We start from the raw sequence: 136,521 nt of genomic DNA, 5'->3' as shown, positions 1-136,521 counted from the left end.
AAAGGGAGATATTTACTTTTAAAGAAATCGCTTCTTAAGGACTACAACAAACGGCTGGTAGAGACTACACCACATTCCTCCCGGGTTAGTGACATCACCAACCCTAAAATTTACATAAACCCCGCCCCCTGAACACGATTTATAGATTATCAAGACAGAATATGCTAATCAATGACTAGAAGATAACTACACATCAGCTACATAAATTCATCAACTAACCATTCAGAAATGTCCTGTTGCTTCTACATGTTGTCACTTCTTCTAGAGTCTCTCCATCATTGTCTTTCAGTGCATGTCTGTGTGAGTGCAAGTTGTTGTAGCTCCGCCCTCTGTGCCGGGAGCAGCAGCTCATTTGCATTTAATAAAGGAACAGACACAAAACGGTGCGTTTTTGCTCACCCTCAAAAATGGACAATTTTAACATGCTATATAAAAATATATGTGGGGTATTTTGAGCTAAGACTTCACATACACACTCTGGGGACATTATTTTACATCTTGTGAAAAGGGCATTATACCACCCCTTTAAGCACTAGGTTAAGTCTATCAGGATGCCTTACTGTGCGTTTTCTTATCTTCTCAGTGCATGTGAAAGCACATCTGAATGCATTTCTTCAGCTGGTTCATTGTCATCCAGCACTGGAAGTGTTTCAGATGCTGTTGGTGTCATCTGGATGTATATCCACCAGCACTGTCTCTTTTGTTTTCAACAGGCTTCTCCGATTTCTCCTTGGGAATTGACCATTCGCTGTCCTGACTGTGGCTCCTTTAGTCCAGGTATTGCAGTCCTCATGTCTTACTGTGGTATTTTTGGAGAGTGGTTCTAGGCATTTTGACGCCTTGTCATAATTTGGTTTTTGTCTCCGTTTCAGGTGCTTTTGTTTCCTTTTTAGGTATTTGTTCTGGTTTAGCGTTGTAAAGCCAGGAAGTGTGGTTCGTATTCTGCGCCCCATTGAAATTTCCGCAGGAGACACCATGTTCGAGTGGAGAAGCACGGTAATTCAGCAGCGCGAAGCTTCACTATGTGTACTCCTTTCTCTGCTCAATGTCACATGTTGAAACCCATATTCCTCAGCAAATTTCTGGAAGTCTTTGCCACTATAGCACGGCCCATTATCGCTGTAAACCACCTGCGGAATGCTGTTTCTCGCAAAGATGGATTTCATGTGTGTTATCACACCAGCAGTAGATGTATCGGGAAGCAACGCCATCTCTGGATAGTTTGACAGGTAATCTATCACAAGCAAATAGTTTTTTCCATCCAGGAAGAATAAGTCAGTCCCAACTTTCTGCCATGGTTCCTCTGGTGGATCAATGATGATCGTTCCCAGCAAGCAATAGCCGTCATTTCACCGTCTAGGTTAACTATAGACCCGATATAGTCCAGCTATGAGTAACCTACTTCAAGCCAAAATAACCTTGAATTTGGTTACATGTCGTTTTTGCCAAAATAACTTGCGAGATGTATGATATTCCATCATGTAAGCAAAGTCAACAGTGATTACAAGGTGTTTGGTTTCATTTCTTCACTCATTTCATTTCTTTGTTATCTTATTGATTCCTAGTCTATTTTTGGGTTATGTTTTAGACGTCTATTACACTTTCACTGACGCCCAAATTTTGCCCTGTTTTAGCCTAGACTTTAAACGCAAAATTGCTTGCTTCAAACAAGTATCACAGGTTGACACCAATCCTGTCGATGTCTGTGTTTATTCCAGGCCAATAGATTGCAGTTCTAGCCCTTCTTTACATTTTTCTGCTCCAAGGTGTCCCTCGTTCAGTCTTTTCAACATCTCCTGTCGCAGTGACTGAGGGATAATGATCCTGTTTTGTCTCAGCAGAAGTCCCTTGACAACACTCAACTCTGTTCTGATGTTGTACTGGACACATTCTCCCTTAGACATTTGATTCAAGTTCTTTTTAATGAAAGCTATTAAAGGGATGGTTCGGAGTAATTTCAACCTATAGGGTCCTTTGCACCATGACCTTGAGCCAGACACCCCCCCAGAAGGTTTTCTTCCCTTGGTCAAACATTATTAAAGTTAGAGCTTATTTAGAGAGATCAGCCGTATCTTGTAAATTACCCCACTAATAATGCCCAGAATGGTACCAAACTCCTACAGTGGTACAAATAGGTTCAGTACTCATAAAACAAGGCATTGGAAAGTTTGTAAGTACATCAGGAGTTTATTTAAATAACACTTGTCTGACGGCTCATGCTACCGCTAATCCGCACGCCGAGGTCACTTCAGTGTTTTGGGAAAAGCCTGTAAAAGTCAAGGGGTATTTTTGGTATATTGGCTTTTTTCCCCAGAAGTGTTGACAACTTAGTGTTAACTAATAATGGTTGCAAACTGATACTACAAATAAAATATTAGTGCATTCCTGGAACTGGGCTTCGTTACACTACATCCTTATGCATCGCTTTCTGCCAGGACTTTAACGGGCTTTTCCCAAACCACGTAAGTGACCTCAACGTCCGGGTTAGTGGTCTGTCTCTGCTATAAATGTCAGTAAACCGTACACATGGCTGTGAAATCTTTCCACTCCATGCACCAAACCCAGGCACTCTTTTACTATCTGTGCATAGAGACATTACAACAGAGTCATCGATCTCCAGGCATTCGCGACTGGCCTCCAGTTCTCTCCCTCCGCCTGCAGTAGAACTGCACCCAGTCCATCTTTGGATGCATCTGTCCTTTTTGATGGGTCAACGACTGTCAGCACAGGCTCTGAAGTGAGGAGAGTCTTCAGTCGTCCCCATTCTTGTTCATGATCAGCTGTCCATTCGAACTCTACGTAACGGTTCTCTCAAGTACACTGTTTTAGAAGACAAGTTTGGTATGAACTTTCCGACGAAATTGATCATCCTAATCACTCTCAGTACAGCCTTTCTGTCTGTGGGTTTGGGCATTTTGAGTATTGCTTGTACTTTACTCTTGTCTGGTTCCACACCCCCATCCGAAAGCTTGTCTCCTGAGAATGTATGACTTCCTTCACTCCAAACTGACATTTGTCTTTATTCAACTTCAGCCCATACTTCCTTACTCGCAATATCATCCTTCCTTACAACACAATATCATCCACATACACACGCACACCCTCGATGCTTTCAGTGATGCGTTCCATAGCCCTGTGGAATCCTTCAGGAGCTGAGGAAATCTCGAACAGCATCCTCAAGAAGGAGTATCGGCTAAAGGGTGTGTTGAATGTGCAATACTTTGTGCAGTTCTCATGTTTCAGCTGCCGAAAGCCCTGAGATGCATCCAGCTTTGCTCCTGCCATCTCACTTATAATTTCCTCACGTGTCGGAATATGATAATGTGCTCTCTGAATGTTTGCGTTTAAGTCCTTTGGATCCATACACACACGTACATCACCATTGGCTTTCTTCACACACACACACACACACACACACACACACACACACACACACACACACACACACACACACACACACACACACACACACACACACACACACACACACACACACACACACACACACACACACACACACCACTGAGTTAACCCACTCTGTAGGCTCTTCCACTTTTTCTATGACTCCCATTGATGTCCTTCTTTCCAGCTCTTGCCTCAGCTTATACACGCTCCCTTTGAGACTGTCCACCCTTTGAAAAGCATTGCCTGGCAAAATGATTCTGCCCTTTACATTTGGCACAGACTTTGCCATATGGGCACTGCTTTGGCAGGTGTCTTTTGCCACATCTCTTACAGGTAAACTGTTCTTTCTCTTTATGTGGTTTCTGTTTATTCATTCTGCATTTCTGCATTCTCTCTGTTACTGCTGCCACAGCTGTATCGTCACTTCCACTCATCTTTGTGTTGTCACCAAAGGTTTTAGCATGCAGAAGAGCTGGCGTGACATATCCTCACTGCTTCATTCAAGGTTAGCTCTGTCTCTCTCAAGAGCCTCTCCCTCACTTTTTTATCAGTGATGCCGAACACAATTTGGTCTCGGATCATCGAATTTTGCAACAGTCCGAAATTGCATGTCCTTGCTTTCAACTTTAAATCATTTAAGAAACTGTCAAAAGTCTCTCCCTGTAGTTGTAGACGAGAACAAAAAAGGCGTCCAGTGTGAATCGAACTTCTCCATTACCACGTCGTATTTGCCTTTGTCCTCGGCCTGTTCAAACACGAGTTGGTGATCAACCCCTCTCCTGGTACCATGTCATGTTTTGTAATCCAGTGAAGAAACAATTCAGTAACAAACTTGTTTTTATTGTCCTTTCAGGTCCATATCAGCAACCGAACATCTATTACACTGGCTTCCAATCTCCACACTCTACAGGCACTGTAAGTGTTATACTACTGACACCTAGTGGTTAGTTTCAGTACTTACAATTTATCACTAAACTTGACATGCCAATTTTGCAAATGGAGTTGATCAATACGCTATTTCATGTTGCATTTTTATTGGCTAGTCAGTAGACGTATGTCGTAGCAGCAAACACTGTAAAATGTTCATGCTAAATTTATGACACTGTCAGAAAATGATCGCAGGCTTTCTGTGGTTAAAAGACCATGACAACGGCCGTCTGTGAACCTCTCTCACTGTATGCTGTTCAGGAGCCACGGCCACAGAAATCGCTACGATTGCTCATCTTTCGTCTGGGACAGCCCAAAATCATACAATGTGTACGGGGCATTATACAACATTAGGAGGATCAGGCTCTTCCTATCGGAGCTACACAACTCCTTGTCCAAGCTCTTGTTCTATCCAGACTGGACTATTATAATGGGATCATTCCAGCATCACTGTCAAACCTCTGCAACTGATCCAGATGCTGCAGCGTGTCTTTAACGAGTCGAAGAGACACACGTCTCACATCTCTCCTCATAAACCTGCACTGGTTGCCAAATGGCATCAAATTCAATGCGCTGATGTTTACAGAACAACCACTGGCTCTGCTCCTCCACACCTAAACTCACTACTTCAGACCAAGCGTGCCGCACAAGCCCTGAAAAGTGACACCAAAACATCTCGATCGCCCCCCGGTGACTGGTCCTAGTACAGGTCATAAGCCCCGCCTCCCCGTGTTATTCAACGGGACTTGAGACCAACTAAACAATTAAATTACACTTCAAATATCTTTTTTCCAAAGGTGGTTTCTGTCATTTACTGTAGTTTTTATCACGCTGGTGTAAATTCAAGTGTCTGTTTCTAAAATAAGTTTGTTTTTAGTTAGTTACGCGATGCTATAAAAACGGTGGTGTGACGTCATGATTGACAGCTGTGATTGACAGGTTCTCTGAGCGAAGTAGTCACTGAAGCACCAAGTCTTCGGAGGACTGAGGAGATTGTATTTACTTTATTTTAACAAGCCTCTTGTCGTACTGCAATCAACAGACATCAAAATTGGAGCAGAACGGAGCAGACATAAGCCACTTAAAAAAGTGCAGGGAGAGTGCATTCTGCAAGAGTGAGGGCGGAGCCTTGATTCCGCAGCTTTACTTCCTGCTCACTACTGCGCGGGTCTGGTCCTGATATCGCTACTGCACAGACTCAAGCCCCAAGATGTCAGCGCCATATCAGGACACTGGCGGCTTCAGTTCTCACCAATGGAAGAGAGCGAAGGGGCGTTGTCCATTTTTTTTACAGTCTATGATTCAGACCGATGTGTCTCCAGAAGCTTGAGTTCTGCTAGTGAACGGTGTCTTGTGGTGCCATCATCCCAAAGAGCCACAAAATCACTTTCACAAACCTTTATCTGGACTGTTCCCAGCTGGTGGAATGACCCGCCGAACTCAACCTGAGCTGATGAGTCTTTAACCATTTTCAAGAAACGGCTGAAGACTTTTTTCTTCAACACTTGATCCATTAATACGAACACTTACTACTCTATTATTTATAAAAAAAAAGCTTGCTACTGTAACGGTTCTGATGTCCTGTTCCATTTTTCATTCTGTTTGATCTGTTCCTGTTTGCCTGATTTCCTATTAGTTTCCTCGTTTGTTAATTAGTCCCACACATCTGTTCTGTTTCATCCTGATTCCTCATGTTTATAAGCCCTGTTTTTCCTCAGTTCTCACTCTGATATGGTTTATATTAAGTGTTGCTATTCTGATTTCTCCTACGCAGGGCTTGACATTAACACCTGCCAAATGTGTGTGTGTTTCAGCAGTGTGTAGCGCACTCACTCCTACTAGCCAATTTGGCGGGTTGAATTTTATAATATACATTTTGCAATTGTAGTCTTTTAAAAAGGCACCTGAAAAAGAAAACAAAAACTAAGTGCAATGCAGTGTTTACAAAATACTGAAATATCTGAAACATTTCCAATACTCATTTTCTGCAGAATAGACACACAATACCAGCTACTCTCTCTCTCTCTCTCTCTCTCTCTCTCTCTCTCTCTCTCTCTCTCTCTCTCTCTCTCTCTCTCTAGTTACACACAAACCCGCCTCTCCTCACATAAAACCGCCTTGAGTTCGTTTTCGCTGCTTATTGCACTTAAACAGTCAAATACACACAAAATAATGTCAAAATAATCTATATGGCAGTTTTTCTCCATGATATGGTATGGTCAAAATTGTGGCCAGTGAAAATGCTGAGTATCTTGTAACTTTGGAAAACCACTAGCCACAGCCGGTGAGCAAAAAAGTGAATGTCAAGCCCTGCTCCTACGTGTTCACATTATTAAAAGACTCTTTATTCATCTTTATTTTGTGCGTGTTAGTCCAGCTACATGCACTAGACTAACTGGGTCTAGACCCAGCACTTGCTGGTTTGATTGCTTCTATTATTCTCCCCATTTGAAAATCACTTTGGATAATAGCATCTGCTTAAAGATTAAATGTAAATGTAATTAAGTGGAGCATTGAGTGATAATAATTCAAAGTGATTTCTATAATTTTGACTGACATTAAATATTATATTTACCTGCTTTAGAAACATTCAAGTAAACACTGCTTATAGGATTAGAAGTGAAAAGGGGAGACAAATGTTAAAGCATCCGTGTGAAAACAATCCTGGAAAGAGATTGTGCATTCCAGTGATTTATTAATGGGATACATCACAAATTAAATCAGGAGAGCAGACCAATAATGCGCAGTATATGTTGTCCTCATTCATACTGTTACAGCGGAAAGTTTCTCGTGAGCACGCAAAAGTCTGTATATTTATTATTTTTGCAAAGGTCCCCTCAGGGGCTCTGTAGTATTACACTAAGAAAAAAGAAGAAGAAAAAAAAAATCAGTCAGAAAAGAACGCGACTGAAAGAAGCTCTTGCTCTAGATATTTTTGTTATACCACCTATTACCACGTCACATTAAAATACCAAGCGTTAAGTTATACTCTTGAAGTCTGAACATAAGAACATGAACAAAGTTTTACAACCCATTCAGTCAAACTGACAGATAAGGATTATCTGTAACACGACTTTATGACTTGAATGATTTGTTTCAGTCTTTTTGAGCAGAATTTCCCCAAACCAGAAGTGTGCCTCATAAACGCAGCATGGAAAAAGGTGGATAGAGAAACCTGTTCCAGTCCTTGACTCTGATTGGTCAATAGCTGTGTTTTATTCACGATAAAACACGGCTATTACGGTGTGGTGAACCAATGAGTCCTACTGAAGAGATGAGTCCGAGCTTGACCCCATTACGCCGAGCTTGTGCTGATTATTACGATAAAAAATAATGACATAATTAAAATTGCTGTGAATACGGTAAGGCAGTATCAGGGCAGTATAAGCTCAGGTAAAGCTCATCGGATCATCGGTTAACGTTAGCTGTATGCTATGCTACTATCTAAGCTAACTAAAAAACACACTAACAACGAGAAATGTTTAATTTCACAATCTATAGCTTTGGTTACATTATGAAACGTATAAGTTAAAATACATGAATGACTCGTTATAACATAGTACAAACGTCTTCTATGATAAAGTGATTTTGTATGATTTGTAACCAGGCACTAAACCGATTACCCATAAAACGTTCTTTGAACCAATCGGATTGCTTGGGTCCTAAACTCGGACTCATCTCTTCAGTAGGACTCATTTGTTCACCACACCGGCTTCACCCAACGGTTCTATGTATCACTACACAACACTGTTAGCAACCACTCTTAGCAACGTAAACATACGTTTGTTCTCATTGATATTGTAGTTGTGTATTTCAAAAATGTACATATATACAAAATCACAGTTAGCTAAAAATGTATTAATTTAAATAATTTAATTTAAGACAGAAACAATGAGCTCATTGAAGTAATTTATAACAATGTCTGTTGGCCAAAACAATTGTTTTAAAGCAACACTATGGAACTTTTCCTCTGCGATCCCCCTACAGGTTGGAAGCGGAATTGTCCATTACCTCTGCCGTAAATCATTTAGCCTAAGGCAGTCTACTGTTGCACACACGCTCGCTGTTTATCCAGCACCGGCTCTGGAATGAACGATGTCCACAGACAAGGTAGAGTATGATGCATGATTTTATGAAAGTATGATGTATTGCGACATCAGAAACGAAGAAAAACGAAATAATGACTATTGTAACGCTTGCCGTAAAGCAAGTCAAATTTGTAGTTTTCTTATGTCTCATTAGAACTACAGAAACGCGACCCGATCTGGCAAACTTGCATAGTGTGGTTATAGCAGATATAGAGCCGCAAAGTGAATCCAGAAGTGCCTTTCACCCTGTTACGACTTAATGAACCACTGAAACCATTTTGGAAACATTATTTTAAGGTAAACATTTTTACCTAGTGTTGATTTAATGTCACCTTTTCTATTGTTTCTGTTAAATTAACTGTTTTATGTTTATGATTTTTTTGCCTTTTTAGATTTTGCTGAACAAATGTCTCAAAGCAGCCCATGATACAAATATAGTGGAAAATGTTGTTGTTTTTGTTTGAATAGTATATATATATATATATATATATATATATATATATAATGTTTTTTTCCGTATTATTAATAAACACTGGTTCCCATCATGTCAATTAAATTCATATACTGTATTATGACAACATGCCCCACAAATACTGTAAACCGGACTGAAGAGGCGCAATAAAGGACACCATCAGGAGTCATAAATGTGCTTTCTAACAATCATAAGTTCGGCCTACATGACATAAGAGACTTATCAATATGGAAAGAGATTAAAATGTATGTTTGTTGAAAACCTTGGCCAGTCCTGCTGAGAGTCTGTTGAATCAATTACTGTACTGATATTTCACACTACAGTTTAAATCCATCCAGCTCAAAAGATCTTGAGCAAATTTGCTGAAAATATTCTAGTCTATGTGTGCAAGTCTTCCTACAGTAAATATAAACTCTAGGTTAACTGCATTCAATTATATTTTTAAATGATTATTTCAAATAAAAGGGAGATCGGGGCTAGTTGTCACGTGCATTCAATCTTGCTGTATGTATTTGGTATTCTGTGTAATAGCAAAAACAATAACTAACAAAAAAGCATCACAGCATAAGAGACATCAGGATCAAATTGTCCTTAAACGATATTTATTTCTTGCAAGAAATGTTCCCAGTCCATCCACAGTCCAGCTGCAGGCGGAGTGAGACCCAGAGCAGAGGTGGGCCAGCTTCTTTATAGTGTTCTTTTCAAAAGCTATCTCTTACAGCCCCCACTAAACAAAAGAAACAGAGGAACCCCTTTGGCTCCCCTAACCCCCTAATCTTCTCACCTCTGAAGTCACACTCACACCCTTGCAGCTGTACCAATATCATAAAAGAAACTCAAAATACAGCCAAATAAATGTATGGCATTTCATTTGTGAAATCATTGAAAATAAAATACAAAGAAAAGATACATTTTTCCATAACATCTGTCACATTAAATAAGAAGGCTTGAAAATTCTGTCATTAATTACTCGCCCTCATGTCGTTACAAACCCGTAAGACTTTCGTTAATCTTCAGAACACAAAAGAAGATCTTTTTGATGAAATCTGAGAGCTTTCTTTCCCTCCATTGACAGCTACGCAACTACCACTTTGACGCTACAAAAAGTTCATAAAGAGATCATAAAACTAATCCATGTGAATTGAAAGGTTTAGTCCACATTTTCTGAAGAGACTCGATCACTTTATACGATGAACAGATTTAATTTAGGCTTTTAGTCAGATATTGTTCAGCGAACATAAACAGAAACTCAACCGAACTTCCTTGATGTGCGAGAACATCTGGACTAGGGGTGGCACGGTTCACAAAACCCACGGTTCGGTTCGTATCACGGTTTTAGGGTCACGGTTTTCGGTTCTGTACGGTTCTTGTTGTTATTTTTTCTTTTAATCTTTAACACTCCAAACATGTACTTCAGCATATGATATATAGCTTAATTATCTAATTATTAATTTATTTCATAAATGGGGCGTGTTTGCAAAACGCAGCTTCTCATTTCCCATTCCGAAGTAATATAGTGAGCGGTCACCGTGAGGAAACTTTCAGTGGCCCTGGAGGTCCATCCATCTGTAGTGAGAGCTACGTGGGGACAGTTCTTTGTCAATTTCTCCTCGTGTCTCGTCATCATAGGCGTAATTTGCGGGTGGGACATGTTCCCACCACTTTTTGCCAAGGTCGATATTGTCCCCACCACTTTTGAAACATCTCGCGGCACAGGTGTACCAATACAATTAAATAAAACATCTCCAGTTAACTAGCACAGTATTCGTTTCGTTCGTTTGTTAAATAAAAAGCAATATAGCGCTGAAATGTGTTTTTTTTAATCAAGTGATCAAAGTGCTCGTTGCCGCTGCGATCAGTGGCGCTGATACTGTGTTCTCTTGTGGCTCGCGCACACGCCGCACAGTCTTCACTTGGACGCGCGCTTCAATCCGTTGGGGATACTCTCTATTCGTTCCGGTGAAATCACAAAACAAAATTCATACAAATCTGTCCCTGCTTGATATACAACCACTGATAAACATAATCGGTTTTGATGAAAAAGCAAAAATATATATACGAGTGCGGATTAGAACTCAGAACCTATGACACGCTTGGCAAAAGTTCTGCCACTGGACCATTAAAGTACATACGTGAAACAGTCGATCTATGTATTTATTCACGTGAAAAAACAACATATAGTGGAGTAGATCTCATTAAAGGTCTAAGTAAACCGAGTGTTACTATTTAAATCGATTGCTGGACATCGTAATGTTATTCTACATACATCTGATTTATGATTTAGCATTGTATTAGCACGGGCACGAGGCTACATTGCGCATGCGTCGAACCGTGCGACGCACACACGCTCCGAACCGAGACAAGCGAACCGAACGGTTCGGATGTTTTTTCATGTACCGTGCCACCCCTAATCTGGACTAAACCACTCAATGGATTAGTTTTACGATCTCTTCATGAACTTTTTGAAGCGTCAAAGTGGTAGATGCGTAGCTGTCGATGGAGGGACAGAAATCGCTCACATTTTATCAAAAAGATCTTCATTTGTGTTCTGAAGATGAACGAAAGTCTTGAGATGAGGGCGAGTAATTAATGACAGCATTTTAATTTTGGGGTGAACTATCAATTTAACCCAAAGCACTGTCTGTGGGACAGATCTCTGTATGTAAAGAGACTGTTAGGACGTCCCACTGGAGACCCTGTAAATCAGGGGTCTCCAACCTTTTTTCATTTGAGAGCTACTTTTTAAAAATGAAAGCGGCCGAGAGCTACTCATGTAATACAATACTTAAATCTCTTAAATGTCTCATAACTCTCATATTAACAACTATCCAAACTGTGTTAGAGCTAAAATAGTTTTTGTAGGAGTTTTGTAGGAGTAAGAGTTTTGCGGTAAAATTAGCATCAATATGCACTTTTTGTTTACATAAACATTAAAGGGGTGGTATAATGCCCTTTTCACAAGATGTAAAATAAGTCTTGTGTGTATGTGAAGTTTTATCTCAAAATATCCCACAGATATTTTTATATAGCATGTTAAAATTGTCCATTTTTGAGAGTGAGCAAAAATGCACTGTTTTGTATCTGTCCCTTTAAATGCATATGAGCTGCTGCTCCCAGCACAGGGGGCGGAGCTACCAAAGCTTGTGTCCTTTTACCTCACACACACATGAAACTGAAAATTTCAAAAACTTTTAGCCTTTTATGTTCAAACCGGAGTCAGACAATGATGGAGAGACTCAAGAAGAAGTGACAACATGTAGAAGCAACAGGACATTTCTGAATGGTTAGTTGATGAATTTATGTAGCTGATGTGTAGTTATCTTCTACTCATTGATTAGCATATTCTGTCTTGATAATCTATAAATCGTGTTCAGGGGGCGGGGTTTATGTAAATTCAAGGGTTGGTGATGTCACTAACCCGGGAGGAATGTGGTGTAGTCTCTACCAGCCGTTTGTTGTAGTCCTTAAAAAGCCATTTCTTTAAAAGTAAATATCTCCCTTTGCTTTGAACTTTGAGCGTTGTAACTTTGCAGATGTTGTTTATGATCAAACAGCAACATTACACACTAACTAAAGTTAGAAAAGTCAAATCATAATCAACTACCTCTTTAAAATAATAACGTTAACAATGATGGACAGTTTTTAAAAGAGTGTCTTGCAACATGTCATCTACTAACATTTACAAGTTCAAAAAAGGTTTTGACAAAAAAAGGTTGTATAAACTGGGACTGGAAGCTCGCGAGCGACGTGTTGGAGACCCCTGCTGTAAATAATCCCTTTGAAATTCTAATAGCATTGGTCGTTTCCCTGTGTGTTTGGCTGTATGGGCCATTTGGGTCTCACCTTTACATATACAGAAGCAGCTGATGGCATCTGAGGTGATTAAAGACAATACACACAATCTTGTCAATGTGACTGTAATCAGTAACTGTACGGTTTTAAGCATGAATGCTAGTTTTCTCTGGCTTGTTGGTATCTAGCTCAAACTGGTTTAAAAAAAAAAGTGTTCTCAGGATAATGGTTTATATATATATATATATACTAGTAAAATCTAGTTCATTTATATATATATATATATATATATATATATATATATATATATATATATATATATATATATATATATATATATATATATATATATATATATATATATATATATAAATGAACTAGATTTTACTAGTCCATGCCAGCTTGAGTGACCCAGGGATGGGCAGTATTTCAGATACATGTATTTATACATATTTGAAATACAAAATACTATTTTATATTTTAAAGCCTTTGGAAAAAAAATCTAATGTAATTTGTATTTAAATACATTTAAGATGAGTATTTTTGTATTTTCAAAATACATAAAATACTTTTTGCCAGTCAAGCTCTTTATCAGGGTATTGATTTTGTGCATCAACTAGTTCAGACATTCAACATTGGATCAGCGATTTTTTCTTTTCTTTTTTTTTTCTTTCTTTTTTTATAAGGTGAGAATGTGATGATCAATTCTACTACTTGTTGATTAAAGTTAAAATAGTGCATTATTCACTTCAGTTAACATGAACGAATAAAAGAAAGAATAGTTGATTTTTATCAACTAGCTTGTCAAATGTGTTTAAAGCATTATTACTGCATGTTAGGGCTGACACTACATACCACAGCGATGATAGAAAGTGTGAATTGATGGAACTTTTTCTAAATGGTTTACATAGATGGGCCTATTTGTGTGGTAAGAAAATATCCGTGCAGCTTTTAGTGGGCAGGAATTACTGGAACGTTGGAGTGGAAAAAGAAGCACTGATGAATGAAACTCCACAAACATCTTCAGCTTTTGGTTTTATTGTACATAAAAAATAATAACCAAAAAGGGGTAAATAGTGTCAAATGAATCTAAATTAATTATAATTTTAAATTTTAGATACACTTTCTAATTTGAATAAACTTACAGAAACAAATAAACTTTACATAAAAATAAACATAAAATTACTTAAAAAGCATTGGACTATACCTGCAAAAAAAAATAATAATAATAAAAAAAAAAACTCAAAAGAGTTTGAAATTCAGTTTATTCTGTGGAATCAAAACTGTTATTAAGACTTGTGAAACCATGATATTGTTACTGTGAAGTAAAATTGAGATTTTGATCATATCGCCCATCCATATTCTTTGCTAGAAGGTTCCCACAGTTTTACATACAGTATGGATTTTTTAATAGTGTTCACCACAAGTAATAAAATCCATTGCAACCAGATATTTATATAAATGGCTGCTATTTTGCATACGTTTATTTGTAATTGTCAGAAAGAAAGAAAGAAAGAAAGAAAGAAAGAAAGAAAGAAAGAAAGAAAGAAAGAAAGAAAGAAAGAGAGGGCAGAGATGTGGTTAGGAATGATAAGGCCTGTGTAGTTTCACTGTGATCTATCCCTGCACTGGACGGCCAATTTCACATGTATTTTGTGTATTTTCAAAATACAAAATACTGTATTTGTATTTAAATAAAAAATTTCACACAGTATTTTGTATTTGTATTTAAATACACTTTTTTCACACAGTATTTTGTATTTTAAATACATTTCCATGTATTAATGCCCATCTCTGTAGCTACCGTCATTAAAACAAAACATGAACATCCAAAATACTAGGAAACTCTCACATTCATGTATTTTTCATTTAAAAATATATATCCTTTTCATAAAAATGCTACACATTAATTAAAGATGAACAATACTTCTACAGCAATTTATTAATCTTATAATATCAACAGACATTAACTAATACACCTTTAAGATCAAAAGTTGTATAATAATATTTCTTAATGCACTATGAACTGACATGAGCATTTTAATTAACTAACATTAACAAAGGTTGCAAAAATATATCACTCATTGTTAGTTTCTTAACAAATAAGAGCTTATTGCAAAGTATTACCAATAGATCATCATGGGTCTAAAATAAAAACAGACAAAAGACAATCTGGGTTGGAGGGTAAAGAGCAAATTCATGTTTTGTTTTCATTTTTGTATAAAATACTGCAGGATATGAGATGTGTGAGGTTGTATTGGCAAGCTTCTAAATATGAGAAATCACAGAAACACGTTTTTCTTTGTTTTTTTGAAAATTAGAATTTGCACGACAAATTTCATGAATTGCATTTGTCTCTGTCCATCCTCAGACTGGCCGCTAGAGGCGCTGTGGGGCGAGGAGTGAAGAGGGGAAACAAGGAAACAGCACAGAACACATAAAAGTCCTTCCAGTCGAGCTTTGCTATTTCCATGGTTTTTGCTACAAAAACGTGCTACTGATATATTTTTTATTTTCTATACATCAAGGCATTAAAATGTCCCTCACTGCATGTTTGTGCGTCTGTGTAAAGCATTATGACAAAAATGTGTCTCTAGTTAAAATTCAGGCAAAAAACCGTGAAACAAGTAACTTGTGGGTCTAACAGAAGAGGTTTTTTTTTTTTTTTTTTTTTTGGCAGAAGAAAAAAAAGTTTGGTCATAAATGTACAATTTTTTATAAAAAATAAAAACTTGCTTTGCAAGGACAAATTTACTATTGCATTGAAACCCACAGGTAAATGATTTTGCTTTTTTAACCCAAATGCCGGGCCAGCTGACGTGATATCAGCTTCATAAAGGCATTGTGTGAAATTAATGCATTTGCAAACTGAGAAGAACCTGCCCTAGCATGATGGCGGATGAGTGTGTCCGTGGGGCAGACCGCAACATTTCTATAGCACCGAGACATCAGGAAGAGAAGAAGCAAATTCACTGAAAACAATTTCTGGAGCTCTGTTTCTCGAGGAGAGAGAGAGAGAGAGAGAGAGAGGGGGAGAAAGAGAGAGAGAGAAAAAAAATGCCCCGGAAAGACCCGCTCGTTTCGTCATTTTGAGACCCGAAGGGGAGGATTTCTTCATTCCCAGAAAATTTCTCCGCATGACCCGCATCATTTTGGGAGGAAACAAAGTGGCGCGCGCGTCTTTCCTCATTCACAAATGATACAATGTAACGGGCGCTTTGATCACAATCATCCGGAGCTCGTGTTTGTGCGCGCGGTAAGATCGAATCCCAATTCTCTCTCAGATGTGATCTGAATGTGTCGTGCACTGCATGGATCTGGTGAATTTTTTTTTCTCTTTTTTTTTTTTTTCTCTTTTTGCGGATCTGCTTTCGAAATAAAGTTTTGCAGCGAGTTAGTGTTGCAGTGAATTGTTGCATGTGTCCTGCAGTGTGTGTGCTCGTATCGAGCCGAGGCTTTTGCAGCAGATTTGTGGAGTTGAAATCAGACGGGGTAGGGTAGAATCTGAAAACACAAAAAGCACACGCAGCAGCCATGTTTGCTGAATTTTCCTGTGAATTTTTGGAGCCCTACTCTTCTCTGGCGACGGGAAGGAAAGCGTGTCTCGAGCTGCTCGCTCGCGCACTAAACAACTTCACGCGCTGAACTTTGATGCAGGTGAAAGTGATGGAAGTGTGATTACAGAAAGACAGGTTTATTTTCGATGAAAGCAGAGTGTAAATGTCGTTTTCGTTTTTGCAGCGAAATTAGCGCCCTCTGTCGGGAGATATTTCGAGAAATTAAGAAATTGCAATTAATTTTGCTTGCAGGCATATTTATTTTTTTCTACATATTCGACACTTCCTGTTATCTTTGTGAATTAGATTGATTCGTTTGTTGTTGTTTCAGACAAACTTCTTCATGCTGTTTTGTATTAATTGTTTTATTTAAATATTTTTATTTTTTATTTTTGTAACGCAGCAAATTTTCTCTGTGTTAAGAAAACAAAACGTCTTCAAATGACAAGCCACTCTTTCCATCTGGCATTTTTTTTCTTTTACACACATATAGATTTTTCTTTTTCCTTTTTGCACAGCCCAACTGCAAATCTAGTACTGCTCAGTGAGAGCTGAGAGAGGGAGCAGAATGGACGAGATTTTGTTCGGGTGTCATGAACAGAAAGCAGGCAAATGTAATGTTCACACGTGTTGGTGTCGGAATGATTTTTTGCTAGTTACACGAGGGAAGTGAGAATATTTTTAACTTCCTTTTAAATGCACTGGGAAAGCAGCACTGCATGTAACAGTTAAAATACATTTTTTTTTTAAACGTATTCAAGTATATTGTGAAAATTGAAGGAGGAAAAAAAGTCATCAGTTTTTTTCTTTCTGTTATTAAAATAAAGTCATTTTAGTTCGCTGTTTGCATTAAATAGCAATTTCCTGTTCTGTACAGCAGTCTTTTATTTTCTGTAATTTTCTGTCAGCGGCTGAAATTTGATGACAGGGTCTGTTTTTAATTTCATCTGTCTGGAGAAAAAAAATCAAAACAAAGATGTCAATGTACATTTTCAATACTTGTGCCTGAAAACAAAATGTATAAATGCGCCACTGATAATAATTCAACAGTCACTGCAATCATTGACAGACTTGCTATTATAGATAGATGGACAGCTTTTTTGTATATGGAAATATAGTTTCCCTTACTTGTACTGAATACACATGAGACAAATGCAGTATGCTTTATGACCTGCTGTTTTCATCATCATCTCATTTTAGAAAAAGGGGCCCAGCATGTAAGAGGCTTTAAAGGGATAGTTAAAAAATGAAAAATTCTATCATTTACTCATCCTCATGTCGTTCCTGTATGGCTGACTGACTTCTGTGCGACACGAAACATGCTCTGAAAAATGCTGGGGTGCAAAACGGCTTTTGGACCCCATTGACATTCACTGTATGGACAAATACATTACAAAAGAAAGTTAGTCATGCAGGTTTGGAACAACATGATGTTGAGTAAATGACTGAATTTGTTATTTTTAGGTGAACTATTCCTTTGATGCAAATGAACAAAATGTAAAAAAAATTATCATTTGTAATTCATCTTTAGTGGGCTCAAAGTCTGAGAGCACTAGTGAAAATGCATCTCTTTGCATTTTTATAGTTTCATGCAACATTAATTCCAAATTCAGGCAAGTTCATTTACAAATGTTATTATCAGCATAACAATTTTAGAGAGGTTGAATTGGGAATATGTAGATGAATTTGTGAATTATTATTTATTTTTTTAGTATTTGTTGTTTCACCCTTTTCTTTAATGACATTATGAACTCTGCTAGTTTTGGCAAAACCATGTTGCGTATCGTTTCAGAATGATTTTGAGGAACATGCTGACCTTTTGTACAAAGAATCCTGATTTTGTGCATGAATCATCATGTTTTCAAGGCTTATGTCACAAATGTGAGCTAGAATTTTTTCTTTTGACATTTTAAGAATCCTAAAACTTTTATTGTTAAGTTTACAACTGAAATAAAATCCTAGGTTTCAATGTGTCCATAGAACTTTGGAACCACATAAATTCCATTTGTTCCCCCCCCCCCCCCCGCTTCCCTAAGGAAAACAACATCACAGCATAAATGTCAAAGCATGGTTTTTTAATGCTTTTTATGCTGCGGTTTAATTTGAGCTGTAAATGGTTTGGTCGGAAGTCGTATTCAGCTCTACATTGGTGGATCAGGCCTGTTTAGGTCAGGATTTTCTGCTCAAACACCAAACCCACACTCTGCCCTCCAACTGTTACTAATCTAAGAATAGAATTTTCATGGAAATTTTCAGAAGCATGCCTTTCCCCCTTTTGTGTAATAAATTTAGGGATTTTCCATGCAAGGCGTCCGAGCTCTGTAATTTTCCACTGCATTTCAATGTCAGTTGATGTAACTTGGAACAAGTGGCTAATTTTTAACCCTTTTGTTTTCAGATCTTCCTCTTGTTTGGCTGATTTCAGGAGCGAGGGCAATAGAAGAGAGCGGCTGACTCCTCGAGCTCTGCACCTCAAGGTAAACTGCCTTTACTCAGGACGTTTCAAGCCGTGTGAGGTAGTTGACGGTGGTCTTTCCGCTTTACTCGCAGTACTTTATGATGACTTGAGCTTTGAAGCTGCTAAAGGACCACCGTAGAAGTGTCGTAAAGTAGTCTGTACCTCTTGTGTGGAGCGTTCTGAAGCCGTGCGATTGTCTTTGTTTGAAAAACAGACCCAAATTAAAGTCATATTTCCTTTCCTGCTGTTTTCAAAATATCATTCCCCAATTGAACTGCTGCAATTTTTTGTTCTCAGTGCAAGTCATTTCTCAGTGATTTCACAGCTTTGATGGAAGGTTATCAGCCGAATACATTTTTTTATCAACTTTTTTTCTGTTCTTCACACAAAGCTATTGTTTGGTTTCAAAGGACTTGAAATATGGGAAACGTTTTTTTTTTTTTTTTTTTTTGGTTCAATTTATTAAAAAATGCATAAAAATGCAATTCATTAACATACTGAATTTAATGCTGCTCTGATGTTTTTTTTTTTCATTTTATTTCTGAATACAAATTAATTTTAATAGGCCCCTCCACACCCCAGAAAATAAAAGATGCATGTTCTCATATCATAATGAAGAATAGCCTCATTAAATGAAAGAAAATCTTTTAGTTTTGCATAATCACCGAAGATGCGGTAGCATTTGCAATTGTTTTTCTTTTATCCCGAATGGGAGTCTATGGCATCCCTATGATCCGTGAATAGGAAAATGATGCACACTTGAGTCCTAAATAATAATCTGACGAATTCTATACCTCCACCAGCAGTTAAAAAATTATTATTGATATAACTTTTGAATGCCTTTTTGCCTTTTATGCTGAGAACAAAAAAAGCCTTGCGTATAGACTCCGCCCCTTTACAGTAGTCGCTGTTTTTAAATGTACTGTAATCCATTTTTTCTTCACCACTAGTATTTAACATTTTGTCAGATGATCCCTGGGCCAAGCCACGTTGAAATGACTGAACAAAATGTTAATATTAATTTTTGTTCAAAAGTTATGATGATGTGAAGCTAACCGTGTCGACACAATTTAGATTATATGCCATATCTTGGCAAAACTTTGATCTATTGAAATTAAATTTGGTGTACTTCATCAGCACCTTGATCTGAGGGTATGTTCCAAATTTGGGAACAGCGCCACCTACAGGCCATAAGATTTGAACAATTTTGCTCATAACTTTTGAAATGTTGATCAGAAAATCTTGTCTACGGGTTAAATCTTGATCTTGGTGTCTACGGGTTTCTTGGGTCATGCAGAATCCACCAATACCAATTTTGCAAGGACCGTTTTGAAATTTGATCATTTTTCTTACACTATACTGAGGACCACTGTAGACATGCACGACTGTGTGTTAAAGTAAATTAAGACCTTAAGAGATTTACTTCAGGTTGTAAAATGTGGCGTGACTTTAATAATTTACCTTTACCTTGAAAAATATATTTTAAAATGTCTTTGAAAATAATGAATTAGAAGTGTTCAACGTGACACTGAGTGAATGACGACAGTATATATTTTTGGTGAACTATTCCTTGAAATTCTTCATAAAATGAAGCAACTAAGCTATAAATTAACACAGATGATGCATGCTGTGTTTTCCTTTAAATCCTTTAGAAACTCCATTAATGTCCTGCTTTTTCCCAAAAGCAATGAATACAAAATGACTCTCTGATATTGCGGCTCTGTAGGATAATGCTAAGCCCAACTGCCTTTATGTAAATTTGTGCCTTATTTTTTATTCTGGTAATTATTAACGTTGCATCACTCTGGAAACATAGATTTCATAATATGCTACATTGACTCCATACTGTCTGTTGCTCATAGCAAACTCTTCCACTCTCGCTGCTAAACCGCCACAGTTCAGAGGTCTCAGAGAGGAAATTAGGACCAAATTATGGATGTGTACATTTTTTCTTCTTTTTTTTTCTTCTTCTGGGGAGTCTGTATTGATTTGGAAATGAAATGGCAAATATTTGTTGAATGAGTTATATTTCTGTATACATTTATATAATTTCTATTGCTGAAATATTTAGCCCCAAAAAATTGAAGTAATGTCTTTTTTTTTTCTTCAATATACAGTTTTTATTAGTAACTAAAACTAAAACCATTACTTAATTAAAACAACAACTTTATTACATAATAAAATTTATATATACAGGTGCTGGTCATAAAATTAGAATATCATCAAAAAGTTTATTCATTTCAAGAATTCAACTTAACAGGTGAAACTAATATATTATATAGACTCATTACATGCAAAGTGAGATATTTCAAGCCTTTATTTGTTATAATTGTGATGATTATGGCTTACAGCTTATGAAACCCACGAGATCAAAATCCCAGAAAATTAGAATATTACATGAAATCACACAGTAATTACACAGTAATACCATGGTCATTGAACCAGGTTTTGGTTCTTCTGGCAGTGTGGGCCGGTGCAAATCCTGCTGGAAAATGAAGGAAGCATGAAGTGCTCTGGAAATGTCCTGGTAGACGCTGCGTTGACTCTGGATTTAATAAAGCACAGTGGACCAAAGTCCTCTTTTCTGATCTCATCTCATTTGGAAACCAAGGTCCCAGAGTCTGGAGGAAGAATGGAGAGGCACACAATCCAAGATGCTTGAAGTCCAGTGTGAAGTTTCCACAGTCTGTGTTGGTTTGGGGAGCCATGTCATCGGCTGGTGTTGGTCCACTGTGCTGTCCACTCAACGCAGCGTCTACCGGGACATTTCCAGAGCACTTCATGCTTCCTTCAGCAGACAAGCTTTATGGAGATGCTGACTTCATTCTCCAGCAGGATTTGCACCGGCCCACACTGCCAGAAGAACCAAAACCTTGTTCAATGACCATGGTATTACTGTGTAATTACTGTGTGATTTCATGTAATACTCTAATTTTCTGGGATTTTGATTTCGTGGGTTTCATAAGCTGCAAGCCATAATCATAAAAATTATAACAAATAAAGGCTTGAAATATCTCACTTTGGATGTAATGAGTCTATATAATATATTAGTTTCACCTGTTAAGTTGAATTCTTGAAATAAATCAACTTTTTGATAATATTCTAATTTTATGAGCAGCACCTGTATATATGTGTGTATGTATGTGTATATATATATATATATCTATCACCACTAATAATAACAATACTAATGTTAATATGGTTTGTTGACTGACGGACAAAACATTCAATAAATGATATTACACAGTTTAATTTAAAGACTGTAAATAACACAATCATAACAATTGCTGCAATTAAATATATATTTTACATAATATTTATTCAAATAAATGTGTGTTCCGGTATGCCTGCATTTAGTAGCTGTGTTCTCAGCACTGTCAAAATAAAAGTCCCTTACAACACTTATTGGCCAAACAGAAAACGTATTGGCTGATGCCAATATATAAATAACCAATAATTTATACATTTATAACAACAACAACACTGGAAATCAAATCATGCTAGTAGCTGTGTTATGGATCATATTAGCTGGTTTCTAAAAACAAACCAGCCACTAGCTTACGTCTTTCTTGGTTTTAAAAACACAAGAATATATCTGTCATTAGTCTGGACTTATGGTTTTATGTTTTTTTTTTATTCGTTGAGCTGCAGAAGGTAACTTTGCTCCAGTGACTCCTCACACACACTAAATATCTGGACATACGTAAAGCTAAGCTATCTCACGGCAGACTGACACCTCCTGCTTAAACCCAGAGTCTGAAAGATTACTTTCATGATGTTATTCTCAGTACAGAAACAGTCCAAGCCCTTCTGCAACGTGGGAAACGTCTCATCTGCCCAACCTCGCCTCAGGACAAACTGCCACCTAATAAACATTAATTCATTTAATTATTCTTCATTCATGTTGGTAGAAACTTGTGACATCCTTTCCTCTGTGGAACATTACACAAGTACTATCGAAGTCCTTGGAGTCCAAAACCACCCTTTTATTGTCTAGACCAAAAACAAACAATCAAAAAAAAACATTTAGCCATTTTCCATGAAAATCATATTTTGTGTTACACAGAAGACAGAAATGCAGACAGGGTCGGAGCCACTGAGAAAATGACAGGAATTTAAGTTTTGAGATAACAATCCCTTTAAGCCATGGTGATTATTTGACAGATTTATTTTAATATTTAACCTTTTAACGGCCACCTCCTGTTTTTAACATCTGAATTTGAAATGAATGCATTGGATCACAGAGCTTCGGTTGAGCTCTTTCTGAAGACACTCCGCAGATTATTGCTGACGTTAAAGCTTCTACAAAGTTTACTGTAAAGCAAATCTACTGAACTAAACATTTATTTTACATAAAATGTATATTTTACAATATAATTTGGACTCGAAAATTAAAGCCATGTGTCTAACCAAGTTGTGTTCAAAGATTTGAAGTTGATATCATGGAAAAATGAGCTCATTAAAAGCTTTTAATGAAATATTTTCCTGGTAACACAACGGCCAATTTCAGGAACGGTTTTCACAGGATTCATTTAAACGTTTAATCTTTCGAATAATACATAATTTAGGATGAGATTACTAAGCAATAAAGTGCCTTGCAACCAGTAATCTATTTTGTTTTAAAATTCAAATATTTCTTTAAGTTTTTGTTGTTTTTCGTTTGTCTTTATTTATAACTTTTGTTTCTTACTATTAAAATGTTATTTTATAAGTTTTTTCTTTTAAGTTGAAAAGGCCAATTTGTTGTTCATACAAGTCATTAAAACTGGTCATTAAGTTATATTGTATTGTGTATAATATGCATATTTTGTCATTATTTGGCATGTCCTGGTTTTGCTTTGGGAATGGCAGATCTCACTCAAACTGACATGCGATTGTTCACAACTGATGATCCATGTTATCCCAGCATGATTTGTGAAATTTCCAAAGAGCATCTAGTGTGCTTGAGTGGAAGCAAGAAAATCTGACCTTTTGCACAAACATGGCCAGTGTCGCAAATGTGCTTGCATTTGGTTAGAGACTCAGACGTACTCTAGAATCTGAAAGCAATAGTTCACCCAAAAAATGAAAATTCACTCATTCACGGCATTAAATGTTCTGTGGAATACAAAAGATTTTTTTTTTTCCCATTCAATGAAAATCAATAGGTTGCAGGACTTTCAAGCTCTAAAAATACATAATGTATAATATTTCACTAAATATAATGTCATTTTGCAGTGTGTGGCATTTTTAGCTTGAAAATGACCTTAAGCATTGGTGATTGGATCGGCATCGGTTGGTCATAGTCTCAAATATATTGGTGATCAGCATTACTTTTTACACGTTGTCGGCCAGTGTTGTTGTTAATAGCAGAACATTTACATCTGCGTCTGCTCTGTGGAATATGTTTTTGTCCTTTACATTTTTTGGTATCACTTTATCTGACAGTCCCGTTCCCCATGTACATGTATGTACTTGTTCTAGCCATTACAGTAACTGGGTAATACCTAGGTACTAACCCTGACCCATGTAGTTACCTTATATTAACCAGTACTCTCTTAGCTGAGCACACTGTAAGTACACATACTGTAAAATAAAGTGCAGCCACATTTTTCATGTAGTAATTAGTCGTGTACATGTTATGTCACGGTGGACTGTGAGTTGCCGTCGGCTTCTTGATGGCCTCTTTTGGTACGGGTCTTTTTGCTCGGATACTTTGGAGGGTTGCCAGTTCTGGGCAGATTTATAATAATTGTGCTACATTTCCTCACCCTTTTATTATTAGTGGCGCTTGCTAAATCCCATGCATTTACGCTCCAAACGCCCTTGAAATTTGGATTATAATTTTGCATGAAGCACCACTTGCAATGCTTTTTAAATTTAGTCTTAGTCGTAGTAGTGCTGTCAAATGTAGTTTTTATCATAATTAGTCTAGCTTATACTGCTTTTGTTGCATGAAGCCGGTTTCAGTTGCTGCCTGTTTTTTCATGTTTATCACCATGATAACTTGCGTAACACGGTTCTGGAGCAGGTTTATTCTGGCTTAGAGATTGCTTACCAAAACTGTGCCAGTCAGTTGTGAGCAAAGTGACAGATATCTGATGTGCATTGTTTGTAGTGCAACCTTATGTTTTTAAAATGATTTGTTTGTCTGTTTGAGTGGAACACACAGTATAGGCTTGTTAGGAGAAAGGTGGATAGCGAGCGTTTGTGAGCCCGCTGAACCAGATCTAAACCAGTCTGGGTTTGTATGGTTTTGTCAATGGCATTTAAGTCTAGTTTTAGTCAATGAAAATATTTTTTCGTCATGCTGCATAATCACGATTTCATGGCTGAAATTTATAATAGCAACGATTGTTGTCATCTGAGAATTTATTTTTACATTTCATAAATTTTTGCACTTTCACCTATAAGCACAAATCAAGAGAATGTCTATCGAAAGCATGGTTTATTTGACCTCACCTAGTTCCCTGGTTTATTATAAGCTATCAAATTAACACACTATATTATGAAAACGGGTAAAGCTTTTCTCAAAATATAAAACCGTGAAATTCCTAATAGTAATTCCAAATTACTTTGCAAGAGCAAAGGAAAACCAAATTACTTTCAATGTTTTTCTGTTAAAACAGCAGCAAAAAAGACTTGACAAAATGAGTAAGTGCATTCACTCAGCAACCACGATCACAAAAAGTCGAGATTCATGTTTGGATTTCTTACAGTTGATCACTGAGAAGCTTAGATGGCAGATTTAACCGCAAACAAACAGCGCAATCGTCTCGTGACAGAACACAGACTGGCTCAAAGACACTTTTATTTAACCAGAATATCTCGATGGAGATCGCTGAACTCCAGCGTACATGTTTGTCAGTGTTTTCAGATCATCAGTATAGAGAGAGTGTGTGCGTGAGTGTGTGCGTGCGTGCGTGCGTGCGTGCGTGTGCATGCGTGCGCAGGGTTGCCAGATTGTAAAGACAAAGTACAACACCGGTCAGAAAATTTATGCATTTAAGAGAAAATCTCTGATTGGGGGATTTAAACTCTTGACGTAATGAAAGCTCGAAGAGGCTTGTAAAAACAGTCTGTAATATTTTGTCTCCTCTAGTTTCTATTTTTAACTACATTTTATTCTCGTCTTTTTTACGATATTGCCTTGATATAGTCACAGTTATTCTTTAACGACATTGGTGTCTCGTCTTAGTCATTTGCTAAGCGCTATATAAATGAAGGTGACTTCACTTGACATGGGAAAAAGCTTGTAGACAAATATTTTTTGTCTTTGTTTTCATTAAATAAAGATGTTTAGCTGATGGCTCTTACTCTTAGAAGAACAGGTTCTATGTAGAACCTTGAATGGTTCTTTTAGGCGCTTCATATATAGAAACTTTTAGGGGTTTCCTTCATGGGATCAGTTTCTTGGTTTAGTTTTATTAATTTTGTTCTAGTTTTATGATTTAAACCATTCATAAACGCACTTTATCACTAGAAAAATGTTAAATAAGCATTAAACATGAAAGGTTTATGCAACAATATTGTTATTTCCAATCGCGTAAACCGATAACATGTTGATGACGCAAAAGAATAGATCATGTAACCCATATTTGTGGTGTATGGCTTGTCTCAGTCTTCATCGGGTAAAATAATAACTGCAGGTTATAATAATAACACCCAACCGCAAACGTGCTCTTCCTCCTCTGATCTCTGAGAAACACTCGCACGATTAAATCTCTGGGGGGAAAATAATAAAAAATCCAATAAAACGAAAAGGTGGAGAATGTCATTTTGAATAGTCATTTTAAAAATGTATACTTCATATATTATAATAAACAACCCTAATATGAATTAAAATATATACAAGTAATAAAAACAACACACAAAATTGTAGGAATGTAATGATTTTATATAAATGTATTGGTGTGTCTGTTTTATATAAAAGAGGGATGGAGGGATATGCATGTATATTTCTCATATATATATATATAATATATGAAATATACATGCATATCCCTCCAACCCAGACCAGGTTCAGTCTTTTCATCTCCTGCTTGTTTTGCAATTTTGATTTCCATCAAAAATGTAATCAGGGCTCAGCGCTGGCCTGTGTGCTGCCCTGAATTTCTAATTTTAGTCTATTCTTTCAGGATTTATTTTTTGTATAATTCAAGAGCGCTTTTCAATATCTCCCAGTTATTAAATTTTAATTCGGAGATCATTAGCATATAAATTGAAAAGGCTTTTTTTTTTTTTTTTTTTTTTAGGTGCCCACTCTTTCAGATGAAATTTAAGAGGCAATATTTCTTTTTTCACCACTTCCATTTAAATGTAAAATAGTAAAAAGAAAAAGAAAAAAACAAATAAACAAAAAGGAAATTATTCATTTTTTTCACATGATTCATTTTTATGAAAGTGGTACAGGCGTGCCAGGGTTTTTCATGATGGGAACGTGTCAGTGTATTCTGGTTCAAGGAAACTAGGGCTGTCGGTCTAATCTCTTCCAGTCATCTCCTGAAATAGCCTGAGAGTAATAAATTCTCATTAGGTGACAGTGTTGAAATTCTCTTACCACAGTTTGGAGTTGGTTTTGAAAATGAATTGGTGAAAGAGCGCACCTGTGTGCACTAATAATGCCTCCTGGCTCTTTTTGTGAAGGACATGTAATTAAGAGGTGCTATCACTGTACCATAGTGTGTGCTGGCTTTTTTTTTTTTTTGAAGAAAAGAAGAAAAAAAAAAAAATTATTGCTTTGTATTTGTTTTAAATTTGAGCATTTTAGTCATGACAGAAACGTTTCAGTCAAGGCATGTTCATTTGGTGTTTTATTTCTTTATTTACCTTTTATTGTATATTTAGATTGCTCTTTCTATTAATAGAAGGTCTGTAGCACACGACTGAGAGTCCAGCTTAGCCTGGAACTAGGGATGCACCGAATATTCGGCCACCGAAAATTTTCGGCCGAAAATGGCCCAAAAGTGCATTTGCGGAAAAGTGCGGAAATGTTGTGATGACGCAAACAGCAGATACCGCGACCTGCACGTGCTTGTCTGAAGCAACATATCTGCGGTGTGGACGTATTTCAATATATCTGAGAGTGACCCACGGACAGCGATTTTCAAAACACAGACATCCCAAGTCTTCCGGAAGTTCCGGGAGTCTCCTGCGTATTGATAGCGACTCCCTGATGCCCGCAAATTAGTTTAAATCTCCCGGAATCGCGAGCGAGCATGAGCGCGCAGACGTAGCGCGCGCGCGCGGCAAAGAGAGGGAGCGAGAGACCTTGCGTGTACCAGCCGTCATTTATCAGAGGTGTGTGTGTTTACCTTAGCTGTTTATGGTTTTTGCAACTCACGTCCATGAGCATATAGCTGCAGATATTATTATGGGCTATGGCAGTATTGACCTAAATGCACTTTGTTTTTATGAGAGAACATTTCATTTTTAAACCTTTCTGCAGGCCAGTAGGCTTTTACATTATTATTTAATGTACACATGAGTGGGGTCAAGTTAAACATTTAATTTTATACTTTGCAATGTGCTAAATAAATATTTGCATAACATTTTAATTGATTTATTCTTTGAAACTTTAATATTAATTTATGCAATGCCTTGATTATAGTAAAGTTAGTACACAGGCATAGCCATAAATGCAATGGTACTAATAATTGGCATAATTTATTTCGGTTTTTCGGTTTTCGGCCTTAGTTTCCTCTTTTTCGGTTTTCGGTTTCGGCCAAGAATTTTCATTTCGGTGCATCCCTACCTGGAACCACGTTTCAAAAACCAAGAAAGACGTAAGCTAAGTGGCTGGTTTGTTTGAAGAAACCAACTAATGTGATCCATAACACGGCTACTAGCATGATTTGATTTCCAGTGTTGTTGTTATTATTATAAATGTTGTAATTATTGGTTATTTATATATTGGCATCAGCCAATACGTTTTCTGTTTGGCCAATAAGTGTTGTAAGGGACTTTTATTTTGACAGTGCTGAGAACACAGCTACTAAATGCAGGCATACCGGAACACATTTATTTGAATAAATATTATGTAAAATATATATTTAATTGCAGCAATTGGTATGATTGTGTTATTTACAGTCTTTAAATTAAACTGTGTAATATCATTTATTGAATGTGTTGGCCGTCGGTCATCAAAAACTATATCAACATTATTATTGTTATTAATAGTGGTGATATACTTTTTTTTTATTTTTTTTTATTTTTTTTAGCATTGACCAATAAGTTGTTCTGTTTGGCTGATAAGTGTCGGAAGCAGGACTTTTATTTTGACAGCGCAGACAACTTGGCGCCTAAATGCAGTGTCATTCATAAATCCTCTCCCGTGGCCTCATGGGATAGTAAAGTGTCCATTGAATACTCACCACAGAGTCTCGGAGGAAGTAGTAGGTCATCCGGGGACTTTTCACTACTGTTTTTTGAATACTATGCATTCAGATGTACTACTTTTTTTTTGCTGTGCTGTTTCTTGCACACTATGTACTGTAGTAGGGAAGTACTCGATTCCAGACACAGCCATGGTTGTAGACCTGAAAAAGAAAACTGGTTGTAAAATAATTCAAATTCTAATATCCGTTATGTCTTCCCCCTCACAATCACAAGCAATTTTATCAGCTGATGATGTTGATGAGCCAAAAATAGTGATTTATGCATAAATCAATTTCATGTTTTGTGATATTTAGCATTTTATTTTAATTTTTATTTTTTTGCATTATATTTTCTCTTTCCTCCTCAAAGAAAACTCTGGTAGATATAGATAGAGCTAGATAGAGCTGTAGATTGCAGACACATGTATCAAGTTTATTGTATTTCTCTGCAGAGAGTTCTGGGTAATGCATATACAATTGTAGTTCTCTAAAACATAAATCTCCACTATTCTGAACTGTTATGAATGTCTCCCACACAGAAGGGAAATATTGTATGCTTCAAAACAGTTCCTCTGCATTACAAAATTCAAGTTTAAATTAGATAATGCTACTGTATAGAGTTTCTGAATTTGATTGCTTCTAGTTCTTCTCTGATCTTGTTCTTATTGTATTTTAATAGTGTACAAGACATGGATTGCCCCAAATTCACATTTGGGCACTTAAAGAGGACATCTTATGCTTTTTAACATGTTCATCTTTCTTTAGTGTGTAATGTTGCTGTTTGAGCTTGAAAAATCTCTGCAAAGCTCCAGTTCTTCTCTATATCAGTGTTTCTGAACCCCTGAAACGCCTCCATTGTAGTCTTGAGTTTCTTCCGGGAACGAACACGTCACAATATCCGCTTGACCAATCACAACACACTGCTCCAGCCGACCAATCAGAGCACAGTGTGCTTTTCAGAAGGAGGGGCTTCTTAGAGACAGGAACTAAACAGAGCGTTACTGACAGACTGGGAAGAGAGGAGCCGCAACAATGGAGAATATGAGGGGAAAAAAGTTTTTTTTTTAAATGCTTAGTGAGCATTCAAGCATCATAAGATAACCCTTATGGAGTAGAGCCCCCCCCCCTCAAATAAAATAAATACAAATAAATCAAGACTTTGAAAATGAGCATATCAGGTCCCCTTTTAAATGCCGCCTCCTGTTTTTGTTTTTTTCCAGTTTCCTTTGCTCTTGCTGAGCAGTCGTGGAGTCATGAGTTGTCAGGAGGTTCCTAACCCCAGCCAGGAGCCGAAGGACACAGCTGTGGTCCCGACTGAGGCAGGAGCCACGCAAGCGGTCCCGACAACCTCCCCGAAGCTCCCCTCAGTCACCGTAAAGACCGAGGTGGCGTCCACCGCCGAGTCTGTGGCCAGTAACGGCAAAGCGAGTGACGGGAACATACCGGCTGAGATCTGTGTGGTTTTGGGGAGCTCTCGCAACTCGCAAACACAAGGTATGAAATAGTTTTTAGTCATGAGACATTCTACAAATGGGTGCCATGTGTATCCCTCATATATACACACACTACTTGTCAAAAGCTTGGAATTAAGTTGTAATAGTATTTTACAATACAACATTTTATTTTTGTCAGTACATGCAACCTTGATGAGCAGAAGAGACTTCTTTCAAAAAACTTTTTATTTATTTATTATTATTTCAAACTTTTGACCAGTAGTGTAGGTGTAAATGTGACTTTATTAGTGAAAAGGTTATGCAATCTTGAAGTCTCCACCTTCTTTATTACTTTATATTCTGTTTTATGTTTGTCAGGAATGATGTCATGATTGATGATTGACAGATTTGTTTGTGGTGAAAATCAAGCTTTTAATGTTTTTTTTATATGTCTATGTGGTGTTTTTAATATGCTTTGGATGAGACATTAAACCGAGGTCCTGACTCTCTGTGGTCATTAAAAATCCCATGGCACTTCCCATAAAGAGTAGGGGTGTAACCCGGGTGTCCTGACCAAATTCCCTTCATTGGCCTTTACATTCCCCATCCATTAAATTGGCCCTATCATTCTCTCTCCTCTCCACCTATCTGGTGTGTGGTGAGCACACTGGTGCCGTTGTGCTGTGGATGCTGCAAACTGGTGGTGGTTGAGGAGAGACCCCAACATGATTGTAAAGTGCTTTGGGTGTACAGTAGTACATGTGAAAGCACTATATAAATGCCTCATTCATTCATTCAAACCATGTGTAAATTCATAAGTCGACACCATTGCTGAGTATTTTCTCCTTAAAACTGCAGTGAACCAAAGACAGTCTCAAAAACACACTTTGAAATCGCTGGTGTTTCTGACGTCACAAACTACCTTGTAACCAATCAGATCAACGTGTGATCGTCAACCAGTGGATCTCTGAGCTGAGTGAGTGAGTGGAGGCGGGGCTCATTTGCATATTCATAGAACCGCGTATACTAAATGAAGCAAGGGTGTCGAGTAGGGATGTCAATTTTCACAAATTCCCATGATCGATCGTCGTTTAAATTAACGATCAATTAATCGATTAATCTTTAGCCTTAATACTGCGATATGCGTCTACTGCAGTGGCTATGACAGCATGACAGGGTCTGCAAATGCTGCTCAAAACGCTATATGTTCCTCACCAAATCAATTAGAATGGTTTTAAATATAAATAAAGGGCTAGTAGGATTGTAAAATGTTTCGATGTGATTGATAATTAAATTAATTACTTAATAATCAAATATAACTACTAATACAACGTGTCACCAACGCCGCCTCATATGCGCTTAGAATGTGTGACTGTTGTGGACGCGCTCTTCCTGGAACAACTGCACGCGCTGAATGAATCTGCTACCGTTAAACTGGAGCACTTTGCTAGCACGTTATTTATCTAAAAGAAACACATCCTATAAGAGATTATTCAGATATATTAAAAATAAACATAATATTACAAATTATATCTGCACAAAATGACGCAAATTCATGCACAAGTGAACTTGAACTAAGTTACGGCACGTCACTTAGTCTGAATTCATTCAGAACTACTCATGTTGTGGACGCGCTCTTCCTGGAGCAACGCGACACAGCAACTAAACCCAAATAATTCACAATGTTTTATTACAATATTGTTCTCTTTATAATGTTATGTAATATTACAGTCCCAATAGTCATTATTAGTCGTGCACTGCCGTTTGAGCTGCGCGCGCTGAAGCTGACGCTTTACTACAGAGTTCATTCTTAACCTAATGCATCCAATATGAGATAAATCAGATATAGATAGGCCTACAGAAAATAAACAGTATTACAACTTACATTTGCACAAAACAAAAGGCTGCGAATGCACACGCAAACTTATAGTCATGATGAAAGGTGTAAAACATAACTCCGACGCGCTCGCTTTACATGTTTCACGGTTGAGCAGCGCGCACGCGCATGAAGACCTGCTTAATCGATGATCGATAAGTTGTATCGATTAAATGTATTATCGACAATTAATCGATCGTCGATTAATCGTTGACATCCCTAGTGTCGAGTTACATTCAAGATATTTTAAGATGGGAAGAAAAAACTTTTAAATATGTCATTTTGGTGATCAAAGATGAGTTTTAAGGGATACAATTATTGACTACAGGGGAACTTTACATTTTTTATTAAAGTGTCATGAAGCACTACATTTTCTGAGATATTAACATGTTTTCAGTGGCGTCAAAATAAGGTACTTGCAAAACAGGAACACTTATCGGCCGATGTGATCATTAATAAATGCCAAATATCGGCCATGGCAATAAATATTGGTTGACCGTGATTTTATATAGTGAGCAAATCAGAACTGAGAAGTGGATATTTGCTGAAGTATCTGAATGAAATCTGTTTATTTCTCTCTCCAAGGAAACACCTTGTAGTTTCACAGCTTGTGTTAAAGTGTAAGCCGTGTGACCGGCCTGATGGTGTAATCACACCTTACTAACACTTGAAACACATTTGTCTGACTGTGATCTTTCCGTTCTCTCTCTTACAGGCTCTTACATCTGTGGAGTATGTGGGAAGAAGTACAAATACTACAACTGCTTTCAGACGCATGTCCGAGCTCACACAGGTGCCGTCCCATTCTTGACCTACTGAATTTGATTTAGGATAGTTGTAAGTTCTCAGAACTGCAAATGAAGTTTACAGTAAACAGACTAAACACGTCTTTCTATCATATTGATGGTTTCTCACCACAGCAAACATCTGACACACAAACAAATGACTCTTTTGAGACGGTTAATAAAATATATAGAGTATTTTTCTTCCACACACATATTGTTTTGCTTCGGAAGACAGTGATTCATCCGCTGGGGTCGTATGGATCGCCGTCACAATCGCTTTGTGTGGTTTTTAAGCGTCAACTGAGCGGCAGCCATTCGATAGCATTATATGGGCTCAAAGAGATGCATTCTTTTCCTAAAAATATCCGTTTGTGTTTATCTGAAGACAGAAAGTCAAATACATTAGGGATGTCATGAGGGTTAGTAAATGATGGGAGATTTTTCAATTTTGGGTGAAATATCCTATTTCCAGAATCATAAAATTCCTTATTACATAACCAGTTTATGAATCTGTCTGTATTTGTGTGGTTTTATTTAGAGGCCGAGGGCACAGCTTCAGGAGAAGGAGCATCTCTGGGAATCAATAGTGAGTTGCACATTTTCTTATTCATGGGACAGATATTTGGGTAATTGTCCTGGAATTTTCTAAATAAAGTGGATAAAACTGTGACAGAGAGAGTTTTGTCCAAACATCTTGTCACACAATGATATCTAAAGTTTCTATTCATAGAAGTCTGTTTTTTTTCCCCTAATCCAGGTTCTTTCCGTTATACATGTGACGTATGTGGGAAAAAATACAAGTACTACAGCTGTTTTCAGGAGCACCGAGACCTCCATGCTGTTGATGGTGAGATGTGGATTCCCTCTTTTCATTTGTAATATATAGCTCTTGGTTTATGACAGGTGCTGGTCATAAAATTAGAATATCATCAAAAAGTTGATTTATTTCAAGAATTCAAGTTAACAGGTGAAACTAATATATTATATAGACTCATTACATGCAAAGTGAGATATTTCAAACCTTTATTTGTTATAATTGTGATGATTATGGCTTACAGCTTATGAAACCCACAAAATCAAAATCCCAGAAAATTAGAATATTACATGAAATCACACAGTAATTACACAGTGATACCATGGTCATTGAACCAGGTTTTGGTTCTTCTGGCAGTGTGGGCCGGTGCAAATCCTGCTGGAGAATGAAGGAAGCATGAAGTGCTCTGGAAATGTCCTGGTAGACGCTGCGTTGACTCTGGATTTAATAAAGCACAGTGGACCAAAGTCCTCTTTTCTGATGAGAGCAAATTTTGCATCTCATTTGGAAACCAAGGTCCCAGAGTCTGGAGGAAGAATGGAGAGGCACACAATCCAAGATGCTTGAAGTCCAGTGTGAAGTTTCCACAGTCTGTGTTGGTTTGGGGAGCCGTGTCATCGGCTGGTGTTGGTCCACTGTGCTGTCCACTCAACACAGCGTCTACCGGGACATTTCCAGAGCACTTCATGTTTCCTTCAGCAGACAAGCTTTATGGAGATGCTGACTTCATTCTCCAGCAGGATTTGCACCGGCCCACACTGCCAAAAGAACCAAAACCTTGTTCAATGACCATGGTATTACTGTGTAATTACTGTGTGATTTCATGTAATATTCTAATTTTCTGGGATTTTGATTTCGTGGGTTTCATAAGCTGCAAGCCATAATCATCAAAATTATAACAAATAAAGGCTTGAAATATCTCACTTTGCATGTAATGAGTCTATATAATATATTAGTTTCACCTGTTAAGTTGAATTCTTGAAATAAATCAACTTTTTGATGATATTCTAATTTTATGACCAGCACCTGTAGTATGTCAGGAAGCACATGGTTGCTGTCACAGCTGTTTTAAATGTCTCAGTATTCAGTTGATCCATGTATGGGTAATTTGGTTTTTACATTGTAAAACCTATGAGAAATATCTGTTAGAAAGGGCAGAGTGTCAAGACCATATAGACCGAGAACAAAACCAGACCATCTGACATTTCAACCTCAAACCTTTCAGTTCAGGCGCTTTAATGAACCGATGAATGAAATTTAAATAACTTAATAGTCTTTCAAGGTACTTTCCACAAATATGATAATGACTTATTTTGTAATCACAAATCCCATGTTTTTTGTTGGTTTAACTATTATATAAAATATACCCCAAAATATAGACAAAATATTACCCTGTTGCTGCTTTGCCGTTAAAAAAAATAAAAAAAATATTACCAGGATCAATCCAATGCTTTTCTTTAAAGGGATAGTTCACCCAAAAATGAAAATTAGCCCATGATTTACTCACCCTGACATCATCTTAGGTGTATATGACATTCTTCTTTCAGACGAATACAATCGGAGTTATATAAAAAAAATTCCTGGCTCTTCCAAGAGGCAGTGAATGGCTGGATGACTTTGGAAGTCCATTAAAGGCAGTCGGCCGTCCGTATCGACTTACGCCTGAGAGAAACACCTGAACTTGACACACAACGAAATGACGGCAATTGATGCCTCTCGCGGTTCAAACACACAGGGCTGGGCAACCGTGTTCGTCATTACGTTGTGCGTCAAGTTCAGGTGTTTCTCTCAGGCGTAAGTCGATGTGTTTTTTAGTGCCAAATTTAGGGCTAGTTATTTTAATCGATAAAGTTTTACATATAGATATTTTTCTTTATTAACCTATTTCATCCCTATTCCCACATTTTGTAGTAATGACACTATAACGCAAACCGGAAATTGTAATGCGTGAGCACGCAAAAGTTTATTCTCGTGAGCATTTGCAAATCTGTATATTTTTTTTCTTTTTGCAAAGGTCCCTTCAGGGTCTCCGTACTAACCTCATATAAAATGCAGAAAAAATAAAACGGCTCAATGTCTTTAGTTTCATCTCCAACATATTACATTTTGGTTGACGGTCAACATTTTCTGAAGGTTGACTACTGATAATTTCCCAGGTGTTTTGGGTCCTATTTTGGACTATATTTGTGGAAAATGTCTCAATTTAAAGAGGAAAATATGAAGAAAGCTGTCTTTTTTCCCCCTTTTCTTTTTAAGCTGTCAATAGAACTTTTACCTAAACCATTCCTAATTAACAGAACCAAACTTTGTTGATCTTGATCCTACACACACAAAAAATTCCCCATAAAAGCTGATGGTAAATATGTATAAACATCTTGACATTAATTGCTGATCATAAATTCTTTGTCTTTTATTATTTTCTTTCACTAATGAAGCGAGGGCTGTAACTCCAGTGGCAATAAAACCGCTGACATTTTCATGAAAGATGAATTGTGACCCATGCTGGCAAAATGAGTGGGAATGCACACAGGATAATGTCGAGATAGAGGCAAAACAAGTGAAATATGTCAATTTTGGTCGAATTTGAGCTTTTTTAAGAGCATTAAGCCCTCGTCTAGCGATCCCAATGCTCCACATGGCAATTAAACATCTAAAATGATCTTTATTTGTACGTTTTCTGAGGGGAGTACCTTTCCTTTGTTTTAATAATGTTTAAAAAAAAATTCTCTGCTCGCTTCTCGACAGCTGGTGCACAAGTTTGGTATCGTTGTAATTCCAACTTTGTGAATCTTCTCAGTGAATTCTCGATGGCATGAGTCTGAACCAGTGAAATGTGATGTTCAAACCCAAGCTGATGTAAACAAAACCAGCTTGTTACTAACCAGTCAGAATAACGAAACACCCGGTGGTGCATTGTCATATCGGTGAACCTGATTTCAACAAGTGAAACATTATCCTGGATCAATGATCTTGGTACAACATTCCAATCAACCAATCAGATTTGAGTGACAAGTTTACAGTTTATGTCAAGTTTAGGCTTACAATCAGGGTTTGGTGCTTTTACATCAGTGTTATTCATTCATATTATTCATGTGTAGGGTTAGTGATAGGGATAGGACTAAATTTACGGACAGGAATGTTGTTCCAGGATCAATAAAATATGTTGCACTTGGCAAAATCACGGTGACCTTGTGGTATCTTGGAAGCTTCCATCCTCTGAAAACACGAAAAGTAAACACGGCAGAAATTTCTCATTTTCAAGCTTTTAATTCAATATTTCATTGATATATGCCTGTTTTGTAATGGATATGGTAGCGAGAGTGCTCAGTCGGTCTGTGAATCTTGTCGGAGCAATTGAAATGGAGCATTTTGCTCAACTTATTAATGACTACTTCAGTGATAATGTGCCACCACCAAAACAAGATGATTGTGGACGTTAATGTAGCAAATCTTGAACAATGGTTAGGCATGGACACAATATGAAACTGTCATATTAAAAAGGACTTTTTTAACTATTAACTATTCGATCACTATTAATCTGGCCACACATCCATGAAGGAAAAATCATGAGAATTTTGTCTTTAAAAAAAAAAAAAAAAAAACTTGTTAACATGAGATGGGCAATTTGTTATTTATTGTTATTATTGATATTTTATTGCATAATTTTTCTACATGGGTAGCCCTTAACCAGTGACACGCTTCTCAGTCTGACTGCTTGCATAACAATGTCAAATATTGTTCACATAATTATTTTCATATTATTTTCAATTTGGTGTTATTACCAGTGTTTTTAAGGTATGTTTGCTAGGTTAGGTCATTTTTTGTCAGATTCTAACAAATATACATAATTTTGAAGTTTTTTTAATTTTATTTTTTTATGGAGAATGTGAAAATATCTAGAATTCATATGTGAAAATCTGTTCATTCTGACTCCTTTTATCAGCACGGGTCACAATTTTCTAAGATGGTGTCTGAGAGATGCTATTGATGCATTATCATCTTCATTAAAGTCTCATCTTCCTCTGCTCTTGTTCTCTGTAAACACTGTTTCATTATTTGTGATGTCAAAATACTCGTTTTTAACACTGGCAACACCTATGGCGTGAAATTATTGATAAGACCCTCATTGGGTGAACAGTACTTTTATGTCATCCTTAGATATCTTATACACACACACACACACACACGTATGAGTCTGCTAAAAGGTGAAAAGGCTTACCTACACTAACTTTGCATCCTCTTTTTGTTGTCGTTCAGATCCATATGACCATGTGATACCTGTAGAAGACCTAAAAGAGGAGACTGAATCATACCAGAAAATGGGACCAAGTAAGAGTGCTCTAAATCTCTCTGACTCGTGGTTCCCTTACATGTTGGTCAGTTTGATGCCGCGTCAGCTGATATTATGAACTCAAGCCAGGAGTGATGACTTTGGATGACCAAATACACTGCAAAAATCTGAAAAGTTGAGAAAACATGATGCAGCTTCAAAGTTTGCTCAGCTTATGGAAAAATTGTTGTTTAAATTTATACACTGTAAAAAATTATTGTTGGTTTAACTTAGTTAATCTGGTTGCCTTAATTTTGAGTTAATTTAAATGAGAAACCTTTTAAATTGCAGTTTGTTTGATGGATTTTTTTTTTACAGTGTTGAATCATGCAAATTATTTTTCATATACCGTTTAAGCCCCAGTGTCCATATAAGCAGGATTGGGCCATGTGTATGACAACTGCTCCACTGCGGTCAAAACAGCTTTTCGTGCATATCAATGTTGTTGTTGTTTTTTACGTGGGTATTAAGTACACGAGTGATGGATGAAAGTTTGTTCGCAAAATAAATTATTAGTTAGTAGCCAAATGTTACATCACGACCATGGAAACATCAGGATTCTGAGTGAAACGGCTTCTGGAACAAGAACAAATGTGGGTGGGGCTTAATTTGGTCTTTGGGGAATTGATTGGATGGTTGTGGTTTGCTATTGGTGGATCTCATATGATTGACAGGTTGCTCCGCCCTCATCATCAGAGAAGAGAAGAGATGCTGCAAGAGGGAGGGGAAGTTATTCTGATTTAAGATTACGATGCACATGAAAAATAATAATGATGTGCACGGATAAATAATTTATAATAAATACTGCAATGTTCCATAAAAAGTACGAATTGTCAATTATGATTTCATGGGGACTTTAATGGATAAGCTGCTGAATGATGCTGCGTTGAAGTGGTTTAACCCCAGTTCCCTAAAAGAAGTAATGTTATGCTGCAGAATGATTCGAGTAGCTTCTTCTGATGAACATGACACTGATCCCTCAGTTATATGCGCATATGGGCGGAGCTTAAACACAATCAGCCATTAAATTGCTGTGATTCTATTCAGGTCGACAGAAGTCATCACTCCTGGGTGGAGTTTCCACCGCATCAGGTCCCACATACAGGGAACCGGGTTATATTTAAAACCCAGACTTTCTAATTGTGACTTATAAGATTGATTTGTTTCCGAAGTGATAAAATATGCTGCAATCAAGAAAATGAATGTAGGATTATGGTTGTGAAATTGCAGCTTAAAGCAGTGGCTCTCAACCTTTTTGACTCCAAGGCCCCACATCGTCCACAACAATATTTGAAGGCCCGACACGGCTACTCTCTGTAAATTAAATTCCATGATTGCAGAAGTATTAAGAGCTGAATGCTTTTCAAGGTTCACACTCTCTTTAATCAATGCATTTACATGACTTTTCTAGTCGTATGCGATTTATGCATAATGATTTTCAAAAAATATATTGTACTCACAATTTCTATACCCGATAAAGTATTTTAGAGCTTGGCATAAATATTAAACTGTATATTCAATATAAAAATGCCCATGAAGTTTTAAGATTTTATTAATTGCATGTCTTTTCCAGGTCTACTAGAAATCACATAATGATTAAATGAGTAAAGTTTGATAACACACTTTGATGTTGGCTTGACAAAGCCAGGTCTGAAAGTTTAAAATAACTTTGAACAGCTTGAAGTTTGATGGTTTAACTCAGAGAAAGTAAAAAAAAAAAATGTTATTAGCATCTTGTAACATGTTGTTAGCATGATTAACATGTTGTTAACATGATTAACATGTTGCTAGCATGATTTAACATGTCACAAACATGATTTAGCACATTGCTAGCATGTTTTAACATGTTGTTAACAAGTTTGAACATGTTGATAGCATGATTTAACATTGCTAGAATGAATTAGCATGTTGCTAACATAATTTAGCACATTGCTAACATGATTTAGCACATTGCTAGCATGATTAACATGTTACTTGCATGAATTTGCATGTTGTTAGAATGAATCAGGCAAGTAACATGTTGCTAGCATGATTTAGCACATTGCTAGCATGAGTATTATTAAATGCATGTCTTTTCCAGGTCATTAAAAAAAAAAAAAACACTCTTAAAACTTGATGAGTAAAGTTTGATGACAAACTTTGATGTTGGCTTGACAAAAACAGGTCTGAAAGTTTAAAAGAACTTTGAACAGGTTGAAGTCTGAAGGTTTTACTCAGAGGAAGTAAAAAAAAAGCATGTTGCCAGCATGATTAGCACGTTGCTAGCACGATTTAACACGTTGTTAGCATGTCCAAACATGTTGATAACATGAATTAGCATGTTGTAGCACGTTGGTAGCATGATTAGAATTTTGTTAACATGATTTAACACTTTGCTAGCATGTTTTAACACATTGTTAGCACATTTGAACGTGACCATTATTAGCATGTTGCTTGCATGTTTTAACAAGGTGATACCATGTTTTATCATGTTGTTAACATGATCAGCATGTAGTTAAAATGATTAGCATGTTGCTAGAAAATTGCTAGCCATATTGTTAGTGTGATTTAACACATTGCTAGTATGAATTAGCATGTTGTTAGCAGGATTTAACACATTGCAAGCATGAATTGGCATGTTGTTAGCATTTAATTAGCATGTTGTTGATGATAAAGATAAGAGACTCTTTAAATTTTGTCTCAGAAGAAGCTTAAATAGTAGATCAGTATGTTGGCTTTGTCAAACCAACATAATCAGTCTATCGCACACATTCAGGTTTTCCAAGACAACCCTGGTTCTTCAAATACAGTTTTTGTTTTTGTTCTTTTAGCTTATTTTAATGTTTGTTTTAAAGCTTTGTTTTTAATGCCTTGTTTTAAATGATTAAGCTATGTTGAGGTCCGCCTGGTTGAGAACCACTGGCTTAAAGGGACAGTGCACCAAATAATATTTCTGTCATTATATTCTCACCCTCATGTCATTGCAGAGCTGAATACAGTTCTCTTTGTTATTTGAATACGATTTTGTTTTTTCTCCAATGGGTTCCAATGTAGATTTGGACCCTATTGACTTTCATAGTATGGACAAACACAGTTGAAACTACAGAAGTAAGTCATACATGTTTGGATTGACATGAGGGTGAGTAAATGATGACAGATTATCATGGTTTAAGTAGAAAGTATGTGGTAAAGCGTCTGTGGCTAATCACTACATGTTGACTAATTACTGTATTTTGTGTCCTGAAGAAACCGGAAGTTACACGTGTGAGTATTGTGGGAAACAGTACAAATACTTCAACCCCTATCAGGAGCATGTGGCTCTTCACGCTCCGATGAGTAAGTCCTCACCTCACTTCAGTGTTTTGTGGTGTTTATCTGCGAATGGATGAAATAAAGCAGCGTAGACCTTATAGATTAGACACTCGCTGTAAATGATCTATAGCTCTAATCATTAAATATGGAGATTGTGGAAGCTTGTTCACGAAACTACTAGGAAACGCAATAACCAAGATCACAATTCCTGTTGTAAAAATGGCCAATCTGTCTGCAATGAACCTCAAATTGTTCCTGCACTCGCTGCAAAGCCTCTCCTATTATCTTCGTCCTTCGTCTCTCCTCTCATTTTTCTCTCAGTCCTGCGTTCAGTTTGACATTGAAAGCTATTTAAAGTGTGGTGAAAATATAGAAGTGGGTCAGAGAGACTGTAGTGATGCTACCAGAATTAAATTTCAATTTGTTTCGAAATTTGAAAGAGTCATGGTTTTGAAGGGGGATGCGAATTGTTTGGTAAAGCATGTTCTTTTTATTATCGGTAATTGATAAATACCTGTGATTTATTGTCAGTGAAACATGTTTGGTGATTAATCTTATGCATAGAAAACATTTCAGACTCTCTATTATTGGCTTAGTCATTGCCAGTAAATGTATTAAATATGGGAATTTATCACTTTTCTGTGATGCTTTTACTTCGCCCATCAGCATTTATCAAATAAGTTTCCACTTATCACTCTCAAATACGTTTTGTTGGAATGAGTTTGTTGTGTGTCACTTTCCATGAATAAGGTACCATTATTATTTTATTTTTTGGGGGCTGAAGTAAACAGAATGATTTTAAACCATTTAGCAGCGTTTTGATTTAATAAGTTCAGCAATCATTATAAAATGATTTAAGCTTAAATAGAAATATAGGTACTGGATGTGCGTTTTAATGACAAGATTTCTTGACACAGTTGCTATGGAAGCTTGTTTCCACCACAGAATAAAACATTTTAAATGATAATTGCAACTTTTTATCTCACAAATCTGACTCTATAACTCGCAATTGCAAGTTTACATCTCTCAATTCTGACTTTATATCTCACAATTCTTAGAATTCAATTAATAAAGTCAGATTTGTGAGATAGAAAAAAAATTAAGTCACAATTACTTTTTTTTATTATTATTATTATTTTTATTTATTTTTATCATGTGCTGATGTCAAACAATAGCGTTTTTTTTCTAAACTGCCAAGATGATTCTCACTTATCGTCCCCCATTTCCAGTTCAAACATCTGGATATCCTAATATTTACCTCAGAAGAAAAATTGCATGCATTTGATTTCTGATACTTGATGAACTCGTAAACATATTTTGTCTTCGCCTTTTAGTGATTTTCTCCACTTTTGATGCCAAAAATATGTAATTTATGTGATAAGTGCAGATGAGTTTTGGCGTGGGTGTTTGGGGGAATCGCTCCAAAAAAACAAACAAACAAACAACTAATTTGTAAACAACCCAACCTAAGAGCTTTATCATTTGACTTTGAAGAGTCCATATAAGGATTGATTAAAAATAAGAAATCGTTGATCCACATTGCGTAAACGCTAGGGGTGTAACGATACCGTCATGTCACGATTCGATACATATCACGATACTGAACTCACGATACGATATTATTTCGATACTCCCAGACATATGGTAAAAGGTTAACAAAAAATGAACTGTTGATTAAAATGCTAAATTTGGTGTTACATTGAGTGTGTAAATGAATAGGATTGGACTTGGTGCTGGAAACCCAAAGCACAGGACAATAGAGACACCAGAACAACAATATTCATGATTCTGAAGCTGAAAATACAGAATTATTTTAGACGAATATGCTTGCGCTCTGTCACTGACGAGATATATTTAAAATAATGTAGGCCACTTTTTACTGGTAACATCAGACATTTGGCATTATCAGAACCCACAAATATTCCCCCATTGCATTATTATACATTATGTTCAACATTATATATAGTTTAATGTAGTACTGACACCAAATCTCTGAAAACTGAAAAAAAAATGTATATACAATATATATTGTCACAATCCATGATACATATTTTTGTATTGCGATATATTGTTACACCACTAGTAATTAAACATCACTGTTTTGGGCAATGATTTTGGCCCTTCCAAATTTTTTTTATTAAATCTGTGCAAATCTCAATGGCATTTGCATCTTTGTTATGGGTACTCAGTTCTGGACATCGATCTGTATTTGTTTCTCTGAGCCAGACACCTGAGGAGCAATTGTCATGTGACTTGATCGCTCTAGAGCTGTAGGAAAATGTATATTAATATCTGATGGCAGCGCAAGAACATAGAGTTGCAAAACCTTCGACTATCATGAAATGTGAAAGGAAACAGACAGGAGAAAAAAAAGAGAAAAAAATCTATTTCAATTTTATAGGAGCCCTCCATAAATCAAGCACTGGTAAAACATCTAGTATATTATAATGAAATATTTTGAGATTTACAATTTGCTTGCCAAAAAAAAAGAAAAAAGAAAAAAGTTATTGATCAACTTACAATTCCCATAAATCAAAGAGAAATTGCTTTAGTTCCCTATTCATGGAAAGTGCCTGTTTTATTTTGAGCGATGCACTAAGGATGACAAAATTAGCATTTAGTTGTTATTTCTCAACTTTGACTGATTTGATTTTTGCACTGCAGAAGGAACTTATGGCCTTAAAATGGAAGGGAAAATGTCTAGCCAGTCAGGCCAGTCCAGTCGTGCAGACGTCAACAATTCCCAGAACTCCAGTGGTAAGTGACTTTGAAATCTTTGACCTTTGATTTTTGAATCTCGTAAAGTGTTTGCACTTTGCTCAGAGTGATATTTTACTGTCATAATCTGCAGGTCTGCAGTGTCTCTCTCCACAATCACATTGCTTCCCCTTTAAATGAACCATACACTGTAAAGAGGTTGCTGTAAATTTTACAGTAACTTACTGGCAGCTGGATGCCAGTAAGTTACTGTAAAATGTTTTACAGTATTATTACTGTATTTTCACTTACAGTATACTGTACCATTTACTGTAATTGCATTTACAGTATTATTACTGTATTTTCACTTACAGTATACTGTATCATTTACTGTACTTGCATTTACAGTATTATTACCGTATTTTCATTTACAGTATTAGTATTGTTTTTTGTTTGTTTTTTTCATTTAAATTTTCTTTTTTTAATTTATGTTTACCCCACCCCCCAAAAAATCACAATAACTCACAAACATTTGTCCTTATAATATTCTTTTTAATCGTTGAACATTTTGTTTTAGAAGTACAAATTACAAATCTTGACCTTTAGGAGCCACTAGCTGAAGAAAAAAAAAGGCAACATCTCCAAAGTCCATAGAATTAATCTCCTGGTGACCATTTATATCTGTAGCATGGCAAAAACTTACACACACTGAAAAGCAAAACAGGCCTTAAAACAATAAAATACAGTCAAAGTCAGTGTTGTGTTGTTACATTTCAGTAATTTTGCCAGTCAAAGTTGACAACCTCTCTGATGAGAAACACTGAGGGTTTCAGGCTGATGCTTTTCTTTGGACCTTTCCAGATTTCCATCTGATCTGTGCCTTTGGTGTTTGGTGCCATCAGGGTTGACTCTCAGAATGAACCTGCAAACACAAGCAGGGAAAAAATATATAATTTTTTCAGACCGGTGTTGGCAGAATTTTCCCTAACCCTCAAACTTGATGCTGCATGTACTTTGGCGTTAATAAAAGCACTACATCTGATTCTGAATCCACCTACAGTAGTGGTGGGGGAAAAATCGATTCTGTTCAGTGTCGCGATATTTTGCGCAAGCAATTATATTGATACAGTAGCGCAAAGTATTCCAATATAGGTTATAAGGCTGTGACGGTGGCAGTTTTTTTTACCACTGCGGTGGTAATGGACCAACTACCTGCAGTGGTTGGGGGGTTATTATGAAAATTGAAATAAAAAAATGTAGTTTATTCGACCAAAAAAGTCTTTATTTGAGCAATTCCGTCAAAGAAGCAACACAAAGCCTGTAAAGCATTCAAATACATATCAGTAAATATTAGAAACTTACATAATAGAAAAGTTAAATCTATAAAAAAAAAAAAAACTTTCGTTTAATACTTCCACACAAAGACACGTGATTCCACATGAAGCCATACCGCTCTGTGCTTTGAGAGGGATGACACGAGGAGGAAAGAGACCATCGATCTATTTTCTGATATCTTCATGTTTTCTACTTGTTGTAAAAGGTATGAAAAGTGAATTTAATCTTCCACAAGGGCAAGACATTTAAGCTATGTTTGAAATTGCGCTGCCAAAGAGAGCGAAACTAAAAATCAAATAAACTTGACGCGCCGTACATGTCTAATAACAAGCAAAAACTGTGTTGAAATGAATCTGACGTGCAAGTAAAAATGTAGGCTATCTGTCCTACAACGTTTTTCTACTTTACCACAGTAAAGAATGTGACTGTAATAGGCCTAAATAAAAGCGAACCAAGGAAGAAACGTTTATAATCCCCTTCGAAAATCGAGACGTAAGTGAAGATTTTGGGAAAAAAACAAGGTATTAAATGCAGGGATGAGTCACAATTTTTGGATATTCGATTAGTTTATTTAATTATAGAATTATAGTATATCGAATAGGTTGTGTAATTATTCTCTAAAATAAAATCTCCATGTTTTTGGTGCTAATGCGGTGGTGACGCGTTCATATAATTACGTTCTGTAATAAGGTCCTGTGTCCTGAATGTTCAAGGACAAAGTTTTTGCACTAGCCTCCAGTAAATGTGTAGAAGATGTTCACAGATTTAATGTGACATTTGTAGTGAGTTGAGCAGTCTTATTTTTTGGACATGAATCGCAATATATCGCAGAATCGAATCGCAATACTTGCTGTATCGCAATGTTAGGAAGCGCAATAATATTGAATTGTGGCCCAAATATCGCAATACTATCGAATCATCAAATTTTTGCCAATTTCCACCCCTAACCTACAGGGATGGTATTACCCCATAATACATTACATTAAAATCATTAAAGCTTCATTCTTTTTCAATATTCCTGTAGCTTAGATTTCCAGGGAATGGATAATTTAAATTAAACTTAATACAATGTAAGTTGCTTTGGATAAAAGTGACTTCCAAATGCATGCATGTAAATGTAATGTAATGTAAAAAAAAAAAAAAAAACATATATATATATATATATATATATATATATATATATATATATATATATATATATATATTGGTTTACCTGATTCTGCATTCGACAAAATAGACAGCTAATGCTGAAGAGTCGTCTGTTAGCAGTTGTAACTGGATGATGATTCTGCCCTTCATTGTCAGCATCCATGTTTTTGCTTTGAGAACAGACTCTCCTGAAACAGATAAAGTCACAGCAGCCTTTTAGTGTTATAGTTTACAGAAAAAAAAACTAAAATACAATAACAGAACTTATTACTAACAACAATAACATGTGGGGTGAAGATGAGGTAAGATATAATGTTGTATGGTGTTTATAGTTTTTAATCAATTAAACAACATTAAAAATATTAGTTAGCAAAACTTTGCTATATTGATAATGGTATATTGCTAACCCTTTCCTCCTCCTTCTCCTCTTCCTCCTCCAACGTCAACCCGTTCTGTGTATTAGTGGAGAGCGTCAGCAGTGATGTACAGTCCGGAGGGAATGGCCGATGCAAATTCAAAATAAAGAACAGAAAAGAACATGTTTGCCTGCTTAACTAATGCATACTTCAGCTAATTTAGTTGATGTCATCTTACTCACCTGTAGATGTTATCACCATTACGAAGGCAATCACAAAAAAGACTCCAAAATACACCTCCGACATTTCAGACGACATAATTCAGACCACAAACTTGAAAATAAAACAAAAGATGAAATTAACAATGGTGTTCGATAAAGGGTTAGTTTACTCAAAATTGTAAATTCTGTCACCATTTACTCACCCTCAACTTGTTCATAACTTCCATTAAATTATTTAATGTGCTGTATACAAAAGAAGATATTTTAAAGAACATGAGCAACCAAACAGTTACTGGTCCCCATTGACATCCAAAGTATTTTTTCTATTATAGAAGTCCATGCGGACCAGCCACTATTTACCAACATTATTCAAAATATCTTATTTTATATCTTAATAATATCTTATTTTACATAAATGTTCAGACGAAAGAACTTCATGCAAGTTTAGAACACGTTGTGGGCGAGTAAATGATGACATACATAATTTTCTGTTTAAGGTGTACTACGTTATCCCTTTAACTAAGTTTTACTCAGTATTTACGCTGTACATCTGCCAAAAAGTTGTGAAAGAGGAGACAGAACATACCAAAGTTATTATGCTTCTCTGTTTAATAAGTTTACTTCGGCTAATTTAGGTGAAGGTGACCATAACGTTACATACCAGTTGATGTTATCACAATGAAAAGGCTCCAACACACTCCATCGTTGCAGATGGCATTATCCAGATCACAAACCTGAAAATAAATCATATAGGCCTACGTGAAAATATTGTTTAAAACCCGCACTTTAACAAGGGTTTCGTCTATCTCACTTTACCTCAGTATTTCACGTTGAGTTCGCTGTTAGCTCGGTTAACGTTACCGTCGACTCCGCCCGCCTGATGAGCTAACTTGCGTTAAAGAGGCAGAGGAACACACAACCATTATTTTTTATAGTTTTAACTAAAGAATATTTCGGCTAATATAGGTGAACTTAACTTACTCACCAGTTAATATTATCACCGTGACAGCGACCCGGCCGACAGTCAGGAAAAAAGACAGTAATAAAGGCACCAAAAAAAACATTCTGACGACAGTCAGGAAAAAAAGACACTAAAACCATTCAGACGAAAACAAAACGATACATCATGTTAGTTTGCTGTTAACATAAGTAAAAACATTTGAAAATGTTTATTTTACATAAAATAGAAATTATATACTAACCTTTTTGGTGAGTTACATGATCTTTTGTCCGTGCATTAACTGCCACTTCACCCCTCAAAAAAACACTTGAAAAGAAATCCCTCTTGCCATTGGTCAGTTTTTCGCGGGCAAGTTCACTACTGTAAATTGATTTACAGTAGTGAAGAATTACAGTAGTGACCCTATATTTTCCCATAATCCTTTGCTGTTTACAGTAACATACTGTATACATATTTTACAGTATCTTACTGTACATATTACTGTAAAATACTGTTCAAATTACAGAAATCCGTTACAGTGTATCTTTTGCGGCTTCATGCACGTATTGATGCTTTCACTGGAAAATTAGTTTGATCCTTGTATTCACTATAATGTCTCTTAAAGGGCACATAATATTCAACACTTTTTCTTTTTCTCGTTTCTCAAGGTTGATTGCTTCAAAACAGTCGAATTACATTTTCAAAGTACATTTTCCAATAATTTTCGGACTCTTTAACAGGCGGTTTTCTATGCTACATTTCATTTATTTCTATATCTACAGTATGTGACCCCTGTTATGATTGGGTAACCTTTTTCACTTGTGAATTGTGTAACATCATTTGCTCACCGGTTGTGGGTTTGCCGCGCTGTCCAATATAATTTGTGCGGCTCCACTATTCATTTGCCAGGGCTGTATTGCATTGCAGCAGATTCATAAAACAAACTGCTTTGCCATTAAAATCAGACTAAAAGATCAGAAGACGGCACACCATTTGGCAGATTTTCAACTGGAGCTACATCTCTACAAACTAGGAAATTAAATTATATAAACATGAGCTTCAACTGTTCAAATACGAGTGTCAAACAAAATGGGTTTGATCAAAGCTGGAAAAGCCTCCAGTACATCGCCGCAGTGAATCACAGAAATCATGAGTGAACTACAGTAGAGAATAACGTACACCAACTCGCAACACACAAATGAGAGCCACTCCCGCTTAATATCCTGCCCTGTTTTCAAATGGAAGAGTTTATTGAAAATTTAGACAAAATCAACACAAAAAAGATCAGGCTTTTCTGACTCGTATTGTATGATATAGTGAAGAATATGCAACTCAAACGCACCCTGAACTTGTTTAGTCTCAAACAGAACAAAAATGTGCAATTTTGTGCAGTTGCTGATATTCCTATGTTTGTAATATAAATAAATCAGTGAGATCTTAATAACAGTACAGCTGATACTTACATAAACGCATATAAATATCATTCGTCACTCAATATCAGCCAATAATAATCTTAGTAAGATGATAAATGCTGTTTTATGATCAAAGCTCTGTAGTTTCAAAACTTATAATGCACCTCTAATAATATAATATAATAATCCTCTAAAGCCTGATGATCACATTTGAGACTCACGATTGAACGTGATTTTCTAAAAACAAATGTAATGTATTGATAATCAATTAGTTATACTACATATTGAAATATTACTGGCAGTACGTTATATAAAAATAAGTGAAGATTTCACAGCATAAAGACGTGAACCACAAACTGAATTTGGACGTTTTTAGAATTAGACTGCAGTTTAACTTGCTAAAAGGTATGATTTATCAATCAAACAACAGAACACGTAGTAGATTACTGGAATAACCATGTTTGATCATGTTGATCATTTAGATTCCTTAGAAATTTGATCAAATGATACAGTAGGCTTAAAGGGTAACTCAACCCCTGGTCAGAGCCTGACTCCACCCACTGGTAATATTTTAAAAATGCTGGGAAAGTAGGCAGATCCCAGCGGAGATAGAGGGGACGAACAGAGGGCGGGGCTGAGACTCGTTTCAATAGCGCGTGCTCTCTGTAGGCGCAGATGAGTTGCCATATGAGAACTTACATCTCTATCTTTTCATACAGATTACATAAACAGAGAATATTTGTTTTCGTTTTGAATTAGATAATTTAATAGCAGACACTTAAATGTTTATAAAGATATTGCTTATGCCTGTGTGACTAGTATTCGCTGAGTTTTAAGTTTAGAGACGTGCTCCAGAAAAAAGGTTCACGGAGACGCAGAGGCAGAAAGCACACCCTGTCTATTTTCTTTATTTTACAAAAGCACAATGTTCTGTTTCGATTGTAAGTGGACACATAAAAAAAAAAAAAAAGACATTTAGCAGTTTATTTTTACATATTTCTTAATTCTGTATGACCATAAATTAGTATTGTAAGTCTATTTTGCTGGTATGTGAAAAAAATGCGCCGGCGCATTTGTCGACCCGAGGATTAACTTTAGCCTAATAGGAAGGAACATAAATTGTGACTAAAAATATATGCTCACTCACATCAAGACGCCGCGGCAGTGATGGAGTCCATGCAGGAGGAGCAGCGTTTGGCACTGTGTCGCTTTTCAGCGCGAGCTGTTTGGAGAAGCTAAATAACGATATAAATGCTATGCTAACTAAATGCTAATATACGCTATCCTGATCATTTTCAATACTCGCAATTCCAACTCCTGACTCGCTACAGTGGTTTTGACGAAACAAGATGTTTTTATACCAGGGGCTGCCAAGGGCGTGTTGAGCTCGTACCTGCTTATGTCACACAGTACCACAACATCCACTAGGAAAATTCAACTGCAGTAGCCACCGTTCAACCTGAAGAGGGCAGCACTCAGACGGTTTTACACCATATATTGTAGAATTAAAACACTTTATACCCAAATGTCAAATATTTTACTTGAATCAATGAACAGCACTAATAAAACCCCAGTCCTACAAATCATTAACTAAAAATTGTTGTTTTAGGGTTTAGTTACCCTTTAATGTCCTACTTAAGTGTCCTAATAATTTTTGGGCCATGATATTATTTAACCCAGTCCCAGTGTTGCACTTTGCATGGAAGAGTACTCATCATAAAAAATAAAATGACATGAATTATTTGTCTTCCAGATACTCCAAACAGCCGGACCTATGCTTCCCTCCCCAGCCCTCAGAGTATGTATTGTGGAAATCAGTTTTACCTTTTTCATTTTCACTTGATATCACTCATTTCATGCTCCATGTAGTCTGTTTTTTTGTTTTTGTAAATCATGACTGACCTCACTCATGCCCATTTTTATGCCATTTGCATGGCTTTCAAACCTTGCAGGTTTCTTAACCTTTAAGTAAAAACCTTTCTCCTGAATGCCTGATGCTGACCTACATTTGTTAGCTGTATGTAGTGCTCTGATGTGAGGCTCTGTTATGAGAACATTGAGAGAAACTGGACGTTTCGTTCCAGAAACCTACACGTGTGGAGCCTGTGGAATTCAGTTCCAGTTTTACAACAACCTCCTGGAGCACATGCAGTCCCATGCTGGTGAGTGAGCCCAGAAAATGAAAACATTTTCAGCTGTGAGCTCATCCAAATTTGGACTCGCTCTGTTTTGTGTACATTATTTCTTTGCATCACCACTTGGGTAACAGTTCAATGCAAAGGGCACATTTTTACAGACTGTATAGTGTGTGCACTGCATATTGAGTTTGTTTCCATCATGTGCTTTTTACATCTGTAAACTATCTTAACATCTTTACTCATCACTTATTCATAGGCATGCATGTATCTGCGCAACTCCATAAAAACTCCACACAGTTTTATTTCTCGTCATTCATTTGTTCAAGCTCACACTCCCAACATTGCCATTTTGTTTAACACTGTCATCACAAAATATTTCAACCCAAATAAAATTCATCATTTACACACTGTTGTGTCATACCAAACTTCTATGATGTTTTCTTCAGCGGAACACAGAGGATATATTATCATATATTAAAGAATGTTTCAGCTGTTTTTGTTATTATGAAAGTCAATGGACCCCTAAAATGTTCAAGCTTTCAAGCCAAACAGACATGTATGCCTTTATTAATAAATCAAAACACTGATCATCACAAACGCACTCAATACACCGACAAATATGGCAACCTCAAATCTCAGCTAATGTCAAACCTGGTTCTCGCACATCACACGGCACACAAGGTTTGTTGTCACCATATTTGATTGTATGCATGCATTGATCAAGGATTTGATTCGGGAGTGAATAAAAGCTTACATTTCTGTTTAAAAATCTGTTAAAAAAGTGATTGTCACTTCAGAAGACTACGTGGATCAATTTCACACTACCTTTATTTTGATTTCGGAGATGAACGTTCAGTCACGTTGAGTTATAACATGGACAAAAACAGCTGAAACAATTTTCAAAATATCTTCTTTTGTGTTCAACAGAAGAAAAGAAAAGAATAAGTTTGGAACGGCATGAGGGTGAGTAAATGATGACAACATTTTCATTTCTAGGTGAAAATTGTGTTTCCAGGCCAGGAAAAGTCTTGGAAATGTCTGCAGTGACAAGAAAGAAAATGTGGTTTACCACTAAAATATTTAGCGGGCTTAAGAGGGTTATTTGCACATTGAGTGTCTTTCAAATTAATTGGTTTCAAACAAAAATCTATGGAAAATCTATATATCTATGAAATGTGTTGGTTAATTTTATAATGCTCAGGTCAATTATGCAGATTATCTATCAAAATCAACTCTATTCTTTGTGGACCTTGATCAATTAATCATTCTAATTTCTGATTTCTAAGTTGTTTTTACTCCAGTGTATTTCTCTTGTTGGTTTTCATTGAATACCTTCACTTTTTCCAAGAATGAGTACATAACGTGTTGTCTTTATTCCTTTTATTCCACTTTTAGCTGATAATGAGAACCATGTTAAAGATGATTCTCCGAAGCCTTCCCAAGCGCCTGTGGCCACACAGGAGCAGATGTGGAAATCTCCTCAGCAGGCACAACAGAGGAACCACGTACCACCGTCTTTTCGTGAGTTATTTCTTACCACCACTATCAGAATCCGGAAAATGTTTCAGTAAAAAGTGTTGATGTTAAAGTTTGTTTGTTCCAAAGTAAATTAAAGGTGCAGTAAGCAATTTCTGAAAAATGTTGTGGAAAGTGGATCAGACCAAGCACCAAAACACACTTGTAGCCAATCAGGAGAAGGGGGCGTATCCACTCGTGTTTGGGGAGGAGAGTGAGTGAGCCAGTTGGCAGTAGGGGACGTGTCCACTCATGATGGGGGAGGAGAGAAATTGAGCCAATCAGCAGTAGGGGGCGTGTCCACTCATGATGGGGGAGGAGAGTGAGCCAATCAGTAGTAGGGGGCGTGTCACTCATGATGGGGAGGAGAGAGAGTGAGCCAATCAGCAGTAGGGGGCATGTCCACTCATGATGGGGGAGGAGAGAGAGTGAGCAAATCAGCAGTAAGGGGGCGTGTCCACTCATGATGGGGGAGGAGAGTGAGTGAGCCAATCGGCAGTAGGGGACATGTCCACTCATGATGGGGAGGAGAGAGAGTGAGCCAATCAGCAGTAGGGGGCGTGTCCACTCATGATAGGGGAGGAGAGAGAGTGAGCCAATCAGCGGTAGGGGGCGTGTCCACACGATTGGGCAGGAGAGAGCCAATCAGCAGTAGGGGCGTGTCCACTCATGGTTGGGGAGGCGAGAGTGAGCCAATCAGCAGTAGGGGGCGTGTCCACTCGTGGTTGGGGAGGGGAGAGAGTGAGCCAATCAGCAGTAAGGGGCATGTCCACTCATGATGGGTGGGAGAGAGAGTGAACAAGCAGGAGATTTGAAGAAAGACTGTAGAAAGAGAGGTGGTTGAGAGACATTACAAAAGAGTAAACGTCAGATCAATATCACTGGAAAAGAAGGTTTAAGAACAGCCAAGAGCTTTAGGAACCGCGTTAATGTATTAGAAAAGCTTTCCAACGCTTGAGTGACCTAAGCAGGAAGGCCTGTAAAAAGATGCTGAGGTTGCGTTATATCTGCTCTGTACATGAGTACCGAACCAAGATATGCGGTTGTTGTAATGTTAGCTATAGTAACAGGACAGTTTTGAATGTCATTAGCTGGGTTTACATCCAAACGTGAAGTGAATCTTTTCAAAGTTCGCAAAAAAACAAATTCGAATTAGGCTGTTCCCATCAAGTTGTTCAAGTGGATGATGGTGGTATTGGTAACCTAGTAACCAACAGTAAATTAAACCCCATCAGCGGAAACAGTAGTGATGTGTCGTTCCACTCTATGAGCTGGCTCCTTTAAGTGAACGTGAGAGTCGGTTCCCGTCTGAATAATATGATTATCCTTTCGTACACTGCTCAGCCATATGTCAAGTAGTCACTAGATGAATGTTATTTTGATGTGCATGTGCGTGCCATTGCGTGTGATGACATTTCCCCGGCGCTCTCGATTCGTCTCACGCACAATACAGTTGGCTACAGATTAACATAACACACACTAAAGTCACTGCATGGAGTGCGTGTGGTCGAGCAGTTTGGTGAAAAGATCATCCTTAATATCGGGTGAGAAAACAAGATGAGTAACAAACGCAAATGAAGTAGCATTTTGATGCATTTTAATAGACAACATAAAGGCAGAATGTAGAATTTGTAACGTACAACCTTATAGGTTTAAATGTTTTCTGTTTTTAGTGTGATTTGCTTGGGATGGTTTTATTTAGAATAGTTCAATATAAATAAAATGTTCTGTACACGTGTTTGATAGTTTTACATTAGCCTATACGTCCCCCCCCCTTATTACTGGTCAAATGATCCGGTTCCCTAAAATGAGCCGGAATTCCCATCATGAGGAAACAACCTATTAGTCACGTGGGTTTAATGTTCGCTACGTCAGAATTTATTCAGCAAATGCATTTCCATCTCCCATTATTCACATGAACTCTTTTTCGCACAAGTCAAAAACCACCTCAAGCCAGCGTAAAAACTAATTTGCGAATAAAGGGATTTTTCCCCCGAAATTTGGCGTTTCCATCACTTGTTTCTAGGGCTGCAACTAACGATTATTTTGATAATCGATTAATCGGACGATTATTTTTTCGATTAATCGGATAAAAGGTTTTTTTCCATTTAATTACGTTTTTTTGTTTATTATAACTAAATAAAACCCTAAATCGGGGTATTTATGTGTAAAAGTGTACTTTAAAAAGTGCAAAAGCCACACATTGAGTTTTACTAATATACTCTTTAATTTTGACATAGTGGCAACACTTGTCCATATATCAGTAGTTAAAGCCATTCTGCTGTTGGTGGTGTTTATAGAACTCTTAATTTTTGGGAATGCCTCCTGGTACTTCCTCTCCATTAATTTTGTGAAATATATAATTTAAATTTTATTTTAAATTAAATGAATTATAAGGATATATTGATAAATTAAATATAGAAAGACTGAAAACAAGCATGTGAACGTAGTAGAGCCGCAGTGGATCGCGTTTGAAAAACAATTAAAACTTAATAGTAGACAAATGCTATAAAAAGAGAGTGGGATGGAGGTACGCAGCAAGCTAACAGGCTTGATTAAAAGGACAGGGAAAATGATGCATTAGTGCACAAGCATTCGCTGAAAACCACTGCCTACAGTGACTAAAAAACAATATTTTACTGCTGCTGTTATTAACTGCCTTTATATTTAGTGCTTCACTTTGTAAACACCATTTAATTTAACCTATTTCTGCGGTAGCGCTATTTTAATCCATCACTTATGTTGCGAGCGAACTGATTGCGCAACCTGACGCTCGAGACAAAATACATCTAGTGTGACTGTCCCGAAGTTAGTAAACAAAGCTGTTTACACGGTAGCATTGAATTAAACTAGACTATACCATTTTCACATCTTCATATAATGAGGATATACAGTTTTTGCTTAGCGTGCTGATGTTTCACCTTCATCCGTGACACCAACGTGTTTCCTCTTCATGTGTTCGTGCATCACTGTGGTACTTCCATGCCACACAAGCTCAGCGTTGCATAACTTGCAGGTTACAATCTAAATTTGCTGCATTTAATGTAAAATGCTCCCATGCTTTAGTTTAGATGACTTGGGACGCAAACTTTTTTTTCTGCCGCCGGTTGATCTGTACTCTCTGCCATTTCGCGTGTGACTGTGTTGTCATGAAAGTGACGTCATCAGTAAACGCTCCCCTTGACGTGAGCAGACCAACTAATCGACAATGACATTCGTTGACAACGATTTTCATAATCGATTATTATCGATTTTATCGATTAGTTGTTGCAGCCCTACTTGTTTCGGATCCGATACTTCAAAATGCGCATAAAAAAGGGGGATGGAAACATAGCTATTGTTTGTCTGGAGCTGCTGGCGGCTAATACTGAACTCTTACTTGTATAAACTTGTACTAGTACTATATACTTACATTTTTTGCTTTGCTTCAGCTATTATAAAGAGACATCCAATCTTGCATTGTGTATTTTTTGCATTTTTGGGGGCGGAGCAATGAAGGGAGGGGTGTGTTTGTTTGGGTTTGTATCAAATATCAACAGTGTTTCTCAGAAATTGCTTACTGCAACTTTAATGTAGGTGTCCTTATTGATTTCCTACGTTTATTTAAAAATTGGAGGTGACTCAGATTAATCCACAACACACACTTTTCAAGATTTATCTACAGATTTTTAAAATGCCATACCGTAAAACTTCAAATAATAGACTTTTATAACTTTTATTTTCCCAAATCGCTGAACTGCACAGGCTTGTATTTGAGACAGGCTTCTATATGAGACAGGCCTTTAATTTAGTGTAGAGATGTTGTTGAGTGTAGGCCTAGAGATAAAGATCCAAATAGCATAGACTGATAGACAGTAGGAGGTTACCAAATCTGTGTTTGTCTTAAACAAATCAGTTAATGTAAGAATTAGCCTACTATATTTCCGAATGTCTAAAGGGGGTCGCACACCAGACGAGAAGCGCAGCGCCACGTCTTTAAAATTCGAACACATTATTCTCTATGAGTGTACATTCTCAAATCGTCGTCAATGTATACTGACTTCACCCTGTACTACAATATACATTCAGTTTTACACTCATTTACAGAAATCAGCTGCTTGAATGAAAATTGCTGATGTTATCGGATTTTCAGGTGATATTCTCAGTTCATTCAGTTAACGGACGCTCTGAGGTAAAGTGAATTCAGACTGCAGACTAAGCAACGATTGTATTTAATTGTACAGTACAATCATAACAGTACAGATATTAATTCCATAATAACGCGTCTGGTGTGCGATACCTCGAGTTGTCATAGACGCGGCGCTGCACTTCTCTTACGGTGTGCGACCCCCTTTAGATTATTGGCAGCATAAAAAAACGAAACGATGTGACAGCCATGGGCTGAACAATACAAGTTACCGGTAATATCCATCGAGCCTATGAACTAGTTGCCCGAAACACATCAACAAGAAAGAATGAAGGCTACCCTGTAAAACAACTGCAATCATGTGATACAAAAGTACCCTATTCATCACTATCATCATCACCGCGATCCTCAACTACAAATTCATTGGCGAATTCCTCCTCCTCGTCGCTCTCCTCCACTTCTCCGGCCTCCGCTAACTCTGCCTGCCTTGCTGGCGCTAACAGCTCCCGCTCAGATGCGCAGGGCTCTCTTGCGTGCGCAATCTGCTACATAGAACTGGCTTAAACAGACGATCTGACAGGTTTAGAAGATTAAATACAACCCGAAACTAAAAAAACAGACCAGGCCTCTATTTGAGACCGGCCTTTATTTATCCAAACCTGTAGCCACACCAGGCGTGTAAAAGAGACAGGCGTCTATTTGGGACTCGGCTATTATTTGAAGTTTTACGGTATATATCCTTCCTAGGTATCTTGTGTTACTCTTGTATGTGCCCCAGCAATATTTTACTGTACTTTTGTTTTCATATGATGGATTGCAACTGTTGCTGTTATGTATGGATGTTTTGTAAGGTCACTTAACGTGTCGAGATAACAAACTAATTAAATTGTCTTGTTCTGCTTTTGCAGAGAACAGATTACTCCCAGAAAAGGAGAGACAACAAGTGGCTGAACGTCTACTGAGAGTAATGTGCGTAGACCTTGGCCTTCTTGGCGTACTCAGCAGCAAAGACTTCCTAAAACTTGCGCAGACCCTGGTGGACACAGGTTCACGTAACGGGGCCTACTCCATTCGTGAAGCCCTGGGAGATATGAGCTCGTTGGCATTAAAACAGCTCCCCCGTATGTACAATCAGGTCAAAGTGAAAGTCACCTGCGCCCTGGGTTCTAACTCTTCATTGGGCATTGCAGTGACCTGCCATTCTCAGACTATAGGACCAGACTCCTGCTATTTGCTAACAGCGTATCAAGTAGAGGGTGTGCGACTCCGACGCTATGTGCTGGGACTCAAGGAGGCCTCTTTAAGGGAGAGTCCTGAGCAGATACACCACTGGGTCCAGAATGTTCTGTCGGAGTTTGTCATGTCAGAAATCCGCACGGTCTACGTGACAGAGCCACGCTTGTCTTCTCTGGCCTTTTGCGGTCGCACCGGAGTTGGCCTTCGCTGCGCAGGTTGCTCTCTAACTGCCACGGTTCAGGCTGTTCTCGGTCGTCGCAGCCTGCAAGCACGAGGGCTCCATGAACTAGGTGAGCTTTTGGCTACGTGTCGCGACATTGCTGCAACGACCAGCTTTAGTAATGAAGGGAAAGCTGGGGAAGAGTCTACTGCTCCGCCCTGTTGGGATTCAGTCGCAGAGGCTTTGCTCAAGGTTCACGAGAACTTCGAGGCCACTTGCGAAGCGTACGGCCGTTCGAAGAGCACAGTGCCACTATTGCAAGGCCTGAATAAGCACCTTCTTGGCACGCTTGCATGTTTGCTTGCACCGCTAAGACAGGCAGCGCAGGAGCTGAGTGTGGAACGCTGCCCCACAATCCAACACGTCCTTCCCGTCTACCTCCGTCTTGAAAAACTTTTCACCTCTAAAGCCGGTGAAGTGGGTGCTGGCAGTAAGCTTTGCCACTACTTCCTAGAAGCCCTGAAGGAGAACTTCAAAGTGGAACGTATCCATCAAGTCGCAATGATCCTGGATCCGCAGCTGAAGCTGCGGCCAGTCCCCGCGTATCAGCACGAGGATATTATCTCAAGGGTGTGTGACATGGCTGCTAATATGAGGGAAGCGGGAAGCGGTGGTTCTGCAGGTACTTCTGTGGATGAGCGGGATGGCGAAGGGCTGTCAGCACCCAAGCGTGGCCGTCTGGACTGTGGATTAGAGAGGCCATCGTGTGATGCTGAAGAGCCACAGGTACGAAAAGAGTTGTTCCAGTACCTCGGTGAGCCACTGTTCAGTGGCACAGGTGACCTGCTGCAGTACTGGAGTTCGGTCATGGACAGATACCCCAGGCTGTCGCGGTTAGCGCTGTGGTTGTTGGCTGTACCGGCTGTAGCTGTGCATGGGGAGTGTGTGAGCATATGCGAGCAGACCTTAGCTATGAAGAAAAAGCAGCAGGTCTCTGCGGAAGAGATGAACAAGCTGGTCTTCCTCAAGAGTAATTTCGCTTGAGTCGGCTCAGGGCTTTCAGCTAATGGCACCATAGACTGTTTGAAATGGAGACTTTTTGAAGCAGATGTACCGTCACTTCTCTTTACCCCTTCCGAAAATCCTGATTTACCGTAAGTGTCTATCAATGTGGCACATGATAGAGATTTAGAAAGGAAAGGTACATTGACAATTACTTCTCAAACACCCCTTCAGTCCATAGCTTGACTTTGGCAAGGACAACAGAGCAACTCGATGAAAATACAGTCTGCCCGTGGACACGGATGTGAACTTGTGTTTTCGATGTTTCAGTTGAACTACCACTTAAATTTGTGATGTTTTTAACAGTATGTGGTTCATCCATCCTTCTTTTCTTTCTGTGAACCCATCTGAAATTCAGTTAATGGATTATTGAAATTACTTTCAACTTTCCATCTAGAGAAGGAAAAAACGGGGTACTTAGAAAAAGCCATTTTTTTTGCAACAACGCCTTTATGAAAACCACAAACACTCTTTGCTGTGACAGCTGAACAATACCTCTCTTTAGCAGTTTATTAGTGGGCAGGTCAAGCTGTAGAGGTGTAAGTCTTGTCTTAGCCAGGCCCTGATTCAATAATCTCAGTTAACCGGTTTGAGTGTGTTAAGCTCTTGTTCAGACTCAGGAGTTTTAGCCCAGCAGAACTCAAATTTATACTTGGGTCACACATAAGTAAACTGTTTTGCAATTATTTATTTTAATTCTTTGTCAGTTCTCACAATAACGTTGCAATAAATGTTCCGTAGCAGAAGTTATACTCTCAAGCTGACTTCGATGCCTTGCACCTTTGTAGCAACCTTTTTCCCCATTACAGCTCACTGGGATCATTTCCTTCTACAATACAATCTGCAATACCTGAAACGGCCACTTAAACCCCAAGATTGGATTTCCAATAATATTGGGTTATGGAAGTGTATGGGAATGATCTGATGTTGTGTAAAGTTCTGGTCCAGTTGATCTGATTATCTTTTTTTTATTATTATTATTTTTTTAATCTTTTTTTTCTGAAAAAGTGGGAATAGGGCTATGAAATGCAGAAACTGACTGTCTCTCACTGTCTCAGTACGAACCTCGCTGAACAGAAGCAGCTGATTGCATTATTGTTTGAATGCATTTTAAGAGGATAAAGCTAAACAAATATTTCATTATTTATGCACTGGATTTCTCTTATTATTTTCCTCATTTATCTTCAGCAGGTAATTAGATTAGAGATAACATTAACTAGAGAAAACTTTGCCTAGATTAGGACCAAAGTATGGTTTAAAAGTAGTTTGTCATTGTGAATAATTGCCGTTTCCAAACAAATTTGTAGAGTTATCTCATAAAACTCATGCTTCCTCATAACTGTTTCGCCCTCATAAATTTCCACTGCCTTTGAACAACTGTTTATTTCAAAATTGTTCAAGTCAACGAACAGAAGTAACGATTTTCACTTCCATGATAAAATAAATGATCTTCAAGAGTATTTTGCAGTAGTTTTTCCAAGGGAAGGTGTGATTTAGTATTATATAGTTTGTCTTGTTAATGCCTTGAACATCTTTGTGATTATACAGATATGCATGCAGACAATATAAGAGTTTTTTATCTTTAATAAAGTGGCAGAGATCTACAGACGTATAGTCTACGTTCACACAACAGCAGAATACAGTTGTCAGTCCTGTTTTGAGTGCTAAATCTGGTTCCGTTCATTCACCGATCAGTTATAAAAGCGTGAGCACCGCATTGTTACAAAAGGGATTAACTCAGATTTGCAGGAGTCGCAACCAAATTAACAGTTCAGTTATGTGTGCTAAAGGAACAAAACAGCAGTCAAGTAGTTGTCAATCACACTGAAATGGGTTTAGCATGAGGTGTGCGCTTGGGCCCGTTGACCTCTCAGGTTATGCATAATGGTATCGTGTGGTGGGACAGAGAGGGACTAAAGTCTACAAGGGGAAAAACAGAACTGAAGAGTTTTTGACCACATATATGAATTGTTTCAAGTAAATACTAAATCTTGAAGATATTTGCATGCCTAAATGGGGACTGACTTTGGTTACCTGTCATTATTCTCTGCTGTTGTAGGTACAAAACAATTTGAAAAGTCACACCAAATGCGGTTGTTAATCCCAAACACTCGATGGTACGCATCCCAACATTTTGGAATTGACTGAGATAACCAGAGCAAACACTCGTTTTGGTCTCATGATTGTGAACAAGAAACATGTATAACAAGAGTTTAAACTATTTGGTGTCCACTATGTTTGACCAAAGATTAGCGACCAAAGACACATAATATTGTGCAATTTTAACTAAACCACCATTGACAAAGGCGCTTGGTGTTTTCTTAATACTCGTGAAGCTGCTGGTTTTAAATGGCATGCTCTTTTTTTTTTTGGTTTATTTTGCCGTAGAGAGAGAGACTTGTCAAAATGTTCAAATGAGTCAAAACATGTACCTCTTTACCTGTCATTTTCTTGTAGAGACTGTTACACTTTTAATTGTGTCATTGACAACAAGTTGTTCGTTTCTTTTTTTGTGCATACCATTTGGATTTAATGGTAATGCTGTTGTCAATACCTGACATTTTTCAGTAGTCAAGTCAGTTGTAGAGTGGATTATTACTAATAATAATTAATTATTATTAGATGAAGTCCGAGGTGACAACTGAAATTTCTTGCTTCTGACCTCAATGTGAATCACATTACACCACAAGATGGTGCCATGACCCACAATGAATATTTCATGTTCACATGCCAAAAAAGTCATGAACACTAAATCAGAGGTCTTCAACCCTGTTCTGGGGATCCACTGTCCTGCAGTTTCACTTCAACCCTAATCAAACACACCTTAACCAGCTAATCAAGCTCTTCAGGATCATCGAAAATCACAAGCGGAAGCAGGCTGGATATAGGCAGTGTTTAAGTCCACTTTTTTATGCCCTTGCCTCACTCACTTCCGCCCATCTTGTTCACTCGGATGCAAGTCATTTTACCTTGCAATCGTGATGCATTGTGGTCTATGGATCTGCCTGAAGTGTACATATGAGTAGACTCACTACCTCTTTGAAAATCAAGGGGTCAAGGGTCTGTCCAAATAAACTTCCCTCGTCCACTTGACGAAGCTGAACGCACTTCAAAATGGCGGCATTGGAAGTGCATAGAGAAGTTCATGAGTGTATGTCCAAAAGTGGAGTTAAACGCAGCAATAAACGTTGCAGAGCAGTGGGTCTCCAGGAGCAAGGTTGAAGACCTCAGCCCTAAATGCTAGGGTTAACTTTAAAACGACAAGTGGAAACAAAAAACAAAAAATCAAGGAATCTTTGTATATTTCATTAGGCTATAAATTTAATGTTTTGCAATGCTCGTCTGTCTCCGCCATCTTTGAAATATCTTTTTAATAAGACCAAGATAATTGATCTAGGTTGACTGATGTCAGACTTTAAGCATCGTTCATTATTTTCAAAGTAGGAGTCTGGCAGTCTGGCTCCAACACAAAGCACTCAACAAAGGAATAACAACCGTATTTAGCTCAAATGTGTTCGTAGCCATTGTGTGAACGCAGCCGTAGGGCCTGAATTGCTTAAAGTTAGCATGAAACAGAATTTGCAATAGTCGTTTCTTCCCTACTGTGACTATCCGAGTGAAACGGCTTCTGGAACGGGGTTAAAAAAAAAAGGCCAGGGCTTGATTTTGTCAATGGGGACTTGATTGGATGGTTTGTGGTTTGCTATTGGTGGATCTCATGTGAGTGACAGGTTGCCCCGCCCTCGCGCCAGTAAACACGTTATCAGAGAAGAAATGTCACTGCCAGAGGGAGGGGAAGTTACGATGGTTGCGAGACACATGAATTAAAAAAAAATTATGACATGCGTGGATAATTTATATAAAACACTGCAATATTCCACAAAAAAAAAAAAAAGAAAGGATTTCATGGTGACTTTAAGAATTTAGTTCATACAAAACCGAGCAGGGACGCATGTTGATCAGACTTGGTATCTCACATAACCCAAAATACAGATGATGATACTGGCTAGCATGTGCAGAAATGTTCATAATATGTAAAAACTATTTTGATAAACCTGGCCCAGAAATATAAACAGCTGCTTTTGAATATTGTCGTCTTTCTCTGTCACCACAAGAGGGCAGAAGTGTCTCAGAAATCTGTCTTTGCAAAGAGTCTCCAAACATCTTACCTCTGTTTTCTAATCAAACATTTCAACTATTTTGATAAACTCAGTCTATGAATATGTCGGACTTCATGAAGGTGTCTTGTTTTGTTTTTTTCTTGTTTGTTTTTTTCTGGACGAATGTGTGCATTTCTGGGGAAACATGAAAACTGTTAAAATGCTCTTGAGCAGCAGTCAAGTTTGTGTTGACAAATACTAATCTCTGAAAGTATAAAACACTGTTTAAATCACAACTATTTATGGATGTACAACATTAATTAGTATCACTCATTGTTTGTCTGAGAAGGTTATTATTTTTTTTATTTTTTTCATTGTAGTCCAGCCTACATTTGTCTTTGACAGGCATTTTTCTGATTTGGTGTATTGAGTTGTTTCAGCTGTAGGTCTAATTTATACTTTTTTAACAACACTATTTTTCTAAACATGACTGATAGAGTTTTCTCTCCTTATCAACTGTCAGTAGTACACTGCGCTGTTCTCAGAATCTATCTACTCCTGTAGTATGTGCTGTGTGAATAAAATATTCTCAAACAAGCCAAAAAAAGAAGAAGTTTAGTCTTTGTTTTAGATGGTCACTCTTTATATTTCATTATTTCACCCAAAAATGAAAATTATCCCATAATTGACTCACCCTCAAGCCATTTATCGTTCACTCAAACACAATCGGAGATATATTAAAAACATATCCTGGCTCTTCCAAGCTCTATAATGGGAGTGATTTTGTAAGAAAAGTATCCATTATATCTTTATAAACTGACTTCTGACCTGACATATTGACGAACGCGGAAGTGCATAAAATCGACCTATTATACATTTTAAACCCAAAACTTGATGTTGATTAATGAAAGTTCATGTCCATGTTATGTACCAACTACCCAAGTATCTACCAAGTAATTGCTACAATTTTGTAAATTTTTTTTTACATTTTACATTTTACGGTATTTTACGTGAGCATCGTGTGTTCTCAGTTCACTTTTAATGAGAGAGAGCAGATGACAGAATAGGGTTGTCGTCACTATTTCACAAGATTCTTGCCAATATATCATCGGTCATAGTCATGCACCGCTTCTAGTGATGCACACTGCAAAAGTATAGACATGCATTCCTATCGTAAAAGAAAAAAAAGTCGTCCAATATTAAATATAAAAATACTATTTACATCTTACCTCTCAGACTCTTTCAACTTAAGCATCGCGGTGGAATTTATGCTGCTTCTGTGAACAGTTAGCCCGCCTTCTATGATTTGATTGGCCATCTCAAGAATTTTGACATTGACGAGCGCTGTTAAACGTCTCTGGTTACTCACGTAACCGTAGTTCCCTGAGAGGAGGGAACGAGACATTACGTATGGGGAAATCCATTTTCCTCGAATTATGAAGTCTGATTTGAATAACTCTTTTGCTTGCAAATAGCCAATGGCGACCCCCGCCCTCACCTGATTGGCTGACAACTCCCAATATAGGTGACGGCGGGCGCCAAAACCCTCAGAATCTTAGCTGAACGAGAGTAAGGAGACTGGAAGTTTTTTCACACGGCAGGTTACGTAATGTCTCGTTCCCTCCTCTCAGGGAACTACGGTTACGTGAGTAACCAGAGACGTTCCCTTATCGAGTCGGTCTCTCGACATTACGTATGGGGAACAATAAAACCCCCGCCGTGTGGGAAAAAGCTCGGCCCAGCTCGCAACGAGCCCAAGTAGAGCACAAGCACTAATCCCTACCTCACAACAGCTCAGGTTCAGGCACCGGACCTAGTTGAAACACCTATTGGCACAGAGCCAAGTCGGTGTCCGCACCAACGTAGCCCCGCTCACCTAGTTAAGCAACGCTGAACTGAAGTGAATGGGGGATTGCAGCAATGTGATTGGTGCTTAGGAATATACTGCCGGCTTATGAATGCGGGCATAATAAGGTGACACATAGATATAGTGAACATAATGCAGCTATTGCAATAACTCGCACTGCCTACACGACCTTGTCGAAACCATGGCTAGAGCGCGCGCCAGACGGGGCGTGTCTAGTCTAGTCCAATGACAGCTCAGCTCCCTCTCCCTGCACTGACAGTACATGTGGTGCGAAGGAAGGAATATCCAAGTTATAGAATCTTGCAAACGTGTTGCGAGAGGACCAGCCTGCAGCAAAACAAATGTCCTGAATTGACATGCCTTTCGCCCATGCCCACGATGACGCCAAACTCCTCGTGGAGTGGGCGTGCACCCCTATAGGGCAAGCGGCTCCCCGGGAAGCATAAGCCAGTCGCACAGCCTCCACTATCCAGTGTGATAGCCTCTGTTTCGACAGCGCGTCGCCTTTCTTGGCACCCGCGTAGCAGACGAAGAGCTGCTCTGAAGTTCGAAACTGACTAGTTCTGTTCACATAAGCACGCAGGGCACGCATGGGGCACAAAGCGCACTTCTGAGACACTGAATCACCGTCCTCATCGGGGCAAAATGCTCGAATTGTAACCACCTGCGCTCTGAACGGCGTTGAGAGCACTTTAGGCGAATAGCCGCGCTTGGGTAAAAGTCTGACCATGCAATCGTCCGGTCCAAACTGCATACATGCGCTGTTTACTGACAGGGCATGCAAGTCCCCCACCCGTTTCCCGCAGGCTAACGCGAGCAGTAGCGCCGTCTTGAATGAGAGCACTTTAATGTCGCTAGACTCAGCTGGTTCAAAAGGTGGGTCGGACAGTGCACTAAGTACTAACGACAGGTCCCAGACCGGCATCTGACAAAGGCGGGGGGGATTAAGCCGCCTAGCTCCCCGGAGAAAACTCGTTATCAAAGGATGTTTCCCCACTGAATGGCCATCCAGCACATCACGAAAAACGGCAATAGCGGCCACGTAGACTTTCAGTGTAGATGGCGAGCTACCCACATCCAGACGTTCCTGTAGGAAGGTCAGAATAATGGAAATATCGCAATTCTTGGGGTCCTCCTTTTTGTCAACACACCAGTTAGCAAACACTTTCCACTTCAGAGCGTATAAGCGCCTCGTCGAAGGGGCTCTAGCCTGGGCTATTGTCTGCAGCACTCGCTGTGATACTCCGCGCTGACCTGCCACACATGCAGGTCCCATAGCTCCGGGTTGGGGTGCCATATGGTGCCCTTCGCCTGAGATAGGAGGTCTCTTCTCGGTGGTATCCGCCACGGGGGAAACCGCGACATGTTCACCAGCTCCGGGAACCACGGCTGGTTGGGCCATTTGGGCAAAATCAACGCACATCTCTCCTCTCTGATCTTTTGCAGCACCAGCGGCATTAACTTGATCGGAGGAAAAGCATACTTCCGTCCCTTCGGCCAGCGGCTCGACAGAGCGTCTCCCTCCAGAGGGGCTGTTGTCAAGGCAAAGTACAGCGGGCAGTGAGCGTTCTCCTGCGATGCAAAGAGGTCGATCTCCGCTTTGCCAAACATATTCCAGATCATGTTTATCGTCTGCGGGTGAAGCCTCCACTCCCCGTGCACGATGCCATCCCTGGACAGCATGTCCGCGCCGCAATTCAAACTGCCCGGCACGTGCACTGCTCGAATCGACAGGAGTACTCTGTCCGTCCATAATAGCAGCCGTCTCGCTAGACCCTGCAGGGATCGCGAACGCAAACCTCCCTGGCGATTGATGTACGCCACCACCGCCGTGCTGTCCGTTCTGATGAGAACATGACGGTCTTTCACAAACGGGAGGAAACTCCGTAGCGCTAGATGGACCGCTTCCATCTCCAAGCAGTTTATATGCCAGCGCGTCTGGTCCCCTGTCCACGTACCGAATGCCGGTCTGCCATCGCAGAGGGCTCCCCAGCCTGACAGTGACGCATCCGTAGTGACCACTACGCGTCTGACCACTCTGCCCAAAGCAGCCCCCTGCTCGAACATGGTCGAATCGAACCAGGGCGCTAGAGTCTCCAGACATGAACGCGTTATAATAAGGCGTTCCGTTCCCGCTCTCCACGCCCGCGGCTGCACTCGGCTCTGTAACCAGTGTTGAAGCGGTCTCATGTGCAACAAGCCCAGTCTGCAGACGGAGGCTGCAGCTGCCATCAGGCCGAGTAGCCTCTGAAACGTTTTTAAGGGGATGGCTCTGCCTTGAGCGAATAGGGCTAATGTATTGTGAATCGACTGGATTCTCGGTTCTGACAGCTTCGCGATCATAGCGCGCGAGTCCAGCACCATACCGAGGAATGTGATAGACTGGCACGGTTGAAGCGCGCTCTTCTGCATGTTCACAGACAGTCCCAAACCTGTCAGGTGGGTGAGGAGTCTGCGTTTGTGTTCCTCGAGAACACACTCCGACCGCGCGATGACTAACCAGTCGTCGAGATAGTTCAGAATGCGCATTCCACTGAGCTTCAGGGGAGCAAGCGCTGTATTCATGCACATTGTAAATACACGGGGGGCCAGAGCCAGCCCGAACGGCAATACTTTGAACTGGTATGCCACACCTTCGAATGCAAAACGGAGGAAGCGCCTGTGATGCGGGGCTATCTGAATGTGGAAGTATGCATCCTTCAGATCCACTGCAATGAAGTAATCGTCGGGCTGAATGTGTGCGAGGATCTGCTTCACAGTTATCATTTTGAACGCGCGTTTCGCGAGCGCTTTGTTCAATAATCTCAGATCTAAGATGGGGCGCATGCCTCCGTCCTTCTTCGGTACTAGAAAATAACGGCTGTAGAACCCGGAATTTCTCCGTTCTTCGGGACTATCTCTACTGCTTGTTTGGCCAGGAGAGAGGAGATTTCTGCCCGAAGTAGCGGGGCGCTCTGTTCTGACACCTCTGTCATAATCACACCGCCGAAGCGGGGTGGTCTGCGAGCGAATTGAAGTGTATAGCCGCGTTTTATTGTGTTTAACACCCAATATGATGCCGTCAGGAGCGTCGACCACGCGCTCAGGTGGCTCGATAAGGGGGGCTTTAACGCATGCTGCGGCGGGGGCTGAGCGCCAGCCACCGGGGATGCATTGACCGCTACATGAATGACAGGTGACTCGTCCGCGGCTTTTCGCACGGGGACATAAATAGCCACCTCCTCGGGTTTCCCCGAGCTTCCGCTCTGCGAAACGTCCCCCGGGGGAGAGGTTTCGCTTATGACGCGGGTAATAGTGTAGGGAGGAAGAAAGCTCTTTTGCTGAGACATGTAATGCACTTTGTTTATTGAAACAGAACACAGCGGTTTCAACATCAACACATTCACGTCGAACTCTGGGCGGGAACACGCCCTCTTCGCAGCGGGTCCGACGAACACGTCCCGCGCTCTCTTCCCCCCGATACGCACATCAGGAACGCTGTTCTTTCTTGCCCGCCGGGCGCCCATGGCTGCTAGAGGCCGGCTTCGCACCAAAGCGGGGCTTCCTGAACTGCCTCTGGCGGAGGGGAGGCTCCGGCTCGCGACGCTCTGCCGCGCTCGGGGAAGCGCGCCTGGTGTGTCCCGCCGGGCGCTGCGCTGACGAAGACCTGGACCTCGCTGCAGGGGGGGCTTGAGACCGTTTCGGCAGGAGATGAGGCATCATCTTAGATTGCTTGACGGTCTCGGCGTACTTGTCAGACAGCGACTCCACCGCAACACCGAAAAGACCCGTAGGGCTCACCGGCGCGTCCAGGAACTGGCTCTTATCAGCATCGCGCATCCCTGACAGCGTCAGCCACAGATGGCGATGCAGGGCCACAAGACTGCCCATATTGCGGCCGATTCCCTGGGCGACCTTCTTAGACGCCGCCAGAGCGAGATCCGCCGCCGTGCGCAGTTTTCTGAGCAACTCCGGGTCCGGGTTTCCCTCATCCAGGGACCCTAGGAGTCGTGTTTGGAAAACCTGCAGGATTGCCATCGTGTGGAGGGCAGATGCTGCATGTCCAGCTGAAGTGTATGCTTTCTCGGCGATGTGGGCAGTAGCTCGACATGGCCTAGAAGGCAGTTGGGCGGTCTTCCAGCCGGGAGAAGACGCCAGATGGGCCGCGATGGCATCCTCGACGGGAGCAGCTGGGTACCTTGTGCATGGGCTCGGGCTGAGTAAGGGGAGCGCCATGACCTGGTGAGCTCCTCGTGGACCTCCGAGAAAAAGGGCGCGGGTCTCCTCGGGGCTTCAGCCTGACGGCCCGCGCCGAGGAAGGAACCGTCCATCCATCTCTTAGACGGCAGCTCCTTGGGAGCTGTCCACTCCAGCTCCATATCCGCCACAGCCTCCGTGAGAATGGCCATAAGCTCCGCATCCAAAGAGGCGGGGGCGCCTTCAGACGGGGACTCGGACCACGCTCCCGGGTCGGAGGCACTGGTAGACATGGCGTCGTCACTGTCGTATCCAAACGAGACCATTTCCCGCGCTTCTTTAGGAGGGTGGTAACTGGCCTCAGTGTAAGTTAAGGGCTCTGCCACGTGAGGATGGCGTGGGTGTTGGGCCGACGTCAGCGCCTCGACAGAGTCCATAGATGGAGTTCTCTGCTGTCTCCCGGTCCGCGGCTCGAGGGCGGCAGACTGGGGAGAGGCAGGAGATACAAGGCCGTCGTTACGTGTAATGGCCAGCCTTGCACGAAGGATCTTGATGGGAAGCTCCTCACAGGCACGACATCCCGATCCTCCGAATGCCGCCTCCGCGTGCGCCCGACCCAGGCATTGCACGCACTGCTCGTGCGCGTCTGGGAATTCGATGGGTCCACCACACATGCGGCAAAGAGACATAATGAAATAATCCACCGGAACGCGAGAGGGGAAAAACTCCTTACTATATTCCGCTCTAATGCGTACATCAACGGTAAACCAGACCTGAGTGAAGAAAAAAGATTCTGAGGGTTTTGGCGCCCGCCGTCACCTATATTGGGAGTTGTCAGCCAATCAGGTGAGGGCGGGGGTCGCCATTGGCTATTTGCAAGCAAAAGAGTTATTCAAATCAGACTTCATAATTCGAGGAAAATGGATTTCCCCATACGTAATGTCGAGAGACCGACTCGATAAGGGAACCGCTGTTTACTTTATATATGTGTATAAATTTTTTTCTTGTCATCCTGGATCAGTGGATTCTGCATAAGCTCAATAATAAACCAAATTAAATAGCAAATTAAAACCAAAAATAAAAATTACAATATATTAACAATAATTTTAAACATTAAAAAGAGCAAGAATGGACATCTGCAACAAACTTGTTAGGTTCAGTGTTTTTTTGTTTTGTTTTTTTAAAAATTGATTTTAATATTAAAAGTGTGGGTGTTTAAAACAAATATTTCGATGAGCTATTATTAACCACGCCTTAATTTACGTTGTTATCAAAACAGCTGTTATGATGAACTGAGGAATACACGTTCGTCAATAACACATTTTGTACCTTCAAATGAAACTGAGAAAGTACCACCATGTGTGTTTTTGAGACCTGCTCATGTCCAAGAAGCATTGTCGTAGATTTTTCCCTAAACCTAACTATCTGGGTCGTCTCCAATCGACGTTCCCTATATAGTCTACCTGGGTTGTCTTCAATCGACGTTCAATATATAGTCTACCTAACTAACTTGCTTCCCTAACTAGCTTTCTTGCTGTGCAGCAATGATCGACAAACAGACTTCAGCAAATGTCCTCTAAATGCTTTAATCACGGCCAGAAGAGTTCTCGAGCAGTTCTCAGGGAATCTCTCTCAAGAAGAAGCAAGGCTGGAGGATCTCTGACAATTTCTATTGAGAATCCCACCAGCTAAAGAATACAACAGTTTTTATAGAATAAGGAGGTATGGCAAAAATGTCATGCTGCATTACATAATTTCCCCACAATTTGATTGGTTTTCATAGACAAACCCTTCTGTTACTAGGTAAATCAAACTTTGTATTAATGATTACTTAATTGTTAATCACAAGGTTCAAACCTAGTCATTTGTCTAGTTTCATTTCCCATATTTGTTCTTTTTAAACTCACACAACCAAAGTAAAAGGGGTATGGCAACACAACATACAGCATTCAAAAACACAGGACAGAATGTTTTAGTACATTGTGTTTCAAAGTGTTATCATGTTAGGCCTGAAAAGGGAAGTAAGGTTAGGTGTTCATATTAGTTTGATATACAGTTTACTATTTTATTCATTAAAAATCCACCACAGCATGTGACTCAAATAAAAACTCTGGTTACTAGCGTATCCTCGGTTCCCTGAAATTACGGGAACAAGCATTGCATCAGAGATTATCTCTACGTTCCGTTGTCTTAGAATACTGAAGCCTGATTGGTTCACGTCTGTGAATTTCAGAGACAAATGGCCATTATGCCTGCCAGAATGGGCGGAGCCAACTGCCTATTTAAGTCACACAAAAATGGCTATCTAGTCAGACTGAACCATGAAAGTGTGGAGGGCCCAAGGCAGGCTACTAGAGTTAAGGACTTAGAATGTCCAGAAAGGGTGATCGTCTGAAGGTATGGCAATTTTAGAAAACCCACTGAGGGTGGAGCCCGGTCTACATGTTATGTCTATAGAGGTGCCTGGTAGAAGGTGCCCTAGCCTCAGAGATCGTGTTCATGACTTGGAGGCTACCGTTGAGAGGCCATAGGTGGAGGCTCCAGAACTCGGGTTGGGGATGCCAGACTGACCCTTTCGCTTGGGAAAGGAGGTCCCTTCTCAGAGGGATTGGCCATGGTGCTGCAGACAGCAGCTGGACCATTCCCGGGAACTACGGCTGGTTCTGTCAGAGTGGTGCAAAGAGTAAGACCGAGCATCTGTGCTTCCTGATTCAGCTGATAACCTCAGGGGAGCAGTGATACCGGAGGGAAGGAATAGACATTTACATTTAATCATTTAGCAGACACTTTTATCCAAAGCGACTTCCAAATGAGAATAGAAGCCATTAAACTAACAATAGGACAACAATATGCAAGTGCTGTGACCCTTCCCAGTTTAGTCTAAAGCAGTATACATCATTAAAAAAAAAGAAAAAAAATATAGAATAGAAGAGAAAAGGAAAGAAAAGAAAGTGTTAGTATTAATGGATCAAATGTTGCCGAAAAAGATGCGTCTTCAGCCGTTTCTTGAAAATGGCAACGGTCTCAGAAGCTCGGATTGAGTTAGGCTGGTCATTCCACCAGCAGGGAACAGTCAAGGTAAAGGTCAGAGAAAGAGATGTTGTGTCTCTTTGAGATGGCACCACGAGGCGACGTTCACTTGCAGAACACAAGCTTCTAGATGGCATGTAAGTCTGGAGTAATGATTTTAGGTAAAAGGGAGCAGAGCCAGTGGTTGTTCTTTAGGCAAGTAGCCTGGATGCCAGCCGAACTTAGCCCCGCCCACAACATTTTTAGGTCGGGAAGTTCGGTCTGGACTTGATCCGTTGTGGAGCTATTATGCCCGAACCAGAGCTGTTCGGACCAATCAAATTGTCAGGGCGGGCTTTATATGATGATGGACAGATGATCAACTGTAACGTAATCATCCACGTCACCAACGAGTGCTTGGGTTGAATTCGTTTACAACAAAGATGACTGCCGCTGGAGAATTGAGATTTCAAACTTACAAATAAGTCAGATAGAATAAATGCATATTTGGCGTGCTGTCCGAGGAGAGGCTGCGGGCTCGGTATTCGGCACAAACCCAAAGTACTCCCCCCATATTCCTGGCTGTGGAAGAACAAGCCAAGAGTGAGTGGAGGGATGCTGAAAACTGTCAAGGAATGTTGAGTGAGTTGACAGAGTGAATATATGCTTCCTCTCATGCTGATAGGGTAGACATGGTAATTGTTTGATGACAAGTTGATTGGATTGATTATTTGAACGTGCTCCTCCCGAACTCTGTTTATGAAACATCATGCAGATTCCGTCATTGCGTCTGTTATAGAAGATATTGACAGCGCATTCATTTTAAAAGAGGAACAGAGAACCGCGATCAAGGTATTTGTCGATCGGAAAGATGAATGAAGAACACACGTCACTTACTCCGTTGCTCTAATTGGTTGTAGGTTTATCCAATTGAGTGCAGAGGCATTTTCTTTCCTGGTTCGGTTGAAACACGCCCCATAATCACAGCCCAATGGAGCAGTTTCAGACTCATATTCTGACTAGAATCTGAGTATGACGACGTCAGGCTAGTAGGCAAGCATCAGTGACTTGAATTTGATGCGAGCGGCAATTGGCAACCTGTGCAATTTTGTGAGGAGATGTGTAACGTGTCTCTTCGGCTCGTTAAAGACCACTCTTGATGCAGTATCTGTATCAGTTGCAGAGTTTTGACAGTGATGCTGGAAAGCCTGCCAAGAGAGCATTACAATAGTCCAGTCTGGATGGAACAATCGCTTGGACAAGGAGTTGTGTGGCCTGCTCTGATAGGAAGGGCCTGATCCTCCTAATGTTGTATAAGGCAAATCTGCAGGACCGGGCAGTTCTAGCAATTTGGTCTGTGAAGTTCAATTGACCCTTCGCAGGGAGTTTGATTGACAGGCGATCTGACCAATCATAATCCGTCGAATCCACCATTTTTGTCTGACAAAGCAGTCAGGAGAGTTAGTAGATTAACGTTGGAGGATTTGAACTTGAAAAACGGTGTGTACTGACGTCTTTCCGTGGTTAAAACAACATTCCTTTATGTTCATTCATGTTTATTTGATGCTATAAATTAACTAGAGGGAAGAGATTATCAGTTCATGACAGAGCATGTGAGCGGAGTGGAGCGGGAGCAAGCGGGGAGCGCGAGTGGGCGGATCTTGGACAGAGCGCAGAGCGGCAATTTCAAAAGGACGGAGCGTCGCACTATTTCCCGCTCCAATTCCGCTCCGCTCACGCCACGCATCAGTCAAAAAATGCGCCATGAAGAACAAAAAACATATATAGGCATAGCCGTCGCACTGGACTATAAGTCGCATTTATTTAGAAATTTGTTTCACACAAAAAAAACTAAAACAATGTTACAGATGGGACAGTTCTCCGTTACGGACGTGAGCGCTCTGACAGCGGCACTAAAAGACTGCTTTAAAACTTTCACTGAGACCTCAAACAGAAAGCACAAAGCCTGTCTTTAAATTTAATTTCGTTTTGTATTAATTGTATCTTAATTTTGATCAGTGTTTCATCAACCAATTTTCTGGATTTAATAAATAAGTAAATATATTAGATAATCACGACACGAAGGCGCCGGCGGGTGAACCTGTCTCATAAATGAACCGAAACTCAGCGTATAGCCTACTTGCCTGAAAGACCTGAGACATATATATAAAGCCTGAAATGTCTACTTTTAAACAGAACAATTCAAAACGAAAGAAAACAAACTGCTCTCTTGAATCCTTATGAAATGTGCATTTCTCTCTGGGGCGTTCAATACTGGCGTATTAAACCGGTCCGTGACGCAAAAAAGGTTGGGGACCGCTACAAGTGATATACATGTAGATTTTTTTCCTTTTTTGGAGCGAACGGGGGGCGATTTGAGTGGAGCGCGAAGCAAACTGCGTTGAGCGCTGAGCGGAGCGGCCTGATGTAGCTTTGAGCGGGGGAGCGGAGGGGTGAACAGTTCCGTGAGCGATGAGCGGAGATTCTCACCGCTCCACTCCGCTCATATGCTCTGGTTCATGAGCAGCTTTAACTGAGGCGCTACAGTGATGTCATGACACATTAAAGAGCCACAAAACGGAATTTACTGTTTAAATTTCTTTTAAAAAATGACCAAATTTGAAAGTTGAGACTTTGTTTCATATCAAAAGTAAGCTGGTCTCTCCTGCCTGTCAGCGCATTGTCAGTGTCCTCTTTGCTCCGTTGTGTATTTTTCACTGTATGAGAACATGTGTGGCGTGAGAGCGGCATGGCTTGTCGGACATAGCAACAGTAACTAAAGGGGGCTGGTCTTTGCGAACAGTCAATTGATCATCAATCACAACTCCAAGGTTCCTGACTGACCTTGATGCAGTTATGATGATGAACCTACAGCTGAATTGAGAAGTTGTGGTGTAGTGTTGGGTTGACAGAAACCACAAGCAGTTCTGTCTTTTCTGGTGGTGGTCCTTTATCCAGCAAGAAATGTCTGTCAGGCAGGCTGAGATGCGAGCCGTCGGATCCTCTGGTTTGAATGAGAGGTAGAGTTGTGTGTCGTCACCATAACAGTGATAGGAAAAACCATGTTTCTGAATGACAGATCCTAGTGATGACATGTAAAGTAGATGGAGAAGAGAAGTGGTCCAAGCACTGAGCCCTGAGGCACCCCAGTAGCTAGATGTTGCGACTTAGACACCTCACCTCTCCACAACACCCTAAAGGACCTACGTGAGAGTTAAGACTTGAACCATTGGATTGGTTTTTCGTCTTTAGGATTGACAGGAGGATCTGGTGGTTGACTGTGTCAAACGCAGCAGACAGATCCAGCAGGATGAGAACTGAGAATTCGGAAGCTGCTCTTGCCAGTCTCAGAGCTTCAATAACCAAGAACAGGGCAGTCTCAGTTGAGTGTCCGCTTTTGAAACCAGACTGGTTGTTGACCTCCTGGACGGTTGTTCTGTGTGAGAAAGGCAGAAATTTGGTTGAAAACAACTCATTCAAGTGTTTTAGCAATGAATGGAAGCAGGTATATTGGTCTGTAATTTTCCAGATGTGATGGATTTAGAGTGGGCGCAAAGGGGGCTACCTGTTGGCCAATGAGTCCTTTTTCTTCTAAAAGAATATTGGGCAGTGGGTATTCTCTGCTGTGATCCACTTCCGCCTGGCTGAAAAGGCCCGAAATCATGCAGACCGCCAGGGGATGGTCCGTACCGGGACAGAATATCTGCTCCGGTGTTCATGTAGCCCGGCACATGCAAAGCTCGTATTGAGAAGAGATTGTCCTGTGCACACAGGAGGAGGTGGCGTGCCAATCTGTTTAAAAGACAAGTTTGTATTGTGGTAAGAGTTTCTTATACATGTTCAGTCATACTAAAGTTAGTCTCTGTCTTGTAGGGCTGTACATCAGTCATATCCGTGACGTCAGTGGGTCAGGATGGCTGGAATGCAGTGACTCCTCCATCAGAAAATCCAGCTGGGCAAATGCATCACGTAACACCAGCAAGAACGGCAAGAGGTAGATACTGGTGCTCAAATAATGTTCCCAGCTCAGTTCTGATAGATGTTTTGTAGTTGAGCAGCAGCTGGTTTTGAAGTGAAAGCTTAGCGAAGATCCTTCTTTGGCTTCTCCGGCTGCCAACCTCCAAACACTGGCGCTTCCTCGATTACTCGTGGTCATCCTGGGAATCGCATCTCTCCATCTCTCAAGGTCAGTTTCGGAGGACTTTTCAGTCAACTTAGCGTCTGGCTGAACTTCTCCTGGCTCCTGTAAACGGCTGTACAATCCTACACTGTCTTCCTCATGGCATTCTTCATTGGAGAGACGCATTCATCTACATCTGTGGTTCATCACGTCACCTCAGGAAAAGCAGGATGTGCCTATACCATCGGCACTTAATTAAAAATATAAGAAATAAAAAGATCAAATATGAAATGGCTTTCTCTCCATTATGAGAGCTTCACATCTTCTCAGAGCTGGTAAAGTCAGGTGAGACTTTGCACACTCCTTTGCATTGGTTTTGATTGGGGTGAGTGTCAATAGTGCTTCATCATCACTGTTAGTAGACGTTCTCTTCAGGAGAGCAGTCAGTCGATTGCAGAAGCTTTGGTAAAATCAGTAGAAATGAGCAATGCATGGTGTTAAAACCAGGTGATGGAAGAGTTTGCTTCAAAAAGTGCTGTCCTGGTCAAAGAGAGGAGCATGTGCGACTACAAAACATCAAACAGTTAATTGCATACTTTAAGATGGTAACTTTGACAGCCCTGATAAAACTGTTAATAAATAAATAATTAAATGCACACAAAAAATAATTAAAGTAAGAGTGTAAAAATGTGAAATCCATTAAATTTTGAGAGGTTAAAATGGCTTCAAATGTCACTTCAAGTAAATAACTTCCTTTATTCCAGATTCCAGATAATCTTCCAGATTACATTAAAAATGACACCCGCTGACTTTAGACTTATTCATTAAAAGAACAGATCAGAGAGTGAGTCTCTAACTAGCCAGTTGCTTTTACTCATTTTATGTTTGGGTAGTTTATGATGCCACCTTAGTCACATTATTATATATATGTAACTCTGTTTAGTGTGTCATGCAACTTACTGTACGTGTTCCCATTTACAAGTATTACATTGCAATAGATTAAAATCATTTGAAATGTTTTATTTTTCTGCTTTTAAAGTCTATGTAGATTTTTTTTTCTAAAATATTTTATGCATTTTGTATTTTGAATTTTATGCAATAATGTATTTAGCCTGTATTTTAGCTACAGTTCATGGCACTAAGCACCGTTATTAGATGTTTTTGCACTTTAACACCTAAATAATTTTGCATCTAACATCAGGCGCTCAATGCATATTTACAATTAGGGTAAATGAAATCAAATGAGATGATTTTAACATTATTTATTGAAAAGAGTTCTGAGGGCACAGATGTAGGAAAGCTCTTCTCCTCAGAAGACACTAGGTGGCAGTGCAATGTTTGCTTTGCACTTTAAGCTGCTGTATTTCACAGAAAACCACTCTGATGACCTATCAAACATGTGTTTCAGTTTTACGCTGTCTCGCTGTTTGTTGAAAACAGGAAACGACTAGCTGTCTTTATTGGTTCTCTCTCTCTCAGCCAGTCAGCTCTTACAGAACTGATTCAGAAGAATGCCAACAGGTCGAACATTTTTCATCCGTTTCATCAACAGACCTGTATAATGCAGAAAGTGTCTGGTTGGTGGTGTTGTTTAGATTTTCTCTGCTTTATCAATATAAAAGGAAGTTTTCCAGAAAGGAGACCGACAGGTTTGGCTTCCACTGATGTAACCCTGATTTATAACACTATATTTCCTCACGTGTGTGGAATAGATCAGCCGCTTCTTCAGATGCTGGATTCTGTCCGGTCTCTGTTTTATATTGAATCAACAGAACTGGATCAAATTTATGTGAAAGTGGGTTTTTTGGCCAAGAGCCAACCACAATTAGATTTGTAACACGCCAATTAGGGGCAAATAAATCTATAATAATACAAAGATGCAAAACGAATATAGTGAAGTGAGTGGGTCTACAGAAAACTGAAGCAATCTAAAGTAATAATTACTAGCTGCTTATTTCACAAAGCGGGATACAGTTTTGCTCACGGGTGTCATGTTTACTTTACTTTGAAAACATATGAAGCCACAAACCTGGCTTATATAATAATTAACCCAGTATCTTTTGTAAACATATTCTGTGCACCTTGAATCCCAGAACGTGCATTGTTGTCAGGCAAACTGATTGGAGCTTGTATGTGCAACATGTCTTTAGTCATGAAACCTAATCAATCACATCATGGAGTTCCAGCTCTTCTGTTGTGATGTCTTTAACATACTGTCTATGGCACGCTCAACCACTTTCAGCTATAAAAGAGCTATTTAGATCATACATCTGACCTCACAACAGCAACACTGCTAATGTTATTCCAATAAGTTCCTTCATTCAAGGTCAGTTTGGAGAAAATGTTATTTTCAAAGATTGAACAGTTTGTGTCTGTTGACCAGATGGAGTTCATATTGTGTTTGGACTTTAAAGGGGTCATGAACTGCATTTTTTAACCGTGTAAATCATGACATATGAAATAATAGTCTTATTTTTTATTTTTTTATTTGATGGAACAGTTCATCGAACATTTAGATAAAATATATCTTAAATACGTTTGCAAACGTGTTTTTTGTTGACTATCATCTTTGATACATCAAGGCTCATGAAGTGTGATAGAGAAGGCAGTTAGTAGATTGTGTGCTACAGGTTTTTCAGCTTTGATCCGGTTTTCAATTTAGAGGCCTTAGAAAAATACAAATAACTTTAGCTGAATTTTTACATCAAAAATGTCATAATGTTGTCATGTAAACAGCAATAAACCATGTCTTGTGCTGATGTAATCATCTCTGTATTTCGTAATAAAAACCAGGAAGTAAATGATTCGTTTTTGCAGCTTGGTTTCAATAAAAGCTGTTTTTTGCACTATAAGTTTTGAGTTCTTACAGTATATAACTTATAGCATGTTATTATAATGACATCTTATATGTTAAAAGAAATGAATGATTTCTCAATTCATGACCCCTTTAAAAGACCAAAAATATGGCTTACGATGCAAGTGAATCCATTTTGTGACATTTTGCGATCCTTTTTGTATATATATATATATATATATATATATATATATATATATATATATATATATATATATATATATATATATATATATATATATTTGATAGACAGACAGACAAATAGAGATATTTCTGTGTCTCAGAAATTCAGTTTAATTAAGTTTAATACTCGATTCTGATATTGAGAGATATAAAGTCACTCAATCATGCAAATCATGCAATGAAATATAATGAACTACTTGCAATATATGTTGCTTGCTCTGTCAAAATAAATAGATAATCGGCCATTAATGAAAAAATGGGGGGAGGGTGGGATGTGTTATTGGTCTTTTTATTGAAAGGAATTAAATAATTGAATGATTGAAAGGGATTTAAGCAAAAAGGGAAAGGAAATAAGAGCGGTAAGAGTTCCAGGTCTGTTGTAGTTGTGAAGTAGGCCTGATAAATTTGAACTATTTGCAAATATTATTTCATTCTAAAATATGCCCACATTCACTCTTATTTGTGTCTAATATGTCAAAAGTTTTTTGCCTCAACACATTCAGTTATGAATTACATGAATCATGTAAATGAGAGCATATTTTCAATTCAAAATGGTGAAATTTCATTAAAAACAAACAGTGGGGTAGTTTGCATTAATGGATATTACTGTCAGTCACTGAACATTTCTATCGTAAAACAGTTGTCAAATATACAGTATGTTTATCTGCTTACATCGTAACCCCAACTGAGCCGCTGATCTGATTGGTCATCTCGATCATTTAAACAATTTTTCCATTTTGACATGTTGTTCCCCTCAATGTCTCTGGTGGTTACGACCCTGAATGAAAGTACTTTAAGTGAAATTGCATTGCAGCACTTCAGATGCGAGGACACTCTCTCGACTCTCTCTCCTGATGTGGGTTTATAGTGAATGGCAGAATTGCTTTTAATTGGATCCAACTAGGAACTTTATTGCATTAAACTTGTGGTGTCTGGGAATTTGTGTACATTTTATAGTCATTTCAGTGTCAACTTGACATCGCTACATTGTGTCATCATCAGACAGAGGTTAAAGACAGATTTCCTAATGTGGTTCAGATATTTAATTGAATGGCATTATCACTTTGGATATTTGACTATAGTGAGATATAGTTGTAGTTGACTGAAAGCGTTAGAGTTTGCGGTTGTTTGTAGTTTGGTCTGTACTGTACTGAGACTGTCGTTTAGCCAGAGGCTGATGCTGTAAACGTCTCAGCCTTGATAATTCATCAGCGCAGGGTTTTTATAGTAGCACATCACTGTAACTGCTTAACACAAACCATCTAATGAGGCCTAACCACCTCCATATGGACAAGAAGAGGCACGACTGTTTTTACATCATGCGCTCACTGCGACAAGAATTACAGCTTTTAGTAATGCTTCATAACAGGATCTATAATGATCATGCAGTGCGGTACAATTTATGTCTCAATTTCAATTGAAAGGTAACGAACAAAATTTAAAATTGTAATTCAAAGTTTAAAACGGAAGTATAGTTAAAATGAAAAAAAACAAAAGTTTGAATATGAATTGTCCATGCTTACATTCAAACATGTTTTGTGTCTGAGATAAATGTAGAAATTGTAGTTTACCCCCCGCCAATTTATGTATATTTGATTAGATTTTTAATACTAGTTTAATATTTTATTTATTTATTTTTATGCTTTAATATTAGTAATCCTACACGTGTGGTTTTAGCATAACCAGTTATTGTCTTTATTCACAGGTCTCTTTTTTTTTGTAGAGCACGTTTTTAGATAAGCTATTTTGTTACACTTTATTATTAGGCTTCCTTGTTACAGTGTAATTAATGTATATGTACGTTTACTCGACAATGATTAACTTAAAGCTGCCGTCGGCAACATTTTTTTGATCATATTCAGTGTAATCGACACTATAATCCGACAGAACAACATAAATAAGGTGGTTTTAGAAAAAAACCCGAGCTTCTAACTCCACCTGGAGCGTGTTATTTGTTTTGCAAAAATCCAGCGCTCCCGCTTCATCAGGTCCAATCAGCGCAGGGGGGTGTGATATCTGACTGTCAATCACAGGTCGTGCACACGCCACAGATCCCCCCTCACTCGCGCACGTTAATATCACATGCACACGCCACGCCTGAAGTTCGCCTGGAGATTGCATGAAGCGTGATGGCGGAGAGAAAATCTACTAACAAGCTTCCAATTCCTCGGTTATTGCCATCTATGGATAGATTAGCCAGGGCAGCCTACCTCTGAGTCCATGGTGTTGATAGATGCTGAAGAGACGGACGCGTTCACAGAAAATCAGGTACACACGCACAGTGACGCACTGACGAGCACGACCTCGATGGGCGGGTGCTCGCTGGTAGTGGGGAGGGGCATGAGAGTTGTAAACATTCAAAATTTTGGCTAATCGACCCAATCTGCCAGACTTGCCGACGGCAGCTTTAAAACAGAAAAAAACCTTTTCTTTTGCGTTTTTCGTGGGCAGACGTCAACTTTGTCAAAACGATCCTCGTTAAAACGGATCCGTGAAAACAACTAAAAACGCTGTATTCTGCTGCCAGGCCAGTAGTTGGCGATGTAAAGAAACACTACATGCCTATTGTAACGTTTGATCAGGCACCAGTCCATCAGAGGGAGCCATCACCTGAATATTGAACTCTGTTACTTCCTGTTCCTGCCACATCATTTCCTGCCACATCATTTCCTGTCACCCTGTGTTTAAGCCATGTGCTATCACTGCCTTATTGCGAAGTATTGCCAGTTCTCTGCCTTACTAAGCGTTCTACCATTGTCTTTTGATGACTACTGTTATGACCATTGTTTTGCCTTTTGACTCATGTTTTTGGATTGCGTTTTTTTGGATTTGTCTGCTATTGGATTGTTTTACATGTGCTTCGACCAAGGCCTGTGACCTGACTACGAGTTGTGACTATTGTTTGGATTTTATGCTCAGATCCTTTAATAAAGACCCGCTTATGGATTCTACTCAGCCTACATCTTCCTTACACCTATAGACTGAACATGTAATACACGACGTCACTGTTTTCCCACATGTGGGTTTGTGAAGTTTACACAGATAATAACGGTATCGGTTTCAAAAACGTGCACTTTGAAACCCGTTTTCAAAGTGTTGTGTTTTCAGGCCCCAAAACACTGTTGTCGTGTAAATGAACGGCCAAAACGCACAAGTTTTACAGTTTTAGTTGAAAACGGTGTTGTGTAAACGGCCCCTAATATTAATTAAAGGAATAGTAAACTTAAAAAGAAAATTTTTCTGTCATCTTATACTCATCCTCAAGTTGTTTCAAACCTGCATGAATTTCTGCTGAACACAAAAGAAGATATTTTGAAGAATGTCAATAACCAAACAGTTGATGGACAATTTTTTTTGTCCTACTATAGAAGTCAATGGGGTCCAACAACTGTGTGTTTACCAGTGTTACCAGATATTATAATAAATATGTTTGTACTACAAAATATTAATAGTTACACTTCTGCACTGTTATTAACTGATTAGTTCATTCTGAACACAGCCACATATCCAATTATAAAAGGGTGTGCACACTTATGTAGTTAAGGTATTTTATTATTATTATTTTCAATTAAAGGTAGGGTAGGTAATCATTTTTCTAAAAAAAAAACATTCCAAATTTGTTTAAACTGTCTTTATATACCAATACATAATTAAAATGTAAGTACTCTGAAAAAGAAAATATAAAAATCGAGTGACTGTAGACCTTTTAATCTGCAATAAACACAGCTCATTATTTCCATTCACTCCACCCCCTCCCTTCTGAGCTCCTTCCAAAGCCACGCCCCCAAAACACATGAACGCGCGACGCCAAACGCTCAGGCTGGAACAAGACGCATTTATTACCTGAGACGAGTGGAGAGGAGCGCAGTACATACAGTGACATCATGTCAGAATCACATGTAATAAAATACCTAACTTTATCACTATGAATATAAACAAATAAGATTTATTTTAGTACTCACTATCAAGCTAGCATATCGATGATGGTAAAGTTTTATTCGGTAACGAGCTATATTTATAAGGCAAAACTAAAAACAGGTTGCATTGATACACGTTTTTCCATTACCATCAGTTACACTGTGATGAAGATGAATTTCGTGTAAGATTCATAACATATACGGTGTTTTGCATGTAAGAGTTTCCATGATGAAAACATTGTTGACTCTAATGAAGACTAACGTACACTCCGAGTCCGGAGACAAGTACCGCATCGTCGGCTCGAGGACAGGTCCGGGGTCGAGGGCGAAGCAGAGGAGGTCGTTCAAGAGCGCGGGCAGGGTCCGAGGAAGTAGTTTTTGCCTTGTTTGCCTTCGCTGACTGCATATGCAGGTGCTTTGAGCTGAATATTTCCGGGAACGGTGACATGTGATGAGTGCACGCAGGGCAGCGCGCGCAGTGGGGCTCGGGGCGGGCACGAGACATGAAGGCATCTGATTGGTTCTTTACATTCGCACCGAATGGCAGTGATTGGTCAGAGTTTTTACTGTCCTGCAGCTGCTACAGAGGTCTGATTTTTTTCATTCCTTTTTCTAAACACTATCAGGATGGAAGGACCATTTCACCCAGTATAAAAAAAAGTGTTTCTGAACAGGATTACCTACCCTACCTTTAAATGTGCAAAAGTTATTTAATTTTTTACATTACGAAACCCAGCTGTTTTAACAGGGGGTGTTGACCTTTTATATCCAATGTATTTACAATGAAATGAAAGTTATTTGTGTGTGTTTTTATGTGTCTTTGAGCGACTCTGTTACCTTTGATTTGTGTGTGTGTGTGTGTGTGTGTGTGTGTGTGTGTGTGTGTGTGTGTGTGTGTGTGTGTGTGTGTGTGTGTGTGTGTGTGTGTGTGTGTGTGTGTGTGTGTGTGGTTGTGTGTGTGTGTGTGTGTGTGTGTGTGTGTGTGTGTGTGTGTGTGTGTGTGTGTGTGTGTGTGTGTGTGTGTGTGTGTGTGTGTGTGTTATGTGAAAGATGAATGTACAAGTTTTCCGTGACACGTAGAGGCCAGTCAGTGGACATCTGAAGCAAATGCTTTTGACTTATAGTATAATAAATAACAGTGGGGGAGCGCGGGGCACAACGTAACACAGGGCTAGTTGTAACACACTTGTTTTAAATACTTCCACACATGCTAGCATGACGAAACTTGGTGTATTTACTAGTTGCCATATCAACACTATATAGAGATAAAATTGCGCAAAAATTATTATTCATTTTTTTGTGGAAGATATCCATAAGAAATTTACTTTTGCTATGGTTTAATAAATGTCTAAGTTCATTTTTCATCTCTATTTTTGTGTTTATTTAAAATTAGTTTTAATCTCCAATATGTTATTTAACAGTTGAGATAGTTCTTTAATGCTTCGCTAACTAGCAGAAGACACTAGCAGGGTTTAAATCCCAGTTGTGCAGGCGGGGCATGTTGTCACACTGCGTTATAATGTGCCCCTATTAGAAATATGCTATTATATTCTATACTTGTATTAATTCTATTGAGAAAACATGAGAAAAAGGTGAATAAAGACTGAGAGTCAATGTTCAGAAATTACTAATTATTTATTTGTTTTGAACTATGTTGTATAGCTGTGTTTTCCTGTGTTCGTAGTCAAAACTCTTTTGTTTATATTTAATTATTAAAAAATGCCATTATTTTATATGAATAAGTTAATAATTGTATTTTATTTAGAAAATATTTTAGTTTGTCTTGTTTTGTTTTTTATTAGATCAGATAACATTTTAAGCTGTCATATGGTCATGTTACAATGTACCCCGCCTATGGGGCATGTTGTCACATTTCACTTCCATTCTTTAGGGGGATATCAAGAAAAAAAGTATATACTGTATTAATAAAACAAAACCACATAATTGTACTAGACCTGTGTGAAATTAATGTGGAAAAAAATAAATACTATGAACCATAGCAGATTTACACAAACTGAGAAAGTCAAAAAGCGTTACTTTGTGCACCTTCGCAGGGAGTTTGATTGACAGGCGATCTGACCAATCATAGTCCGCCATTTTTGTCCGACAAAGCCGTCAGGAGAGTTAGTAGATTAACGTTGGAGGATTTGAACTTGAAAAACGGTGTGTACTTTCTGTGGTTAAAACAACATTCTCTATGTTCATTCATGTTTATTTGATGCTATAAATGAACTAGAGGGAAGAGATTATCAGTTGACGAGCAGCTTTAACTGAGGCTCTACAGCGATCTGTCAGACACATTAAAGAGCCACAAAACGGTATTTATTGTTTACATTTCTTTAAAAAATGACCACATTTTTAATTTGAGACTTTGTTTCATATCAAAAGTAACCTGGTCTGTCTGTCAGCGTGTTGTCAGTGTCCTCTCTGCTCCGTTATGTGTTTTTCACTGTGTGAGAACGTGTGGCGTGAGAGAGGCGTGGCTTGTCGGACATAGCAACAGTAACTAAAGGGGGCGGGTCTTTGCGAACTTCACCTATAATTCCCAATGCATTTACCATCCTGTGGATGCATGGCACATTCTATTTAAATTCTCATTTAAACTCATGGAACGAAAAGGGCGCATGTTTCTTTTCTCTGTCACAGTCAGTACAGTTACGAAGCTCTAGACTAATCAGCCGCTCTTAAAGGGTTAGTTCACCCAAAAATGAAAATTCTGTCAGTAATTACTCACCCTCATGTTGTTCCAACCGCGTAAGACCTTCTGAACACAAATTAAGATATTTTTGATGAAATCTGAGAGCTGATCACTTCTCCATAGACTGCTAGGTGGCCCAAACTTGCTGGCCCAGAAAAGTTATTAAAGAGATCGTTAATATAGTCCAAGTGACTACAGTGGCTCAATCTTAAGTATATCAAGCGACGAGAATACTTTTTGTGCGCAAAAACAAACAAAAATAACGACTTTATTCCACTATTCATTTCCTTCTCTCTCGGCCTCGTAAGTGTTTTTGCGCAACGTGTCTGTGTAAAGGCCAATTTATACTTCTGCGTCGGGTGCGCGTAGAAGGTACGGCGTAGCATACGCATTGACGTGTACCATACGTCGTACCCTTCGCCGTACCCTGACGTGCACCTCCTCAAAAATGTAACTACGCGTCGCGGCGACGCGGACCGCAAGATCTGTGATTGGTCGGCTGGATAGCATCGCGTTTTCCTCCTACGCATTTCCGGAATGATCTTCTGCACTCTGCACCGCCCGCCCGCCATTTTTAAATTCCGAAGATCAGTGAAGAGCCATGGAAATAGACCAAGTGACCGAGAGATTGCTTGAAGAAGTGCGGAAATACAGCCATCTGTATGACTCCTTCAGTCGCCATTGCTCGTAGAAACCTAAACTCAAAATAGCCGCGAGGAATGTAAACACAGTGGAACTGGAACATTAAAACCCACCCGCGCCAACTAGCGTTTCGGCGGTGTAACTGCAGAGCAACACAGACATTCGCAGAAGTATAAATGCTCACGACGGCGTCGCCTACGTGCGTAGCCTACGACGTACACTACGGCGTACACTCGACGCAGAGGTATAAATTGGCCTTTACACGTCACCACGTAGGCTCACAATTGGCCGACGCTGGTCATGTGTGTGACGCGCAGCGCAAAAACACTACGCGAACCAACTAGTGGCCCAGAGAGAAGGAAATGAATAGTGGAATAAAGTCGTTATTTTTGTTTGTTTTTGCGCACAAAAAGTATTCTCGTCGCTTGATATACTTAAGATTGAGCCACTGTAGTCACTTGGACTATATTAACGATCTCTTTAATAACTTTTCTGGGCCAGCAAGTTTGGGCCACCTAGCAGCCTACGGAGAAGTTATCAGCTCTCAGACTTCATCAAAAATATCTTAATTTGTGTTCAGAAAGATGAACGAAGGTCTGGAACAACATGAGGGTGAGTAATTACTGACAGAATTTTCATTTTTGGGTGAACTAACCCTTTAATGTGAGGATTTTGGCTGGATTTGTGGATGACTTCATTCTCAGATGACACCATGAGAACAACAGAATTGGTTTCGCATCACCTCTGTCTTGTTTTAGAGATTAGAGTGAGTGGTGGGACAGCAACTGCTTATGCTTGTGACTCTAATTAACAGCAGTTGTTCAGTCCAGGATGTCAGGGTGACCAGTGGAGTCTGAATGACAATGTGTTATCCTTCCTCCCTGGGAATTTATATGTGAACATTCAGCTCATGCTTAAAGTCCCCCTGTGATGAAAATCAAGGTTTAATATAGTTTATATGTCTATGTGGTGTTTTTAATATGCTTTAAAGTCCCCCTGTAGTCAATCGTTTTAGCCCTTAAAACTCATCTTTGATCACTAAAATGACACATTAAAAATTTTTTCCTTGAAAAATAAATAAATATTTGTCATGCCTTAAAATATCTTGAATGTAACTCGACACTTCGAGAAAATACTCAGCAATGGTGTCGACTAATGAATTTACACATGCTTTGTCTTAAAGCATATTAAAAACACCACATAGACATATAAACTACATTAAAAGCTGGATTTTCACCACAGGAGGACTTAAGGAAAGGAAACTTTACTATCAGTGTGCAGAAATGTGTCCTCCATGTATGTGCCCGTAACAGTGGAGATTCTTCTAGTTGCAGTAAGCTAAACAAATCCTCATACAGCAGTGGCCAAAAGTGATGTCCGGAGGGGATATCTGTTTTTAACGACCCTGCAATGTCAATAAATATTAGTAAATATGAGGGAAATAAGGTATTTCTGTGACAAAATTATTTAGCAAAAAAGGAAATCTACAGGTTTTATTTGACAATGCAGTAAAAAAATATGCATAGAAAAACAAAACTCTTATAAATTGACTACAAGATATAGTGTTGAATAACTAAATATTTAGTTGGATCTCTCTTGTTTTTGCATGCATTCATAATTTATTTGTATGACAGTCTAGCCCAATATTATGTCTGCACAATTCAGCATGTTTCATTACAATAGAACAATTGACTCAAAGCACAGCTAAACAATATTTGTACAAAATCTTTAAAAAAAAATTCTAATATTTGAATAAAGGATAACAGATGTCAATTTTCCTAGACTAAACATCACTTTTGGCCACTACTGTATATCATAAATCATATTAGCAAGTTTTCTAATCAGGCACAATACTGAGTGCCAATTAATAGGCCTTATAGACGGGCTCATTTGTTTATGAACTTGATTCTTCACGACACATGAGCAAATATAAATACCTCTATAATATATAACAGCGGTATTTACATTTCATGTCAAGCACATTAATGTGTTTCTCTAATAGAGCAGCTGAGGAAGTAAAGGTAAAGTTGACATCGTTCTTTTTTCTACCCTTCTGATAGTAATGTAATGTTTTTCCTCATTTTGGAACTTTGTGAAAAAACTATAATTTTTATTTTGCTATTGGAGCAAATCAGGAAAAATCTAATTTGCTGCGGTCTCCCGTTCACCGCAGGTTTGATGACGAGTTCTGCTTCTAAGAACCCTGGAAGTGTGAAAAGATGTACTTGACAAGATATAGTAGTGGAAGATGAACAAGGGCTTTCAAAACTGTCCCAGTGATGCACGAAATGTCACAAATGTCACAAAATAGACAAATGTCCTGAACATTATCTGTATTTTCCTCATAATGCATGGGTGTTATTGAACTCCGGTTCCCAGTATTTGCCTCAAGAGGACCTCATTGCAGCCTGTAGGCCAGTGATGTACAGGATTACATCCACGCTTTGGGGATTTTGGTGGATTTTGTGTGCCGGATTTTCTGCTGTAGCTTTTGTTTGGAACTATTTTTTGATGGCGGACCAAAACAGACAGACAAACTGGTCATATCATGTCTAAAATAAAAGATGCTCAGTATAGACGACTTGTTAATTGAACATTTGCAATCATGTGGTTTTTCTGAATATCATCACGGCCTTGATCCGAATCACAACCATGATGGTGTTTGGGAAAAACAGCACTTTTACTCGGTTGTTTTTGCTTCTAACGTAATAAAGCTACACTATGTGGTTGAAGCATAAACTACAAGTTACTTGCAGAGGAACATTGTTTTGCTAATTTATTGGAATTTTGCATGAATGAATCTGATGCTTTGATGCGTATCAATGTACACATGGTTATCTTACCAGTAAAAAAGATAAAAAAGTGCCTGATCAATAAATCAAACTAGATTTTTATGCATTTTCTGAAGGAAATGTAAAGTAATGCTTAGTGCACAATGCTATGGCCTGGTTGACGGGGCTTAAGGGTAAAATTGGAACAACGACATAATTAATAATCCTAAATTTAGCTTTACTATAAGAAACATACAGCGTTTCAAAGAATGAGCACTACTTTGCGAAATGTCTTTAGTATCTTGTAAAGCGAGACAACTGAGTTTTTTCATATTTCGGGAACAACGCTTAAAGACAAAATTAAATAATTAAATTAGACAAAATTAAATAATCTTGGCCATAGAGAAAACCCTTGAGTACTAGTAACATAAACTGGATAGTAAGTTTGAAGGAATAAATGTAAATAATGGGAAACGAGAATCATCAGCAATGTTGCATTAATCGCAAGATTCTAATGTTCCAAATGCAAATAGACTTTATTGTGAGGTTTCCATTATAATTGTTTACAATTATTACAACATTTACAAAAAGAGGGCTGTGCATTAGCTTGTTTTTTTTAGAATGCATTAATGGATTATATTCCAGTGTGTTTTTCCTTTTCTACTCCAGGCTATCAGAAATCAGCCTAGAGATTGATGTTTGGAGGATTATCATGTTATTGTCTTTCAAACATCATGCCCTGAATCTTACATGATGGCGTGTTGTTAGCACAGGTTACCCTTTGATGCTGAACTGGAATAAGATGTGCAACTCTCTGTTTATGGTCCATGACAAGATTAAGGTATTTTCTCAAATCAGTGTAAAATAGCAACACTTACTCACAAGAATTTTGCACACATGGGTGTGCATTTCTATTTTTGTAAGGCCCTAGACGGATTACACAACACACTGTGATGAATAAAGCTGTAATCTTTTTTTTATAGTAACAGAGGACAGAAAGGTCCACATGCTCTTGCATGCACAGGTGAGGAGTAATGATTCTAAATTTGACGAACAATTTAACGTGGCTCTTGATAATGTAGCCATAGCAGATTAGTCTGGAATGTAATTGGTTATAAATGATCTGAAGGATGCCATCACAGTTGAGCAACAGCACACACTCACAACCTTCAATACACCATCAATCTCTTCTTCCTTCCCAGCATTAGAAAAACGTATGCAAAACGCAAAATACGTTGCGTCGTGCACCTTTAGCGACAGTTTCAAAGTGAAATGTCCAGTGAGTGGCGCTAAAAGATTAATGCTCCATCGAATTTAAAATAACACCTACTCTAAACCCTAAACCTACCCGATAGTGTTAAGATTAGCAAATGTGACACAAAAACGCAATCCTTATCATGGCATTTTAGCTTGTTTGTGAACTGCATCTGATAACTGAAACTGCAGTGATATGTACGTATTCGTACGCATTTTGCGTTTTGCAAAAATGTTGCCACATGTAGACTATGGGCCCTATCTTGCACCCAGCGCAATTGACTTTGTACACCGACGCATGTATCATTCCTATTTTGCACCCGCGCAAAGCGGACTTTTCCCTCCTCAGACGCACGTCGGTAAATTAGGGAATGAACTTGCGCTCCCGGGGGCGGTTCAGCGCAAAGAAGAGGCGTGTTCCGGCGCAAACGTTCCTTCATGCTATTTTGCAGGTTTAGAAAACAATTGCGCCACTAACCAGGAAAAAATTGTTTAAAGTCAGTGGCCATTGCGCATATTATTCATATGCTATTTTAAGGGCGCCTGCTTGGCCATAATCAATGTAGCGTGTGCACAACGCGCACTTCGATTCTCTCATCTACACAGAAGCAGCAGTTTTCATTTTTGCAAATCATACATTATTACGATAGATAGATAGATAGATAGATAGATAGATAGATAGATAGATAGATAGATAGATAGATAGATAGATAGATAGACAATTTATTATAAAAGCATACATCTAGCTTACACATTTACCCAAATTATCATACGCCTGTTTAACCGAAGTTGATTTGGGTTGGTTTCTCCATCCCCAATGTCCCTGACGAGAACGTCGGTCTCCTCGGCTGTGAACCGCTCCTGGCACGCGTCTGGCAAATCCACCGTTATAATAGGAATCCGCTTTAGAACAAGCGCGCCTGCTCTTAAAGGGAATGTGAGATGACGCTCTGATTGGTTTATTTCACGTTACGCCCAAACCACACCTATGAATAATGAAGCTACTTCAGACCAACCCCTTTTAGATTTGCGCCGGGCGCAATAGTCATTTATCCTGCCGGGAAAATAGCAACAGCGCCCGAGACCCGCCCACAAAGTTACTTGCGCTTTGCACTTGACACTTGCGTTTCAGATCGTTAAAATAGGGCCCTATGTGTTGTTCCTTCCTGTTCACACCAAGAATGATAACTAAAGATAACTATAATGATGACTATATCCACACCAACACACAAAAACGTTCTGTTTATAATACTGCAGTTTTGTCGTCTGCCGTTAAATGCTTGAGCTCTTTAAAGCAGGATGGATTCTGATTGGCTGTCTTATCAGCTGCAAAAAGATATTTTAGTGATTCTAACGAGATCGTTCCTCTGTGCCGTTATAGTTATAGTGGTGTGGACTTTGCTATTCTATTACATTTAGAATGATTTTTACAACTATATATTTGTCGTTATCATAGTTATCGTCCTTGGTATGAACAGACCTTAACTGGGCAAATGGGTTGTGTTTAAAGTAGCCTCAGACGTCACACCCATGGATCATTGGCTGAACTTCTGATGCATATGGCATGCCGATTTTAAACACTTTGGAAGTTTCAAAGTCGCCTTCTGATTGGTTGAATTCTACAGGATTTTCTTTAACAATCCACTGGAAACAAAGCTGTCGTGATGCCAAGCCCCCTTATGGAAGAAGAAAGCTGTCATGTTTAAAGTTGAGACAATGAGCGCTAATCAGGATCAACTAAATGCTGAAATGCGAATTTGTGAAAACGGTGACCTCATGCACATGCGTATTACGCGTTCAGTCTATTGGCGCGTGTGTTCCTATACAAAGGGACATCGCCATCTACTGGCCTGACAGCAGAATACAGCGTTTTTAATCGTTTTTGCGGATCCATGTGAACGTGGATCATTTTGACAACGTTGTCATTGTACGTGAAAAGCACAAAGGCGTTCAGTTTTTAGTACATCATTGTCGTGTAAACGTACCCCAAGATTCATACGAATTAGCTACCAATTCAGCAAAACATAAAATACACTCAAACTTGTCATAATTTGCCCACCTTCATTTCATTCAAAACGGTTTTCTGTAGAACTCAAATTTAAATATTTAGCATATGTTAAGTGAATAATAATAATAAGAGGACGTAATATAGCACAAGTCATTTAGACTACTGTTAGTAGTTTGTGTCAATTTAGGGGGCTTTAGTACTTTTTAAAGTATGGAAAAGCATAGTTTGGACATCAGAATTGGGTAATAATCATTGGTCTCTATATTAGTCTGACTAACTAGAACCTAGTCAAGGGTTAATAAGTCTTACTTTACATATCTACTCTTATATGTAACTGACATGAAAAAGTTATGTCCAGTTTTGAAAAAAAAAAAAAAATAAATGCAATGACTAACTTGTAAAACTAGTCTAAACAGTTTATTCAACCAACCACAGCCACTGTTTAGAGTTTAGCCAATGATATTGGACAAATTAAGCCACACTGCCATTGAATACATAGGCCTGGTTTCACAGACAGGGCTTAGATTGAGCCAGGATTAGGCCTTAGTTAGAAACATGCCTGATCTTGAGTCAAAACAATGGCACTGACATATTTTATATCTCAGAGCAAGTTAAAACAGCTCAAACATGCATTTTAGTCTGGGACTCAAGCCTTGTCTGTGAAACCGGGCAATAATGTTACATTCAGTGATAGAGAACCCAACACAGAGCCATTTAAGTTTGAACATTGCCTTTCTAAATAGTCTTTCATATTTCTTAATGAAGAGGTCATAACATGTTCGGAAAATATACATGTTCAGTTCAATAACTTGACTGAATCATGAACAACAGCAAAAGTGAATAGATTTGAAAATGTTTTACTTTAAAAACGATTATACATTTTTTTGTTGTCTTGTTTTCCAGTTAAGAATATCTGAATATCCTTAAAACAAGCTAAATAGGTGATAAATCTTGAATTAGATATATTGTTTTTTAGTTTTTTTTAGCATAAACCTTTTCAAATGTTGTTTTGCTTAAAACTAGGAAAAATTATTTTCCAAACTTCATTCAAGATATATGATCTTAAAACGATCTGAATACGCAATTGTGCTGAATATCATATTTTAAGCATGTTTAACCATTAAAATACTTGATTGAGGACATTATTATTATTTGTTTGCAGTGTGTTGAAAGTTTAATGACATTTTTGATTTATCTGTTAACCTTTCTTTAGTCCAACAATCCAGGTTTTCATTGAAAGCAACACTCTAAAAAATGTTTGGGTCAAATATGGACAAACCCAGCCATTGGGTCTAATTTAATTAATTTAATTAATTAATGTTTTTTGTTTTGTTTTTTTGGTTATTTTTAAATTAAAATTTTAACCCAATGGTTGGGTTTGTCCACATTTGACCCACATTTGGGTTAAAACGACCCAGCATTTTTTTTTTTTTTTTTTTTGTGAATTATGGAGTTTTACCCCATACTTTGCGACATGGAATTTAGTGGAGCTGAAGGCTTGCTCTGAAGATCAGCCGGGGTGAACTGACCGCTGAGACCCATGCCATTCTTCTGTTCGGTCTGGACAAAGAAAAAAAAAGAAAGAAAGAAGTGGTCTCACCACTGCAATGTGACAAAACTGAGACAAATATTTAACATTGGTTTGGCCCTGTTTAATGGTAGGTAGCAATTTTCTGCTGTCTGCGTGTTCGTTTACACCAAACAAACAGAGAACAAAAGCTCTTGTGGCATTCCTCACCAGCTCTGTCTCCACGCTCCACACAGATGGTCTGCCATACAAAGGTGGACCACCTCAAAGAACTGAGGAAATCAACTCGCCAACAGTTTATGCAGAATAGCGCAAATTCCTAGTCTTTGTCCTTCTCCATCCCTTTCTCACCGTCATATTTGTTCCTCTTTTAGAGGGGTGCGTGCAAACGTGAAGTTTTCTCTCGCACCGTAAATTAAGTCCAGTCACACGTTACAATGCATTCACATGATAATGTACTACTGAGGGTTACACTATATTTTAAGGTGTCATTGTTAGTGTAGCACATTAACAACATGCATTGACTGTCCGTTTAAGATTAGGGTTTGATTAAGGGTTAGTTGCATGCAATTATGCATGGTAAGTACATGTAACTGTAACAAGGACACTGTAAAATAAAGTGTTACCCTATATACTGAGATATTATAATCAAGTACATGTGCTTAAGGAGTTAGCTTGTTATTATTTTATTGTAATTATAAAAATGAACCTAATTTTATAATGCAAATCATTTTCTGTATAAAAATCTATTAAAGCAAATGTTTCCACTAGCCTGCCTCTGTGTCTTAATTTTTAATTAACACTTTACAATAAGGTCCCATTATTGTAAAGAATTAACTATCAATGAACAAAACATTTGTTACTTTGTTTAATAATCTTGGTTAATGCTATTTAAAAAAAAAAAAAATATATATATATATATATATATATATATATATATATATATAGTTACTAATGTAGCTAGTTATCTAATGTTAACAGATGGAACCAAATTGTAATGTATTACCATAAATTATATTTCTAATTTATGTAGTGCATTTTGGTTCATTTTGATTCCAGGTATAATAACGTTGTCACACACACTAAAAACAAATTACTTTACGTGGTGACAGGCTTTATTAAATTCAGAAATATTATGACTTATTCAGCCTGACCATATTAGACCAAATAAGTTTATATCAGTTATTTTTGTATTTTTTTTTTTTACAGGGCTACTGTACAAGTGATCCAGTGCGACTCTCTTGTACTGCTAAAACTTTCAAATGAATGAAATTGTTTGAATTGTAGCCGCTAGAGGGACACACACACACACACACACACACACACACACACACACACACACACACACACACACACACCCCCCTTCCCAACTCTGGAAACACTATTCAACACTCTTGGAGGAGCATGTGTGTAAATGCTCCTGCCGTCAGTGCTTTACCTGTGACTTCAGCACATCACGAGAGGAGGATCGCAAGGAGAGAAACTCATGTAGGACCGAAACATGGGCTGGTCTGCTTCCATCACAGTCTCACTCTTAAAAGACTGAAGGATCCCCACCAGAGCTCACAGCATACATGAGCAGAGATCCGCGATGCTCTGGACACCTCCGGACCTCCTGCAGACCCTCTCATTGACTTCAACTTCAACTTCAGCACAAACAACATCTGAATGTGCTCCATCCTCACATATGACAGCCCGTCATGTTTGGACGTGTTCTGCGCTCACGAATTGTTCTTAAACATTGTTTTGCGAGTAGAGAAAGACAGAAGTGCACAGAGTGTGAATGAAGCTCCTTATTCATTGATTACTGATCGAATCAAAGAACTAAAAAGAAGACTCACTTGTGCCTGCAGAAGGAGTAACAAGAACAACTCCAGCTCGTAGAGCTTCATGGATTTGTGTAACTGGAACATTCGTCTTTGACAAAAGATTGTGAAAGAAGAGGAAAAGAAAAGAAAACAACAATAACAAGTGGAAGGACTTTGGAGAGGAAGAGTGCGTCCGTGCGCAATTCTCTGGCCATCCTCCTCATCATTATCATCTCTCTAGTTTTTAATAAAATGAAAGTTTGGACTTTTCTCCAGTGTCTCGCCATCCTGCTCGTCCTGTGTGTGGGGTCAGACTGCGGGACGGTCCTGAGAAAGATCCGATCCAAACGCGAGCTGGTGAAGATCAGAGAAGCCAAAGCGGTCTTCCCGGGGGCTTGTGCCACACGGCTGCCCCGGGGCAAGCGCTCTTTGCCGGCAGTGGACCGCCGGCTCCCCCGCCAGCGCGGCCGCTCCTCTCCAGCGGAGGATGCGAGCTCCTCTCGGGGGAAAGCCGTGTATTTCACGGGCAGAGGGGACCAGCTGAGACTCAAGCCCGGCGTGGAGATACCAAAGGGCAATTTCACCCTCCAGATGTGGGTCAAAGCGGAGGGTGGGCAGCGTTCCCCTACCGTTATAGCTGGTAGGAACAGATTTATGCATTTTACGTGAGTTTGAATGCTGGTGGAAGAGTAATGCATGTGAATGATGGCGCTTGACCGGGTGACTTTGACAGTATTAACTTCCAGATAAATCAATCAGTTCCAGTAATCACGTCAACGCAGAGACTCCATTTAACTAATTTCTAATATTAGCTAACGAGACAGGAACATTTTGTAGCTTAGGTTTGCTGTTTCAGATCTGAGCGCGAGAGTCTTTGCGCGTTTGAAGAGGCACCGGGTTTACGCGCACAACCCCGAATCCCTGAAAGACCCCAAATCCCCCCCACCTCCATTCAGCTCGGGGGGAAACACATGAGAAAAGTGAAGCTGTTCTCAGCGTGCAGATGTCGGTTACACAGATTACCAAATCGCATTGCATTTACGTTCTCATCCAGTAGCCGCAGACTTCAGAAAGCGCAATTCTGAGTTTGCAAACACAACTGTTCTGTACGTTGACGCTGGTTTTTCAGTGAGTAAGCATTACAACATTGCTTTCGATTCCGCTTTCTGCCGACAGAGAGCGTAAAAGACACAAAACTAGTCTTTTTCTGAAAGTCATGAGCAGAAAAAATGCTGGCTGCTAGACGTGAGTTTTTTCCAACGCTGTCACGCACGACTAGAAAAGACCAGAGTGAGAATCCACTAGTGATCCGGCAGTGGGCATCACTGATTTACGCGGGGCTTCTGATGTCAATGCACCCCCCCTCCCCAGTAACCCACCACACTGAGATGGGATGACATCATCTGTTTCAGGCTTGCAGTGGGTTTGCATTGGACTGAATGCCTGACCAGCACAGTATCTCCCTCAAACACGCATGTATCCGATCCATAAATACATGCATGATGATGATGCTGTACTATGACATAATCAAAATGTAATACAAAAGTCTGACATCACATTCAATATTTGTGATTTTTCCATTTATGTAAACAAGGATTTACAAATGATGTGTTATGACATATCACATGGATCGTCAAAATCAGCCTATTAAAGGGTTAATTCACCCAAAAATGAAAATTCTGTCATAATTGACTCACCCTAATGAATGTTGTTGTTTTTTTTTGTTTTGTTTTTTGTTTGTTTTTTGTGGATGGAATTAAATATGGATATCATAAATCCATGCATTATGATGTTTTGACTCATATATATTTATTTTTGGCTGTGATGTACAGTATGCATTGAACTCTATAGGCTATAGACTGGCTCGCCCCCATAGACAGGGACGGCTGCTTCCTAATAAATTCCTTTAAAATATAAAAAAAAATGTCAAGGTATTTGAAGAGCCTTTGTCAGTGAATATCTGTTGTGTTAGGATATTAAAAAGAACAAAACACAAACAAACAAACAAACAAACAAAACAAAAAGAAGTGATTGAAGTGGACTCTGGCTTATGTAGTCATGCTTAATCTTTTAAATCTAATTCATGCCTCTGAGAATGAAGACATAAGGCACTTGTTTTGAGGGAGGCCAGTGCTTATTTTCAGCAATCATTGTTCATGTTGTTGTTTTTACGCAGCGTTAGTCTTAATGTCAAGACTTAATGTTGTTATTGTCTTGTTTTGTTTTTTTGAGTCATGTTTTCAATCTATAATGCAGAAGATTGAAGAGTGTGTGGAAAGAGGCTGCTGAATAGGAGCATTTGAGTATTTGACAGCATTTGACATAGGAAACATAAAGCTAAATTCAGCTCCACAAAACGCTTATAAATGTCCTAACGCCAGTAAGTTCAGCACCCCGAACAGCGCTGCGTTTGTGTCTGCAGGACGGATGGTAGATTTGGCTGAGTGCTCTATAGACCATGAACATTATTTACAGTCATGACTTGGCAGTTGAAGAAGAACCTGAGACGGACATCACCAGACAGCAGATTGGACAGAAGATCTAGCTTGTTTAGATTGTTGAGATGGAAACCGTACAGGAAAAACCAGATTGTCTTAATTTGAACAAAACCGAATGTCTCCAACGGTTCAACACGTTAGATTGGTGTGAGAGCAAGAAAAAAGTGCTTAGCTGGCACTGATCTTCCATAATGATGAGATACAAAATTGACTTGCACAGCAGATCAGATCTGAGATACATTGCAAGCTTGACCGGTTAGGGGACATCGAAGGAAGGACATGCTTCAAGATGGTCAAAACATGGCTTGACAAAGACAACATACTGTACTGTTGTTGTATAAACTTGTGTAATGCATTTAACCCCCAAAATCCCTAACCCAGGATAATATGTAAGTGTGCAAAGTATTCTTTTGATCTTGGACTGGCCCAAAAACAGCAACAGCCTAAATTGCACACGCTACTAATTCTTGTTTTTGAGTGCATTGTTCAGTGGCGCCTTTATGCAGGTTCATGTCCTGATCCCATCCCTTCCTCGGCTACTCTGTTGTTTCCTGTCAAAGCAAATTTTGCATTATTGTTTCCTGACTTGTTGCAATTGTATTTCCCTCCTGATGCATTTGTTCTTGTACATTCTCAACCACAGGTCTCTTCGACAAATGCTTCTATGCCTCCAGTGATCGTGGATGGCTGTTGGGAATTAAAGCTGTGAGTGAGCAAGGAAACCGTGACCCGCGTTTCTTCTTCTCCCTTAAGACGGATCGAGCACACAAAGTTACCTCCATTCATTCGAATGCCCGCTACTTGCCCAGCCGCTGGGCACATGTGGCTGTGACTTACAATGGCCTCTATATGAAGTTATATGTCAATGGTGCTCAGACTGCTGTTAGCAGGGAACAGTCAGGTGATGTCTTCAGCCCCCTTACTAAAAAGTGTAAGGTAAGTTTAATTATTTAAGCCTTTCAGAATTTAACTTTTTGCACAATATCTTGAAGAGATATTATACACAACCAATTATTATTATATATATTTTTTTTTTAAATATACATGTTTGTTATTAGTTAGTTAATGGTGAAGTGTGTAATTTCTGTTTCTCTAGGTGAACCAAACAGAACTGCAGAAATATAAATATTTTCCAAAAATAGGTTTCCAACCAGGCTCATTGGAAAAAATGTGTCTGTGGCAACATTTCTGCAAAATGTAACTTTGCTTCTTGCACATTTCGTGACATTTCCAATGTGTCTAGTAAGTTGCACTACATGTGCTTTCAATTTTATTCAGTTGGCTGTTTGGAAATGAGACGTCCGATGAGTAGAGCAAAAAAAGTGAATACTCTATTGTGTTTGAAAATAATGTTCCACCTACACTGCAAGAAATGCATTTCTTACTTTGTATTTTTGTCTTGTTTCCAGTCCAAATATATATATAAAAAAAAAAAATCTTAAATCAAGATGCATTTACTAAAGTAGTAAAATTCCATAAGATATTATGTCTTGTTTTCTGGGGAAATACATCCAAATTAAGTGAGTTTTTGCTTAAAACAAGCAAAATTATGTGTCCATGGGGTAAGAAAAATAATCTTGTTTCTGTTTGAATATTAAGATTATTTTTCTTACCCCATGGACACATAATTTTGCTTGATTTAAGTAAAAACTCACTTAATTTTGCTTGATTCTCCCGGAAAACAAGACATAATATCTTATCTAATTTTACTTATCTAGTAAATGCATCTTGATTTAAGAATTGTTAGATATTTGGACTGGAAACCAGACAAAAATACTAAGTAAGAAAAGCATTTTTTGCAGTGCACCCTAAACCTAACCGATAGTGTTAAAGGGAAAGTTCATCCAAAAAAATGAAAATTCTGTCATCATTTACTCACCCTCAACCTGGACGGTATGAAGTTCTTGAACCAAACAGTTGATGAGCACCATTGACTTCCATATAATATTTTTTTCCATACTATGGAAGTCAATGGGATCCATCAACTGTTTGGTTACCAACATTCTTCAAATATCTTCTTTCGGTGTTCAGCAGAAAGAAATTCATACAGGTTTGGAACAACTTGAGAGTGAGTATAAGATGACAGAACTTGCAATTCAATGAAATCAGAGTTTTGCAAAAATGTAGGCAGAATCACCTTTTTCCAATGAGCCGTTGTTGCTGAATTGATGTCATTCCAGCTAATTTTACTGATAGCACCACAATATACACAAATCAACCAACCAAGGGCTGACTTACAGAGCTCTCCACATTTAACACTGGAGTTTATCAGAAAAAAGTTACACTCTTCACCTTGCCAGATCTTACATAATGCACGTACTGTATGCAAATACAAGTTCACAGATAAATGTAACGAAGTGTTCTGATCTAAAACTCAAGGTGCTGATGGTGGGTGGAAATGCCTTGAATCATAACTACAGAGGCTCTGTGGAACGTGTCGGTTTGTGGCGACAGGCTCTCTCTCAGAGGCAAATCATGAGGGACATGCAGGGACAAGAGGACCCTGAGGACCTGGTTGACCTGGTGATCCGCGAGACCTTTGAACACCCAGCGCGCAAATGGCTGGCAGTGAAGGACGGCAGTTTCCCGATACCCGATGAGGGTTCTCGTGCTGGGTTGTGGTCTTTGGACACCACCCTGGAGCCTCCAGCCTGCGGACAGACGGTGTGCGATAACACAGAAGTGGTGCGCAACTACAATCATTTCTGGAGCTTCCGTCGCCCCAAAACAGTACGATACCGTGTTGTGAACGTGTTTGACGACTTTCAGCGTAAACCCACAGTCACAGATCAACAGATTCACCTGCAGCATCAGCATCTGAATGAAGCCTTTAGCATGTACAACATCAGCTGGGAGTTGACTGTGCACAACGTCAGCAATTCCTCTTTGTATAACCGTCTGGTGCTCGCCAACTGTGACATCAGCAAGGTGGGCGATGAGGATTGTGACCCTGAATGCAACCACACCCTGACGGGCTTTGATGCTGGTTACTGCAAGCCCAGGACGCGATGCCCTGAACATAAACAAGGAAATGGCATCTGTGACCCAGAGTGCAACTGTGAGAACTATGGTTACGATAATGGAGATTGCTGTAACCCTAGCATCACCAATGTGACCAAGACCTGCTTCAATCCAGCTTCTCATTTAAGGTAAGCTGTGATTTATGACGCCAACTTGTTTAGTAAGCTGCATAAATATTTCAGATATTGCCACAAAGTCACAAAGACATTTCATAGTTGGTTGGGGTGAGTGAAGAAGAGGGCAGATAAAGGGCTTTTATTTTACATTTATTTTAAAGGCTTTTATTTGATTTCAAGTCATTCCTGTGCGGTTTGCTCCCTGTGTTTGTGTGAGTTTTCTGCTTCAGTTAAATGCTAAACGTGGATAATTAGGCATTGATGTATTATAAACATTTGCATCATGAATTTCTGCTTCTGCTTCTACTATACAAATTAAAGCAACTTAACTTAGGTTAAGGTACAGGTACAGGTAGCGGTGGGGTCCTACACAAGCTTCACTTCAAGTCCAGGCATAAGTGCAACTTTCCTAGCGGCTTGGCTTCACTAAAATGGTGAATTTGCCCATTTCAGGTCTTCTTTTTTATCTTCAGTGTATTCCCATTAACAATTCTGAAAAATTGGCAGTTTATTTTAGGTTAGAAGTTTTTCCTTTGAGTTTTCCACGTACAAACGACACCATTGTCAAAACAATGCCCATTCACAGGTATCCGTGAAAACGACTAAAAACGCTGTATTCTGCTGCCAGGCCATTAGACGATGAAACACTATTGACTAAACACGTAATATGCATGTGCATGACATCATCGTTTTCAGAGATTCACGTTTTTGTTGTTTACACGGAGACCGTTTTCAAAAACGTGCACTTTGAAACCCATTTTAAAAAATGTGCGTTTTCAGGCACCAAAATGCTGTTGTTGTGTAAAGGAACGGCCAAAACACATAAAAAGTTTTACGTTTTTAGTTGAAAACGGTGTTGTGTAAACAGCCCCTTAGTGTGCAGTCCAGTTCCAGGAGGGCCACTTTCCTGCAGATTTCAGGTCCAACACACCTGCCTGGAAGATTCTAGAGATCCTGAAGACCATGATAAACTGGTTCAGCTGTATTTAATTGGGCTAGAGTTAAGCTCTGCTGGATGGTGGTCCTCCATGAGCAGGAATGGACGACCCTGGAAAAGAGCAAAATGTGGGAGTTCAGATTCATACCACTGCTTCCTCTTGGTATGATGAAGCTAAACATTTCTTTCAAATCTCCAGATCAATCTCCACACTTCAGTAGCATTAAAAGTGTATTGAAAGGGAGAAGCTGAAGAGCATGTATGAATAGTGTCCATGCCTGTCTAGGTCAAGGGTAGCCCACCCTGCCACCCTGCAGAGTTTGGCTCCAACCCTAATCAAACACACCTGAACCTGCTAATAAATGTCTTCAGGATTACTCGAAAATGACAGCCAGTGTTTTTCAAAAATCTCTTTTTCCACGTTTTTTTCATTGATCACCCCCAGTACAATGTTGAAGTCTCTATGAGTTGAATCAGGTATGTTAGATGAGGGAGACATCTAAAATGTGCAGTGGTGGGGGCCAGGACAGGTATGGGAAGCACTGGTCTAAGTAATCTGCAAAGGCAATTGCGGTTTATTACTGTCTCTCACAACTCTTAATTTACTAATGAGTCCTCCATGAGCACTTCAAGAAAAATGTTTTTATCAAGGATTTTGTCTGGTCTGTTGTATGATGATTTTCTCCAAGCTTTAAACACCACTATTTTCGCCAAAAGAAGAAAACAAAAAATGATCCAAGGAAATTGGATTTCTAAGTCTGAGTACCTGAGGCCACTGGATAGAAAGCACAAGATGTTCACAATTCCACCAGAATGTAGATGGTCTGGTTTAACTTTTGCTCTATGTGAATTGTTGCAGTGTTCATTTGTTTCAAAAAACAGGTATAGCCCAAGGACACATGTAGCAATCCAAAGCTATGAGATTTGTTTTAAAGAGGATTTATTGGCTTTAGAAGTAGTTTTTTGGTGCCTTTTTTATTTTAGTTGGGTGGACTACAAAGTAGAAACCACAATTTCAAGGAAGCTTATTTCTTGTTTAGAATGGTCTCCCAGCAACTATTTTGTTTTCCAATTGTAGTCATAAACGATTGTTTACAGAAGTGCACGCAGCTTCATGGGAAACGTTTAAACATTCCATGTTGTGAGAAAATAGTGAATGAATTGATAAGTGAAAACTACCTATTACATCTTTGTTTTGATCTGTATGATTCATCCAAATATTCCAGTACTGTCCTTGAATTTCGTCACGCCTTAATTGAGCTTCTCGTTCAAGAGAAAGCAATGTTTTCTATTAGCCGTTTTGAAGGCTTTCCAGGCCGCAGAATCGCATCCAATGGTATTCCTGGAGCTCTTTAAATGACTCTGTGTGCGGGCTATGAGGTGACATCAGTCACAAAAAAAAAAAAACACGCAGGTGGTTTTTCCCAAATATTATCCCATCGCAATCATCAAGAGACTGTTTATCACTGGATATCCAATCCAGTAACAGAAATCAGCAGTTGGCCAATCCTGAGCATTCAATGGAAATATTGCAACTGATGGATGAAAGATGGTTTAGAAAGATTAGAGTGAGAAGAAGCAGAAGAAGAATTTTCAGATAAGCACCCCAAGTGGTTGTTTATTTTGTTTTGATTATGGGATGTCTAGGGAGACAGACTGATGGCTGCGCTGCGAACATTCGTCAACATTCCGTCTTAATTGTGGAATTCTGGAAGAACACTGCGCTACATGCGTGGCACAACAATGGCTGTGTGGTCGGAGGTTTATTTTTGTAGACCCGAAGCCTGTTACCACTTTTCTTGTTTGGAAATCTAGCTAACAGGAGACATCGGGTTGGAGTCTCTGAAAAATGTGAATGATATCTGCTTAAGTTGTCTAACATGTTTTAGGCATGTGTTTTAAGTTATTTCTCCATGCTTTTTGAAGAATGTATACAGTGCCAGATTGTTATTGCAAGCAAACAGCCTGTCTATAGAGAGAGAGAGAGATTTGTGTTTTTAGCCTCACAAGCTCACTGATCGGATCCGACGGCATATACCTTGGACACAATTGTGGTTAACCCTGAGCTAAAGTTAAACACTTGTGTGGATCCTCACCATGTGCACATGCTGTACGCAGTAATTCATCCCTGGGTTTGGATCACGTTGTAGATGTGCAATAAGAAAAATGTCTGTCATGACTTTGGTCCAAAGACTAGTCATAGGTGAAAGGTGATACTACGTTATCATTTGGCTCTGTCTCGACGTCCATGCTTTCCCCTTGGCTATTGTGTGTGTTGGGTTAATTGATGAATGGGGTTTTCTGAGCTGTCACATGGGTCATCTCAGGGAGGTCCTTCATCAGGTGCTTTACAGTCGTGTGAACTCTAAGTGCCAATGAAGCCCATAAACATAACATAACCTTAATGGTTTAGCCCTAATGGAGTGCTCTTGTGTAAAACGAGCTCTTAGCATGTTAAGTTAAAGGAGCTACACACTCATAAAAGCACCTGTCACTGGAAAGACACTTACATGCGCACGCCTGGTTTGGTCTGCTAGCTTGCTGCTAAAACGTTAATGCGGACCAGACAAGGGAAGCAGAGAACAAGGTTAAATGGATTCTTGAAAGCGATGTTGAGAGTTGCTATACAACTTCTCCACAGGCATAGTAGAGAGAGTGCTAATGAAAGCACAAAACTTTGTGCTGATTGCTATTGCAGATAAAGAATTTGAAATGTAATGATAATTAGTGATAATTTCATTAGTGAAACTTTTTTAGTCAAGGGCCAAGATTTGCTTTTTTTTCAGCCACTTTGCAGTGAGGGAAATGTAGATTTATGGGTGTGTCATAATGAGTGCCAAATATGCATTGGATGCATCAACCAAATAAATTATCTCTGGCTCCAGGGCCTATCTGGATGTGAAGGAGCTAAAAGAGATCCTCAAGCTGGACGGTTCAACGCACCTCAATATCTTCTTCGCCAATTCCTCAGATGAAGACCTGGCTGGAGTTGCTACCTGGCCATGGGACAAGGAGGCACTGACACATCTAGGTACTGAGAAATTACTACATTAGCATAGTCCAAGTCAAGAGTTTGAATTGCGTTCCTGCAGTCATTTAATGCTGAAAATATCACTGTCACAATCTATTCCTATTCCTATACCTATACCATTTCAGTGGTTCCTACTCCCAAGATCTCTGTTTGCTCGTCATAAATTATTACATTTTGTATAGAGGCCTTGAGTAAATGATTAACGGAAGTAAACAACGGAAGTCGAGTAAACAATGATAGCTATGAAGAGCATGCAAAAGAATATGATCAAAATTCGAGTACATTTCGGCTACATATGCACTGCAAGAAAGTGCACAGTTCAGGAGTTTCCCAAAAGCATTGTAAGCGTACTTTGATCATAGAACCATTGCAACCAATTGTCTCTTTTTGTCCTCCCTGATTACAATTACTTACATAGCACTCTAATTACTTCTTACAAATATTGAATATGAACACGACCAAACATGATGTTTCATTGCATGTTGATGCTTTTAAAATATTTTAAGTGGTAAACCAAAGATCAGAACACTGAATATGATTGCAAAGGAAGATGAGAAAACATCTTACTTTTGAAATAAACAATGATCAGGGCTGCGCATCTCAAAAGCATTGTAAGCCTAAGTAGATCGTAGAATGGCAGATCGTAGAGGCACAAATGGTCTCTTCGATCAACTTAGCTCACAATGCTTTTGAGCAGATTGATTGAACAGATGAGTTGAATGTGAGACTCAAATCGGATTTCAAAATATCAGATCTTCCATCAAGAGCTGATCTGTACCAGATACCAGTGAAAAAAATTGGATTTGATTGACAGTGTAAATGCAGCCTTCATTCCACTAATTCAGATTCAATCTATATCACTTCAGTTTTCTACAAAAACAAAATCTGCTCAAAAAGACTAGTTGAAGGATAACCTGTTGTACAGTAGATCGCAATGCAAGTGCAAGGGTCTAACATTTCAAAGGATGTCATTTACATGACATACAACCAAATTTAAGTTTGTTTGACTTAAATACATGTGTATTTCAAATCACATAGTATAAACTACTGTTACAAGAGACAAGCATGATTATTTAAGTACAAGCACATCAGGGTTTATACTGTGTTTCTTCTCTTTTCATAGGCGGTATAGTTCTGAATCCGTCTTTCTATGGTACATTTGGCCACACTCATACCATGATCCATGAGATCGGTCACAGTCTGGGACTGTACCATGTGTTCAGAGGCATCTCAGAGATCGAGTCCTGCAACGATGCGTGTTTAGAGACGGAGCCCTCGCTGGAAACCGGAGATCTGTGTGCCGACACGAACCCCACACCCAAATACAAGCACTGCAGGGACCCTGACCCTGGCAACGAAACGTGTGGCAACCGCAACTTTGTTCACACGCCCTTTAATAATTACATGAGTTACGCAGGTAAGAACAAATACATGGAAATTCCCCTTTCTCAATCTGCCTTTTACTAAGTAAATCACAAAGCCAAATAGTAAACAGATAGAAATACTGCTATAATTAATACATTGACTTGTTCTTATTCACCACAACAGTGTGACTTCTTATTGGTCAGAGACTTCACCCCTCTCTCACCTCATGCTTGTAGTCTGCTTGAAGAGCACTGAAAGCTTAAAGCATTGGTAGACATTTCCAAAACTACTAAATGGGATTTCTGGGATGTGCACAATAAAAGGACACTACAAAGCATCCATACATTTTGAAATTAGCATTTGGTCACTAAAAATAGGGCTTTTATCCTTTTTTTTGGAATAATCAGTCTAACATTTTGCCTAAAAAAAGTCAAGCACAGATAAAAGCTGAGAGGGTAGGGCTGTCAGGTTGGAATAGCAGGTGAACTGTGTATCATTTGCATATCAGTGCAAGGAGCCATGTGTCTTTATGCTCAGTGAGCTTGTGTATGTCGAGAAAAGGAGGGGACCAAGCACTGAACCTTGAGGCACCCCAGTAATGTGACGACCTCTCCTGGAAACTTTAACAAAATCTTATGCTTTATAAGTCTTTATAAGACAAGACGTAAGCCACTGAAGTACCATACTGGTGATGCTCAGGAGGATATCACATGAGGGCTGTCACTTCTGTAGCTGTAATTTTTGGACTAAATTCCAAAAAATGGTCTTACTAATGCTAATATCATAGCTAGCATTTTATGTTCCGTTTACTAAATACATACTGTTAAATAATAATTTCATGCTTTGTGCATAATTAAAGATTTGTTTGTAAAAGACATAAAAAGTATTCATATTTGCCTTTGATTTTTCTTAACATATTACATCTCATATTTCATCTCAAGCAGTCTCTTCACTGACTAACTGAGGGTCTGTGTAAAAATGTATAGTATTTTTTGCACAGTATATATTTGTTTATTTCACTCTTTATTTTGATTATAATAGTTTTTCAAATGTAATTAATATTTTTGTAATATTTTAAATGATGGGACTCTGGGACATTTGAATGAACTATTTTACTCAAGTTTGCCACATTGCTAAAAGTTACTGTTTCTTATGTCAGTTCAAATTGCCAACTGTGAAAAAGTCAAAGTATTGATTTATACAACGTTGTTCTTTGATCTTCTCGACAGGAATGCCTTTTCATGTGCCATGTGCTATCAGAAACTTTAAATAATATCTGAACTTACAAATTTTTTCCCCAGATGACGACTGCACTGATTCCTTTACACTTAACCAGGTGGCTCGCATGCACTGCTATCTGGACCTCATCTACCAAACCTGGCAACCCGATTACCGACCCCCTCCAGTCCCCATGGCACCCCAAGTGGTAGAACAGGAACAAAACTTCATTACTTTAGAGTGGTTTCCGCCCATCTCTGGCCACTTCTATGACAGGTGAACTCAGGTTGCAATGGCATAGCACATATCCAAGAGACTATTTTAAGAATACATGTAGCAAAATATATATCAGCATTTGTTGTGCTCTCTGGGAAGATGCAATCTGATATAGGAAAAGACGTGGAATATAAATGTGGACGTAGGCAGAGAGGAGACATGTCTAAGCATGTTCTGTTTAGTAAATATTGAAAGAGGAGAAGTCTGAGACACTTAGTAATAGTTTTTGAGTACAGTGAGAGGATAGATTGCAGGAAGTGCAAAACAACCGAGAATTCTCAGCGTCTGCCAAATAGCTAACACATGCTATCAATTAATAGCGCTATTTCTAAACTGCGTTTAACTGGCTGTGTCATAGATACAGTGGAATTGTTCACATTGCCTTCCAAAATCTTCTTGTTGGCACTGGATATCCACATTTCATGACTCAGATCTGTGGAACTTTGTTGGGTTGAGTCTCTTTGTTATTTTGCATCAGTTTCCTTAGAGCTGAACGCAGTCAGAAATATATATTTGTGGGCCTGCAGACGGTCCACGAGGGACCATTATGTGAGAGACAGGTGGAATTCACTAAGGCAAGCGGCATGGGAATCCCCTCAGAGGAGCATGTCCAGACATGTCGATCTGGAACTCTCCACTTGGACCATGTGACATTGTTTACTGTATATCCATAAAACATTCTAACACCACAGTCTGACTGCTTAAGCAGCAACCAGATTTGTCATTGCCCTCTGACTAAAAGTGCTTAATGAGTCATTGAGGCTGATAAGCGAATTCTCACACCAGAGCAGTCTTGGGGTGTAACATTTTTAAGTAGTGTGAGAGTAGCTTAACCTTTTCCAAAAACAGTGTACAGTAGTTTTTCCAGTAACAACCTGCTTTTGGAAACTGTGATGCATTTGGAAGACACTTTTATCCAAAGCAACTTAGGCCCTGGTTACACCTAGTATTAAGATGCGTTTTGGGTCGATCGGATCACAAGTAGACGATGGAGACACATACCCATTTACACCTGGTGTTTTAATCTGACTCTTTTGTCCACTTTCAACCACTTCTGTCCTGATTTCTTCGAGGGGAGGGTCTATGGGCGGGTGAATGTAAGGTTTTTTTTCAGATCTTTTAATCTAATGGACAAAATAAGCTTGTGCATTTTACATATGAACACGATCGGAGACAACGGAAAAACACATGGAGAGCAGAGGCTTTCGTTCCTGCTCTGACAGCCGCAAGATCACGTTTGGTACGTTTGTCGTATTCAAACCAAACCTGGGTCTTAATGCCGACAACGTTTAAATCCCATCTGGCTAGTGCGCTTCCCCACTTCCCCACTTCAAAGCTGTTTGAACACATTCAACCACATGAGGGTTTACACTACGAAAGCAATCCGGTCTAATGAGTTTTTGACTACCTCTGGAAGTGGTTGAAAGTGGACGAGCTCAAAACGTTGTATAACTCCTGTATTTAGCGTCGTCCACTTGTGATCTGATGGACCAAAACACATCTCAATACTAGGTGTAAACAGGGCCTTACATTGCATTAAAGATTCACATTTTAGCCCTTGTTTAGCTGAACATGTGACCTTGGCATTGCTAGTGCTCTATTGCTTGAGCTACATTTAGAAATAGGAGATACATTTAAAAAAAAATTTTTTTTATATTTAGTTAAAGGCTGCAGTGTTATGTTTTCAAAGTTAGTGTAAATGCAACTGTTCAAATTCACTCTAATTGAGATCCTTATTTTTTGTGCTAGAAACATGGTTTTGATTAAATAACTATATTTACAAATATTTTCAAGACCCTATAAAATTACTTTAAGTGCAGTTTTCTGACTTTTGAAATTTGATTTTGTGGGGTCTTTCAAGTGACTACACTAAACTATTAGTGCTGATTATATTGAGTGGACTATTTTTGGTATATTTATGATTTCTCCCACTCTGACATGCTTATTTAACAGTTTTTGCCCCATATTGAAGATTCCCATCTAACTTGCCATCTACTTGAATTTGCTGTATCTAAGTTGCATTTTGTCTGTCTCTGTTGGTTTCCTAGAGAAGTGGGATCAGTATGTGATAAATGTTCAGAGGGTCACGTCCTTCTACAGTACGCCTCCAATTCTTCGTCCCCGCGCCCCTGTTCCCCGTCTGGCCACTGGAGCCCCAGAGAAGCCGAGGGTGAGTTTATGTACCACCACCATCACATCATTTCTTCTAAACACACTTGCTTGCCTTTGGCTAGTCCTGCACCAGTCAATGCTTCTTTAGAGAATCGACATACTGACTGCATCACAGGCTATTGCATGTGTTGTGTCTAAGATGCAAGTGCCAAAAGTGCCTGAATATTACACATTTTTTCAACTATCCCGATATAGAGAATGTGTCATAGAGTTGATTAACTCGTCTACTGTCTGCATTCCGGATAAGTGTGATTTAGACTCAAGCAAAAGCCTTGAGAAAATATTTGTGGTCTGTGCATGTCCCTGGACAGACGCTTGTGTGAATTTCTGGTCCAGAATTTGTAATGCTCAACTGTCTCTGCAACCAAAAAAGAAAACCTCAATGTCTCTGGCCCATTGAAACTCATTACAAAAAGGTCCGTATGTCTCAACGGGATACTTGCTTAGCAGAGTCAAACAAGTGTGCCGGCTCTCCTGGTCAAAAGCATGCGATTGCCAAAGTCTCATGAGTTCATGGCGGCAGCATCCCAAGGGAAATGTTTGTTTTCTGTTGCCATGGCAAATTTGCATCCCAAGAGCAAGATTCTCATTTAATATTCTTCTGGTGTAATAGGCTATCCAAACCTGTAGATCTACACTACTTGCCAAAAGTTTGGAATAATTGATTTTTTTTTTTTTTGAAAGATTTTGTGAAATAGTATTATTAGAATTTAAAATAACTTATTTATATTTTAATATATCTTAAAATGTAATTTATTCCTGTGATGCAAAGCTGAATTTTCAGCATCGTTACTCCAGTCTTCAGTGTCACATGATCCTTCAGAAATCATTCTAATATGATAATTTGCTGCTCAAGAAACATTTCTGATTATTATCAATGTTGAAAACTGTTTTTATTCAGCAAAGATGCATTGAATTGATCAGTTAAGACATTTCTAATGTTACAGTGATTTCTAAATCATCATATGGCACCGAAGACTGGAGTAATGGCTGCTGAAAATTCAGCGTTGAATAAATTAAATTTCAAAACTATATTAAAATAGAAAACATTTCTTAATATTATAATGATATTTTGCCATATTACTGTTTGTACTGTATTTTTGATCAAATGAATGCAACCTTGGTTGAGCATAAGTGACTCTACATATCTTAATTATTCCAATCTTCTGACCAGTAGTGTACTTTACATCCCATTTCAAATTCTATAGTCCCTTAAAGTTTGTTGTTTTGAGAGAACTCAACTCAAATACATGAAAAAATTGATATTGAGAGAAATTATTGTAAACCTCTTATAGAACCATTCGATAATTCAGTGTTGTTGTTTTTTGTTTTGTTTTTTTACAAACAAATTACAGCAAAAAGTTTTCTGTTCATGTTACCCAAAGACAGACGTCTCAAACACTGTAGTCCTCTCTCAAACTCTCACCTCTAAATGTGATTTTTTTCAATGTGAGGGTCCTCAAACAAACCGATGGGGTCGATGTTTGGCGGGTTAGCATGGTCCAGTTACTCCCTGTTGGTTTACGTCCCTGTTCAGGATCCCAGTGAAGGATTCCGGTCTATGTGTGTTATTGTGGCGGCATTAACGTTGCCATGATGGGATTTTCAAAGTCTGTGCCCATGTAGAATAACGAGTGGCTGTTGTGTGCCAGCCGAGCAACTACCATTGAAGTGAATGAATTGCATGGAAGGCTTTCTCCAGGTAACATAGAGCTCATTGAAACAAACAGAGGAATGTTCTGATAGGGCCATGGTGAAATCAACCCTCGGCTCATCGTTGGCTTGGTGATTTACAGTGTTCTTGTCCAGTGTAGTGAAGAGTGATTTAATGGATGTGTACTTTAAATAATTCCTCACCATGTCAGGGCATTGTGACATTGGCTTCTCACACTGATCTCAGCAAAGCACCCCTAGATCTCTAACAACACTTTAAATCTTGGATGAATGAATGCATCCTTTTTCTCTATTTTTGTGTCTTTTTTTCTGGATATGTCTTCTGCTTGTTCTCAGTGTAACTGTGTAACTGTGAACAGCTAAGTGAACAGTTAGCTGGCGATGGAAATTTTTTCCTTTATAAATAGTCTACACAGCTGTGCTGCTCCAGAATTTGCAGACAGCTGCTTTATTAATTATTGTTTGTGAGCATGGCTGGCATAAAATAGCATTGTGTTAGGTATGCTCTTACTCTGCAAATCAGAGCATTCTTGGTTCTTGTGGGAGTTTAGGCCGGTGATATATAGTGTATATGTTTTTGTGGTCAAGTCAATGCTGTTTTAAAAGCATTAAGGTCATTGTTTGGAGGGGTGCTTTCATGAGACGATGCGTTTAAAATAATTCCCATGGTCAGGACTCATTCGTTCATGCCTTTTTGGTGAGATGGTGTCTTGCAGTTTTGTATCAAATAAATGCAGCCTTGGTGAGTATAAGAGACTTCTTTCAAAAGAATTTTTTTATTTTATTATTACAAACCTTGGGGAAAGTTACTTTTAAAAGTAATGCTGTACAATATTGCGTTACTTCTTAAAAAAGTAACTTACTGCGTTACTTAGTAACTTTTTATTGAAAGTAATATCACCTTTCCTCACCTGGGCTGTGCTTGCTTGATTGCTTTAATAACAAAAACACAAAAGTTCTATTTTTGGCAAATGTAAAGACGAAGGTGAAATGAATAAGCCTCAGGCTGAAGGAAGTGCACATCCACACCTGTACTGTAGAGGGCGCCGCTCAAACAAAGCTTCCAGCTGCCATTCTGGATTACAGAAGTATAGGACACGGGAGAAGAAATGTCATTACTCCGACTGCATCCGAAATCGCATATTTCACAGTACTCATAAAAGAGTAGGAAAAAGTACCGGGATGAACTACTTCTTGTAGTGAGATTCTGAAGTGCATGGGAGAGGATTATGAATAGATTACGTTCATACTACACAAATTCATACTACAGGTGAAACTCGAAAAATTGTAATATCGTGCAAAAGTTCATGTATTTCAGTAATTCAACTTAAAAGGTGAAACTAATATATTATATATACTCATTACATGCAAAGTGAGATATTTCAAGCCTTTATTTGCTATAGTTTTGATGATTATGGCTTACAGCTTATGAAAATTTTCAACATTTCAGAGATTTTGAATTTAGGGTTTGCATAAGCTATAAGCCATAATCATCAATATTATAACAAATAAAGGCTTGAAATATCTCACTTTGCATGTAATGAGTCTATATAATATATTAATTTCACCTTTTAATTTGAATTACTGAAATACATGAACTTTTGCATGATATTCAAATTTTTCGATTTAAAGTCGTTAAGTAATTACTTATTCAAAATAAGTGCCCACTCAAGAGTACGATTTCAGATGCAGCCTCTTACTTCAGCAGTAAAACACACTTATTAGTGCGGTTGAATTGGATCATCTAGTGTCAGCAGCAAAAACATTGGTTAATAAAGTGAGATTAAATACATAAAGTATATTTGTTTTTTGTTATTTGTTTAATTATTGCAGGTTTGCAAACTATTCTGAGTTTGCATTTTACTGTTTATATTCATGTTGAGGAAACTGAATCTGTTTTTGTGCATGTGAGATGAGTAAATGCATGCTCACTTTAGTCTAGAACTATAATAATCATCATGTTCACACACAGCGCCTCTGAACTTACTCACGATTCCTCTCAACGTGAGGACAGGAGAGCTGTCAGTCAATACATGGGAAAACAAAGTAACTTGTGTTACTTATTTGAAAAAGTAACTCAGATGTTTTGTTGAAAATTTAAAAGGAATGTGTAAAAGTAATTTGATTACTTAACTCGCATTACTTGCAATGCAATTACCCCCAACGCAAGTTACTTTGTTTTCCCATGTATTGACTGACAGCTCTCCTGTCCTCATGTTGAGAGGAATCGTGAGTAAGTGCAGAGGCGCTGTGTGTGAACATGATGATTATTATAGTTCTAGACTAAAGTGAGCATGCATTTACTCCTCTCACATGCACAAAAACAGATTCAGTATTCCTCAAAATGATATATATGAATATCTATGTCCGGTATTGTAATTCAAATCACATTTCAAATTCTAGCGCTTTAAGTTCATGAGGCATTGCATTTCTATGCAATTAAAACGATTCCCACGGTCAAGACGCGTTCGTTCATGCCTTTTTGGTGAGATGGTGTCTTGCGGTTTTGATTTATATCTCCAGCAGATGGAAAGGCTCATTATCAATTGGAGGAGTGTTTCCTCTTCAAAATCCTGCTTTGATGATAATGAACTCATGCAGACAGTGATGGATGCGGGTCAGCGATTGCTGTTAACCTTATCAGAGGGCACTTCGCTTCAGAACACATCATTTTACTGAAACGTTCTACGACTGGAGATGGGCCGTAATTTATAAGTTCCTTGATATGGCTCTCTGTTTTTAGGCAGCACACGTTCACAGTTTTAAAAATAAACACACGCGCTCTCTCACACAAACATTAACACTTGTTGCGGAGACATGCCTGGGCTTGCCGCTGCTTCAGCGTGTAAACGGCTCTCTGTTTTCCCTCTTGGAATGATGCCCTGTTAATCTCAGTCCCCTAAACGCACCCCTCTTACGCCAGTACTCATCCTGCGTGACGTGCCCCGAAGACCCCAGCACAGCTGCTTGGCGATCTGTTTGTTTGTGCTTCTTTGCAGCGTCCACCCTTTTCTCCCGATGGCATTGCCGCTCCACCTGCCGGCCCTGGAGTTCACCGGGTTTGTGGCTCATGTCCTCAAGCCACTCCTGCTGTTTGTATTCGCAACCTTCATGAGTCGGAGTGCCTCTCTCGTAAATCTTTATGGCCGGGAGAATTATTGCAAAAAAAAAAAAAAAAAAAAAAAGCACGAGAGAAAGTTAGAAAGGGGGGGAAAAAACTGCAGATTGGGGAAAACATAAAACCCATTCTTGGCACTTTAGGCCACAGAAAATCACATGCGGTTTGTGCCGTTTGCAGACAACGGATGCAGACCAGCAGAATGAAGGGTTGGTTGGGCTGATTGAAGAGTGAAAAGAAAAAAAGATTCATGTCTTAATGACTAACAGTCTATCTGCATCTGCTCAATCTACATTTTGTAGCAATTTGTCCAGATGTTTGAGGCATGATTTAATCATGGCACAAACAGACAGTGCTCCGTCTCCGTGCTTGTGCTCCGATATATACCCGATGTACGCTACTGGTCAAAAGTTTGGAATAATTATGATTTTTTTATGTTTTTGGAAGAAGTCTCAATGTCAATAAGAGTAAAAACAATAAAAACTGTGAGATATATTTTTACAATTTAAAACATCTTTTTTATTTTTTCCTGTAATGGCTAAAGCTGAATTTTCAGCATCATTACTCCAGTCTTCAGTGTCACATGATCCTTCAGAAATAATTCTAATATGCTGATTTGATGCATTTATTTATTTGTTTATTTATTTATTAATATCAATGTTGAAAACATTGTTTTTGTGCTGCTGAAAATCGTGATACACTGAAAAAAGTTTAGGCTTAGATAAAAAAATAAAATATTCAGCAAGGATGCATTAAAGTGACCTAAAAAGACAGTAAAGACATTTTTAAAGTTACAAAAATTTATATTTCACATTAATACAATTAATTAAAAAGAATTATGAAAAAAGTTTCAGTTTCCACATCAATTTTAAGCAACAAAAATTGTTCTCAACATTGATAATCATAAGAAGCATTATCAATAATTGAGCACCAATAAAAAATGATAATAACTCGGCACGAAAAATAAAATTAGAATGATTTCTGAATGATCATGTGACACTGAAGACTGGAGTAATTATGCTGAAAATTCAGGTTTGATCACAGGAATAAATTACATTTATATTATAAATATAGTAAAATAGGGAACAGTCCTTTAAATTGTAGTGCTATTGTGTTTGACTATTTTTGTCAAAGAAATGCAGTCTTGGTGAGCATTAAAGACATCTTTCAAAAATATAGAAAAATCGTAATTATTTCAAACGTTTGACTGGTTGTGCATATTTTGCTTGTCTGTGTTTTTGTGGACATTGCGTGGTCATCATCACGCTAAGGGTTTTGTACTACTTCTGTGGTTAGTGGGGTAATTGTTATGATGTTAGTATACGGTGGCATTTGGCAGATTTTTTAAGATTTGTACCATACAAAAATAAAAAAGGTGGCAATCAGGAAACATGCTGTAACTCTCACACCACACTGGGAGAGTGCATCACAGTATAAACATTCCAGTTCCTTTTGCCAGTAGGTGGCGCTATGATGTGACACACCCATGTGATCAGCCTCTACGAACAAACAGCACATGTTTGAACTAAATCAGACAATGCACATCATAGAAGATATACCTTTTTTGTTGTTAAAAATGTTGAGTCTAATGGCTCAAATACAGTAACTGTTAAACTGTCTAATTGAGCCTTTGATCTCATTCAAGACTCAACATTTTAAACAATAAAAATAATCTAAACTGACAAAAGTATTCTTTAATAATGACTATACACACACACACACACACACATATATATATATATATATATATATATCCAAATACAATACCTTATAAAAGGAAGTAATTATGTCTGAAAACATTGTTTTCAGCAGCAAGGTATTGTACAACCCTCTTTAAATGTAGGGCTATATTAGTTGGCAATCTAGTGGTTATAATATGGTATTACATTTGATTTATTATGTTGAGTTTGGTGGTGAAGGCATGAATCCCCTAAGAGTATTTTAAAGTCCTCCAAATGTGCTTTTCAAACTATCCAAAATCCATTTTCACTTCAGTTTTAGATATCTCTTAGTACATTGTTATAGGAAATGCAAAGTAGAAATGTTGACTTGGCAACTGGCTAAAATAAAATGTGTGTATATATATATATATATATATATATATATATATATATATATATATATATATATATATATATATATATATATATATATATACACACATTTTATTTTAGCCAGTATTTCAAACGTTTGAAATACTGAAACCCTATTTCAAACGTTTGAAATAGGGTTATTTTCATTGCCATTAAAGTGAAATAACTGACCATAAAAATTACCTAATAATTGTCATGAAAGTGAAAAAACTGAACCTAAATATACGAGCTTGATAAAAATGCTCATTTTAGAAGAAATTTTCAGATCCCACTTAGAGGCCACTTAGAGGCATATATATATATATATATATTACTTTACTTAAGTTAACTTTTGTTTCATCTCAAGTGAAGAATAAGGGTGTTTATTTATGGCTTTAATTTGAGTTTATAATCCTGGCCACTATCAGTCACATGGCTGTAGGAAATATGCAGCTCACTTCAGTCAGAATCTGTTTACTGTTTATCAGTATCATTTACTCAGCTTGACCTCAGCTGTTTTCACTAGGCTTTTTTCCATCATCATACTGAAGCAAACCTGTGCTCACAGTTCAACGCACTGCAATTACCTTAAGCGGGATGTTTTCAGCCATATAACCCCCCCCCCACCACCAAACCTTCTCTCTTTTTCCATGAATGAGCACTTTCCTAGACAAGCTAATACCCTGATGGTATTAGCTAATCAAGTGAAAATGCAAGGCACTAATTCATGGGCGAATTGTCAGGTCACCTTGAAAATCATCCCACCGCTGCTGTGGCGGCTGAACCCTGACTTGAATACCTCCGGGACAGGGTTATTAGTCCACCATGGAGTCATTTAGATAAAAGATGACAGTTATTCAACTTGTGAAATGACTACCTGATGAATACATTCATTACAGCCGTTTAGGCACTCTTTTTTAAATGTGCTTGCAAGAAGATATGCTCCCATCTTGAAAAGTTCTGTGGCCGGTCAAATGCAGCGTAAGCAAGGTTAGAACGTAAACCTGCGGTATCGAAGACATTTTTATTGTATGTTTACTTCTATTCTGGCCACACACATACTCACAATAATAAACGTGTTGAGATGATGTGGCCTGGAAAGCCAAAAAACTCAGTGCTCAGTTGATTAAACACTGGAATTTTGTGCACTGCCCAGAAATGAGGTTAGCAAATGGAGTTTGCTGTTTCCAGTTTGGAAGTGCACAAAGGAAAAGCAGGAGAACACACTGTCTACAGTGCCCTGGCTTCTCCCCACAATTGATGAATGTTGGGGTACGTCACTCCCCGTAAAATGAGTTGCTGTTGACTCCAAATATGGCTGGACTGCAGCACATGAGAGGTAATTGCCAGGCTGAAATCGAAAGCCTTGTGCGGGCCTCATCCTCAGGTCGCTCGGATTTCTGGTTCTTGCTACAGAAACGAGAGAGAATGTGGAGGAGAAATGGACAGACAAGATTTAACAACATGCATCAAGTGTGTGACTGCGTTTCTCATTGTGCATGACTCCTTTTTCTGCTGTACCTAGTGATTTACTGTTCCTGCTCCACTTCAGATACTGCACAGTACTGGGATACTGGCCTTATTTTATTGATAATATGATGCAATGTTTCCTCGAAATGTTTACTACATCAGCTCTGTACACTGTCAGAAAACATTGCAACACTCGAACCTTTAGGGGTACAATAACTTGTCACTGGGGTAGTTCCTTGAAAAAGAGAACTATGTACCTAGTCAACCCCTGGAAGGTCCATTTCAGTACTACTATGAACTCTTAAGGGTAAATAAGGTACAAAGTTGACCTTTTAAGGGTACTACCACATTGACAAGATGTCATACCCCTAAAGGTATACCTTTTAGAATTTTTTGGATTCATTTTATTTTTTTATTCAATATTTGTATGCAATAGGAAGCGATCATATCCATGAAATGTAAGGCTCTCTGTTTGCAAAAGCTTGGCTTGGGTGCCATAGAGTTATTATTCTTTCACTGAACAAGATAAACAGTAGAAATCGGGAAGCCTCAAGTTAGTCCCCTTTTTATCTGTATCGTAAACAGTAGCCTTTCTTGTCATTAACTGGTAAAGGAATATTGTAAAAGAGATGGCGTACCACAAGTTAAAACTCTCTCAAACTGAACATTGATTTGAAATACTCTAATAGATTTTAATGCAATTGATGCATTTCTTAGGACCACCAGATGTGGAGCAGGCATGCGAGCCCAGCGTCCGCACGTGGAGTCCGCATAACGGCATGGATCTGCGCATGGTGCCGCCTCCCTGCCCTCTGCAAGGCTGCATGTTACAGCTGGAGTTTGCTCATCCGGTTATCCCTGACTCGCTCACGGTGTGGGTGACCTTCTCATCCCAGGAGGAAACAGTTCTGCCTGCCATCCACAATATCATCTTATTGACTATAAGTGGCAACAACCTGTCTCTGGGTCCCAGCAATTTGTTCTGCGACACACCCCTGACCATCAAGCTGGATGTGCACGAGAAGGTGTACGGAGTGCAGTTTTTCACCATGGAGCAACATTTGGAAATTGATGCTACTCTGCTCACGTCCAAACCTGACTGTCCTCTGTGTCGAGAATGCGAGCCGCTGCACTATCGGCTCCTACGGCAGCCGCCGTTCATGCACGCACCCAAGGGCATCATCCTGAGGGACTCCATACGGAAATACGTGGATAGGTGAGTCTTTTGGATTCAATAATGCTGTTACAAATTGCTCATTTACACCTGATGAATTAATGAGTGTTGATCTTACTGTGAAGATGGGAACAGGTCTTTGAAAAAAAAAAAATTGCTGTATTCCTGGTTAATTATTTTCTGTCATTACATGATTTTAGGTCCTGGCTAGCATTTAGATACTCTTGTCCTGCCAGAAAAAAAGTCGTATTGACTTTGGAGCTTGTCTTCGATTTGGAACTGTTTTACCATAGAACAAAAGTAACGTAATTCAAAGTTGGAGTGTGAAATGTGCCTGGTCAGTATAAGGCACAGCAAATCCCTGCTCAAATATTGCGGTGTGTCTCTGTACTTTTTCAATTCTCGAAAGAAGCCAAGAGAAACAAAGAGAAGGATGCAGCTGCTGGTTGATTTCAGTCCAGCGCCTGGCTTCAGAATGCCAGTTAACATGCTCTGCCGTCTTGAGGTTGTTCTGGCCTCGACTGGGCATCTCTGGTTTGGGCAGTATTACACTAACGCTTCCCCATTTAAGGCCAGATACTGGGTCTCTGGTCAGCGTTTCTGTATTGGCCACTTCTGGATGCATGTGAAGTTAAGGGTTTAGCTTTCCACGCACTGATATAGTAGCACAACGTTCCAGAGTGTTTCCAATAGTTGTGGAAAATGTGCAGGTCCAAGATTTATCTACTACCAGCATTGATTATCTTTGCAAAGACAATTTTTTTCAGTAATGCTGACCCTTCTATTGTTTTTTTGTTTTGTTTTTTTGTGAGCAACAAAGTGCAGAATGTTTTCTGCACACCTGCATCCAATTTTATAGTAGAGGAGATCGGGGATGGTTGTAACATGGGGTTAGTTGTAATACTGTTGGTTTACTGTAGAAATTCATCAATCCAAATGAATCCAAACCAAATGTAGTACCTTAAACTTAACTTGTGCATTAACTTGTGCATCACTTCTATTCCGAACAAAACATCTTGCATCAGTTGTCGCATTCAGAAACGGAGAAAGCCACCTAATTTCATCTGTCACTGCAACTAACCTCAAACATGACAGCAGTTTTTGCCTCGATTATATGTTAGAAAAGCTTATTTAGCAAATATTCAGTTTCTTCCACTGACCAAATCTTTCCACCTGCAGCCACGTTAAATACCTAGTATAAACACATGCAACTCAGCATGGTGCAGGTTTGCAGATGCAACTAATAGGCACTTTTTCCCACTTTTTCCACCTTAAAGGAGTTTTTTCTTCACTACACTGTAGCTGAATAAAGCAGACATGTTTTTGATCTGAGGTAGGTAAGGTTTTGGCTCAAGTAAACTGTGGTCCACTCACAGCTGGCTTTGAGAGTCTGTTTTCTGAGTGACGTTGATTCTGAGATCTGAATCAATTATAATCACTTCTTCTGAGTTCCCATGCTGAATGCATTCATTACCTCAGCTCTGATCCAAGAGAGATATTGATCTTTGGTAAATATGTTCTGACACCTCTACCTAATTTGGGTCACCCATGTCTCTCTCACTTGGCACTCGGTCGTTAATTTGAATAGAAAGCCTTCGGTTTTGAATTTATGTAATATGGAACGTTAAGGTCTGTTCAGAAATTTGAGAGTAGGGTTGAAGCTCTGGAATATACGTAGAAGTAAATCACTCTTGGGTTGACCCTGCATGTGTGTGACACTGGCCTTCAGAACTCCCCCAGCCATCTGCTATTCCCCTTCCTGACCTGGCCTTCTTTGCTCTCATGGCTTCAAAGGGCACCCCTGCTTTGAGTTGACAGGACCCCCCTGCCAATGAGAAAGAGGCCAAGACAACTGGCCAACTCATCCGCTTTAGGGGCCCCAGCCTCCTGGAACCAGGTCCCCCTTGGTCTAAGACTCTCACCTCATGACACGGTTGTGTCAAGTCCACTGGTTATTGCATTCCAGAAGCTCCACCCTCCTACCAGTTAATAATGCAATGATTACATAGGTTTGAAGTTGTGCCCCATAGTCTTTAATCTCACTGGGAAATTGCTTTATCCAGCTTACAGGATAAGTACATTTAATAGCAAATTGCATGGAGGCCAACTGACATTTCTAGATTTTGGAGAGTAAGTCAACTCTAGATCCACTAGATCTTTTAGAACAAGGTGACATTTGGAACAAGGTTATTTCATAACCACTTCTGTAGGCAACTTTCACGGTCTCACGTTTCCTAGAATATCCTCCTAACTCCTAATTGGTTTCGGACCATAACGTTCCAAGAATTTGGCCTAGATTATATGTAAACCAGTTGCAAGTTGCATAGGGAATGTGCATGTGCTATACACCGCTGTAGAGCTTTTGACGTCATAGCTGACCGCAGTAATCCCTGTTTACCCGAAGTCATGTTCCGAAGGAAGATTTGCACTGTGGAAATGTTGGAGTTTCTCTCTAAATTCACCACTATAAGTTGATCTCCTTTATATGTGATTGACATAATTTTTCAACCAGAACAACTAGGGATAACCCAACTAATGATTTATCTTCGTCGGTGCATTCACTTTATTAATGTAGTATTATCATCCACAACTGAATCCCTAGAAATACAAGGAAAACCAAATCTTCTGTGGTTTCGGAAATATGACTACATGCGGGCACTGGTGGAACTGGAATTCTTTGAAACGTAGATTGTTTAGTGAGAACTCCTGACAGCCTGGTGAGATGTGGGCATCTCATTTAAGACCATCAGTAGCCGTTTTCCCAGAAAACAACTAAACCTTGTCTGTTCTTTTGCAGAAAACCCTTGTGTTGCTTGCGTATGGTGTTTCTCTTGAGGAGGTCACTTGAATAGCTGCTTTCTCTTGTCTTCGAGCACTTCATAAGTCTTGATGCGTTTCTGTGGAAGTCTTCCAACAAGTATTGAGTCTCTTTTTGGTCAAGAATTCCAGGTTGGCTTTTTATTAAACGAAGTACTGTCTGAATGGGAAGCTTTCCTGAGCATTCTCTTCCTCTCTCATTCTCTCTCCCGTCTATAACTTCAACACGGTTCCTATAAGTTAAACACAGAGAATGCTCTGAGGTGCAAACAGATGGTAGCATCACACATTTAACTGAGTCAGCGTTTGACCGATGAACTGCAAGTGCAATTCTGTTGACATGTTAACTTATTTCACACCATGTCATCAACATATATTTATGCCATAAGCATATTGGCGGGCCTGTTGATCTGTCAAGAGTGTCTGGCTCACATGACATCATATGACATATCATCAGCTGCACCAGTTCAGAACAGTTGAGGATACAATGATACAATGCATTAATAAGACACAGATGAAGCTCTGTTGAAGGGTGGAGGCTGAGCAGACGATGATGGCATTCTCTGAGACTTCTTTCTTCAACACCTCAGCACATGTGTAACATAGAGAGTCTGGAGGCAGATGTCTTTTTATGCAATAGGAAGTGGAACCTTGTTATCCATGGGGATAGGCATGTTTACTCAGAAGTGAAAGCAATTATCAATTACATAATGATATGATAATTTTTTAGCTGAAATTTAAAATGCATTTTCCAGTTTGTCAGACGGCACTTCAGCAATGCACATGTTAACTTTCAATCCGGGGCAGCAACACTGCTCAATGCTCTGTAGGGTGTATATTTGAGTATTATATGAAGAGTTCAGATGCAAAAGCCTCTAAGTGCCATTTAATATCGGCAGACCACTAGACTATAGTATATGTTGCGTTGATCAGTGAACAATATGTAATTGTGCTAGAGCCAATGCATTACTAAGCTAAGGAAAAACACACCCTTTATATATGAAGAGGTCAGATGCAAAAGCCTCTAAGTGCCATCTGAAATTTTCTTCTAGAATGATCATTTTTATAAAGCTTGTTTATTTAAGTTAAATAATTTCACTTAAATGACAATTAATAGGTAATTTGCATTGTCATTTAAGTGAAATTATTTAACTTAAATAAACAAGCTTTATAAAAATGATCATTCTAGAAGAAAATTTCAGATGGCACTTAGAGGCTTTTGCATCTGACCTCTTCATATATAAAGGGTGTGTTTTTCCTTAGCTTAGTAATGCATTGGCTCTAGCACAATTACATATTGTTCACTGATCAACGCAACATATACTATAGTCTAGTGGTCTGCCGATATTGATTTATTAAAAAAAATGTTATGGCTGATGCCGATATCTTAGAGAGCGGGGAGGCTGATATAAAGTCGATGTATATGATATCACACTATTGAATTTAAAGGGATAGTTCACTTTGAAATACAATTTTGGTATGTTTTAGCTTACCTCAAGGGCATCCAAGATGTAGGTGTCTTTTTTTCCGCTGTAGTTTCAATTTTGATATTTTTAGGTCAAACCGTTCTTGTCTGTCAGTCATATAATGCAGGTCTATGGTCCCTGTCTCAAAGAGCATGCACAGAGTCCAAATTAAAACAATTCCCCATCGTCCAAATTAAACAATTCCCCATCGTAAGTACACAATGATCTGAGAGCGCGGGCGGGTATAGATATATACACTAGATGTCGCATTGGCTGCGAAACTGTAGCCAATGCGGCATCTAGTGTATATATCTATACCCGCCCGCGCTCTCAGATCATTTGGACGCAGCTGTGTTCAAGAGGTAAAAACGATATAAATACTGTTCGTTTTCTCACACAAACCGCTCGTTTCGTGTCTTGGGCCATCAATGTGTACTTACGATGGGGAATTGTTTAATTTGGACGATGGGGAATTGTTTTAATTTGGACTCTGTGCATGCTCTTTGAGACAGTGACCATAGACCTGCATTATATGACTGACAGACAAGAACGGTTTGACCTAAAAATATCAAAATTGAAACTACTGCGGAAAAAAAGACACCTACATCTTGGATGCCCTTGAGGTAAGCTAAAACATACCAAAATTTAATTTCAAAGTGAACTATCCCTTTAAAGATCATAAAAATTCCCCATCTCCCGACTGCTGCGCAATACCGATCTAAATTTCCTCAATCTGCAGTAGGCCTATAACATTACAATATTTCATGGATGCAAGCCAAGACAATCAGTCTATAGCCTACATGACAGCACACACTTAACAATTTTTGATAATCCGATATGCTATAGTATTCGTAAACCAACACTGACATAGGAGGTTGCATTGGCTAAAGTTGTCTGGATGCATGAGACCCCCCGGACCCCCCGTATTTCGCACCCTAGTTAAGATATAATATTTGTCGCTTAAATTCCATGTCATTTTACATTGTGGCCTGCGATATGAGAAGTTTACTGCAAAAATCATTGTCTCTCCTTAAAGTGAAAATGTTGTGTCATGAGATAAAAATCACAGCCAATCAGCCTGGAATTCATTTACACACCTGAACATGTTTAAAATAACTTTACTTTGTTCCAGAAAAATGTGGGGTGTTGCAACTATTCTCTATCCCTTTCACTCATTTTTTTGAGCACACACAGTATTTACAGTAAAGATAAAGAGTCATGTAATTGAACATTATTACATTGCTTATTTAAAGTAGCATAGACAACTTCTACACTGAAGATAACAAGTGACTTAGTTAAATGGCATTTATTTTATATGAACTTTTAACGTGGCATAGATAGCTATCTTCTGTAAATCGGAACAGTGGAATATTTATAAACATTCATTGTTATACATGCTCTATTTGTGTATATTGACGATGTCTCATGTGACCCTTTCATGCACATTGCCCAGGACTTGCAAACTCAAAAACTGCTGTGTTCAAAGAAGTTTTCCCGTTTTAAACCTCTTTCAGCGTACTGGAATCTCAGCTTTATGTGTATACGTGCCTTTTACTGCGTGTAGTGTAATTTGCTTTTCTCTGTGCGAGTATTATTTGTGTTTCAGTTTCATTTAATGGGACTTTCACAGACGTTTTTCCCTTTTCCAAAACACAGGAAAATTGCAGCTTAAACCTCTTGCCGGTGTCATTCATGTCAAGTGCTAATTTGAATGATTTGTTTAGCCTCTTATTAAACGTTACTGCTTCCCTGCCCATTAGAACAGGCACCTTATAACTCTGCTGATGGCAGCACAAACACACTTGGCCTCAGGTGAACCTGCGGCGTTCGTAATAAACATAATATCCGTGGCACTCTGGTAATTTGGCAGTGTTGTTTTGTTAATCAGCAGAGATGTGCTTGCGTTTCTCTCTGGGAACGTGTCCAACGTAAATGCAAATAATGAAGGCTTTGTGTATTTTCCTCTCGCTCATGTTGGCTCTTTTATTAATGACCTGTGTAGGTGTAGTTTTGGAGATGGAAAGCTGAGAGACTTGGGGTTCCTGTCTAGTAGTTAATACACATGCTGTTTTGTAGCTTTGTGGGTGGGTTGTAGTTTACAATATAAGTGGATATGAGTGAAGAAAAAAAATGTAGATGGATGTTTTGTGTGTATGGCTTTCTTTGTCTTTCTAGTGGTCGGATTTGTTTAGACTTTAAGAAATTACTTAAGGAGTGCAACAGTTTAGCTGTTTATGATTGCTGAGTAAAGTCACAGATGTGTGTATATTTGTTGACTGTTTAACAATGGCTCTGAGTGCCCCCTCACTCCCTCGTTATAAAGAAGTGCACTTAATTGCATTAAATGTGCACTTGAAGTTCACAGTCTTTTTTTAAAAAGTAAGCTAAAGTGTGCTTCTTTTTTCACTTGGTTCCCGTGAAGGGCCTGCAGTAAATCTTGGCATCTTCTAAGTAGCATAGAGGAGAGGTTATCTACTTTCAATCACTTCATACAGTTTTACTGACCAAATGCAGATGTCCTCCAAGACTCATTTGAGGTGGACAGCCCTCCAGAAGAAGTGTTGAAGATGCGACTTGTGCTTGTTTACAGGTGTCCTCTGAGGGAGGAAACATGTCTGGCCTGTTTTGCTGGTTATCAGCCGCCGCAATCGTTCGCCTCCAGAACGCCGTGACCCTTTCCTCAAAGCCCAGAGCTTACTGAGCAAGTTTTGGTTACATTGTCTCAGCACAACTTCATCCCTCATGACATCCCACATGGTTCAGCTTGAGTATAGATCCACTTTCCTCTTCAGACTGACACAAGATCAGATGTCTCTTATCTCTGATCTCAACCACCACCAGCTGATGGTTCAAAGTGATAGCTCATGTGCTTAGATTCAGCACTAAACCAGCACTACACGTTCTCAGGGTGTAGAAGGAGCAAGGTCGGATTGACATAATTCCTGTAGTGTAAACTCTGGTGTCTTAGCATCCTAAACCTGACTTTTTCAGCAAGGAATGATCAGAATGCTCTAATTGACCACTGTTAGGAAGTGTCTGAGCTATGCTGGAAGCTATTTGCACTTGTATTGTGCATTAGGTGGACACTTTAAAGCAGGGGTGTCCAATCCTGCTCCTGATGGGCCACTGTCCTGGAGAGTTTAGCTCCAACCCCAATTAAACACACCTGAAACAGCCAATCAAGAAACTTCCAGAACCTTCCAGGCAGATGTGTTAGCTAAACATTGCAGGACAGTGGCCATCCAGGAGCAGGTTTAGACACCCCTGCCTTAAAGTCAGTGAACTGTTGGTCTAAGGCAAGGCAAGTGGTTTCATACACAGTGGTCATTCAAAGTGCTTTACATGGAAGTAATTAAAATAATCAAAAGAAATAAGAATAATTAAAACAGTTTAGAATAAAAAAAGAAAAGAAAATACAGTACAAATAGTGGCACAGTGCTCATTCATTAAATGCACAGCTAAACAGAAGTGTTTTGAGTCTGGATTTGAATGTGATACTGTAGGAGCACATCTGATCTCTTCTGGAAGCTGGTTCCAGCATAATAGCTAAAAGCAGACTTTCCATGCTTAGAGTGAACCCTTGGTATTTCTAGCTGATGTGATCCTAATGATCTGAGTGATCTGTTGGGTTTATATTCAGTGAGCATATCTGCAAGGTATTGATGTCCTAAGCCATTGAGTGATTTATATACCAGTAATAATACTTCAAAATCAATCCTAAATGTAACTGGGAGCCAGTGTAAAGACCTGAGGACTGGTGTTCACATGTTCTGGTTCTGGTTCTGCTCAATCTTTTTGGGAAGACCAGTGAGGAGTCCATTACAATAATCCTGTAATCCTGCTGGTGATGAAAGCATGAACAAGTTTCTCTAAGTCTCGTCTGGAAACAAAGCATCTAATTCTTGCAATATTTTTTAGATAATTGTATGCTGATTTAGTTATTGCTTTGACATGACTACTGAAACTAAGGTCTGACTCCAGAATCACACCGAGATTCCTGACTTGATTTTTTGTTGTTTGACCCCTAGAGTGAAGGTATGCGTTCACCTTGAGAACTTCATCTTTGTTTCCAAATGCAATGACTTCAGTTTTGTCTTTGTTAAACTGAAGAAAGTTTTGGCACATCCAACTGTTGACTTCATCATTCAAATTCATTCAAGTTTATTGTTAAGAGGAAAACCCCTTGAGATTTGACATCTCGTTTTCGAGGGGACCTCAAGAAAAACTTACTTCACATACATACATACATACATACTAACAGAACAAAGACAAAGGCTCTCCATCACACCAAAACCACCCATATCTTCTCCAATCCAACCATTAGATATTAGACAATAAACAGTTAAGGTCATTCACATAGACAATAAAAAAAAAAAACATATATATATATATATATCAAGCATGAAGAAAACAGTTGCAGCTTGTATGCAAATAATTAAGAAGAGACATCTTAAACTGGTGATCAATGCATTGGCACAGGGAGTCAATGGGGCTGTAGTCGTTAGGTGATAGGGCTAAGTAGATCTCATCTGCATAGCTGTGGTAGATCTGTGTGTCGTCTGCATAGCTGTGGTAAGAGATTTGGTTCTTTCTCATTATTTGGCTCAGTGGGAGCATATACAGGTTGAACAGGAGTGCTGCAAGAATTGAGCCTTGAGGGACTCCGCATGTCATGGATGTCCTCTCAGACTTATGGTCTCCTATACTCTCCCTCCTAAGTTAGATGCAGGGTCGTAAATGCCACACAGCACAAACGAATGGCATAGTTTTAGGGATTATTTGGTTTTATGCTGTGCAAACTTAAGGTACCAGAATAACTCAAAAAATGCCCCTGCACAATTGAACTAAATCTGTTACAACTGTCGTGATTAAAGAGAAATGTGAAATTAAATGAAAAGTGTGGTATTGCATTTAGATCTTCTCATGTTGCATCAAATTTCGTTTTACGATTTTATTTTTTATTTTTTATTTTTTTTCAGCTTTGATCATTATAACCAATTACATACGTATCTGCTGATGAAGAAATCCACTGAAAACGCTCGAGTCACTCTCGTGAAGGACACTGTAAAATAAAGTGTTACCAAATTTTCTTCTAAAACGTACTCCAATAATCACTGTTTTACGTAGCTAGTTCAGTCATGAAACTCTAGGGGGCGCAGGCTGATCGGTCCTGTACCTGCAATCTGCAAGCAATCACATCATTACTGGATGGCAGAAGCTGATTGGCCTCTGCTGATCCTTTCAGCCAATGAGATTGCTTGCTCAAAATTTAAATAGTCTGTTTCACTGGTTGTAAGCTTGTCCTGCAGCGGTTCCTCTGTTTTTTTTAGATTATGGTTTTATGGCTATTAGCTGTTGCAATAATCAACAGTAGCAGCAGAGTAGCAGATCTAGCCAAATACATTAAGAGTGTGTTCACACTTGGCATGTTTGTTTATATTAAAATGAACCCTGGTGCGATTGCTCTGTTAGTGCGGCTCATTTGAATAAGTGTGAACGCTGCCATCTGAACCCTGGTGTGCATCAAACAAGCGGACCGAGATGCTGAAACGGTGGGTCTCGGTCCACTTCCAAACGAACTCTGGTGCGGTTCAAATGAAATATGAACACGGACCAAAGACATGTAAACTAACCAAAAACAGGACATGATGTCACAAGACGCGACCCTAAAAAGGACAGAATGCTCAAGCATACCTGTTTTTTCTCGTCATAGTGGCGATGTTGCCCATCACAGTTCAGTACAGACATCAGAACCGGGTCTCCTCACAGCAGTTCTTCATGTGTGTGTGTGTGTGTGTGTGTGTGACGGAGGGATTCCTGCCGCTGTTTTAACCACTTTACACATTTTATAAGCTCTCAGCTGGTCAAAATATCATCATATGTAAGCTACGTACATGTGAAATATACAAATTATACAACCAATCAGGTTGTGAACATATCCCTTTGCCTTTAGGTTCAGTATATTTAAATTCGGTGTTAAAAATGGCAATATGAATGCTAAGCGGACAAGGACTTACAGTGTAGGCTCAGATACTTACAGTAATAATTACATGTTGTATGCCACCTCTGAGCAGCATTAAGCAGTCTGTGTGAATAAACCATGTCAGATGCAGCTTCTGTTCCACATTTGCAGTGTAAAGATTGCTTTTGATGATACAATTTGATTGGTTGCAGGCAGCCTATAGTATTTTGATTTAGTATTTAATTATTTGACATTAAAACAAGTATTTGACATTAAAACAAGTCCTTGTGACAAATAGTGCCACTCAATGCAAAAGTACATTCCTGACAGATTTTTTTTTGCATTTTTCCCCAGGGATGTTGAGTATGGTGGTGTGTACACATACCAGATCCAAACCATCTCCAGTCGGAGCGAGAGTGAGCCATCACCTCTGTTCACACACCGCCTCGGAGCGCCGTACTGTGGAGACGGTCTCATCCAGAGGTGAGATTGGATGCGTTTCCACAGCCTTTTGAGCAATGGTTCTCAAGCTTCATTAGTCTAACTTGATTCTCTTAATTAACTCTTTCCCCGCCATTGACAAAAAAATTCCTGGTTTTCACTGCTATACGGTAGAGGGCGCTATTACGCATCTTCTGAAAGAGGTGTGAAGAAGAATCAGAAACAAGCAATAGCAAATGTAATCATATGCATTTGTAAAAATAACGCAATCATCAACATTAATTAGCATATAAATCAAAACTGCCTAATGTTACTGAATGAAAGGTCGACCCAGGACGAGCTACAGGACTGTGAAGCTTTAGAGGTCTTGATGGACTCGATCTACTCCATCTGTGTTTTGATCATCGCTCTGAATCTGATCTGGATGTAGTCTTTGACAAAAACAAGAATTTCTCAGCTTATGCTTAAAAAAAAAAGCTTTTTTATGAAACTGACCCACATTCAAGTTTTGAAAAAAAAAAAAAAATGCTTAAAAGCTAGAATAAAATATTTGTGTTGTTGTTGTTTAAAAGCAGAGGGTCTGTTTTTTATTTCGATAAATTTCATGTTCAGATATATAAAAAAATATATATAAAAATTAGTGGTGGGCCGTTATCGGCGTTAACGTGCTGCGTTAACGCGAGACTCTTATCGCGCGATAAAAAAAAGATCGCCGTTAATCTATTCTCCAAGTTGGGTTGGGAGATGGCTCTATACTACACAAGCTATGATGACGCAATCTACCCGCGGCCGCGAGGTAAACCCGGCTGCAACGCATATTCGTCGTCATCTTAAGTAAACACGGCTGAAAGTGAAAGCTGGTGAAAAAGATCGGTGCAACATCCATTATTTGGACTTGGTTCGGGTTTAAGCCGTCAGACGAGCAGCAGCAAACTATATACAGAGTGTGTGGGGTAACAGTTCGGTAAGTTAACACACGACTAATCCGTTCGACCACCTCAAATTCAAAATGAAACAATATATCACTGAATACCAGCGCGCGCGTATTATTCCCATTCCACTATATCTTAGTGGTGTAGCACATAATCTCGATTTTAAGATTCGTTGTTGTGTTTCTTTTTAACTGAAAAGACATCAGTTAGACAATATTCTAATTTTAAATTTGGGGTTTCATAAACTCCAAGCCATAATAAACATTAGACCTACTTAAGTCTCTGCAGCTAGTGTACTTACATTTTATTTATCTGCAAAATTATGTTGTATACTTACAGTTTTGCACAATATATGTTCTCAAAACTACATACACCCTTTAAAAAAAAATACATTTAGCAGTTGTTTAGCATGGGTCTGTGTAATCTGTTCTGAAATGGTTTTATTATAATATACTGTATATCGTTATCGCAAGAGGCTGCAATGTATATCACAATATAGATTTTAGGCCATATCGCCCATCCCTAATTGATAGCCTATAGTAGTTGATAATAACATAGGCCTACCTAATGTTGCCTACGGACGGTAACAGTACAGTAGTAACCTTTTACAGTCTATGAGTAGAACAGCTTGCTCAAGCAGTTTGTGATGCATTTTGGAAACAGGAGATGAGCCCCTGGTCTAATGCGCCACCTGGCTTGAGAAACCCGTTCTCAAAGACTTACTTTTATAGTCATTATTTGGGTAGCACACATATTCTGAATGCCTTCGGCAGAATTCAAATGAGCCATTTTAATCTAGATTAATCTAGATTAATTTCAAAATTAATCTAGATTAATCTAGATTAAAAAAAATAATCTATGCCCACCTCTAATAAAAATATATATAAAAAAAAAAAAAATGCTGGCGGGGAAAGAGTTAATCTAACTTTATTAAAATGCTACAAATATCATACAAGAACCCCCTCAACTACTATTTTATTAATTAACGTACAGTTCTTGAAAAATCTGCAATCACAAAACTAATTGTGGTTAGATAGCTTACTTATATCAACTCTCCTAGAATCTGTTAATATATTTTATAGTTATTGGATAGTGTGGGTCCTCTGAGTGAAAAAGATTGAGAACTACTGATTTACAGGATCATCACATTAACCTTGAGGCTCATCCACTGCCTCAACAAAACATTTTAAAGTTGTTGAAAACACACTGTCATATATCTACTGCACGAGGAGGTCCATGCTTTTAACAACATAGATTTATATCCACCAAGGGAAATCATCATTATTATGTTTATTATGTATGCATTGATTTATTTCAGGTCCCAGGGAGAGGAATGTGATGATATGAACACTATGAATGGAGACGGCTGCTCCGGACACTGTAAGAAGGAGCCGTTCTTTAACTGTATTGGTAAGTGTGGAGAGAAACCGTAAGTGCATCAGCAGCTCATTACGGCCATCTGTCAAACGGCTACGACAAAAGTGCGGCACGCTTTTACACACACTCAATGCTGTACGTCAGTTTTGGTTGATGGCTTTGCGAGATGTGCTACTGTCTCACTCCGGGGGGAAAAGCATCTTTGAGAGCAGCACTTTAGGAGTAATAGCTTAGCTGGGCTCTTTTATTCACTCCCTCCAGAGCCAAAGATATTTTTTATCACGAGCATTATGACATCCTTGTAAAATCTGTTAGACATTTAATTCAAAACGAACACACTAACAGATTTGTGAAGGATGCCTTGGCACCTTCTCCTGTTCTGTATTATTACTAATAGAAGGCTTTCCGGTTTCTGTTTTTATGGTCGAGTTTGACGAAAGGTTACGTGATTGGAAGACAGCAGTAGGGGAATTTAGTTTACTTTTAGACACAAATGCAAAGCGTCTCTTAAGTGTAAAATAGACACCAATACTGCTCTTGATACACATCAATGACTCCTATTCAGTGTTCAGCACAACAGACACTCGAAAGCAAACTTGTGAGTGGAAGTACTTACTTACTGTATTTCACATTGTTAGTCAATCGCAACAGGGAGTGTTTAGAAATACAGCCGAAGTCTTAAAGCTACACTGTGTAGGATTTTCTCCCATCTAGCGGTGAAATTGTTTATGACTACCAACTGAATATTACTTTCCAGCCCCTCCCATTCCGAGGGCGTTTTAACTCCTACGGTGGCCGTATTATTTCAAATCTGCCGGCAGTCGTGAGTAATCTCCCCCTCGCATTCGTCACGGTGCCACTGAGTGTAAAACGCGAAAGGCGAAGCTTGAATTTCCAGGTATGTCCCTCTTTGGCGAATGCATTTTCAAGATGGCGGCGCAACATGGCTGCCGCCATTCGAGTGACTCGCTCATATGTTTTCTAAATGGCAGATTCTACGCTTACGAGAATACTTGATTAGTTGGTAGAAGTAATTACACATTAATGAACACATATCATTTTGAAAGAACAAAGTGTTTTTTGCAAATAATCAACTTAAAAAATTACACAGTGTAGCTTTAAAGGTACAGTACCACAAAAATTGCCTATTTGATCACAAAGGCCAGAGAGAGGGTGTTTATGAAAATGAATGTAACTAATAAAATGGTAAATGTACTACCTTTCAAAAGTTGAGACAAGACGAGACACGGCAGGCAAAAACATAGTTTTTTTTCACTGGTAAATTTTGAGATTTTGGGCTATTTGTCTTCTTTCAGACTTGTAGTGAAAAAAAGTCCAAAATGCACATTTAGGTCTTTATTTTACTACACTTTGTCTATTTGCGTCTGTAGATTTCTCATAAATTCAACAAAAGTTGGCATTGTAAATCAACATGCCGCTCCGCGATCGCTGTCACACATATACCGATGGAAAGCTCTCTCTCTCTCTCTCTCCTGTACAATGTTGTCAGATCCAAATATGGTCATTTCCTTTTTATCAGCAACCAATCGTGAAAGTACAATGGGACATTTAACTCTAAAAGCGAAATCTCATTGGCTGATGTTAATTTCTGACAACGTGATTCTGTTTGTGTGTGTTTTTGACTGTTCAGTTGAAGGCCATAAATGCTGTTATAAGTTTTGATGTGGTTTGTATTCTTGTTGCTAATGATTTGATAAGATACTGTGTCTGTGAATAGTTTTTTCCACTAAAAAGGTATGAATTTTTACAACACAAACCTTTAAAGGCCGTTTTCTCAAAATGAGTTTTTTTCTCATTTTCTGAGCCAGAAACCTCCACTTCAGCAGCACTTACATACACCACACATTCCAGTTGTATTCCTATCTATATTCTTAAGGTGTTTACAGAGGGGTTTGTTCATATATCATTCAGTTTCTGATTTATACAACATTTTATAACTAAAAAAAGGGGCAAAAATATATTTTTTTTATGGCTGTTGACAGTTCTTTCTGATTAATGGAGTGATAAAAAGAGATATCCAAAATCCCCTCTGTAAAAACCTTTGACTCTAATATGTCAACAAAATGAAACAAGAATTTTGAATCTGGCTTTATCCAATGTTCAGATTTCTCTTCTGGAAATATATGCGAATTAGCGCATATTTAATGAGATAATACCTAATTTGCATATTTAAACTTAAATATTTCTAAAAACTTGTAATACAAAATATATTTGTCAATGTCAGTAATCAACTGGGCAATTTACATGCTGATATCTATTATTATTATTATTATTAATTTTTTTTCTATTCATTTGGGGTGTCTCCCCTTAAGTATTATTTTTATTTTAAATAAATTAATACTGTTATTTAGAAAGCATGCATTCAGTTGACCAAAAGTGACTATAAAGACATGAAAATGTCAAATAAATGTTGTTCTTTTAAATGTTCTATTTGTCTATTTTCAATAGAATTTTCTATTTCTTTTGAAATTTCTAAAACGCATCAGTTTCTACAAAAA

General features: G+C 38.8%; 2 protein-coding genes and 2 long non-coding RNA genes across 11 annotated transcripts in view; 2 read left to right on the top strand and 2 right to left on the bottom strand.

Annotated features, from left to right (window-relative positions):
* The first annotated feature begins 15,459 nt into the window (after positions 1-15,459).
* Positions 15,460-64,627, top strand: znf618 (zinc finger protein 618). Of its 3 annotated transcripts, none has more exons than XM_082170502.1 (14): positions 15,460-15,940; positions 18,640-18,718; positions 30,275-30,548; positions 33,079-33,156; positions 33,687-33,734; positions 33,906-33,995; positions 38,220-38,291; positions 41,518-41,607; positions 44,248-44,340; positions 51,447-51,491; positions 51,778-51,855; positions 52,759-52,794; positions 53,227-53,352; positions 58,381-64,627. In XM_082170502.1, exons 3-14 carry the CDS (start codon positions 30,308-30,310, stop codon positions 59,910-59,912), a joined length of 2,529 nt encoding a protein of 842 aa, XP_082026628.1. In that variant the 5' UTR covers positions 15,460-15,940; positions 18,640-18,718; positions 30,275-30,307; the 3' UTR covers positions 59,913-64,627. The 3 variants fall into 3 exon arrangements, with proteins under 3 accessions (XP_082026628.1, XP_082026630.1, XP_082026629.1); XM_082170503.1 differs by lacking the exon at positions 15,460-15,940 and adding an exon at positions 15,952-16,341; XM_082170504.1 differs by lacking the exon at positions 52,759-52,794.
* On the bottom strand, positions 20,172-35,764 carry LOC309499353. Its single transcript, XR_014206224.1, has 2 exons — positions 34,389-35,764; positions 20,172-21,233 (listed from the first exon to the last, which is right to left on the bottom strand). It is a non-coding gene; the product is annotated as an uncharacterized lncRNA (long non-coding RNA).
* On the bottom strand, positions 44,812-48,803 carry LOC309499337. 4 transcript variants are annotated; one of them, XR_014206204.1, is made up of 7 exons: positions 48,544-48,803; positions 48,327-48,432; positions 48,158-48,230; positions 48,003-48,075; positions 47,172-47,453; positions 46,829-46,952; positions 44,812-45,202 (listed from the first exon to the last, which is right to left on the bottom strand). It is a non-coding gene; the product is annotated as an uncharacterized lncRNA (long non-coding RNA). The 4 variants fall into 4 exon arrangements; XR_014206205.1 differs by having other exon boundaries at positions 48,158-48,226; XR_014206206.1 differs by having other exon boundaries at positions 48,327-48,802.
* A 31,791-nt stretch (positions 64,628-96,418) lies between the features above and the next one.
* The window catches only part of pappaa (pregnancy-associated plasma protein A, pappalysin 1a), a 115,793-nt gene continuing 75,690 nt past the window's right edge, over positions 96,419-136,521 (top strand). For 2 of the 3 annotated variants that reach the window (XM_082170498.1, XM_082170497.1), the window contains exons 1-10: positions 96,419-97,505; positions 100,007-100,299; positions 101,743-102,512; positions 106,323-106,468; positions 107,592-107,885; positions 109,135-109,327; positions 111,376-111,497; positions 120,551-121,049; positions 131,607-131,735; positions 133,944-134,035. In XM_082170498.1, the coding sequence (XP_082026624.1) occupies positions 97,118-97,505; positions 100,007-100,299; positions 101,743-102,512; positions 106,323-106,468; positions 107,592-107,885; positions 109,135-109,327; positions 111,376-111,497; positions 120,551-121,049; positions 131,607-131,735; positions 133,944-134,035 (2,926 nt within the window). In that variant the 5' untranslated portion in view covers positions 96,419-97,117. Of the gene's footprint in view, positions 97,506-100,006; positions 100,300-101,742; positions 102,513-106,322; positions 106,469-107,591; positions 107,886-109,134; positions 109,328-111,375; positions 111,498-120,550; positions 121,050-131,606; positions 131,736-133,943; positions 134,036-136,521 lie in introns of those variants that run through there. The other variant, XM_082170499.1, reaches the window with a different exon arrangement.

The sequence above is a fragment of the Leuciscus leuciscus genome (assembly GCF_965113295.1).
Source record: "Leuciscus leuciscus genome assembly, chromosome: 5".
NCBI classification, from domain to species: Eukaryota; Metazoa; Chordata; class Actinopteri; order Cypriniformes; family Leuciscidae; genus Leuciscus; species Leuciscus leuciscus.
This window is presented reverse-complemented; position numbering and strand designations above follow the sequence as displayed.

Excerpts from the sequence above, each read along its gene's own strand:
- znf618 (XM_082170502.1), top strand. The coding sequence starts at position 30,308 with ATGAGTTGTCAGGAGGTTCCTAACCCCAGCCAGGAGCCGAAGGACACA. Across the intron at positions 33,735-33,905 it reads AGCATCTCTGGGAATCAATA|GTTCTTTCCGTTATACATGT; the intron begins GTGAGTTGCACA and ends CCCCTAATCCAG. Across the intron at positions 51,492-51,777 it reads TTCCCTCCCCAGCCCTCAGA|AAACCTACACGTGTGGAGCC; the intron begins GTATGTATTGTG and ends GTTTCGTTCCAG.